The following is a 144,179-nucleotide window of genomic DNA, read 5'->3' as shown; positions in this document are numbered from 1 at the left end:
GAGGGAGGGGGGAGGGAAGGAAAGAAAGAAGGAAGGAAGGAAAGAAGGAAGAAAGAGAGAGAGAGAAAGACAGACAGACAGAAAGAAAGAAAGAAAGAAAGAAAGAAAGAAAGAAAGAAAGAAAGAAAGAAAGAAAGAAAGAAAGAAAGAAAGAAAGAAAGAAAGAAATTTTCTCAGGGGAAGAGAGGTAAAGCCAGGTCACTTCTGAGGAGCCAGTGATGGGTTGGTGTGTGAGTCATGGTGTGGAGTTGTGGTTCTAGATTCTCCCTGGCCTCGCCGTTATGGTGTTGTTGCTGATCATCCCTGGGGTGTCCACTGCATACATGCAAAATTTCACCAACATGGGCAAGGAAACAGCTGCTCAAGTTCAGTACCAAGGGCCTGGAGAACATTGACTAAGGAAGTGTTTTCCTGGCTGATGAGAAAAATCACTCAGCTATGGTCATCTGTTCCTGTTAGAAGGCTATGCAGCATATTATACACTATGCACATGCTATGAAATGCGTAATAAAAAGAAGTTTGCCAATCATTCATGGCTGAGTCCCACAGAACCTGTCAAAGTTATTCTTAGTGGAAGGCCCTATACACGCAGGCAGGGTTTGGAAGTCCTTAGAGGTCAGAGAGTAGCTGGGAGAAGGATTGGGGGAAGGGCTAGAGTAGAATCAAGAGGTTCACTTTTATTTCATAGACAATAGGAAAACACTGGAGAAATGACTGCCCCATCTAAAGGAGAGGGAGAGAAACCTATGAATGCATCCACATGCAGAAGGAAGAGGGATATTTTTGTTTGTTTGTTTTGTTTTCTAGAAACTGGATCTCACTATGTCTGGCTTCTAATCGGCTCTACTGCGCAGAATTTGTAGCTTCAAATTCCTAAGCTTCCCACTCAGCCTCACAGGTGCTGGGATCACAGGCATGCACCACCACACCCAGCTATGAAGAGAGTGCTGTGATCTAAGAAAAAAATAAAGTATGCAAGCACTCTTTGAAAGCTTTAGCAAGAGCTATCTGCAAATGGAGTGCTAATTAAACTCTTATTTTTTGTTTTGTTTTGCTTTCCCATGAAAACAAAACCTGCCCTCCGCTGGCACTTGTTTGTATTATTCTAAGTGCTTGAAAACAACAAACGGCATTCCCTTAATTGCTGAAAGACAAATAATATTTATAACATTAGTTGCCTTTGATTGCATTTCAGTGTATCAGGGCTTTAATCCTATATGTATTTAATTCCAGGAGCATGAATCAGGGTTGGGAGGGCCACTGCTCATCCTGTTGGCAGGAAAGGTAGAATTGTATTCAAAGTGGGCTGGTAAATACTGAAAGCCTAGTCTCCGAAAATAGATGTGTGAGTATCCATAAATACACTTATTTTATCTTTGCTGACTTACAGACTGGACAGCACACAGCCTGCAAAGCAATCAGAGATATCTGCTTCTCTATAATGAAGCCCGTGTAGCTAATTGATTCTCATAGATGCTTCCATTGATTTTTGCCAAGTGCTTGCATCAATACCCAGTCTGCAGTTTAACCATGCCTGGACAAAATAAGACATAGAAGAAATGCTTATTATCCAACTCAGTCAGCAAAGAAGTAGCTGCTGTCATTGACAGATGAGTCTATTTCAGACATCAATGTCAGTTGGCATTTGTTTATGTTAATGAGCAAGCAAGGCTGGTAAAGATGTCTGGTGTAACTTCTTCTGCCCATGACACCTGTGGCCTCCCTGCTATAACATAGAGGATTGGCAGCGTTTTTCCACAAACATCTTTGCTACTCACAATGCAGTGGCTCAGATGTGCCTGCCTGCGAATATCCTCAACAAAGTCACAACATTCCGCTGCCTTGTTTGGCTTAGACAATCAGTTAAGCAAGAAGTCCCATCCTGATCAGCAGCTGCCCATTTCTCTGGTGTAAATACTCCTATGAAGCAATTTTAAGCTGACAGACTATTGAACTGGGAAGAGATGCACAGTGATATACCACCATGTAGTATTTCTACCACATACACAATATCTCAAACCCAGCTTTCCTGACTGTGGGGCAGAGTTCACCTGAGTAGCCCCCACAGACTCCAGTTTAAGGCTCCTTTATCTAGGACTGTCTACTTTATTTCAGCACGTATAGTCTACAGACTTTATTAAAATGACAAAGTGAACAGTCTTTGTGTGTTGTTGTGTAAAATAAGCTGAGGATAGATGTGCTTAAGTCAGTCATAAAGGTGATCCAGAAAACACACATTTCCAAATGTTGAGGCCTAAACTGGGCATGGTGGCACTTACTTTTAATCCCAGAACTCAGGAATGTAGAGGCAGGCAAATCTCTGTGAGTTTGAGGCCAGTCTGGTCCACAGGAAAATTCCAGGCTATCCAGGCTACAAATTAGACCCTGTCTCAAAAAATAAGAACAAACACAAGTGTCTGGGCCCAAGGATGAGCTTCCTAAGGTATTTTCTTTCTTTGCAGAAACAAACACAAAACATGGATAATGGGATCGTGAACAATAGAGCAGAGACTTGTGGTGTAGACATGAGCACATCTAGGGCATACCTCAGTGGAAGAACCCCTTTTAAAGTGGGGATGATTCAGAGGTTGAGAGCAGGTTCAACTCCCAGCACAGAAGTTTACAATCAGCTGTCATTCCAGTTCCTGGTGATGTGATGCCCTCTCTGGTCTCTGAAAGCACTGCATGCATGTGGTGCACAGACATACATGAAAGCAAAACAGCCACATACAATAATGACAAAAACTTTAAAATGTGTGTGTATGTGTGCATGTATATGTGTGCACTTCTGCATGTGTGTGTGTGCTTGTGTATGTGTGCACTTGTACATGTGTGTGCATGTGTGTGAGTGTGTTTTAAAGATAGTGGTGTGGTGGAGCAATGATGACTTGGCAATTAAAAGTACTTGTGGCTCCTCCTATCACTCACATGGTGGCTTAAAACTATCTGTCCAGGCAATGGTGGCACATGCCTTTAATCCCAACATTTGAGGGCAGAGGCAGGTGCATTTCTGAGTTAGAGGCCAGCCTGTTCTACAGAGTGAATTCCAGGACAGTCAGGGCTATACAGAGAAACCCTGTCTCTGCAACCCATGTGGCACTTTACACGGGTGCTGGGGATCTGAACCCAGGTGTTATGCTTACACACAGGGAGCACTCCACCTCTCAGACTGCGGCTTCCTGCATTTCTGTTTTTAATTGTTTACCACCATGAGCCCCCCACAGTGCTCGAAACAGGGCAGGGTACACACACTGTTTATAACTGTGAGTCAGGGCTGCATGACATTTCAAAGGCTCTGCAGAGGCCCACGAGACTCTTCCTATCCTGAAGGTTCAAACACTTTGTGACCTCCAGGGTTAGGGACTCAGGAAGGAACGTGAGGGATGTGGGTGAATTAGTCTTCTAGAAAGCTCCATTCTGGCACAATAGTGACAGTAGAATAAACACTCAGGAATGTGTCACACTAGGGGCTGTTCACTTGCCAGATGCTGATGTCCCTCCTTTTGGACAGCAATCCAGCTATGGAGTCACAAGTAAGGCTTCTTGTTCCTTCCCAAGAGGTCATTATCATCAAAAATGCTCATCACCAGACCAGACCTTTTACAGGCCTCTGCTTCTGTATGGGACCAGCAGGACATCTGGGCAGCCAGTTCCCTGTGGTGGAGGACGGAAAAGCAAAAAGCAATGTGTGGGTGTGTGCCAGGGCCAGAGCTAAGGAGAACTCACTGCCCTGCAGCACACAACAGCTACCCAATGAGGAAGTGATAGTATCCCCACAGGGACAGAGGTCAGCCAGCTAACATAGAGCACAAACAAGATGACCAACCCAAGCAGACTAGGAACTGGCAATGTGGATAGCTGGAAAGACATGAAAGGCAGGGCAGATCCAGGCCCTCACGTTCCTCACCTAATGTCCAGCTTTAAGGAAACTTTAGGGAATTAGCAACTCAAAAATCTCAGGACACAATGGATGCTTGACTGCACAGTAGAAGCTCCAGGCTGAGCCAGAGGGACAGACACCTGTGTTATACAGTCTTCTTCCTTTGGGCTGAGTCCACACCTGGTGGTTTTGAGACAGGGTCTCATGTATCCCAGGCTGGACACTGAACTCATTATGTAAAGGATGATGACCTTGAACTCCTGATCCTCCTGCCTCGATTTCCCAAGGGCTGGGGTTAGAGCCATGCACCACCGCATGCATTTTGGTGGTGCACTTAGGGATAGACTTTAGTCTTTGGTGAATGTTAAACAAGCATTCTACCAACAGTCGTAGCCAACTCCAGCCTATCCTCCCTCCTCCCCTCCGCCCATTTTCATATGACAGTCTTTTTTTTTTTTTAAACAAGCTTTCTCTGTGTAGCCGTGGCTGTCCTGAAACTCGCTCTGTAGACCAGGCTGGCTTGGAACTCACACAGATCCATCTACCTCTGCCTCATGAGTACTGGGATTAAAGGAGAGCCTCACTACCATCTGGCTATGATAGAGTCTTTCTATACAGCCCAGGCCAGCGTTGAACTCAAGACCCTCTTCAGTCTGCTGAAATTACTGGAGCACAGCACGCCTTAAGTGATCTTTTGAAGGGTATGTAAGACATTGCTGCAAGCAGGAGAGGGCAGAGGCCTCCAATTCGTCCCCCAGTCCCTCTACAGATGGACATCTTGTGCAATCAGTCCTGGTGGGATGGAGTCAGAATAGGCTTCTCTGCCTTGCTGTTCAGCACTCAGGCTCAGGTTGGCACGTTGTCCCAGGCTGGATGCAGCAGGTTCTTTGGGGTCCCTGAACCAGCTATGGAATGACTAACACATGGGCTCCTGATTGGCTGGGATGACAGGTCATGTCAACTGTGTTCTGATGCTGCAGGCCAAGAAGCCAGCAATGGCCTTTCCCCAGTAGACAGGGGAATGGCACGGGGCCTCTAGGACTGGTTCTGCATGGTCAATGAGTCAGGCTGCCCTGGCCAGTGGCCAGCACCCAACACTCCTGGGAGGGTCCAGCAGTAACCCAGGGGTGCTGAGCCAGGCCTAGCAAAGAGCAGGGTAGAATATCTCTCATTGCGCCTGACTGAGCCTATGTGTGTCCCTCTCTAAAAGGAACTGCAGTTCACTGTGTCAGGCTGTGATGGGACAAGCAGATTTGGTAGTCCCTGGGTCAATCCCTGCCTACAGCCTTCCCTTCTAGCCGTATGTTCTTGCTACCTTGATTTCTCTGAGTCCTGTCTCCTTAGCTGTAAACCAAGAGTGAAGGTCCCTGTGTGTGGAGTTTACAGCCTATTTCTATGAAAGGAAGGGAAACAGAAGCTATGAAGAGACAGAGAAACTGAACCACCAGGCAAATGCTCGGTGGGGACATTGGAGGACTTTTACTGTGAAAGACCACAGGCTTCCTCAATGAGCTCCATCTGAGTACAGCACCCTGTGAGGAGGGAAACCACCTACCTGAAAAGCTTCTCTTACAGGTCACACCTAGTGCAGTGGCATTAAAAACCGTGTTCTGCACTGGTAAAGAGCCTGGGCTCACTGTGATCTGAAAGCATCCCTGGGTAGGACCAGTGATGTCTTAACTCCTGTACTTCAAAGAGGAAATGAGGGGAGGGAAGGAAGGATGTAGCCAGGGAAACATCAGGGCAGGGACTGCAGAGGGTCCTGTTGCTGAGGGGCAGGTCTAGTACAGGGGCTCAAGCACCAAGGGCTTGATAGACACAAGGGTTGGGTTTCAGGAGGAGGAAGGTCCCATCTCTCATGGCAGCAGGTATCCTGGGAAGTCCATGCCTACTGCTTGTTAATAGGAGTGTGAGGATTAGGGACCCTCAGGCAGTGGCTCACACTTCATACCATGCACATTGCAAAGTTTACAGACACACACACACACCAACACCCCTCCCCCAACACAGAGATGTGTTACCTCACTGACTACTCAGAGGCTCCCATCCCTCCTGGCTCCAGTGATAGCCCAGGAGGAAGAGCTGTTAGAAGTAGGACTACTCAGAGCACTACCTGGACTCTGGAAGATATTCCCCCTGGGAGCTCAATATTCTTACACACAGGAATATGAGTCCTTTGCTCATTCATTCATCCAGCCTTTACCAAGTATGGATAGACTTGGCCTGAAGGTGTGGTGAGCAAATGACCCTCATCTTGGGCAGATGGAGAAGATGCTGACTGGTCGACTGGAAAGATGGATGCTCAGAGGAATCCTCAGTGTGCTCAGAGGTGAGTCATTATGACACAGAGAGAGCAGGAACGTGTGGGAAAAATAGGGAGGGAGGAACAGGTCACTATCTACAACCGCAGAGCTGTCACTCAGTACATGTTGAGCTCTGAGCTGTAGGCTGTGATTCATTGCACCCCCATCAGCCTGACCCATCTTCCCATCCTCTCTGGCCACGAATATCTCCACTCTTTCTGTCTCCATCCCGATGGCTGCCACTGGGCCTTTGCTCCCACACCTTCTATAGGCTCTCTCTATGCTCACATCTCTTATCCTTCCTGGAATACTTTGTCAAAAGGGAAGTCCCTACACACAACCTTCTAAGCCTAACCTATTTCCAGCTTTACTTTTTAAAGTGAGTTCAAGGCCCAGGCTTTACTTTGCTTTTCTTTGCCATTAGAAGCCAGAGCCCTCAAGCTCACTTGGGACAGAACATATTCCCAATACATGCTGAGCACAGCCATACTGCCTGCAAAGGGAGACAGCTAGCAGCAAGGCTGTGCCCCAGACTTGAACACGCTTTCATCCACAGGCAGGTGGGTGGGAATGGAGGAGGTGCCAATCATCAGAGGGATCTTTCTACTGACCATCCTCTGACTTCTGACCCCATAGCAAAGTTCTGACATAAGATTAAGAACTATCTGACCCAGACTCTCCTCATTCAGTGCCAAGGTGTGTTTGGCTACAGAGGAGTCACTGGGTATACACCAAAGCATCCAAGGGCCTCAGGATGAGAAGAGGCACTATAGGCTAGAACTTATACTATTCTGACCTCTTTGTCTGCTCCAGCTTCCAGACATCAGTTTCCAGGCTTGACTGGACCCTACCATGCACTTGTGCACTTATGGCATCTGGACTCGAGGACCCTGGGGCCTGGAGGCATAGATGCAGGTGACATTCAGTCACTCAGGAACTGCTCTTTATCCCCAGCAGTGCACACCATATTCCATTGTGTCTATTTTCGATTGAGGGGACCCAAAGACCCTCTTTCCGAAGACAAGGGCCTCTTTCTGGGTATCTCCTTCAGACTCACTGACAACCTGGACAGAGTGTCTATGGAATGTGGAGGAGTGAAGAAAAAGGCAGCAGGAGATATCTTCTCCCTCCAGAAGATGAAGGCCAGAAAGGAACTCCACCCACAGGAAGTCCTGAGGAAACCCTGTGCCATGAAATTCCCTCTATGAATGCTGTAGGAGCTTGGGTGTCTGGGGCTGGGGGTAGGGGTGAGGGAGACCCATCCACTCCCAGGTCTGCTGGAAACTGCTGGTCTAAGTCTCTAGGGAATTAGCTGTATTCAACAGAAACCAGGGACAGAAGAACTGCTTGACATTTGCCTCTGCATCTTGCAGACCTCTTGAGGTAGCAGCCATTGGGATTAGAAAGAACAATGACACATGCACAATCTCTGAAACAATGGTGGTGATGCTGGCCTCATGGTTAAGTAGGCCTGGTTCATCCTGGTACTTACAGGGTTCTTCTTACCTCTCGGCCTCAGTTTCCTGACCTGTCCTCTGAGATTACTTAAGAAACTGTCCCCACAGAATCTGTATATGGCACCCCTTTCATCCATAGTTCTAATGCTCTGCAGGCCTATTGGCCGTGGGGTGTCGTATCTAGGGCCAAGTGGAGGCCAAGGCAGAGCAGGGATCAGAACCACTAGAGGTTGATGCACAGGCTCGACAAGCTGCTAGACCATGCCTGTGAAAAAGAATACCACGGGTCACATAGGGCACTGGCACCTGGGTGAGCTCACAACATCCCTTCACTTGCCCCAAGTACCCAAGTAAAGCTGATTGTGTGTGTGTTTACGTGAGTATGCACGTATGTTCCATGTGTGCATTTGTGTATGCATGTTCTGTGTGTGTGTGTGTGTGTGTGTGTGTGCATATAATTCCTATGATCTCCTATTAACAGAAGCCTGGTGAGATACTGGTCACCTTCAGCTGGAATAACATCGTCACAAAGGAAGTGTGGGTGATGGTCATAGCCATGGCTCTCTGAACTCAGAATATTAATTATAACTCAACTGGTGACTGGGCTATCCAGATGCAGCGCTGTGTGGCTCCTGGACCTATTTCCCTTCTGGTCATTAGGATGCTTGATGGAGCATCCTGGCTGGGCTTCGGAAGGCTCAAAGGAGCACCCAAGGTCCTGCTGTGGACCTTATTGGGCCTGACCCGAGCCAGGCCTTTTCCTCAAAGCTCATATTGCCCAGACATGGTTCCCTGGCTCGTAATTGTGTGTGTGTGTATACACACACACACACACACACACACACACACACACACACACACATATATATATATATATATATATATATATATATATATATATATAGAGAGAGAGAGAGAGAGAGAGAGAGAGAGAGAGAGATTGGCAGAAGACAAAATGTCATTAATACAATACTCTTTGACCTGGCTCCTGTGTGCAATATCAGTTGCTGTCATCTGTAACATGACACACAACTACAATCAATGGCCTGTGTCATCTGAGCTGATTAAACTCTGAAAGTACACTGGACATATCTCCAAAGTCAGAAGTTCAATATTGCTTGGTTCAAGCTAAAGTCCCAATTTACATATCTATCAATCTGGTCTGTCTTCATTCACAAGACATGAATAAATACATGCTGGAAAATTAAAAATTCGCTAAACATCAGGTCTTTTTTTTTTTAATGGTGACTCCAAGGTTAGTGATAAAAACAGGTGTCTCATAAAAAGTACCTCTTTCAAAAAGTGCCTCACTTGGCTACCCATCCAGTATAAGGAGAAAGAACAACCTTGGGATTGATAACACATCGGCTTAAATCTAAGCTGAATACTTAGCTTAGATAGCGCCATTCCATTCCATGACATTGGTGCTCGATAATGTAATAAGGACCAACATTTATCACTCTCTGGTTAATGACTCTGAGCTCATTTATATTGTCAAAGAAGGTCTTAAATATTCCAACAAAGCTAAATTACAAGAAAAACACTATAACCCCAAATGTATGGAGATGACAGAGTTCCGTAAAGAGGAAATGACCAAATCACTTAGAGAAATCCAGGAAAACAGAAAAAAATTGGAGGAAATCAATAAATTCCACAAAGAAGGCCTTGAAAACACAAACCAAAAAGGAGAGGAAGCCAAAATTCCTATAAATAAAGCCAAGAAAGAACACACCAACATGTGAAGTAAAAAAACTATTCAATACATAAAAGTGGAAACAGAAGCAAAAAAGAAAACTAAAACTTAGGAAATAGTCGAAATAAAAATGTAGGACTGCAAAAAGGAACTACAGAGCAAGGTTCACCCACAGAACACACAGACATGGAGGAAAAATCTCAATCATTGAATAAGCAATAGAAGGAATGGATAAACCAGACAATGAAAATGTTAAGTCTAAATCTTCCTGATATAAAATATCATGGGAATCCAGGACATTGTAAAAGGACTAAACATAAGAATACTTAGGAAGAGAGGAAGGAGAATCCTCCCTCAAAGTCTCAGAAAGTATTGACAACCAAACCATAGAAGAAAAACTTTCTAACAAAAAGAAAACACAAGAATCATCAAAACACCAAACAAAAGGGATCATAAAATAAAGTCTCTTCCCTGAGTAATAATCAAAACACACAGTTCAAGGAAAGAATACTAAAAGCTGCAAAGGTAAAAAGCCAGGAAAAACATAAAGGAAGATCTATTAAGATCACAGATGTATTCTTAGAATCTGTAGATGCCAGAAGGGTTTGTACACATGTGCCGCAGAAACAACAGGTGCCTGGATTTTCATATGTAAGAAAATGACTACAGTGTAAATGGAAAAAATTAAGATAGTTGATGATAAACTCAAATTTAAATAACCTCTCTCTAAATATACTGACCAACACAAAGAGATAGAGGTAGAATCTAACCGAGGAAGTTAAGGATACACATGAAAACACAGGTAGTAAATAATCTCTTACTGTCTACAAAAGAAGGGAAAGCACAGACACAGCCCAACACCAATACCACCCGCAGCTGCAACAACAACAAAAAAATACAAGGAGTTAGCAATCACCATTTATTGACTCATTCAATAAAAACAAGTTTTGATTTGGGAGAAAATGTAGCTGTAAGTTGGCCCAGGACTTTGAGGTTTTTGTGTTTGAAAGCTATACAACTTTCTGTCTCAGGTTTGGTGTGGGCGGTGGGGTTTTGAAGATAAACTTCTAAGTATACTTTTGTGTCTCTCACTGATCAGTAGTGACTTAATTCCAATAAATTCTTTTTTTTTTCCTTTTTTTTCCCCAGATAAGGTTTCTCTGTGAAGCCCTGGCTGTCCTGGAACGCACTGTAGACTAGTTGGGCATCTAACTCAGAAATCTGCCTGCATTCGCCTCCTGAGTGCTAGGATTAAAGGAGTGCACCACCACCACCCAGCCCAATAAATTCTTATCCTTTGCATTGTCGTGGAGTGTGAGTTGTGATGAACCTGACTGGACCCAACAATGTAAAGGCTTTACCACACTGCTGACATTCATACCATCTGTCACCAGTACGAATAGTCTCATAAAAAGAAGAATATACATAAAAAGAAGCTCAATGAAAAAGCTTCACCATACTAAATAGATTCACAATGTTTCTACCCAGTTCAAATTCTTCCATGATGAAGATGACTACAAAATTGTGCAAAGGCTTTACTAAATATACTCAGAGGGTTTCTCCCTCAGCCTTTCAGTGGCTAGGAACAGATCTCATGACCAAATCAACTCTCAGAAAAGCAAACATTTAAATTGGGGTTTCTCTGCAGTGTGGTTTGTCTTGTGTGTACCTAAAGAACTATGACATGCAAAGGCTTTACTACATTCATAACATTCACATGGGTTCTCACTTGTATGTGATCTTTTATGTCATCGTAGATGACCATGACATCAAATGCTTTACAACACCGATTACCTTCCTAAGGTTTCTGTCTTCTATGTGTTCTTTAAAAATAATGGAGACTATAGAGTTATAAAAAGTCTTCACCACATTGATTGCTTTTATGAGGTTTCTTTCCACTGTGGAATCTTTTATGTTTTGAAGACGAGTGGGATATGCACAGGCTTTAGCACACTGATGACATTCATGAGGTTTCTATCTAATATGGGTTCTTTTATGATTATAGAGACAATAACTTTGTGAAAAGGCTTTTATCACATTGATTACACTTCCACGGTTTCTCCCCATTATGTGTTCTTTTTTTTTTTTTCGAGACAGAGTTTCTCTGTATAGCCCTGGCTGTCCTGAAACTCACTTTGTAGACCAGGATGGCCTCGAACTCAGAAATCCACCTGCCTCTGCTTCCCGAGTGCTGGGATCAAAGGCATGTGCCACCATGCCTGGCCGTGTTCTTTTATGATATTGGAGACAACTGTGACCTGCAAAGGCTTTACCACATTGATTACATTCATAGAGTTTCTCTCCAGTATATTTTATGTTTACATTTCATTTTTTATTAGATATTTTCTTCATTTACATTTAAAAAGCTATCCCGAAAATCCCCCTATACACTCACCCCCCACTGCTTCCCTACCCACCCACTCCCACTTCTGGGCCCTGGTATTCCCCTATACTGGGGCTAAAAAAGTTTGCAAGACCAAGGGGCCTCTCTTGCCAATGATGGCAGACTAGGCAATCTTCTGCTACATATGTAGCTAGAGACATGAGCTCTGGGGGTACTGGTTAGTTTATATTGTTGTTCTGCCTACAGGGATGTAGACCCCTTCAGCTGCTTGGGTACTTTCTCAGGCTCCTCCATTGAGGGCCCTGTGTTCCATCCAATAGATGACTGTGAGCATCCACTTATGTATTTGCCAAGCATTGGAATAGCCTCACAGTAGACAGCTATATCAGGAAAGTATGTGTTCATATAAGACATTGGAGGTGACTTTGACATGCAAATGCTTTCCTACATTGATTACATTCATAGGGTTTCTCTTCAGTATGTGTAGTTACATGACGTTGGAGATGACTGTGACATGCAAAGGCTTTACCAATTACATTCTTAGGGTTTCTCTCCAGTATGTGTTCTCTTATGACATTGGAGATAACTGGGTCTTGCAAAAGCATTACCACATTGATTACATTCATAGGGTTTCTCTCCAGTATGCGTTCTTTTATGATGTTGGAGACCACTGTGACTTGTAAAAGCTTTACCACATTGATGACATTCATAGGGTTTCTCTCCAGTATGTGTTCTACTATGACACTGGAGATGACTGGGTCATGCAAAGGTTTTACCACATTGATTACATTCATGGGGTTTCTGTCCAGTATGTGTTCTTTTATGATATTGGACATTACTGTGATATGCAAAGACTTTACCACATTGATTACATTCATAGGGTTTCTCTCCAGTATGTGTTCTTTTATGGCATTGGAGACTACTGAGTTGTGCAAAGGCTTTACCACATTGATTACATTCATAGGGTTTCTCTCCAGTATGTGTTCTTTTATGACATTGTAGATGACTGTGATCTACAAAGGCTTTACCACATTGATAACATTCATAGGGTTTCTCTCCAGTATATATTCTTTTATGACGTTTGAGATGACTGGGACTTGCAAAGTCTTTACCACATTGAATACATTCATAGGGTTTCTCTCCAGTATGTGTTCTTTTATGATATTGGAGACCATTGGGACTTGTAAAAGCTTTACCACATTGATTACATTTGTAGGGTTTCACTCCAGTATGTGTTCTCTTATGACATTGGAGATGACTGGGTCTTGCAAAGGCTTTACCACGTTGATTACATTCATAGGGTTTCTCTCCAGTATGTGTTCTTTTATGATGTTGGAGATGACTGCATTTTTTAAAGCCTTGACCACATTGATGACATTCATAAGGTTTCTCTCCAGTATGGGTTCTTTTATGATATTGAAGATGACTGGGTGTTGGAAAGGCTTTACCACATTGGTTATGTTCATGTGTTTTCTCTCCAATTTGTCTTTTTTTGTGACATTGGAGATGACTGGGACATGAAAAGGCTTTAGAACATTTATTACAGTCATAGAGTTTCTCTCCAATATGATTACTTACATACCTGCAATGAAAATTGGCACATGTGATATGTTTACTACATTAATTTCCCTGTTCAATCATTTCATCAAGATGAATAAAGTTTACAAATTGGTCTACTGATAAAGATGTACCAGATCATCTGGTTTTATCACTTTATATGTTCATGGGGTTCTTCCTCATTTTGGGTTGTTTTGCATCTTTCGAGATATCTGTGATGGTTATTACATGGCAGACATTTATAACATCCTTTTTATATGGGATATTTATATGATGTATTTCATCTATATGAGGAAAATAGAACAACTCATAGCTTTATAACAGTAATTGCTTTCGTAATTTTTCCTGTAGCGTGAATTGTACCACATTTGATGTGAACCAGGACAAACAAAAGAATTCCCAAATTCCTAGTACCCATAAAGATTTTCTACAGTGTGAGCTTTGGGAAGTTCCAAGTAAAATTAGAAAACCAATTGATTGCAAACTTTTATCATATTCAGAATGTCTACCAAATGCAGAATCTGACAATTTTCTCCCAGTTCTGGGATAGAAAGTGGAAAATTGCTTCTTTCAATATCCCTGTGCTCACATGGCTTTTATCCATTGTGACACATGATATATATTAAAAGAAGAATAACAGATGAAATGTTTCCACATTGCATTCACACTGTTTGACATTTTTTTCCTCATAGACATGTAATATATGAATTAAGGTTTCTCCTATGACAACAATCTTGACTCTTATAAACTGTACCCTAAACCAATGATCAATTTCACTATAAGAATATGAGTATCACCTACTTTCCCATGGATTATTTGCTTATTGGAAGGTTTTGGATATATATGTATCACTATTCGATGTGCAATATCTAAGTCTTGTCAGTCTATACACATTGTCAGATCAGTATAGCTCTAATAGAGCTACAAATTGAATAAAGGTATCTCTTAAGGCAATGTTTCCTCGTCTTTTTTTAAAAAAGAGGAATGCTTTGATAGATAAATCAGATAACTACATTGAGGCAGTACATTTTTTAAAGAATATTATAATTAGGGCTGGCGAGATGGCTCAGTGGTTAAGAGCACAGACTGATCTTCCAAAGGTCCTGAGTTCAAATCCCGGCAACCACATGGTGGCTCACATTCATACATAACGAAATCTGATGCCCTGTTCTGGAGTATCTGAGGACAGCTACAGTATATTTATATATAATAAATAAATAAATCTTAAAAAATATTTTAATTATAGTTATACTTTAAGTATTGACATTTTACACTCCTGCTTTTCATTAGAGCTTCCATATCATAGTAAAATTTCCTTAGAGGCATAATCACATCAGCTTACACATGAAAATTACCTTTCATTTCTTCTTGAACTTTGACAATGTCTTTCAATATGATGGTTTTCCCAAGTGTAGCCTATAAGACAGTACCAGAAAAATGAATGATCCAGTATTGGAAATAGGCAAAATTCAAGGTACTGTGAATTTTCACATCACTGGACACTATTTATTCAGCTCAGTCTTCCTTGTTCACAGTTGTAATAACAGAGAACCATCACTAACCAAGAGACATGTTTTCCCACTATTTTGAAAAGCAAAAGAAAATTCACAATCATACCTATAACAGTGAGGTTCGAGTAGGTCTCCAGCATCACATCTTTGTAGAGACTCTTCTGGGAAGGATCCAGCAACTTCCACTCTTACCCAGTGAAGTTCACATGCACATCATCATAAGTCACTGCATCCTAAAATATCCCATACATGTGTACATCAGAAAGCATGGTACTGACATCACTGTAAAGTAAATGTACGCTTCCTTGACCATATATTCCTGTAATTCTGGTACTTCCTCCACTGACTTCCTGACACAGAAGTTATAATCTAAGTACCATGACATTTTAAAGGAAATTGAGTTGAAGGTTCACCTGTGTTGCTTATGAACATTTTAAATAAATAGGGTAAAGACTTTCCAGAGGAATTCCAATTGAGAGGGAGATGTAGGGTGAAATAGATCAACAGTACTGAGGACACATCCCAGAAATTGTAAGAAGAATCACTAACGAGAAAAACCATGGACAAGCAGGGTGTATTTGTTCATGTCTTTAATCCCAGAGTCACGGGCAGGTATACATCATTGAGCTGGATCCCTGTCTGTTCTATGTAACACATTCCAGGACAGCAAAGGATACATATTAAGACCCTTACTCCACTGCAAAAATCAACCACGAAGACAAAAATGATAGAAAGAACTCAGTTGTTTACTACAGTTCCTACAAAGAAGTATACATTCCCTGCACTTCTGTACTCATCTAGCAGAAACAGGAAGTGTACCGCTTTAAACTGCATCATTAGTAAAACTTTACTGGCAATCAAGGCACATTTAATGGACCAATGGACAGATGAAAATATTAGTAATATAAGTGTTGAACATAAAAAGCAGCATAAGGCAGGAGAGAACGATAACTCAGCCGCTGAAAGCTCTTGCTGGTCTTCCAGATAACAGTGGTCAACACTAGCATTCACGTGACCCATGGCTTTATGGCTTTATGAACAGGAGTTCTGAGTCTACCTTCCAATAACACTAAAGATGAGGGACACATGATATTCATATTCATGCATACAAGCAAAACACTTTTATTTATTTAAAAATTTCAAAACAAACACAAGAGTTTGGGGAAACATCAATACCCAGAATCCAATGACTCTGAAGCCTCAGGCAGTATTGATGTCATGAGCATATGCCATCCTAAAAAATAGACTATAACCTATGTGCCCACGGGGTACACAGGGGGCCCCAACCCCACTCAAAAAAGAAACATAGGAGATTGTGAGGAGGGAGTCTGTGAGGGCAGGGACCTAGATTAGGGACAGTGATCAGGGTGATAATGAATATCTAAATTATAGGGAAAACAAAAAAAAAAGGAAAGAAAGTAAAAGGAAATTTTTGAGTGTGTATACGCTTTCATCTTCCCCAAGATGAATCTAGAAAGGCTCCTGCACCGTTCAAATGTCTAAAGTCTCTGCTGACACTCAAGACAATATCTTGACAGCCACATCTTGCAATATCAGAAAGCAAGTTAAATCTTTCCAACTAAAATGGTACTGAATACCCCTTCCTATTCCAATCAATAAGAATGTGCACACAGGGAGAGAAGATTGGACAAAGGCAAGAAAAACAGCAGGGCAAACACCAAATCCTATAGCTTTGTCTCAAACACATTGGAGTTCAATTGCTAAAGGCATAGATGGTGCTCTTCCTGTAATTTCTCATACATCTCTCAGTATGGGTACTTCATCTCCCTGTAAGCATCTCTCCATGGCAGATTTCTCAATGTGTTAGTTTTCTCTACAACCTGTGGTCACAAAATGCAACTCAAGCATCAACCTCACCACTTAAATGCAAGGAACTCTCACAGAGTCTTCCCTGGGATCCTGACTTTGTCAAAAGATGGCTGGAGTGGTGCTAAACTGAAACCATAGGGAAAGAATATATGACTATGCTATTTTCATCTTTCAGTTTCCAGAAGCAGCACAACATGGATGATCCTGTGAAGTTTGATTCTAAATTAATGGACCCTGCCTTGCTTGGACCAATTTGCAGTAGGTTTTGTTTAAGGTTCCATCCTGAGATGAGGAAAAACATTGAATACTCCTTCCATTAATTTAAAACATAGCAAGCAGGAGGAAGTACTACACTCAGGGTACCTTCATAGGCGTATACCCACAAGGGCATTTGCTCCACTAAGTTCATAGCCACTTTATTTATAACAGTTAGAAACAGGAAAGAATGCAGATGTTCCTCAACTGAAATGTGGACACAAAAACCATGTTTCATTTACAAAATGGAGTGCTACTCAGGTATGAAAAACAAGGACATCATGAATTTTGCAGAGAAATGGATACAATTAGAAACTAATATCTGGAATGAGGTAACTCAGGCCCAAAAGGACATGCATGTAGGTACTCACTTACAAGTGAATAATAACCGTAAGTACAGGATACCCACACTGCACTTCATAGACCGAAAGACACTAAACAAGACAAGGCACAAATGAGCATGGTTGAATCTCATTCAGAAGGGGGTATGAAAGAGATAGAAGAGGCAGATGGAAGGGAGAAAACTGGATGGGATAGTAGTTAAGAAAGAAGAAGGGGAGTTTTAGGAATAGGTGAGAGACAAGGGAAGGCCTGAGAGCCAGGAAAATGAAATGAAATTAGCAGATGCTGGGAGGGAGCAGGGTTAGGGTGGAGGCATCTGTAGAAAGTGCATGAGACTATGAATGGGAGGGCACAAATGCAGCTAGGGAAGTGATCTTAGCTGAGATAGATAGCATTGAGTTATGGACCATGAAGTGGTTACATCTTGCAGTCAGGCAGAACCACCAGTGAAGTGTTCACTACACCAAAAAAAACCAAAAACCTTTTCTCCCAAAATTTGTTCTGTCTGCAAGTAAGGCAGCCACAAAGTTGAAACAGAGACTGAGGGAATGGCCAAACTATACCCTGCCCAACTGGTAACCCATCTCTTGGGAAAGCACCAAGGCTGGCATTACTGAGGATAATTTGTTATACTTGCAGACAGTAGCTTAGCATCATTGTCCTCTGAGCGTCTCCATCCAGCATCTGACTGAAACATATGCAGAGACCCACAGGCTAACATTGGACAGGGCTCAGGGAGTATTTTAAAAGATGTGGGGAAAGAATTGACGGCCTCTGAAGGAATAGGAAGTCTATGAGAAGACCCTCAGAGTCAACTAACCCAGAACCTAGGAGACTCTCAGAGATGGAGCCACCAACCAAAGAGCACACACAGGTTGGGATGGAGGCCCCCACCATATATGTAGTGGATATGCTTCTCAGTCTTCATGGGGTCCCCAACATTGAGAGTGAGGCATGTCCCTTAAGCTGTTCCTATCTGTACAAACTGTTTCCCTAACTGGGCTACCTTTTCTGACCTCAGTGGGAAAGGATGTGTCTAACCCTGCAGAGACTTGACATGCCATAGTTGGGGGATACTCAAGTGGTTCACACCCTCCATGGGGAAATAAAAGGGAATCAGTGATGAGGGACTATGTAAGGTGGAATGGGATGGGTATAACAATCAGAATGTAAATTGAATAAAGAAATAGGGGAAGTCGGGTCATGGTGGAGCACGACTTTAATCCCAGGACTCAGGAGGCAGAGGTAAAAGTATAAAAAAGTAAACAAAATTCTAGGCCTTTAGGCCCAGGCTTGGGAATGTGGCCTTTGTAAAGGTATGGTAATCATAAAACAGATAGCGACATTCCTCCACCCACCCCCCTTCCTGGGTTCTTAGAGTGTTGATTCAAAGAAAGTCACCCTGACCATTACCAGAACCTGCAATGCAAATGTGCTATTGTTAGGGGCTCTTAGAAACTGTCTTGAGAGTTAACAATTACCAGGTATTCCTTGTGACTCTTGTGACTTTGCACTTCCTTGTGACTCTTAACTGGTATTTTTGGTATTTTCCAAGGATATCCTTCCCACCTCCTTGAGTTGTGGTTTCTTCCTTTTAATACCCCCTGACCCAGCTACTCGGGGCACCAGGGTCCTCTACCCCTGCGTGGTGTATGACCGTGGGCCCGAGAGCGCTCTTGAATAAAAATCCTCTTGCAGTTTGCAGCAAGACCATTTCTTGTGGGTGATTTTGGGGTGGGCCTCTCCTGAGTCAGAACGTGGGGGAGTCCTCACCTTGTGGGTCTTTCAGAGGCAGGAGGATTTCTGAGTTCAAGGACAGCCTGGTCTACAAAGTAAGTTCCTGGACAGCCAGGGAGACACAGAGAAACTCTGTCTCAGAGGGAAAAAAAATTGGAAGATTGAACAAATACTTATCAATCGCATAAAAATATACAAATCAGGCAATATTTTTTGTTTGTTTGAGCTACTCAATATCTCAGGGCATAAGCCAAGTACAAAAGGTTTCTGGGGTTTTTTTTTTGTTTTTTTTTTTTGGTTTTTTTTTTTTTTGGCCAAAATATCATAGAAATGACCTCTTCCTAAAGATTTTCAGTCTATTTTCCACTGAAATAGTATGACCTCAACTTCGTGTGGCTGCATTACTGTCAACAATCCATTCTTCCAGACCCTATGGGAAGAACCGATTAAGCTCCATGTACAGCTTTCTATGATTTTGCCATCTCAATTTCTGATATTTTCCATATTCCTTCAAAAGAGACCAGAGATTCTGTCTAGCAGCAAAATCAGCTTTTGAAACAAGTGCTGTTGTTGCTGTTGTTGTTGTTATTGTTGTATTTCTACCTTGCAACTCTGCTGCTGTGATGGTTTCCTCTGAGCAGAAGCATCTCAGGTAATAAATGTTTGTTTTACAGGGTTCTGTCAGATCACAGCCCATCCTACTGCAAGCTCAGACTAGAAACTGAAGCTAGAAAATGAAGGCAAAAATATTTGACAAACACTACTTCCAGCCTTGCTTTCTTGCTTGGTCACTCTCTCATGCTCTGTAGCCTCCCTCAGCCTTGAAGCAGGCTGATCCAGATTTTGACCTTGCTGCCACTAAGAAGGAGATTACCTAGTGTCTTAGTCAGGGTTTCTATTCTTAAACAAACATCATGACCAAGAAGCAAGCTGGGGAGGAAAGGGTTTATTCGCCTTACACTTCAATACTGGTTCATCACCAAGGAAGTCAGGACTGGAACTCAAGCAGGTCAGAAAGCAAGAGCTGATGCAGAGGCCAAAAGGGATGTTCATTACTGGCTTGCCTCCCCTGGCTTGCTCAGCCTGCTCTCTTATAGAATCAAGACTACCAGTCCAGAGATGCTCCCACCCACAAGGGGCCTTTCCCCCTTGATCACTAATGGAGAAAATGCCTAACAGTTGGATCTCATGGAGGCATTTCCTCAACTGAAGCTCTTTTCTCTGTGATAACTCCAGCTGGTCAAGTTGACACATAAAACCAGCCAGTACACTTAGGGTAGAGCCTTCTGACCTTGATGGCTCTATTTGCTCTTCTCCAATACTCTGCTTCCTGCTGAAAGGTCCTGGAGACTATCTGGAGACAAGCCCTGTAGATCGCCTATGGGCTGGCTCCAGGCACAAAGAATGGGCTGGCAGAGGATGGGCCTACCTCTTTATAAGCAGGGACTCTCAGTAAACTTCAGAGGCTTTGAACAGAAAGGTTTGTCTTGGCCTCATTCTTTTGTTGCCCTCTGATCTCTTTCAGCCCCGGGCTGCCTTTCAGGGGAACCCAGTTCATATGGCCACAGGCGGCTATCATGCTCACCTAGCTCTCTCATCCAACCCACGTCCACTTGCTTCCCAATATTGCCATCCTTCATGGAAGAGTCTTCCGATATCAATTATCAACACTATCTCTCAGAGACATAGAAACCAGCCATTCTGATGAGGGCACACCTGCAAGTGAGGCTCTTTCAGATGACTGTAGTCTGAAATGTTGAGTTAAAACAACTATGACACAGAGACAATAATAAATGAGAAAGTTGTAAAACTCCAAAACCAAAGATCTAACCATATCAATTACAGGACCCCTTCCACCACATCAGGGAGTTGGACTAGTTTCTGAGCCAGGATAAAATGGGAAGAGCTCCTGGCTCAGAGCATGGAAGGATACAGTGGAATGGGGAGAAGGGAGGCTGCACTGCCCTGTGGTGTGGTGTCCTTAAACCTGGATTCCCATGCCAGGGAGAACAAAGAGGTGGCCAAACAGCTGGAAGGTGAATAGAGGAGCAGATTGCCCCACAGACCTGGAAATAAGACTCCTGGTCTAAAGAAGATATGCTAACTTTGCTGGAAGGGATGAAAAACAACCTCCCATACACTGACAGCTCCAAGTTCAAAACTACAGAGTCACATATAGACTGAGAACAGGGTTGTTTAGAAGGGGGCAAAATGAGGTCTTTGTTCTTTCCACCCTGTTTTGCAGAGTCTGATTTTACCCTGAAGGTGGTCATAAAGAGCTCTCTGTCAGGGGCAATTTAATGGGCACAGGTCCTCTTGATAAGAGGGATTTAACCCAAGGTGGAAGGTGACGAACTAAATCAATTGGGATGGAAACAGTCTCACTTCCTCTCTCAGAGAATACTAAAGTGGCACACACATAATAGAGGGCCAAGAGGAGGCGGTGAAGGCTAAGCAGCAGATTCCACCACTTGTACAGAGGAGAAAATGAAGACAGGATGGCAGCTGTGAGCCATGGAGCAGGGTTCCAAGACTGCTGCAACTTCCCAGAAATTAAGGCCAGGGGCACACAACCCCTGTTCCAGGGTCTGGAACATCTTCCTAGCCCTTTGTAGCTACGACTCGCCAGCATTTCCACTTCAATGGAGTTCAACATTCACTATGTTCATCTCACTCCACAAGTACTCAAGAAAAATAAAAAAACCAAGGTACACAGACACATTTCTGACAGACAGGTCACTGATACAAAGAACAATGGCACATCCTAACAGCGGTCTTTCAACCCTTCCAATGGGAGTCCTGAGGGTCTTGGGGTTCCAGTGAAAGCATCAAGGTTTTATGCCTAAGTCACAGAAACTGCAATGACCAGCACAGAGCCGATTGCAATGCAAACACACAGAGGTCTTTTTATGAGCTAAGTAACAAGGACTCTAAAGCAGTCAAACTCCCATTAGGTACAAACTGAGAGATCAAGTCTAGAGGTTTTGAGTATTTATTGTAGTCACAACAAGAGTGGGGAGTTTGCATACAAATCAGCATTGTAATATTTTAAAAATTGTATGTCTGGCATAATGTGCATGAACCAAGCAAGGGGGGGCCAAAAAAAATCTGACAACCATGATGGGTAAGCTGTTTTTGTTTTTGTTTTCTATAGGAGGTCTTAGTTATCTCTATGTAGCTTGACCCTGCTGATATACCTTAACTGGCTGTTGATAAGGGGATTTTTGTCATGGGATTTTTGCTGGAATGTGCAAATGTACATTCTCAAAAAGCAAACTGTTTGGGATTTACAAACTCATATTTGTTCCTAACCCCCTGATTATCGACAGAAACTCCTGGTTAACCACAACCATGCCTGTCTGTAGACTAGACTTTGTCCAAAGACCTACCTCACTATCTGTTACTGCAGACACTAATATCAGCTACCCTTAACACTGGAAAAGAGTAAGAGTGGAAATTTCCTCTCCTCCTGTGCAAGCCTCCTATAGATACCATAGACAATCCCCACCTGCCTATCCATTCCTGCCTCATCCCTGTGTCTCAGCCCCCACTTGGGCAGATACTCCCTGTTCAACCACATTCCATGCCTGAAAGGACACAAGGTAAGCTTCCATAGATCAACTTCATGATTGATTGATTTACCCCAGATTCAATTTTCCCAGTTGTTCCAACATTGTATTAAACACCAAGGGCTGGTTGACCTCTCTCCTGGCTATGTCTCGCTGTGGATTACTAAGATCTTCTGTTCCTGCCTGTCGCTTCTCCCATCTTTTAATGTCACAAAGAATCCCCTGTTGACCATACCCACCAAATAGGTCAGTAAAATAGGAAACTGTCAGTGAACACTCTCTTCAAATCCATGCATCAAACAGTAACCCAGGAACAAAACTCCCACCCAAAAAGACAAACCCAGAGGCCAGTACCTAGGTCAATAATCACCCAAACAGAGATGACCTCTCTCTTGACTATGTCTCGCTGTGGATTACTAAGATCTTCTGTTCCTGCCTGTCGCTTCTCCCATCTTTTAATGTCACAAAGCATCCCCTGTTGACCATACCCACCAAATAGGTCAGTAAAATAGGAAACTGTCAGTGAACACTCTCTTCAAATCCATGCATCAAACAGTAACCCAGGAACAAAACTCCCACCCAAAAAGACAAACCCAGAGGCCAGTACCTAGGTCAATAATCACCCAAACAGAGATGGCTACACACCAGCATAGCAACATAGAGAGTAACAACCAGGAACAATTGCAACCAAGAAATCCAAGCTATGCCATCACAGCAGGTCTGAGAAATTAAAGCATGCAACAGATAAAGTGCAAAAGAGGTTGTTTGGGGGAAGGGAGAGGAGTGAGAACCGGGGAAGGGATAGAAGTACACAAGAGGACCTGCAGACAGGCACACAGACAGGGAGGAGAAAGAGAGCCATGAGGGGAGAGATGACAGAGAGTGTGCATGTGCAGAGAACAGAGACAGGGAACAAAAATAGAGAGCTGCTATAGCTGGTGGTCCATGTATATAAAGCACACCTGACAACAGACACAGGGGATGGAGGCAGGAAATGACATAAGCTGTTGCTAAGTCCCTAAGAGCAGGACATGAGATTACCTGTACACTGACAACTACAGAGGCAAGGTTCACCCACAGAACAGGAAAGGAAGACAGAATGTCAGAGATTCAAGACGAAGAGAAAAAATTGATATTTCAGTTAAAACAATGTGGACTCTAAAAGTTTCATGGCAATAAACAATTGGGACTTTTGCTAACTATGTGAAGGGGAAAATTAGAAACGATTGGAATAGAAGAATATCAGCTCAGAGGTCTATCATTTTTTCAATAAAACCACGAAAAATTCTGAAATTATTAAAGTCCCTTTCCCAAAAAATAATAAACTCACTAAACATGTGATGCAAAAAATATGAAAAAACAGCAACAAAACAAAAATTAACAAAACTTAAACAAAACAAAAACAAGTATAATGTATGAAATCAGACCTATTAGATTTTTATCTGTCTTCTTAATGTATACTAAAAGAAAAAGTGGTTTGGACACATGTGCTACAGACTCAATGAAACCACCCTTGTTTTCACAAGCCAGTTTAACTAAGATTCAAAGGATTTGGGCAATGATAGGGAAGACATTCAGAGGTCACCCCTGATGGAGCAAGTGAGGAGCAACACGAGAGACCTCACAGGTGCTCACATATGGCTTATACTTCCCATCCAGCCCCAGAGAGGACTCACCACCCCAGCTCCACTGCTCAGCACCCTGCCCCTACCCTCTGTGGGCAGTAACCCTGTGCTCACCATGCCTCGAAATCAGAGCTTCCCTGAGGTCCTCTCACAGCACCCAACAGCAGAGCTCAGAGCAGGACAATGAACCATTCAAGCCTTCACAGCCACATTGAACTTGGGGAAAGGCACCCGTAAAATCCCGCCTCCTTGTCTGACTGGCAGGTCTGCCTGTGGAGATCTGGATTGGCCAGTGCGCCTCAACCCTTCCTCAAGGTTAAAGTGTGCTTCATGTCCAGGGCCACACCTTTTCCAGATGTCAGTTGTGGTTTGCACTACATTAGCATTTGAGCCAGTCCCCCAAGAGGACTCTCACCCCTCCCAGCTCTGGGGGAGAACTCACCATTCATGTGGGGCATTGGGCTATGCACAGACAGGTTGGTCTTCAGTTGAGCTGAGGTCTGAACCCCGGGACAGTGATAATTCACTTACTTGACAAGGAAGGCATTAATTCCATCATGCTTCTGGAACTCAGGCTCCTGCCTAAGTTACCGTCCCCCCACCCCCACCCAACCCACCACAAGTCAGGTAGGCAAAGTCCCAAGCTTCTGACCTTCAGGCTAAACTCCTCCCCAGTTACCTAGCAACAGTAAAGACCATAAAAAGGGCTATTCAGCCCAGCCTATCTCTCTTGCTCTCACTCCTTCTATCTCTTACCTCTCACTTCTTGCACTCCTCTCTCCTCTTTCCTTTCTCTTTGTCTTCTCCTCTCCTCTCCTCTCCTCTCCTCTCCTCTCCTCTCCTCTCCTCTCCTTTCCTCTCCTCTCCTCTTACTCTCTTTCTATCTATCTATCTATCCTTCCCCCTTCTAGCCTTCTAGGGGGGCCTCTCTCTCTTCTACCTTCTCTCTTTCTCCCTGCCTTTCTATTATCAAACTCTAAAACCATAGAATGTCTCCATTCATCAAGGCCCACTGCGCTAGGAGGATGGGATAGGCTTTCTAGTAATGAGCCCTTTCTACTCTCCAGATGGAAGGCCTTCATATGCTCCAGTCCAGATCCACTGTGCTCACTCTCACCAGTGTGGGAACCTCTCTCATCCCTCATCCCTCTCTCCCATAACTCCAGGGCTTTAGAAAAGTAGCCTCAGGGCTCCCAGGTTGGGCTGCCCCTTGGTCACTCCCAAAGAGTGGGTCAAAGGCTTAGATGCCCACCCGGGGCTGAGCAGAGAGTGTGTGGCAGCTCTCCCACATCTCTGTCCAGAGTATAGGTGGAACTCTGGCAGGGTGTGGGCCTTCCCCCCCCTTTCCTTTCTTGCCCAGGGCCAGCACATCGCCATCAGTGGCAAAGTAGAGAAAAGCCACAGTTGTATAAGGACAGGTTCTCTAGATAAACATATCTCAAATCAGAATGAATTTCTCTGTGGATGCAGAAACGAAATTTAATAGAATGTCTCTCTAATGTCTAATATAGAAAGGTTCTTGGCCAAGGGAACTTAGAAAAATCGAGGACGGGTTATCTCATGTTGCAGGTTATTACAGCTGATATTCACTATGTACCAGAATTTTGAAGAAATAAGTACTTTCCAATGCCAATTTTTAACTCAAACAAGCAAGTCACCTTTTCGAAAATACATAAATAGGGCAAGTATAAAAACATGAAAGAACAACCCTGTTAATTGTCTTTTATGTATGTAGGATGCCAAAAGAATCTATTGCCTAGATTGAAGGTGTATCTGATGATCTCAAAAGATCAAGATTAAGAAATGGTTTTTCACTTAAAAAGGTATAATGAACACATTTCCCTCACAGTAAGCAGGGTTAGACTTAGGGTTAGGCTATTAGAGGGTTACGGTTAGGATTAGGGTTCTTAGTGTTAGGGTTTTTAGAGGCAAGGCAATGGTCAGGAAGCGGGGGTGAGCTGAACTGGAAGGTTTATTATTTATTTGTTAGTAATTTATTCTTTGACAATTTCATATGTGCACACAGTATATCTTGATTGTTTCTATCTCTCATTCCTACCTCTACCTACATCCTCTCTGACACTTGCACCTTCATGTCTCCATTGTGTCTTCTTTTTCCTCCTAGTTCCCCCATTTCTCCTCCCTCTCCATCCCCTCCTCCTCCTCCTCTTCTTCTCTTCTTCCTCCTCTTCCTCCTCCTCCTCCTTCATCACCATCATCATCATTACTAAGGTCACTTAGTGCTGCCTGATGCAATATTACTAAATATCTGTTAGGCTGGATCTTGTGCATATAAATGGAATGGCAATGCCCAGGGTGCAATGGTCGCATTATATCCAGAAAACAAGTGTTTTACCAAATGTGTCCTCTGATGCTCTTTGTACCCCCTCTTCTGCCATGTTCCTGTGGGTATTAGTTTTGGAGACTTTTTTTTTTGATCTGAGAAGAATGGATCCTGATGATTAGGACAGCCCTAGGTCGAAGGTTTGTCCCTAACAGTTACCTTAATTGGCATGGTTTAGTTTGTGCCCCTCTAAGAAGCAGCAGCCACCACACACAGATCTCCTGGCCTGGAAGACCCAGCCTGAGTCCATTCACTATGAGGCCTTTATGTACACAACCCAGATGGTTTTCTGGAACCCACAGCCCTAAGGGACCAGGTATATTATTAGACAACTCACTCTGTGGCAGTGAAGGCCTCTCAGTAAACGCCTCTAGAGGCTACGGAGGCAGCTCAGTTGGTAGAATGTTTGCCTGGCATTCAAGAGGCCCAGGGTTTGATCCCTGGCACCACATAAAACAAACATGATAACACATGCTGTAATTGCAGCCTTCCAAGGTGGAGGCAGAAGCAGGAGGATCTGAAATCCAAAGTTATATTTGGTACATAGAGTTCAAGGCAACCCTGAAGCCCTGACTAAAAAGTAAAACAAGAAAAGAAAAGCCTCTAAAAAAGGGCCTCTAATGCTACCTGTCTCCCCAGGGATTAGCACTTGATGTCTCTGGAGTTGTCAGTCTTGGCTCCTCTAAGTTGACAACAATGGAAGCTGGCCTGCAGAGACTCAATGGACACCAGCTTGCACTAAGGAAACCCACCTCTGTACAGTGAAAGGACATTGAAGAACCAACTAGAGTGGTCAGAAATCCTGTTTTGTCAACTGCTGAAACCCAGAGTCACATGACTCCATCGTGCCTATATGACCTCTCTCAGAAAGGAATAATCTTAAATAAGCCCATTTAATTCTTTCTTACTTTACAATTACTTTTCTTTATTTTTTGACATTGTAATATAATCTCATCGTTTCTATTCTCCAAACCAACCCACATGCCCCTGCTTCCTCTCCTTCAAATTCATAACCTCCCTTTTCATTTGTTATTTTATACATATATGTATAATCCCTGAATATATAAACACAGCCTGCACAATCTGCATAATATTATTTATATGTCTGGCTTCGGTGCTGACCATTTGGTATGAGGCAACCAACTGGCAAAAGCACATTTTCTTAACATAGAATTAAAGCTCATAAAAATACTGGTTACAGCCCGGCATGGTGGTGCATGTCTTTAATTCCAGCACTCAGGAGGCAGAGGCAGGTGGACTTCTGGGTTCGAGGCCAGCCTGGTCTATTACTTGAGTTCCAGGACACCCAGGGCTATACAGAGAAACCCAGTCTCAAAAAAAAAAAAAAAAAACAACCCAGAACCAAAAACAAACAAACAAACAAACAAAGACTGCTTTCAATACAAGTCCTCCAGCCAGGCAATCTTCACAGTAGAGCTGGTCTCTATCACTAAGGCATGCTGGACGGTGCCACTTTTACCTTGGAGATGATAGGACACCCATGCTTCAAGTATCAGGGAATGACATCCAGTTTAAAGGACACTTCTGCACTGCCAACACGGCAACACCCAAATGAACCCCTACTCCTTTGCTGGTCTTTCCACTTTTCTCCTAGGCCTAGGAACAAGCACTGAAATGTCTTTAAACTGTGAAGCAGTGACTGGTGAAATGGTTTATTGTAAGAGAATTTGCTGCTCTTCTGGAGGTTCCAAGTTTCATTCCCATCATCCACAACCAAGCAAATCACAGCTGCCTACAACTCTGGCTGCATGAGCTCTGAGGGCATATGCACTCTGAGTGTCACACACAGATACAAATTAATAAAAAGAACATCCTAAAGAGGAAATCAGACCATGGGAGTCTGAGCCCCAAACCCTCTAACAGCTTTCCACCACTCCACAGCCAAAGTGCAAACTCTCCCCAAGGTAAAGAAAGCCCAGTGCTATCTGGACCTAAGCCACCCCTCCACACAGGCCCCTCTGCTCTCCCTCACCTCTGATCACAGGCCTTCTGTCTGCCCTGATACTCACATCTCAGCCCTTTTCAAGGACTCCTCTATGCCTAGGTCTTTGCAAGCAGGCAGTCTCTACATTCCAGAGTGCTCAAAGGTCACCTCTGCAGATATGCCTGTCTTGACTTCAGTTTCCTCCGCTCCAAAACCACATCCTATCCCCAAGTTATGCATAACCTTAACTTATCACTACCTGGCACACAACATGGCATAATCACCTGTCTATCAGTGATTATCAACTAGGGAGGAGCCTTTTACAAATATAAAAGCTCCAGGCCTCACCCAAATCTTATGAAATCAGAATTCAGGAGAGCAGAACCAGGTTCTTCCAGTCCACAGACACACCCTCCCCTACCAGGCAACTCTGAACACAGCCAGGACTCAGGGCAGTCTACAACAGTACTTTCAAACCCTGGTGCACACACTGCTCGTGAGAGTGCTATTAAAATGCAGACTCTATTTCCACAGCTCTACCATGGAATCTGAGGCTCTGCAAGTTCCACACCACACTGACTGGTGCTGTCAGGTGAAGCATTTTGCAGTTGCAGGGGCCTAAAACTGTGCTGATCAACAAGACTTCCGACAAGTATGGAGAACAAAGTCCTGAATCTACATCATGCAACAGAGTGGCTACCAACCCATGTAGCCACCAAGCATCTGAGACCAAGTAATGTTAGCAAAGATCTAACTTTATTCTTGGGCTACAATGCTGACCAAAAGCCAAAAGCACCGTTCCCCACCATGAAAGGCCTCTGTAAATTCTTGGCCTAAGGAGCCTTCTGCAGACTGGATGGATAGGAAAATTCCACCAAAGGCCTAGTTGATCACCAGCCCAAGAGTGGATAAATATTTCCCTAAGGTAGGGACACAGATATGGAAGACTGGATTAAACCACCTTGGAGCCTCTTACACCAGGTTTCCATTCAAGGCCATTTCATCCACATCCCTGATCAAATATAAGCAGTCCCAGTCTTCCGGTTCTGTATATCGTCACCACAGATGCTCTGATCACATGTAAGGGGTCCCAGTCTTCCTGTTCTCTATATCATCACCATAGATGCTCTCGCAGACATGGCCTCACGTCACTGATCTGCCTGGAGAATCAGTTTCTCCCAATGAAACCACAGATTCTTTCAAAGAGAAGAGATGTCTAATCCCTTCACCTAACACACAGCAGCAGGTCCCAAATGAACCACAGCAAGAGCTGGGAAGCACAAGGAGTGGTATCATAGCAACTGTACTACTAATCATAAAAGAGAAACTGAATTCAGCTGGAGGGAAACCAATTCCACCCTAACAGATTCAAGACGCTCCAGAGACACCAATTCAGATTCAGAGGCAGCATAAATTGATGGCCTGTTAACCTACTCCCTTCCAAGGATACACTGAGAAAAAGGGGGCATCTTTCTGACCATAGATTCAAAATCTGTTAGCCTGGGATGCTGAAGGAGCTGGTTTACAAACAAATCACAAAGGACTACAACTCAGAATCAAATGCAAGGCCAGTTCCCACCGGAACTGCTAGGCGGAGCATGACCCCATGAACAGCATCCCCCCGGGAGTCTGTACAGTCTAGATGTTCATTCTCCTTTTGCAGTTAGAACAGCAAAGCGATTTGTAAGGTAACCAAGGACAACAGAATAAGAGACTCATGGCCATGGAAGGAAAAATTTAAATTTTAATACTTAAGAGTCAATATCAAATTTATTTTTAAAACTACATCAATGCCAAATGAGCAGGTTAGGAATGAATGGAGCTATGAAGAAGCCCTAACAAACAACAGGACTGTCCCAAGAATGCACACAATGTTTCTCCATTTCCAGAGTATTTTGAAGTAACCAGAGGCTTAAATAAACTAAGATACAAAAATCAAAGCTGGGAAGGGGGTGGGGGGTGGTGCAGCTCAGTTTTCAGATTAATGCCACATTATTTCTCCCTTATTTCCAAAGCACAAAGCTGACACCAGTTGCGCTCTGCACTTTGCAAACTGGGCAAAGTAAGTCACCCAGAGAAAGTCAACAGGAAGTCAAAAGTTTCAAAGCAGCTACACTCTCACCTATTACCAAGACAATAAACTCCTTAGAGAGAATGCATGGGGGCTGGGAAGGCAGCTTAGGGGGTCAGGTGCTTGCTACACAAGCTTGTGAAACTGTATCGGGATCCCCGGGATTCAGGGGAATCAGAGACAGGCCTTGGGAAATGATTCAGGAAAGCTTTGCAAGTTCAGCCTCTGTGCTCCGTCAGCACAGGAGCCATCACACACAAACACACACACACACACACACACACACACACACACACACACACACACACAGGCACACACACTCTCACAGGCACACACAGGCACACCTAGGGGGAAGGACAACAATTTCCATTTATATGCACACCTTCATCCATTCATCCATTTTCTTCTCCCCTGCTCCATTCTCATTCCAGGGTCTATATATTAACTACAGTGAAATCTGGTAAAGCAGCTACCATCTACTAAGTCTACTGGGTACTGTACCAGAACCTTCAGAAATAGACATGATTATCTAGACTGTGAACTAGACTGAAAACTGTAAAACTATATATGGGCGGTTAGGGTTGAAGAGTGGAAAATTACTAGCAACCTGTTAGGCTCATAAACACTTGGGTCATAAACACTTGGTCCTTGAGCCTCAGCCACTCCCGGAACATACCTTACCTTTCCTGGAACAATCATAATGTTCCAGCGACCTCTGTGGAATGTCTCAACGCCCCAGGAGCGTTGCCTAAGGGAGCACATGACCTAGCTGTATGAGAATTTATAGTTTTAAAATTCCCCTTTTCCTCCCCCTGGTTTGTGGTTTTTGCCTTTATAAGCTCTGTACAATTTCAGGCCGGGGTCGAAACTCCTCTACTCCTTGCTTGGTGTATGAGTCTCGACCCCAGCATGCTGGCCTGAGCTCTCGTTCTGTCTCGCTTTCAATAAAAATTCCTCGTGTGATCACAGAGTCCGGTCTCATTGTCCCACTGGGTGCGCAAAGTTCCCGAGACTTGAGTGAGGGTCTCCCTTCAGGGGTCTTTCATTTGGGGGCTCGTTCGGGATTTGCGCGACCACCCAGGGGTCCTAGACCCACTTAGAGGTAAGATTCTCTGTTTTGGCTCAGTACTGTGTCTGTATTCTGTTTAGAAATCTGGTGCGATCGCAGTTTCGATTTTGCGGACGCTCAGCGAGACCGTGCTCTGAGAGGGAGAGCGGTGTGGATAAGGGTAGACGTACCCAGGTGTCCACTGTCGTTCGCCCTGGGAGACGTCCCAGGAAGACAGGGGGAGGACCAGGGACGCTTGGTGGACCCCCGTGAGGATAGTCAGGAGATAGTCTTTGTCCTTGACGATCTGTGTCAGCGTCCTGATTTTAGGCCGACTGACTCTTTTCAGTGCCTGTGGTCAACACGAAGTCGACGTTGGTTTTTGTTTCTTTTTTCTCTTGGGTTTGTGTCTGCTTTTATTGTGTGTGTTGTCAAGCTCGAAATGGGACAGATGGTGACAACTCCTTTGACTTTGACTCTTGCTCATTGGACTGAAGTAAGGACTAGGGCCCACAATCTGTCAGTGGACGTCAAGAAGGGACCCTGGCAGACTTTTTGTTCCTCCGAATGGCTGACCTTTGGGGTAGGTTGGCCACCAGAGGGAGCTTTTAACCTGGCTCTTATTTTTCCTGTCAAGCGCCTTGTTTTTCAGGAAACAGGAGGACATCCTGACCAGGTCCCCTATGTCATAGTCTGGCAGGACCTGGTCCAGAATCCCCAACCCTGGGTTAAGCCCTGGGCCGTGGGGCCTTCCGGGATGATGGTGGCAGTCGCAGAAACCAAACCTAAGCTGGCCCAACCTTTGGCTGGTCCTTCAGCACCCCCGAGGATCTATCCCGAGATCGAGGACCTCCTGTGGGGAGAGTCACAGCCTCCCCCTTACCCTCTGCCGCGGCCGACCGCACCCCCTGTCCAGGCCCTTGAGAGAGATGGAGCAGTAGGGCCTGCGGCGGGGACACGGAATCGGAGGGGCCGCAGCCCGGAGGGGGGAAATGGACCCGACTCCACTGTTACTCTACCCCTCCGAGCCTATGTTGGTGGCCCCCCGCCGGGCCCCGATGAACTTGCCCCTTTGCAGTACTGGCCTTTCTCATCGGCTGATCTGTACAACTGGAAGACTAATCACCCTTCTTTTTCAGAAAATCCCTCGGGCTTGACTGGGCTCCTTGAGTCCCTCATGTTTTCCCACCAGCCCACTTGGGATGATTGCCAGCAACTCTTGCACGTCCTCTTCACCACAGAGGAGAGAGAGAGGATCCTGCTGGAAGCCAGAAATAATGTCCCAGGACCAGATGGGACCCCCACTAATCTCCCCAACCTTATAGATGAAGCCTTCCCCTTGGCCCGTCCTAACTGGGATTACAACACTGCGGAAGGTAGGGAGCGTCTCACGGTCTACCGCCGGACTCTAGTGGCGGGGCTGAAAGGGGCCGCACGGCGACCCACCAATTTGGCTAAGGTAAGAGAGGTTCTTCAGGGTCCAGTAGAGCTGCCCTCTGTTTTCTTAGAACGACTGATGGAGGCTTACAGGAGGTATACACCGTTTGACCCCTCCTCAGAGGGACAGCAAGCAGCTGTGGCTATGGCTTTCATTGGTCAGTCCACCTCTGTTATCAAGAAAAAGTTACAGAGATTAGAGGGCCTCCAAGATTATACTTTACAGGATTTAGTGAAGGAAGCTGAGAAAGTGTATCACAAGAAAGAGACAGAGGAAGAGAAGCAAGAGAGAGAAAAGAAAGAGGCAGAAGAAAGAGAGAACCGGCGAAATCCCTGCCAGGAGAGAAACTTGACTAGAATTTTGGCCGCAGTAGTGAAAGAAAGTCAGAGAAAGGACAGTCAGGGTACCTGGGCAACAGGGCAAGAAGACCTCCAGGAGAACAGAGACTTCCACTTGAAAAAGATCAGTGTGCATACTGTAAAGAGAAAGGACATTGGGCCAGAAATTGCCCCAAAAAGAAACCAAGAGGACCCAAAGTATTGACCTTTGAAGAGGACTAAGGGAGTCGGAGCTCGGTTCCCCTCCCTGAGCCTAGGTTGACGCTCTCTGTGGAGGGGACTCCTGTCAATTTTTTAGTAGACACGGGAGCAAAACATTCAGTCTTGACTAAACCATTAGGACAATTAGGAAACAAGAAGACTATGGTGATGGGAGCCACTGGCAGTAAATTTTATCCTTGGACCACTAAGCGAGTTTTAGAAATAGGAAAAAGTCAAGTGACTCACTCTTTTCTTGTGATTCCAGAGTGTCCTGCACCCCTGCTGGGAAGGGACTTGTTGACCAAACTTAAGGCACAAGTTCAGTTCACCTTAAAGGGACCAGAAGTTACTTGGGGAGAGACCCCTGTAGCATGTTTAGTTCTAAATTTAGAAGAAGAATATCGCCTCCATGAGCAAGGTCCCAAGCAATTGGTCCCCGAATGGCTTTCCGCTTTTTCTGAAGTCTGGGCTGAGCAGGCAGGGATGGGATTGGCCAGACAAGTGCCACCAGTTGTGGTAGAACTAAAAGCCGATGCCTCCCCTGTCTCGGTTAAACAATACCCTATGAGTAAAGAAGCTAAAGAAGGCATCCAACCACATATTCAAAGACTAGTGGAACAGGGGATTCTAGTGCCTTGCCAATCCCCTTGGAACACTCCTCTCCTGCCTGTGCGAAAGCCTGGGACTAATGACTATCGACCGGTGCAAGATTTAAGAGAAGTTAATAAGAGGGTACAGGACATCTACCCTACCGTTCCAAATCCCTACAACCTACTAAGTTCCCTCCCGCCAGAACGGACTTGGTACTCTGTCCTAGACCTAAAAGATGCCTTTTTCTGTCTTCGATTGCACCCCAACAGCCAGCCACTGTTCGCTTTTGAGTGGAGAGATCCAGAAGGAGGACATATGGGTCAGCTAACTTGGACACGGCTGCCCCAGGGGTTCAAAGAACTCCCCTACTCTTTTTGATGAAGTGCTCCACCGCGACCTTGCGCCTTTTAGGGTGCAGAACCCTCAGATTTCTCTCTTGCAGTATGTAGATGACATACTGATTGCAGCCTCAACCCAGGAACTGTGCCTTGACGGAACTAAGAAACTCCTGAATGAACTGGGTGAGTTGGGGTACCGGGTATCAGCTAAGAAAGCTCACCTCTGTCACACCAAGGTGACCTACCTAGGATACACCCTCTGAGATGGGAAGCGGTGGCTCACCGAAGCCCGAAAGAAGACTGTGATGCTGATCCCAACCCCTACCACTCCGCGCCAAGTACATGAGTTCCTGGGGACGGCGGGCTTTTGCAGACTCTGGATACCGGGGTTTGCAACACTGGCAGCCCCTCTGTATCCACTCACTAAAGAACAAGTCCCATTCATCTGGACCAAGGAACACCAAAAAGCCTTTGACAGCATAAAGGCAGCCCTGCTTGCAGTCCCTGCTTTGGCCTTGCCAGATTTGTCTAAGCCTTTCACCCTATATGTTGATGAGCGGGCTGGAGTAGCCCGCGGAGTCCTGACTCAGACTCTAGGGCCCTGGAAGCGGCCAGTGGCCTACCTATCAAAAAAACTAGACCTGGTCGCCAGCGGTTGGCCCTCTTGCCTGAAAGCCATTGCTGCAGTAGCCCTGCTTGTTAAAGATGCTGACAAGCTTACTCTGGGTCAGCATGTGACTATAATTGCTCCCCATGCTCTGGAGAGTATTGAACGACAGCCCCCTGACCGGTGGATGACTAATGCCTGGATGACCCATTACCAGAGCCTGTTGCTAAATGATCGAGTGACTTTTGCCCCACCTGCCATCCTCAATCCTGCCACCCTCCTCCCCCTGGTGGATGACTCCGCTCCGGTACATCAATGTGCTGATGTTCTGGCTGAAGAAACTGGAACAAGAAAGGATCTGACTGATCAGCCTTTGCCAGGTGTGCCTGACTGGTACACAGATGGTAGCAGCTTTGTGGTAGAGGGAAAAAGAAGAGCAGGAGCGGCAGTGGTAGATGGAAAACAGGTAATTTGGGCAAGTAGTCTTCCAGAAGGAACTTCAGCTCAGAAGGCTGAGCTCCTGGTGCTGACTCAAGCTCTGCAGCTGGCTGAAGGTAAGGCGGTCAACATCTATACTGACAGCTGCTATGCTTTTGCCACAGCCCATATTCATGGGGCCATCTACAGACAGAGGGGGCTACTTACCTCGGCAGGTAAAGACATTAAAAACAAAGAAGAAATATTGGCCCTATTAGAGGCCATACACTTGCCAAAAAAGGTGGCTATTATCCACTGCCGGGGCCACCAGAAAGGACAGGATCCTGTGACCCAAGGAAACCAGATGGCTGATGTAGTGGCAAAGCAGGCAGCTCAGGGGGTAACAATCATGGTGGGACGAGACAGGCCCATGCCAGAGTCCTCACCAGCAACCAGTCCTAACTATACCTACTCTGACGAAGACTTCAGGCTATTAGAAACTATGATTTGTCACAAACAGGCCCAAGAATTCAGCTGCCGAGGGCTGGCACAGACTATGGATGGGCGCATTATTCTGCCCACAAAAGAGGGAAAGAGTTATGTTCAAAAACTACACCAGTTGACTCATCTAGGATCTGAAAAACTCTTACAGCTAGTAAAAAGCTCTAATTATTATATTCTGAAGCTTAACTCAATAGTTAAACAAGTGCTTGAATCTTGTCAGGCTTGCGCCTTCACCAATGCGGCCCGACTTTACAAAGAACAAGGAAAAAGACAATGGGGAGATCGCCCAGGGGTCTACTGGGAAGTAGACTTCACTGAAATCAAGCCAGGAATGTATGGTAATAAGTACCTGCTGGTATTCATAGATACTTTCTCTGGATGGGAAGAGGCTTTCCCCACCAAGTCTGAAACTGCTCAGGTGGTTACCAAGAAGATCCTTGAAGAGATCCTACCCCGGTTTGGGATCCCCAAGGTAATTGGCTCAGACAACGGGCCTGCATTTGTTGCCCAGGTAAGTCAGGAATTGGCCTCGCAATTGGGCACTGATTGGAAGTTACATTGTGCTTATAGACCCCAGAGCTCAGGACAGGTAGAAAGAATGAACAGGACTCTAAAAGAGACCCTAACTAAATTAGCCATCGAGACAGGCGGTAAAGACTGGGTGACCCTCCTTCCCTTTGCACTCCTTAGGGTCCGAAACACACCTGGACGTTTCGGCCTTACCCCTTATGAAATTCTACATGGGGGACCGCCCCCCTTGACTGAGTCTGGTGGGATATTGGATCCCAGTACTGACTCTTCCTCACCCTCTGCTCTGTTTACCCATTTAAAGGCCTTAGAAGTTGTCAGAACACAGATCTGGGACCAAATTAAAGAAGCCTATGCACCGGGGACCATAGCAGTGCCCCACAGGTTCCAAGTCGGAGATTCGGTCCTGGTCAGACGACATCGTGCTGGCACCCTTGAGCCCCGGTGGAAAGGACCTTATTTGGTGCTGTTAACAACCCCCACAGTAGTAAAGGTAGACGGGATCGCCGCCTGGATTCACGCCTCCCACGTCAAGAGGGCTCCCAGCCAGGACAAGGACAACCATGAAGATAATTGGACAGTGGCAGCTACTGACAATCCTCTTAAGCTGTGCCTTCGCCGTAGCCCCAACCTTGGGTAATGACCCACATGCTCCCCAAAAATTAATTTGGGAAGTGCTTAATGAAGAGGGCAGTATTGTGTGGTCAACAACCGCAGTACACCCTCCGTGGACTTGGTGGCCTGACCTTACACCTGACATCTGTAAGTTAGTGGCAGGATCTCTCACTTGGAACCTCCCCGATCATACCAATCTTAGTGACCCACCCCCTGAAGAGCAGTGTGTCCCGGGCGGGATAGGGAGCACGTATGGATGTTTGGGGCAGTTCTACTGGGCTAATCTTAGGGCCACAGAATTCTATGTTTGCCCTGGTCAGGGTCAGAGCAGAAGGCTTCGACAGGAGTGTGGAGGGACATCAAGTTTTTTCTGTGGTAAATGGGGAGGTGAAACAACAGGAGATGCCTACTGGAATCCTTCCTCTACCTGGGACCTAATCACGGTAAAACGGGGTAGTGACCATGATGGGTCAAACCAAGGAGAAAGGGACCCCTCTAAGTATCCGGAGAATGGGTGTGCTCTTAAAAACAGCCCCTCAGGACCATGCAAAGGTAAATAATGCAACCCCCTACTTATAAAATTCACCGAAAAAGGGAGACAAGATCATCAGAATTGGCTTAAAGGAAATAGGTGGGATTGGCGAGTATATGCTCCATCAAGAGACCCTGGGTTCATTTTTACTATTAGATTAAAAATAGAGAGTCTGCCCACACGAGCCATAGGCCCTAATTCAGTGCTCGATTATCCCAAGCTTTTGTTTCCGCGGGCAAGAACACGCTCAGGACAACCGGAATCTTCTGTGGCAAAAGCTTTATTGCTTACTTCTTCAGGAGCAAGAGCGAGAATGGTAAAACCCCGTCCCTTTTAAGGAGAATTATCCTCCGCCTAGGACGTGTCGCTCCCTGATTGGCTGCAGCCCATTGGCCGAGTTGTCGTCACAGGGAAGGCAGAGCACATGGAGTGGAGAACTACCCTGGCACATGCGCAGATTATTTGTTTACTACTTAGAACACAGGATGTCAGCGCCATCTTGTAATGGTGAATGTGAGGGCGGCTCCCCACATCTCCCCCTTTTCTTTTATTTAGGAGCAATAGGCCACCCATTCTAATGAGAGTGGAGATAGAGGTCAAATCCCCAGTGTGCAGGTAAAGGAGCCATACACAAAACCTCCTCCCAGGCTCATCACCCAGAGGGGTCCTGGTCTGGTCCCATGTTGTTTTTTCTGGGTGAAGGACACTTGAACACTCAACCTTCTTGAAAGATGACATGTCTCCCTAGAATAGGCTCATATATGCCGCAGAGCCCTTCTACTGCAGTGCTTAGCCTTGCAACTCTCTCGGGCTGCTGAAGCACACTCACTCTATCCCGTGCAATGAGACTAGCCTCGTGGGGTGCAAGAGCTGAATGGCCAGCGACCTATTGCTTAAACATAGATAACCATATATCAGGGGACGCACCATGTTCTAGTGCTGCAAGCGCCTGGGCAATAACCACCTTGTCTCTCCTAGTTTGGGCCTTAAGCTTACAGATTAACCAGAGAAGCAAAACTAATCCACAGCAAAGTGTATCTCCAAATAATCCCACCCCCACCCATTCTTTAAAGAAGGAAAATGCTGAGGAGATCCAATTGGGTAATCCTTTGGTCAGGGACAGGTCCAGGCGCGTGGAGTTGACCTGAATGATGGCAAGTCTCAATTCCCGAAGGGTCTGTTCAAATTCAGCCGTCCAATTCTGTAACATATACTGAGAAAGACTTTTTGACAAATTAGCTGCCCTAGTAAATTTCTCATACTGAATGGAAGTAACGCACAATCCCGGAAACTTTTGTTCACATCCCAGCTGAGCTATTTGCCATAATACATCTAGTTGTTCCTGGACAAGATCTATGCATTGATTAACCAGCATGAGACCTCCCTGTATCTTGACATTAGCTGAGGCCTGTTTATACATGGCTGTGGTCACCGAGGCTGACAATGTGTTAATGTGTCTGGACCTGTCTAGACAGAGCCAAGGCCGAGGTCGTAAGGGAGGCGGAAACGGCCACTGTAGCGACAATGCTAACAATAATGGCCGATATCCCAAAATCTCTTTTTTTTTTTTTTTTTTTTTTTGTCTGAACAAGGCCAAACCCAGTTCCTTGTTAGTGGTAAAAAGCAGGAGAATACTTGAGCATTATACATCACCGGCATTGGGAGTGGAAATGTCGACATTATCCCCCAACGCTGCTCTCTCTTTGTTATTGTCGCCCTGGACATCACCAAGACGAGGGACATCAGTATTCCCTTGGTCAGTCTGGATTTTTCGGGCGAGTCTTTCTGGTATCCAAAATGGGTTGTCTTCATTCTGTGGAAAAACACAAACAGCTCCCCTGGATCTTATCAAAATAGGATCCGGTCCTTTCCACTTGTTACATAAAACATCTTTCCATTTAACCATCTCATTGGGCCTACCTGGCTCTGAACAATGATGTTCAGCCGCAGTATGGCCATGAGCATCAAGATTTAAAAAAATGAGTGTAAAGAGTGCCATAGACACAGACACTCTTGGTACTCGGGGTAGAGCCTCCTCTACTCCCCCTTTTCTGTTTTATTAGATAGGATTTGAGGGTGCGATGTGCACGCTCAACAATACCCTGTCCTTGAGGGTTGTATGGAAGTCCAGTCAGGTGGGTCACGTCCATCTGATGGCAAAACTGCTGGAATTTTTGAGATGTATAAGCTGGTCCATTATCAGTCTTAAGGAGTTTGGGTTTCTCCCAAGCACTCCATGCCTCAAGGCAATGTTGAATCACATGTGAGGCTTTTTCTCCGGTTAATGGAGAGGCAAACATGATGCCAGAGCAGGTGTCAATAGAGACATGTAAATATTGATTTCTCCCAAAGGAGGAAATATGTGTGACATCCATTTGCCAGACCTGTAATGGCCTGACGCCACGGGGGTTTACCCCTACATGAGGAGTAGATAAAATTTGACAACAATCGAAAGGCATTATTAAGTAATCAGAATCATTTCCAGTAGAACCAATCCCTCTGGTAGCTTGAGGAATACCAGAGGAAGGAAAACAGTCATGTAGGCTTGGCAAAATTATTAGTTGAGCTATTCTGTCCCCTTGTGATATAGAAAAGACAACTTGAGGACAAGAACAGAGAACCTGAAGTTCCCCTTTATAATCCTGATCTACAACTCCAGGGTGGACAATAAGACCTTGTAGGCTGCAAGAGCCTGCCTCTGTCTCCCAAGTGCTGGGATTAATGGCGTGCGCCACCAATGCTCAGCTCCTTCAAAGACTGGAAATGCCTGTTGCATTTTCCTTTGTTCCTCTCTGGGAATGAACAAGTCTGCGCATTGCTTCTCTGTCCATTGCCTCTCTGCGAAGGGCTGATGCATTACGCAGGGCGGGGGCTCCGCATAGGGCGGAGGTGCACTATGACCTTGAAGCCGACTGCCTGGAGGCCGAGCAGCACGCTGGCCTTCGCCAGCCGCTTTTGGCTTTTTCCTTGACTGATTAGGTAGCATTTTATCTGGCTGGTACTTTTCTCTCTCATAACAAGCTGCTTCCTCCTCCAAGTCTGTTTCTTCAGAGGAGCTAAATTTTTCATCTGATTCAGAGCTACTCAGGTATAGGCTCCTTCTTCTAGAAACCTCAGCTGATTGATCTTTTTTCTTTTGTTTTTTTCTCCTCTTTCCTTCTAATCTCTCCCCAGGTATTCTTCCCTGACCTTAACTTTTCCTCGGGTTCAAGACCAGTGGAAAGGCCTGTATACTTATATGGTGCACCATGTTTTCTCTTTGCTCCTACTCTCTCTCCCCGCTTTACTTCTGATAGACTGTCTTGAATTTCGTCCAGAATTCTCCACCCTGCCTTAACCACTTGATAACATGTGAAAAGGAACAAAAAGGCTCCTAACACTGGAGAAAGTTCAAGGCCAAACATACCTTGTAAAGCTGTAACGTGACCCGCAGTTCTGGTTCCTTGCGCCGGTGTGATGGTATAAAGTTCCCGGGTTTCTCAGCGCCACTTATTGTCCAAGCTTTTGTGTCCACCGGCAAGAACACGCTCAGGACAACCGGAATCTTCTGTGGCAAAAGCTTTATTGCTTACTTCTTCAGGAGCAAGAGCGAGAATGGCAAAACCCCATCCCTTTTAAGGAGAATTATCCTCCGCCTAGGACGTGTGGCTACCTGATTGGCTGCAGCCCATCAGCCGAGTTGTCGTCACAGGGAAGGCAGAGCACATGGAGTGGAGAACTACCCTGGCACATGCGCAGATTATTTGTTTACTACTTAGAACACAGGATGTCAGCGCCATCTTGTAATGGCGAATGTGAGGGCGGCTCCCCACACTCGATAGCCCCCCTGTTTTTACCCCCATGCGAGGACTCCCTGGTCCTACACAATCTTTAGGAAGAGCTTCCTTCCCCAGCCCTACTTCCTCCCCTTCCCCCATAAGAACAGAAGATCGCTTATTCAATCTACTTGATGGTGCCTTCGCCGTTCTAAACCATACAAACCCTACCGCTACCCAGTCTTGCTGGTTATGTTTTGCTGACAATCCCCCTTATTATGAAGGAATAGCTCAGGTGCAGAGTTATAATGACACCTCTGATCATTCACATTGTCCTTGGGGGAGTCAACGGAAACTGACTCTTTCAGCAGTATCGGGCACTGGACTATGCATAGGCAGGGTGCCTACTGGACACCAGCCCCTCTGTAACAAAACCATTAACACCCTGCCAGATGTCTCAGATCAGTACCTAGTGCCCCCTCTGGATACGTGGTGGGCCTGTGGAACCGGCCTTACTCCCTGCCTTCACACTTCAATTTTTAATATTACTGAAGATTTTTGCATTCTGGTCCAACTGGTGCCCCGAGTCATCTACCATGATGATAGCTCCTTTATAGATGAGTTTGACCATCGTACTCGGTATAAGAGAGAACCTATAACCCTGACTTTAGCTGTCCTGTTGGGATAGGAGTAGCAGCAGGGATTGGAACAGGAGCAGCTGCCCTTATCCAACAGCCCTATTACTATAATGAGCTAAGAGCAGCTATGGATGCAGACCTGGGGGCATTGGAGCAGTTCATAACTAAGCTAGAAGAGTCCTTAACTTCATTGTCAGAGGTTGTGTTACAAAATAGAAGGGGATTAGATCTGCTTTTTCTCAAAGAAGGAGGACTTTGTGCTGCTTTAAAAGAAGAGTGTTGTTTTTATGTAGACCATTCCGGCGTCATCAGAGACTCCATGACCAAACTCAGGGAAAGGTTAGAAAAACGGAAAAAAGAGAGAGAAGGGTATCAAGGATGGTATGAAAGTTGGTACAACCGGTCACCCTGGTTCTCTACTCTGGTGTCCACTCTAGCCGGGCCCTTAGTCATTTTGATATTAATTTTAACCTTCGGACCATGTATTCTCAATAAGCTGGTGACTTTTGTAAAAAAAGGGTGAGTGCTCTTCAGGTAATGTTTCTGCCACAGCAGTATCAGGTTTTGCAAGAAGCTGAAGAATCGCTCCAAGATTAGAGCTACTTACAAGAAGAAGTGGGGAATGAAGAGTGGAAAATTACTAGCAACCTGTTAGGCTCATAAACACTTGGGTCATAAACACTTGGTCCTTGAGCCTCAGCCACTCCTGGAACATACCTTACCTTTCCTGGAACAATCATAACGTTCCAGCGACCTCTGTGGAATGTCTCAGCGCCCCAGGAGCGTTGCCTAAGGGAGCACATGACCTAGCTGTATGAGAATTTATAGTTTTAAAATTCCCCTTTTCCTCCCCCTGGTTTGTGGTTGTTGCCTTTATAAGCTCTGTACAATTTCAGGCCGGGGTCGAAACTCCTCTACTCCTTGCTTGGTGTATGAGTCTCGACCCCAGCATGCTGGCCTGAGCTCTCATTCTGTCTCGCTTTCAATAAAAATTCCTCCTGTGATCACAGAGTCCGGTCTCAGTGTCCCACTGGGTGCGCAAAGTTCCCGAGACTTGAGTGAGGGTCTCCCTTCGGGGGTCTTTCAGGGTCTCATCCCAATTCATACAACTGGAAAGTGATGGAGCCTGACTTGGAGGTGGCTGATCTAGCTATGGGCAGTTTTGAGAAAGCACCATAACTAAGCATTAGATAACGCCATGCAGTTTGAGAAAGCAGCATCCAGCCAAGTTCAAACTCCACTTGCTGTGTCTATACCTGAACTAATCTCCTAGCCTCAAATTCCTTATCTGCACAGCAGGGATAGAGATTAAACACAACAGTATGATACCTGTAATACAGGCCACGCACTGGCTAACTACTGACATTCTAGCTACAGGTGTGCAAGCCAAGAAAGCCTATTTCAGTCAGAAAATGACAACAGCTAGACATATTCTCCATTGGGAGCAATCAGGTTTGCCAAAGTTAATCAGATAAGTTTACTAATTCCACAACTCATTTAAGTAGAAGACCAGGGACTTATTTTTTTAGGTGTATTTCTATGAAATTCATAACATTTTGTATGTCACAAAACCTACCCTAATGTCTCATCTCACCATAATAAGACATTTGCTTAAAGTCCAAGTATTGTAAACATGGTGTGTTATCACACTAGATAGAGAACAACATTTCGTTTTGGAAGTGAACATTAAATAATGTAGGAGGAGAAAGAAAGCATTATTTTAAGTAATCCACACAGACTCCTTTCACCCTTCAAATTAGTTCATATACACTATTATCTTAGAGCATATGCTGGCTTCACTTAAAATGAGATAAGCCTGCAAAGATTTCAGGTTTTCCCTGTTTCCAACTCAAATTTATTTTCTGCTTAGGAGACTGAGTGAAGCCAGCCTGAAATTAAACAGAATGACCAAATCCAGTCTCTCTTTAATCTACTCAGTAACTGAGCTCTTGGGTAATCTCCTACACTGCATGGAAAAGCAGCTTTGGGTTCATCCACTATAAACTAAAATTAATCAGAGAGAGGCCATGCCAACTTTAATTTCCAACATCTGCCAGTATTACTGATACCTAATTGATTCAATACAATGAGAGAAGCGTCCTAACTTTATAAACATGGGCTGTCTTTTAAGGACATCACACACAAGTGTCCTTTCCACAGAAGGAATCCTACCTTTTTGGATGTAATTATTTTCATAAGCATTAATGATGTATTTCCAAAACACTGTGACTATCTTCCTAGTGCTTTTCAAGGGCCCTCAAGGGGGAGGGGCTCTCATCCCCCTCATCCCCGACCTGCCTCATTAAAGGCATCAGTGGCACCTAAAGGCCAGGCTGACAAAAGTGGACTAAAGCAATCTGCTCTCACTGAACTCACAACAAAAGACTTACAAGCAGATCTTTTGGAAGACAGGAGAGAGAAAAGAAAGGTGAGAGGGTGAAGGAGAAGAACGGATACCCTAGCTCACTTCCAAGAGCAGGATACTGAACCTAGTATTTTTCATTGAGTCTAGTCCTGACTGTGTAGGTCTACAAAGACAAATACTTTACACGAAAGAAAAATAGTCTAGTCCCCCCTCTCCACACACAGGCAAAGCCTAATAGCAAATGCTTTGTTCAAGCAAGGGGAAAGGATGTAATGACATAGCTTAATTTAAAAGCTCTCTGAACACCAACCTCTGGCACAAGTATTTTAAAATATCTACCTTGATCTTAAAATTCTGACCAAAAGAAATGTAGTCATCGGTTCACTACTGCTACACATGTGTGTCTCATTCTCCAGCTACCTTTTGTGAGTCCAGCTGGACGCACAAAGCCTACAGAGCTGAAAACATGAAACTCTAAATTCTGTTGGGGAGGTAAAGAAAATGATGTAAGTAAGGCTTTCCCAAGCTGTGGACATCCATGGTCTCTGGGCTCACACAGCCTCTTCCAAACCTGCTTCAATTTTCAACCCAAACTGCTTCCTTCTCACAGTCCCTCTTCCCCATGATCTGGAGAGCTCGGTGCTTAGCCACTCAATACAATGACTATGCAGGCCCTTTCCAGGTTAAGGGCACAGGAGCTGATCATACTGTCAACAGGCACCACACAGGTAGCCCAGAAGCGGCCACCAAAGACCTTTTGGACCTCAAAGAAACCATTGTCCACATCCCTCTACAGCGCTGCTCTGTGGCATGTAGTGGGAACTGCAAGGCCTCCCAAGATGGGATGGGCACCCGTGCCTAAGCAGCTTGGGGTCCCTGGATCTGCTCTACATGTTGGCTCAGAAGCCATAGCTGCCCCCGCCGGGCTACTTCCAGAACAAGTTGGAGAGGTCCACGCAGGGAGACCCATCACTCCGGAGCCGCAGAGCTCGCAGGGGTCCCCGGCTCGAAGCCGCCACAGACTCTGCAGCTGAAGTTGACCTCTCCGAGGATGGGAGCAAAGAACCTGAAACCCTGCGAGGGAAATGGGAACAGATAGGAGCGTTCCCAAAAAAGGCCCAAGGTGGCCAAGCAGCCTCTCCCTAGAGCAGGGAACAAAGGGCTTCTATGTTAGGCAATGCTGGTCAGGCTGCGTCCGGCTTTGGGGGACCAGAAACTTTTCCCGGGTGTGGGCGCAGGCACCAGGTGTGGAAGCCTACCTGGTGCCCAGGGCGCAGCGCGATCCCCGCGGCGCTAGCCTCCTGCCCGGCGCGGGCGACACTACCGCTCACCTCCTCGATGGCCGCCACGGTGTTCCAGCACTGGGCCGTGCGCGTGGTGAAGCTAGAGGCCGTGGGCGCCATGTAGTCCTCAAGGGTCTCGGCCACGAATTCCGACACGGAGATCTGGTCCGGCATCGCCAGGGCGCCGGGACGCGGACTGCGGCAGCCTCAGTTGCCCAGGGCTCGGGCTCCGACCCCGCCGCCGCTCGGGGACTTGAACAAAGGGAAGCGCGGGAGCGGAAGTCACCGCAGGGCGCGGGAGCCACCGCGGGACGGCCGGTGGCAGCAGGGGCGCGCGCAGCCTGCAGCTCTGCCCACTGTGCTCCGGGAGCCGCTGCCACCGCGTCCTCTGCAAACAAGCCCACAAAGAGCGCACAGAATTGTGCGCCACCAAGCTGTTGTCCCTTAAGCCTCAGACTGAGAGGGGCGGGCCCGGCTGGGGAGGGCGCGGAGGCCCGCCCGGCGGGGCGGGGCGCAGGCTTGGCCGCCAATCGGGACGCCCGCCGCTACCGCGCCTCCAGGAAGTGGAGGCATCAGCAAGGAGGGCTATGTGCACTCAGGCCCTATCAGAGGCTGTGGGCTGCCACGTTGCCTCTGCATTCTGGACGCCCAGGGGTTTGAGGATGCGCCCTCTCACCGGCAGGGGTGCCCGGCTCCCACCCCCGCACCCGCCATGACCTCTAGCAACACTGCCCACAGGGCGTGGAGTGGAACCTGGGATACCAGCTTCCCGGCTGGAAGGGAGCCACCCTTTTGCTCCCCTATCCCACCGTTAGCCTCAGAACCCCCTGAATTCCCCACCAGAACCTCAGGAAAGGGCCAGTGGGACAGTGTGGGTAGCTCGCCCCCAACAAGACAGTGAAATCCTCCAGGGCACTTTAGCGGGACAAGATGTAGGGACAGTTGGGGATGCAATGATAGGGACCATGTTCTGTGTGTGAGCTTTCTCACAGCCTTAAGAAGGCAGGGGTAAAGGCAGGTATTTTGCATAGGGAGTTGACCATGGTACAAGCCGAATGGGAATTCAAACCCATGACCTTCGACTTGGAAGAATACTCCAACCCCTAGTAAGCATCGTGTTCCCTAAGCTTATACAATTAGGGACACTCCCAGTTACTTGAAGACAGTTTTAGGGTGCTAGGCCAGACATCACCCTGAGAAGATCATAGAATGCACTTATGTGCTGTGAGAAGTGGGGGATACCCAAGAGAACCAGAGGTAGAGCATGGGGGTGGGGGGTATTGTACCTGATGGTTCTCAGAGAGTACTCCAACCCACACCTGACTGATCACAGACACAACTGGGCCAATAAATCATCTGAATTATGACATTTTCGTCTATAGCTCATTCAGAAATTCTCAGCTGTATTTAAAAAACCCAGAGGTTCTGAAGACACTAGTCAAAAATCACACCCTCTAACTCCCTGAGGCAAGAGGCATGGTTACTGCTGCTGCCAACATTACAGCCTAGAGAAACTTTACAAAAACCTTTTGTGGGTCTGAAAAGGAGGGAATGTGAGGGACATTGTAAACCCAACATGGGAAATAAAAGTGGTCTCCTGCTGCCATAGGACAGTAGACCACTCAATCTTTTTAAGGCTCCCATGTACAAATCTGCTGTATGAGGTAGCAGCTGAGGTCAGACATTCTGTATGGCTTCTGGTATTTTACCAGCACTGCCTGTGAATAAGTTCAGCCTTCAAAAATAGCTGTGCCAGTGGGTAGCTTTTATTCATGCACAAGGCAATAAACTGCAATCCCAAAACTCTGCAACTCTCTGCCACTTTCCACCGTTGTGAACATCCTTCCATTTAGTGTCTCAGGGACACACCTATCTCAGCATGTATAACTCGAGGGTATTGTGTTATAGTACAGGCTCTCCTTCACAAGGCGATTTTCTGATCCCTCTGCCTCTCTTCCCACCTATAAGTCCTTTTGTTCTTCTCTGAAATTGAAGAATATTCCCTATGACTTTTCAAGGTTTTATTTTTGGAGACATGGTCGCTGTGATGCCTTGGGAAGTTAAAAGAAAGTAGTGTTTTTCCTTGACATAATATAGTACCACTCAAACTAATCAATGTGTCTAACACACACACACAGACACATAGACACACAGACACACAGACACAGAGAAACACACAGAGACACACACAGAGACACACAAACACAGACACACACAGAGACACACACACACCACACACACAGACACGGACATACACATAGACATATACACACACATACAAACACAGGGACACACACATACACACACAGACACACACATAGACACAGACACACACATACACAGAGACACACACACACAGAGACATACACAAAGGGATACACACACAAACAGAGACATACACACACAGAGACATGAACATAATTTAAGGTTTACATGTTGAACAGGAATCAAGAGAACACTACCCACTCTTTTGTATGTGGTACTGAGGATTGAATCCAAGGCCTTGAACCTATAGGCAAGTGCTCGAACACAGAGTTACTACCCCAGCCCTCATTTACATATTTTTAATGCATCAAGAAAAGAAGATGCTGATATTACCATTAGAGACACGGACACCAGTGTTTATTTTTAAAAATACCTGAAATATCTATTTTTAAAAATAATTCTTGTTGGGCATGGTGTCACATCCCTTTAACCCCAGCACTCAGGAGTCAGAGACAGGTGGATCTCTATGAGTTTAAGGACAGCCAAGTCTACAAAGTGAGCTCTAGGATAGCCAGGTGTAGTGGCTATTCCTGGTTGTCAACTTGACAATATTTGGAATGAGCTACAATCCGGAATTGGAAGGCTCACCAGTGACCCTTATCTGGAGGCTTGGAGATCCTTATCTGGATCTTGGTTTGAAGATCTTGAGCCATAGTGGCTATGGATTCCAGAAGATTGAATCTCCGAGTTTAAGGAACACACCTTTAATCTGGGCTACGCCTTTCATCTGGGATTAAAGGTGAGGTGGAACAGGGATTAAAGGTGTGGTGGAACACACCTTTAATCTGGGCTACACCTTCTGCTGGAGACAATATAAGGACATTGGAAGAAGGGAGTCTAGCGCTTGCTCTTGCTCCTTCGTCTGCTTGCTGCGTGAGACTGAGTAACTGCTAGATCCTTGGACTTCCATTCACAGCTGCGACTGAACAATTGTTGGGAATTGGGCTGCCGACTGTAAGTCATCAATAAATTCCTTTACTATCTAGAGACTGTCCATAAGTTCTGTGACTCTAGAGAACCCTGACTAATACAGAAGTTGGTACCAGGAGTGGTTCTAGAGTAACAGAAGTAAAAGGATGAATCTTTTAAAATACTGGAATTGGCTTGTTGATCCACCAGCACTTTCAACTATTGAAACCTCTCCAGATTCTCTCCCTCCTGGGAGCTCAGAGAATTTTGAAGACCCATGGTTGAAACTATATTCCGAACTTAAAGAAGCTAATGCCCTTGATTTTCTTAATGAATTAGGTGATTCAGTGCACAAAGCTTTCTACAAGATGGGGAAAAAATCGGAAAATGATTTTACTGGCTGGCTGCTCTTAGTATCTGTGGAAAAAATGATGAATGAAAGGAAGGAGTTGTGTGATAAAATTGAAAGGCTCCAGACACAAGTAAACGATCTAAAAGTTGCTAAGTGTGTCCTTGAGGAGAATCTTCTCTCTTGTAGCAATAGAGCTCAAGTTGCAGAAAATCAAACAGAAACTCTTATTGTAAGGTTGGCTGAACTACAGCGAAAATTCAAGTCTCAGCCTCAGAGTGTGTCAACAGTTAAAGTAAGAGCTCTAATTGGCAAAGAATGGGATCCTATGACATGGGATGGGGATGTGTGGGAAGACCATGTTGAAGTTGAGAATTTTGAATCTTCAGATTCTCAAGGGTTTGCCCCACCTGAGGAAGTAGTACCCTCAGCCCCACCCCTTGAAATAATGCCTTCGCCACATGAGGAAATTAATTTTGCAGAGTCTGATAAACCAGCAATGACTTTCACTACTGATGTTTCTCAAGGCCCACCAATAGTTTCTTCTAGACCTGTAACCAGACTCAAAGCAAAACAGGCTCCTAAAGGGGAGGTAGAAAGTGTAGTCCATGAGGAAATTCGCTACACTACTAAGGAGCTTAATGAATTTGCTAATTCATTCAAGCAGAAACCTGGTGAATATGTGTGGGAATGGATTTTAAGGGTGTGGGATAAGGGTGGAAGGAACATAAGACTAGAGCAGGCTGAGTTTATTGACATGGGTCCTCTGAGTAGAGATTCTAGGTTTAATACGGAAGCTCGCATAGTTAAAAAAGGTGTCAAAAGTTTGTTTGAATGGTTGGCTGAGGTGTTTATCAAAAGATGGCCTACTGGAAATGACTTGGAGATGCCTGATATTCCGTGGCTTAGTGTTGATGAAGGGATTTTAAGACTTAGGGAAATTGCAATGCTAGAGTGGATATATTGTGTAAAGCATAATTGTCCACAATGGGAAGGTCCAGAAGATATGCCTTTCACCAGCTCTATAAGACGCAAATTGGTGAGAGGGGCACCAGCACATTTGAAGGGTTTTGTTCTTTCCCTTTTCCTTGTGCCAGATCTTAGCATTGGAGATGCTTCTGCTCAATTAGATGAATTAAATTCACTGGGTTTAGTTGGATTCCGAGGTAACAAGGGCCAGGTGGCAGCATTGAATCGCCGGAGACAAGGTGATTCTAGTTATTATAATGGACAGCGTAGACAAAAGAATGTTTATAATAACATACCCAGTAATGGTCAGCACAGGGGAGGTGAAATTTATAATGGCATGACTCGGTTGGACCTTTGGTACTGGCTAATCAATCATGGTGTTTCCAGGAATGAAATACATAGGAAGCCTACTGCATATTTGTTTGATCTGTATAAGCAGAAAAATTCTCAAACAAATGAAAGAAAGGCTACATTAGATCGTGGTAAACAGCAATCTCGGCCAGTGAATCAATTTCCAGACTTGAGACAGTTTGCAGATCCGGAACCCCTTGAATGAAGGGGTGGCCAGGTTCCGCTGAGGAAGGATCTTGATAAGACACCCAAAGGTTTTGCTGTTACCCTTTCTAACTCTCCTATCTGGCCAGTGCAGAAAACAGATGGATCATGGAGAATGACAGTTGATTATCGAAAACTAAATCAGGTGGTAACTCCAATTGCAGCTGCTGTACCAGATGTAGTTTCGTTACTTGAGCAAATTAACACATCTCCTGGCACCTGGTATGCGGCTATTGATCTGGCAAATGCCTTCTTCTCAGTACCTGTCCATAAGGACCACCAGAAGCAATTTGCTTTCAGTTGGCAAGGCCAACAGTATACCTTCACAGTTTTGCCTCAAGGATATATTAACTCTCCTGCCCTGTGTCATAATTTAGTTAGAAGGGATCTTGATCGTTTGGATCTTCCACAAAATATTACATTGGTGCACTATATTGATGACATTATGCTGATTGGACCAAGTGAGCAGGAAGTAGCAACCACTTTGGACTCATTGGTAACACATATGCGTATCAGAGGATGGGAAATAAATCCAACCAAAATTCAAGGACCATCTACCTCAGTGAAATTCTTAGGAGTCCAGTGGTGTGGGGCATGCAGAGATATTCCTTCTAAGGTGAAAGATAAGTTATTGCACCTGGCCCCTCCTACAACCAAGAAAGAAGCACAACGTTTAGTGGGCCTATTTGGATTCTGGAGACAACACATCCCTCACTTGGGTGTGTTACTTAGGCCTATTTACCAAGTGACTCGGAAAGCTGCTAGCTTTGTGTGGGGCCTGGAACAGGAGAAGGCCCTTCAACAGGTCCAGGCTGCTGTGCAGGCTGCTCTACCACTTGGACCATATGACCCAGCAGACCCGATGGTACTTGAGGTGTCTGTGGCTGATAGAGATGCTGTTTGGAGCCTCTGGCAGGCCCCTGTAGGTGAATCACAGAAAAGACCTTTGGGATTTTGGAGCAAAGCTCTACCATCATCTGCAGACAACTATTCTCCCTTTGAAAAACAGCTCTTGGCCTGCTATTGGGCCTTAGTGGAAACTGAACGTTTGACAATAGGACACCAAGTTACTATGCGACCTGAACTACCCATCATGAGCTGGGTACTATCAGACCCTGCAAGTCATAAAGTGGGACGTGCACAGCAGCAGTCTATTATCAAATGGAAGTGGTATATACGTGATCGGGCCAGAGCAGGTCCTGAAGGCACAAGTAAGTTACATGAAGAAGTTGCTCAAATGCCTATGGTTTCTACTCCTGTTACAATGCCATCTGCTGCCAAGCATGCGCCTATAGCCTCATGGGGTGTTCCCTATGATCAACTGACCGAAGAGGAGAAGACTAGAGCCTGGTTTACTGATGGCTCTGCACGTTATGCAGGCACCACCCAGAAGTGGACAGCTGCAGCATAACAACCCCTTTCTGGGACAACCCTGAATGCTCACCAAAAGGTGACTTCAGCCGAGGAGGAATTCAATAATCAAGTGGATAAGATGACCCGTTCTGTGGATAGTCAGCCTCTCTACCAAGGCTGACCTAGCTACATTGGACCACTTCCTTCATGGAAAGGACAGCGTTTTGTTCTTCACCCATAGCCAGGATTCATGGGTCCAGGAATCAAGGGGTGGAAAACGGAATAGTTCCACTTACTATCACTCCTAGTGACCCTCTAGGAAAATTTTTGCTTCCTGTCCCCATAACTCTAGGTTCTGCTGGTTTAGAAGTTTTGGCTCCAGAGAGGGGAGTGCTCCTACCAGGAGCTACAACAAACATTCCATTGAACTGGAAGCTCAGACTTCCCCCTGGTCATTTTGGGCTTCTTATGCCCTTAAACCAACAGGCTAAAAAAGGAATAACAGTGTTAGGAGGGGTGATAGATCCAGATTACCATGGGGAAATTGGATTACCTCTTCACAATGGTGGTAAGCAAGATTATGTCTGGAGTATAGGAGATCCCTTAGGGCGTCTCTTAGTACTACCATGTCCTGTGATTAAAGTCAATGGGAAACTACAACAGCCTAATTCAAGCAGGATGACAAAGGACGCAGACCCATCAGGAATGAAGGTATGGGTCAATCCTCCAGGAAAAGAGCCAAGACCTGCTGAGGTGCTGGCTGAAGGAGAAGGAAATACAGAATGGGTAGTAGAGGAAGGTAGTTATAAATACCAATTAAGGCCACGTAACCAGTTGCAGAAACGAGGATTATAAAGTAATATGAATGCCCATTGTAAATTTACTAATGCGTTTGCGATTGTACGAGGGATAGTTATATCATGTTAGGCGTATTCACGACCTTGTTATTGTTTCATGTGAACATGAGATATTATTTGTGTCAAGTTGACAAGGGGTGGATTGTAGTGGCTATTCCTGGTTGTCAACTTGACAATATTTGGAATGAGCTACAATCCGGAATTGGAAGGCTCACCAGTGACCCTTATCTGGAGGCTTGGAGATCCTTATCTGGATCTTGGTTTGAAGATCTTGAGCCATAGTGGCTATGGATTCCAGAAGATTGAATCTCCGAGTTTAAGGAACACACCTTTAATCTGGGCTACGCCTTTCATCTGGGATTAAAGGTGAGGTGGAACAGGGATTAAAGGTGTGGTGGAACACACCTTTAATCTGGGCTACACCTTCTGCTGGAGACAATATAAGGACATTGGAAGAAGGGAGTCTAGCGCTTGCTCTTGCTCCTTCGTCTGCTTGCTGCGTGAGACTGAGTAACTGCTAGATCCTTGGACTTCCATTCACAGCTGCGACTGAACAATTGTTGGGAATTGGGCTGCCGACTGTAAGTCATCAATAAATTCCTTTACTATCTAGAGACTGTCCATAAGTTCTGTGACTCTAGAGAACCCTGACTAATACACCAGGGTTCTATACAGAGAAACCCTGACACAAAAAATATATAATAATTCTCAAGGATAAAATTGTTCTAAAACTGATTTGAGACAATATACAAATTCACTTATCCCATACCATACAAACATTTATGTTTTGCTGTAAAATATAAATGCCTTTGATCATACAGTTTTCTTGTAGACCTCACTAGGGGCTCATTCAAAATAAATACCATGTAAACCTATGTTAGTTTTAAAGTCTGAGAAATTATGAATCCATACATATTTGAGCCTATACTTTTCATATAAAAGACTATAGTCCTATTATTTTTTCCCCTTGGGTGTACTCGTCTGTTTTTGTTGCTATAATATACGTTGAAATTTTTGAAGAAGAGGAGGTTGGCTAGGATGTTGCCCAAATGGTACATTGTTAGTGCTTATCTGGAGTATATAGAGCCTGTGGGTTCATCTCTACACCGGGAGATAATAAGAACAGCAAGGGGGGGAGGGAGGAGGGGAGGAAGTTAGCTAGTGGTTTTGGAAGCTGCCCTGGTTAGTTTTGTCAACTGGACAACTAGATATAACTGGAAGGAGAATCTCAGTCAAGGAATTGTTTCCATCAAATTGGGATTCAGACATGTCTGTATGACATTTTCATGATTATTAATTGATGTAGATGCCCCAGTCCACTGTGGGTGGCACAATTCCTAGGCAGGTGAGCCTGGCCTGTGTAAGAAAGAGGCTAAGTAGATCAAGGAAGGCAAGCCAGTAAGCACCATTCCTCCACGGTCTCTGCTTCTGCCTCTAGTTCCTGCCTTGGCTTTCCTGAATGATGGTCTATAACCTGTAGCCCAGTTAAACCCTTTCCTTCCTCGAGTTCGTTTTAATCAGTGTTTTATCACAGCACAGAAAACAAACTAGGACAGAGGTGTACAGTCTAAGATAAAGCAGCCCCTTCCATGTAGCTTCACGTAGGTGGTAGCATAATGTTGACATAATTTACTTGTAAGATTGTTCACAGGCTGGAAGCCAGAAAAACAGACATCAACTCCCTACTTTAGAACTTGCTTTAATGAGAACTAATGGAGGTTCCCAAGAAAACTCCCTTAATTGCTTCCAAGGATAGTACCCTCAGTGCCCTAACTCCTCCTAGTCCCCACCTGAGCCCCACCATGACACCAAGGCCTAGGCTCCAATACAAGGACCATTAGGGGACAGACCACATCAGAGCAGTAGCAGAGAGAGAAAGGGTTTGTTGTTGCAGAAGTGGGGATAAGCAAGAACTATGCATAAATTCATACAAGTTCATTTCAGATCAGTTTTTTTTGTTTTGTTTTTGTTTTTGTTTTTTTGGAGACAGGGTTTTTCTGTGTAGACCTGGCTGTCCTGAAACTCACTTTGTAGACCAGGTTGGCCTTGAACTCAGAAATCTGCCTGCCCCTGCCCTCCTGAGTGCGGGGATTAAAGGCATGCACCACCACGCCCTGCACTTCAAATCAGTTTTACCACTGAGAGTTATTTTTAAAAACTAGGCCTTTGCCAAGTGTGGTGGCCACACCTTTAATCACAGCACTCTAACAAAAGAAACAGGCAGATCTCTCTTAGGTTGTGGCTAACCTGGGCTGCAGAGTGAGACCCTCTCTCAGACAAGTGGATTCTTTTTGAGACTTTGAAGAGCTAAAAAGGTCTGGATAAAGACTTGTAGACCTCTGATGACATCATCAGCATCCTCTCAACAGTGCTTCTGGGAGGAAATGGAAGCTAGCAGACAGTCCTTTGTTGGGGAAGTGTTACTAGATCCTTTCAGGGAAGAGAATACTGGAAGTCTGGCTTCTCTCCTCTCTCTGATTCCCCTCTGTCATGCTGTGAGCATCTCCCCTAACTTGCATTCTTCCACCACAATGTCTTGCCTCACCTACAGGCCCCAAACCAGCAAGACCAAAGGACAGAAATCTCTAATCCTGTAGGCAACATAAGCTTCATCCTTTACTCAATTCAGCTAAGGAAACCAAAGGAAGAAGGATAGAAAAGCCCATGCCTTGTGCACAGTTAGATTGGCTAACAGCCCATTTTCCAGAGGAATGTTCTGCCTCTAGTAATTCCCAAGAACCTGAGATTTCTCACTGTCCAGCCAAGGGAAAAGGTAATGTTCTCAGCTCTGGAATTTTCTGGAGGCTTGGCTGGTTTAACACAGACATTTCCAGTTTGCTTGCAGTTAACTTGTAAATGATTACTCTTGGAATGAACAGGTCTGAGTCTTAAAGGAACTTTGTGGTAAACAATGCAATAAAATAGGGACACCCACAAGGACCCATGATGTGAACAGGGAAATGTCACTGGGACTTTCTCCTCCACCTCATAGAGTACTTGCCCCCAGATAATGTTGTGAAAGCAACCCATTTACACCCCAAGGTGAGAGACAGCCACATGTATGTGTCACTCACCTCACGGTTTGTGCTTTGGGGACAGACGCAGGGAAGGATTTGGCAGCACACAATTATAACACAGATGGAAACTTAGATCTGGGGGTCAATTTTTTGCTGGTGTGCCCAAAGACCAGAGAGGGTGTCAGATCCCCTTGATCTGGAGTTAGAGATAGTTGTTTTGTTTTGTTTTGTTTTGTTTTTGTTTTGTTTTCCGAGACAGGGTTTCTCTGTATAGCCCTGGCTGACCAGGAACTCATTCTGTAGACAACGCTGCCCTTGATCTCAGAAATGCACCTGCCCCTGCCTCCCAAGTATCCCAGTGGTGGCATGTGCCACCACTGCCTGGCCAGATGGTTGTAAGCCACCATGTGAGTGCTAGGAACTGAACCCCATTACTTTGGAGGAGCAACAAGTACTTTTAACTGCCAAGTCGTCATTTTCCACCCCACCGCTATCTTTAAAACACACTCACAGGCATGCAAACACATGTACAAGTGTACACATATACACGCACACATACACACACATTTTAAAGTTCTTGTCATTATTGTATGTGGCTGTTTTGCTTTCATGTATATCTGTGCACCACATGCATGCAGTGCTCTCAGAGACCAGAGAGGGCATCACATCCTCTGGAACTGGAATGACAGATGATTGTAAACTTCTGTGCTGGGAGTTGAACCTGCTCTCAACCTCTGAATCTTCCCCCCTTTAAAAGGTGTTCTTCCACTGAGCTATGCCCTAGATGTGCTCATGTCTACACCACGAGTCTCTGCTCTATGTTCACGATCCCATTATCCATGTTTTGTGTTTGTTTCTGAAAAGAAAGAAAATACTTTAGGAAGCTCATCCTTGGGTCCAGACACTTGTGTTTGTTCTTATTTTTTGAGACAGGGTCTACTTTGTAGCCTGGATAGCCTGGAATTTTCTTGAAGACCAGGCTGGCCTCAAACTCACAGACATTTGCCTGCCTCTACATTCCTGAGTTCTGGGATTAAAAGTAAGTGCCACCATACTCAATTTAGGCCTCAACATTTGGAAATGTGTTTTTTCTGGATCACCTTTATGACTGACTTTAGAAAATGAGTAACAAGCACATCTATCCTCAGCTTATTTTACAGAACAGCACACAAAAACTGTTCATTTTGTCATTTTAATAAAGTATGTAGACTCTACGTGCTGAAATAAAGTAGACAGTCCTAGATAAATGAACCTTAAACTGGATTCTGTGGGGGCTCGTCAGGTGAGCTCTGCCACCGCATCGTGAGTAGCAAAGATGTTTGTGGAAAAACGCTGCCAATCCTCTCTGTTATAGCAAGGAGGCCACAGGTGTCATGGGCAGATGAAGTTACACCAGACACCTTTACCAGCCTTGCTTGCTCATTAACATTAACAAATGCCAACTGACATTTATGTCCGAAATAGACTCATCTGTCATTGACAGCAGCTACTTCTTTGCTGACTGAGTTGGATAATAAGCATTTCTTCTACGTCTTATTTTGTCCAGGCATGGTTAAACTGCAGACTGGCAAAAATCAATGGAAGCATGTATGAGAATCAATTAGCTACACAGTCTTCACTAAAGAGTAGCTGATATCTCTGAATGCGTTGCAGGCTGTGTGCTGTCCAATCTTTAAGTCAGCAAACATAAAATAAGTGTATTTATGGATATAAAGACACATCTATTTGCAGAGACTAGGCTTTCAGTATTTACTAGCCCATTTTGAACACAATTACATCTTTCCTGCCAACAGGCAGAGCAGTGGCCCTCCAAACTCTGATTCATGCTCCTGGAATTAAATACATATAGGATTAAAGCCCTGATAAACTGAAATGCAAGCAAAGGCAACTAGTGTTAATAAATATTATTTGTCATTCAGCAATTAAGGGAATGCCATTTGTTGTTTTTAAGCACTTAGAATAATACAAACAAGCGCCAGCAGAGGGCAGGGTTTGTTTTCATGGGAAAGCAAAACAAACCAAAAAAATAAGAGTTTAATTAGCACTCCATATGCAGATGGCTTTTTCTAAAGCTTTTAAAGAGTGCTTGCAACACTTTATTTTTTTTTTCTTAGATCACAGCACTCTCTTCATAGCTGGGTGAGGTGGTGCATGCCTGTGATCCCAGCACTGGTGAGGCTGAATGGAAGCTTAGGAATTTTAAGCTACAAATTCTGGGCAGCAGAGCCAATTAGAAGCCAGACATAGTGAGATCCTATTTCTAGAAAACAAAACAAAACAAACAAACAAACAAACAAACAAAAATCTTTCTTTCTTCAGGGTGTGGATTCATTCATAGGTTTCTCTCCCTCTCCTTTAGATGGGGCAGCCATTTTTCCAGTGTTTTCCTATTGTCTATGAAATAAAAGTGAACCACTTGATTCTACTCTAGCCCTTCCCCCAATCCTTCTCCCAGCTACCCTGTGACCTCTAAGCACCTCCAAACCCTGCCTGTGTGTTTAGGGCCTTCCACTAAGAAAAACTTCGATAGGTTCTGTGGGACTCAGCCATGAATGACTGGGAAAATTTTTTTTATTACACATTTCATAACATGCACATAGTATATAATATGCTGCATAGCCTACTAACAGGAACAGATGACCATAGCTGAGTGATTTTTCTCATCAGCCAGGAAAACACTTCCTTAGTCAATGTTCTCCAGGCCCTTGGGACTGAACTTGAGCAGCTCTGTTTCCTTGCCCCTGTTGGTGAAATTGTGGATGCATGCAGTGGACACCCCAGGGATGATCAAGCACACCCCCATAATGGTGGGGCCAGGGAGAATCTAGAACCACAACTCCACACCATTACTCACACTCCAACCTGTCACTGGCTCCTCAGAGGTGACCCGGCTTTACCTCTCTTCCCCTGAGAAACTTTCTTGACCACACCATTCATTCACCTGTAGAGAGTTGAGAAGTTGCAGCACTCACCCAAGAGCCCTACACTATAGCATCTGCAGTACACTAGACCTGCTCAGCAGAGAGTGTCAGCCACATCCTTGAGACTTCAAGCTGCCCTTCCCCACAGCTCAGAGCGCCCCTCTGTGTTTCCCCACTGAGAGCAGCTCTGCTCCTCATTGGCTTCCTGTAGGATGGGCTAGCTAGCTTTTGACCCTGGAACATTGTTGTGAGTTTCCTCATCTTCACACACCTTCATACACTTGCATCAAATCCTTGGCCTGGAACACTTTCTTTTTCTTGACTGCTTGGGAAGTGTCTTGGTCAACTTTCAGAATCAACCCCAAACCTGAGCCTGAGGGTACAGCTCTTTTCAATTCTTTCTCAGACTGTCTGGGCAAAATTGGTGGTCTTGGCTACTCTCCTTCCTTGAAGCACTAGACAGAGAATCTGTAAGGCAGCAGAAAAGAAACAGAGCAGAGCACAGCGCTAAGGTCTTGGTGCATAGGGGCAATGGGCAGTGACATTGTCTTGGAGACTAGGAAGAGGAAAGGGATGAGAAACTGCCAGAGGGTAGACCAGGAGGGGGATAATGACTGAACTGTAGAAAAAAGAATTATTATTAATAAGAATAAGAATAATAGATCTTGGTGCACAGTGAGACACCTACCACCCTTTTCTCTGCCTGTCTCCATCATCACTGACATGTAAAGTGATTGGTTTTTGGCCAAATATTGAGTCTGACAAGGTGAGAGCACTCATTTCACTGAACTTACAGTACATCTCAACCCCAATCTGTTCTAGAAGCTTCCATTATAGAACGATTTGCACTTATCGCTAAAGCATCTGCTTCTTAATATTTATTTATTTATTTATTTATTTAATTATTTATTTATTATATGTAAGTACACTGTAGTTGTCTTCAGACACTCCAGAAGAGAGCATCAGATTTTGTTATGGATGGTTGTGTGCCACCATGTGGTTGCTGGGATTTGAACTCAGGACCTTTGGAAGAGCAGTCGGCACTCTTAACCACTGAGCCAGCTCACCAGCCTCAGCATCTGCTTCTTGATGCTCTCCTCTTTCACTCAGATTCTGGGAAGCTCTAAAATGGGGCAGACACAGAGTAGGACCTCCATAAATTTCATTTGTTTTTTTTTTTTTTGAGACTGGGTCTTTCTATGAACTCCATTACCATTACTATAAAACTAATTGCATGGCACCACTTAGCTTTTGGAAGGCAGAATGAGAGGCGACATGAAATCCTTACTGAGAAAGCCATTGGTCTGCCATCTGCCAAGACAGAATGGGGTCTTCACCCATGATAAGTTAGGCCAGCTGCTCAAGTAGTCTGGGAAACTTATTTATAGAGGAATGGACATGCTGGTTGGGAGGGTGGTGATTGGACCACCTTGCATTTCCCCACACTGCCCCCAATCAGACACAGTAACTTTCAAGCCTCCTCCTCCTCCATGTTGGAAGCCTAAGGCTCAAGATGACAGCCATGAACACAGTTCCATATGAATAAAGGAACTCCTGCCTCAATCTATGGTGTGACAACTGTGGTCTGGAGAGCAGCAGCTGCCTGGGAGCCTGGTAGAAATGCGGAACTCACTCCTACCAAGACTTAGGGAGACCTCGAGCTAGCTCATTTGCACTTAACCTTTGAGAGATATTTTTCTAGCTTACACAGGGATACACCAAAAACAAGGACTTTGTTTTCTCATCCTGTCAGAAGGCTACAATTTCAAAGTGTGCGAACTCTACTGTACTATTCAGATTTAATCTAAGAAAAATCAGAGGTTTGGGTCTCTATCATATGAATGTGTCATTTTGAAGGAGTGTGTGTGTGTGTGTGTGTGTGTGTGTGTGTGTGTGTGTTTAGGCTCATGTGTCCCCCAGGTTATCCTCTAAACTGATACATAGCTAAGGATAACCTTGAACTCCTGAGCCTTCTGCCTCTACCTCTCATATGTGGGAATACAGTCTATGCACATTTTATTTTGTTCTGGGGTCAGGGCAGGGGCGGGAGTGGGTGGAGTTACAACTCAGAGTTTTGTGCATGCTGGAGAAGGACCCTATCACTGAGCTACATCTACAGTCCTCCTGTGAGTCCTTTTGAGAGAAACAAAATGAGGTGACGTAATAATAACTGGGGCAGGGGCAGGACATCAACAGTGGCAGTAAGAAAAGGCTTCCTAGAGGATGCAACTTTCGAGCTAAGTCTGAGATGAAGAGAAGAAACAGCTGAGCCTAAGGGGCTGGGGAGAGTCCTCCAAAGGAATGTAGAGAGCCAAGGCCCTGAGGTGGGAACTTGTTAGCTGTGAGAAAGAATGCCTTACATGGCTTAGAGTCCTGCCCTCAAAGGAAAAGAAAGCCAGTGCTGCAGACATGGACAGGCACTGATTGCACAGGGCCCTAGAACCTTCTAGAGTATGGTTTTTCATGTATGCAACTAACACAACTGTCCTTTCACTTTAAAAATAAAAGTGACTTGACTCTGGGGTTATTGTGCAGCAGGTAAAGTGGTCACTGCTCCAGCATGGGGACCCCTAACACTCAGGTACAAACTGGGTGTGGCAGCTTTTCATCCTGGTGTTGATAGACAGAGGCAGGAGAATCCCAGGGACACACTGCTCAGCACAGTAGCCAATTGGTGAGTGTCAGGTTGAGCAAGAGACCCTGTCTAAGCTTAACAAGACAAGGGGGCAGGGGAGCAATGAAAAGGGATATCCAACAATCCAATGTTAACAGTACTCCAGAAACTCACACACATGCATACTCCACACACTACACTCACACACACACAAATATTCCTTTACTGCTTTTAGAGAAATGATTTCATGGGTTAAGGGTGGAGCCAAAACAGATGGTAAAGCAGTTATTAGTAATAGAAAGTCGGACTACATCCACCTTTTAAATTAATTAGCTTATGTTATTTGTACAAAATGACAGGGTTCATTATCAAATTATACATGGGTGTGTTTTGGCAGCACACATCGAGGAAGTAAAGGTGGGAGCCACAGTGGGCTCAGATAAAGGGGGCTCAAGGCAGTGCTGGCCTTGCTGCCTGCTGCCAAGCAAGCAGCCGAAGGAGGTGGGCATTGTAATGAGCTACAGGCCCCAGAATGCAAGAATTAGAAGCTTTTGTTGGATGCTGGGTTTTAGGAGCCTATCAGAGCTCTGGAAGAGTCCCTCCTGACCATGCACTAACTTTTCATTGGATTCTTAATTCTCATCATGTGTCTCCTCCAAGACCAATCTGGGACTTCCTAAAAGCTTTGCTGAAAAATAGCTGGCACGGTCAACTGCATGTTAATAACTAACTAATTAATCACTAATTAATTACTCACTAATTAAGAAAATGCCCTACAAACTTGCCTACGGGTTATATAAAGTATATGATTTGGATAGCTAGAGAATACATATCTGGAGATATACATATACACATATATGAATATATGTGTATATCCATCTACAAATATTATCAAAATCCAAATCGCAAATCAAATGGGTTGGGAAGCAGGAGCTGATGCAGAGGCCATGGAGGGGTAGTACTTACTGGCTTGCTTCCATGGCTTGCTCAGCTTCCTTTCTTATTGAACCCAAGACCACCAGACCAGGGATGGCACCACCTACTTGATGGCCCTCCCCACTTGATCACCAACTGAGAAAATGCCCCAAAGCAGGATTCATGGAGGCACTTTCCCAACTGAAGCTCCTTTCTCTGTGATAACCCTAGTCAAGTTGACAACACAAAACCACCCAGTACATGGCCTCACATGAATCAACCCCTTCAGCACTTTGATCTCGGTCCTTAGAGTCTAGAATTCTAAGATGATACATTACCATGTAAGTCACCCAAACTGTTAACCTTTTTTTTTTTTTTTTACATAGCCCCAGGAAGTGAAGAAGACAATGATAAATGGTACAGTCATATTAAACTAACTACTGTTATGGGAGACAGTGGGGTTTTGTGTTTGCTTGTTGTCTTTTGAGACAGAGTCTTATGCATCCCAGTTTGGCCTGATATAAAGATAATCTTGAGCTGGGCAATGATGGTGCAAGACTTTAATCCCAACACTCAGGAGGCAGAGTCAGCTGAATCTCTGATTTGGAGGCCAGCCTGGTCTACAGAGTGAGTTCCAGGATAGCCAGTGCTACACAGAGAAACCCTGTCTGGAAAAACAAACAATAACAAACTGCTTGCAAGTACTAGCATCACAGGCATGTACCTCCAAACCCATGTTATATGGTGCTGGAACCCACGGCTAAGCAAGAAGGACAGCAGAGTCTGGCTGTTTCCCACAAGTGTGCCTACCAGCAAGGCCATTGCAAGAACAAGGTCCCTTGATTCCACATCCAGTGCTCCCACTAATGAGGATCACCACCTTCTCACTGGTAGCTCTGTGAGGGTGGATAATGATTGTCAGCTTGATGGAATCTAGAATTACCTAGACGATAAACCTGTGGACACATCTGCAGGGGAATTTCTAGTTAGCACCATATAAAAGGAAAGACTCACCCTAAGTGTTGGTAGCGCCCTTCTGTAGGTTGGGATCCTGGGCTGAATAAAATGGAGAAAGCAACTGAGCACCAGGATCCATCTCTCTGTGCTCCTGACTATGGACATATTTAGGTTTGGGAGTCATGGTCAAGATTCAGCCCGTGGTCGACCCATCCTTGTCTCTTCTCACCACACAACCCTTCTCCATATCTGTCCTGCAGGCTGTCAGCACTGGAGACAGACTACTGCTCTGGCTAGTGTCAGGGTCCCAGCACGTTCCCTATGTCAGCTTGAAATTCCTGGTGAAAATTCCAGTTTCTGGGGGTCCATTGTCACAGTCCTCAGAAAGCTAAAGAGAGGGCACAAGTGTGTCTTTAGAACAACCTTGGTCTTGCCAAGACAGTCACAGTTTCTTCCTGCTTTCCAATCTGATAACTCCAACAGAGTTTGCATCTCCAACCTGCCCTATCTACACAATGAGCTCTGTGCTTTTCTATTGGTATGCAATTGTAAGACCCTCTTTCGGGAAAGAGAGCACACCCAGAGAAACACAAGAATCCTTCTTGTTGTAAACACACAAGTAGTTTAATGATGGAGCTCCATGTCGAAATGTATCTCACTCAGGAGACAGTGGATTTGACCCCGAGGCACAAAAGCTAGAGGTTTTTATGGGGTGTCTTAGTTAGGGTTTTACTGCTGTGAACAGACAGCATGACCAAGGCAAGTCTTATAAAAAACAACGTTTAATTGGGGCTGGCTTACAGGTTCAGAGGTTCAGTCCATTATCATCAAGGTGGGAGCATGGCAGTATCCAGGCAGGCACGGTGCAGAAGGAGCTGAGAGTTCTATGTCTTCATCCAAAGGCTGTGAGTGGAAGACTGAGTTCCAGGCAACAAGGGTGAGGATCTTATACCCACACCCACAGTGACACACCCATTCCAACCAGGTCACACCTATTCCAACAAGGCCACACCTTCAGATGGTGCCACTCCCTGGTCCAAGGATATACAAACCATCACATGTGGTAAAGGGCTTAGGGGTGGGGAATTCAGCATAGCAACACACTATTGGCTTATTCAAAGATCAGCAAAAGATACATGCAGGTCAGGGTGTCAGAGTTCTGTGAGTTGTTGGCTCAGTTCAGATAGCCCTGTTATGTCTTTACATTCCTCTTTATCTTTATGGTCAAGGTGTTCCCAGGAATGCTTTAACGACAGGCATGCCCTAGTTTGTTTTTCTTTGTTCTCAGCCCCAGAAAGCCTCTAGACTCACAAACAAGCAGCAATTGCTCAGTACTTTTATATGACATACAGGTCTTGAAATTTCACCTTTCTTTCACAATCTAGAGTGATTGCTGTGGGCTCCCTATTCTCAGAACAATGCTCCTGTCTTCTAGTATCCTATGGTCTCCACTCCCATCCTCACGAATCAATGGCTCTTGAATAAACCACTTGGCACCCCAGCTTCAGTTTTCTTATTGAAAAATGAAGGTTTTTATGTTGGGAGACTTCAGTCTCTTTCCATTAGGAGAGCCCTGCCTTCTCAAGGGCTGCTCCAGGCTTGCATTGAAGGCTAAGACCAGGGCTCTCAAGTTTCAGCTCCCAAAGGAATTGCCTCAGGAGAGGTGTAGGAATCGAGTTGCCACACTCCAGTACTGTGATTCTGGGGCCTGGGGCCAGGCCCAAGGAGCTGCATTCCAGGAGACCCAACCTCAGGCACATTGCTGCCTCTCTGGCTAATGAAGACTGACAAGTCTACAGGCCAGGAGATGGCTTGAAGAGCACCGAGAACCCCTCTAGATCTGAGCATACTCTTCAGACTGGCTGGTCCCATGAAGGACAAGTGTTTTGTTTTGCTTTGTTTTTTCTTTTTTGTTCCTTCTTCTGAATTCACAGCAAACAGGCTCTTTGTTCTAAGGAAGCAGCAACCTAATTTGGCTAATGGAAGTAGTAAGGGAGTTTATTTGTGAGATCTGAGTGACTCCCAGATCTCCAGGGGGCCCCAGACTAGGTCAGGCACTATGCAGCCAGAACCACGTGTCAACTGTGTACAGTGGTGTTTGTCCTCTCAGAACCCTGCTGCCCACCTGTGGCTTCTGAACATTCTCTGATGGTAGAGGGGGTAGTTAGATCTTTCTGCTGATGTCTGCCACCCCAGGGAGGATTCTTGCCTCCTTTTAACAATAAAATCCCAGTTTAGGACCAGGGCCAGGACCTAGGCACTGTACAAGGTGGCTGGGACTATAGTTCTGAGATTTCAGTTTCTAAAAACAGAAGGGTTTCTGCTTAAAGGAAGAGTCAGTGGCACACAGATACGGGTACAGAAACTTCCTCTTTATAGGGCAGAAGAAAGCTTGTCACTAGCCCTGCTGCCTCTCTTCACAGCAGAATCTACCTCCCAGAGTCCAGGCCCCCATGCTCAGGGGGAAGACATGAGCACACCATCCAAGAACAGACTTAGGGTTGAAGAATAAAAAATTTTTACTGAACTCTTCCTCACCCCAGAGCCCGACCCCTCCCATCTAGAGAGTGTTCCCAGAACACTCCTGAACTCTTCACCCCAGAATGCATTCCTGAACTCCTCACCCTAGAGTTCGAACCCTCCCAACTAAAGACTGTTCCAAGAACATTTTTGAGATAAGGGCCTCCTGGAACAACCTCAGAATGAACCGGGTACATTGCCAAATAATAGGACATGACCCCTTAGTTACATAAAATTCCCTTGGCAGAACCCCTTGTCCCTTGGCAGAACCCCTTAGTTATGTAAACTTGTACTTTCCCTGCCCCACTCTCCCCCCTTGAGTTTTCCTAAAAATTTGGCTCGTCGTCGATTCTCCTCTACACCATACTAGGTGCATGAGTTTCGACCCCAGAGCTCTGGTCTATGTGCTTTCTTGCTGTTGCTTTATTAAATCTTGCCTTCAACATTTTGAGTTCGGTCTCAGTGTCTTCTTGGGTCCGCAGCTGTCCCGAGGCTTGAGTGAGGGTCTCCCTTCGGGGGTCTTTCATTTTGGGGCTCGTCCGGGATCAGCGCGACCACCCAGAGGTCCTAGACCACTTAAAGGTAAGATTCTTTGTTCTGTCTTGGTCTAGTGTTTGTGTTCTGTTTTTAAGTTTGGTGCGATCGCAGTTTCGGTTTTGCGGATGCTCAGTGAGACCGCGCTCCGAGAGGGAACGCGGGGTGGATAAGGATAGACGTGTCCAGGTGTCCACCGTCCGTTCGCCCTTGGAGACGTCCCAGGAGGAACAGGGGAGGACCAGGGACACCTGGTGGACCCCTTTGGAGGCCAAGAGTCCATCTGGGGTTGCGAGATCGTGGGTTCGAGTCCCACCTCGTGCCCTGTTGCGAGATCGTGGGTTTGAGTCCCACCTCGCGCCTTGTTGCGAGATCGTGGGTTCGAGTCCCACCTCGTGTTTTGTCACGGGATCGTGGGTTCGAGTCCCACCTCGTGCAGAGGGTCTCAATTGGCCGGCCTTAGAAAGGCCATCTGATTCTTTGAGTTGCTTGTGGTTGACGCGAAGTCGCCGCCGCTTTTGGTTTCTTTTTTGTCTTAGTCTCGTGTTCGCTCTTGTTGTGTCTACTATTATTCTAGAAATGGGACAATCTGTGTCCACTCCCCTTTCTCTAACTCTGGAGCATTGGAAGGAGGTGCAGGTCAGAGCCCACAACCAGTCGGTGGGGGTCAGAAAGGGTCCGTGGCAGACCTTTTGCGCCTCTGAGTGGCCGACGTTTGGAGTGGGCTGGCCACCAGAAGGTGCTTTTGACTTGTCACTAATCGCCGCCGTCAGGCGAATTGTTTTTCAGGAGGAAGGGGGTCACCCTGATCAGATCCCCTACATTGTGACCTGGCAGAATCTCGTCCAATTCCCACCTCCGTGGGTCAAGCCTTGGACCCCAAATTCTTCGAAACTGACGGTCGCGGTTGCCCAGTCTGATGCAGCCGGAAAGTCCGGCCCGTCAGCACCCCCCAAGATTTATCCAGAGATTGACGACCTCCTCTGGATGGACTCCCAACCTCCCCCTTACCCCCTGCCCCAGCAGCCACCTGCAGCCGCCCCACCACAGGGACCAATAGCGAGAGGGGCTCAAGGACCGACAGGGGGGACTCGGAGCCGCCGAGGCCGAAGCCCCGGGGAGGAAGGGGGGCCGGATTCAACAGTTGCCTTGCCATTTAGAGCAGATGTGGGAGGGCCAGCGCCAGGACCTAATGATCTCATTCCTTTACAATACTGGCCTTTTTCCTATTCTGATTTATATAATTGGAAAACTAACCACCCTCCCTTCTCAGAGAACCCCTCTGGGCTTACTGGGCTCCTTGAGTCACTTATGTTCTCCCATCAACCCACTTGGGATGATTGTCAGCAGCTTTTGCAGGTTCTTTTCACCACAGAAGAAAGAGAAAGAATCCTGATGGAGGCGAGAAAAAATGTTCTAGGAGAGGACGGCACACCCACTGCCCTCCCTAACCTCGTGGATGAGGCTTTCCCCTTGAACCTCCCCAACTGGGACTACAACACCGCGGAAGGTAGGGGACGCCTCCTTGTCTACCGCCGGACTCTAGTGGCAGGTCTCAGAGGAGCCGCTAGATGGCCCACCAATTTGGCTAAGGTAAGAGAGGTCTTGCAGGGGCAGACTGAACCACCCTCAGTCTTCCTTGAGCGTCTCATGGAGGCATATAGAAGGTACACCCCTTTTGACTCCTCGTCAGAGTGGCAGAGAGCTGCTGTAGCCATGGCCTTCATTGGTCAGTCCGCTCCCGACATTAAGAAAAAGCTGCAAAGGCTGGAGGGGCTCCAAGATCATAAGCTCCAAGATTTAGTAAAAGAAGCAGAGAAAGTCTATCATAAGAGGGAAACAGAAGAAGAGAGGCAGGAGAGAGAGAAGAAAGAAATGGAGGAGAGGGAAAATAGACGGGATCGCCGTCAGGAGAGAAATTTGAGTAAAATTTTGGCCGCAGTTGTAAATGATAGACAGTCAGGAAAAGGTAAAACAGGGCTCCTGGGCAACAGGGCAGTAAAACCGCCAGGTGGCAGAAAAATACCACTGGAAAAAGACCAATGCGCCTATTGCAAAGAGAAAGGACACTGGGCTAGAGACTGCCCTAAAAACCGGGAGCGATCCAAGGTCCTGACCCTAGAAGATGATTAGGGAAGTCGGGGCTCAGACCCCCTCCCTGAGCCTAGGGTAACTTTGTCCGTGGAGGGGACCCCCGTCAACTTCCTGATAGACACCGGAGCAGAGCATTCAGTATTCACTAGCCCCCTAGGCAAGCTAGGCTCTAAAAAGACCATGGTGATTGGAGCCACTGGTAGTAAATTTTACCCCTGGACGACTGAACGAGCCCTACAGATAAATAAGAACATAGTGACCCACTCCTTCCTGGTGATACCTGAGTGTCCTGCTCCCCTCTTGGGGCGCGATCTGCTAACCAAGCTAAAGGCTCAAGTCCAATTTACTTCAGAAGGCCCACAAGTAAGCTGGGGAAAAGCCCCCGTTGCCTGCCTTGTCCTCAACATAGAGGAAGAGTACCGGTTGCATGAAGAGCAACCCAAAAATGCAGTCTCTTCAGACTGGCTCACTGCGTTCCCCAATGTCTGGGCAGAACAAGCAGGAATGGGGTTGGCTAAACAAGTGCCTCCGGTTGTGGTAGAACTTAAAGCTGATGCCACCCCCATCTCGGTAAGACAATACCCCATGAGCAAGGAAGCTAGGGAGGGCATCCGGCCTCATATCCAGAGGTTGCTAGACCAAGGAGTTTTAGTGGTCTGTCAGTCCCCCTGGAATACACCACTTCTGCCGGTTCAAAAACCAGGGACCAATGACTATCGCCCGGTGCAAGACCTCCGGGAAGTTAACAAAAGGGTCCTGGACATTCACCCCACAGTCCCGAACCCGTACAATTTATTAAGCTCTCTCCCACCCGAGAGAACATGGTATACAGTCCTGGACCTAAAAGATGCCTTCTTTTGCCTGCGCTTGCACCCTAAGCGTCAGCTCCTGTTTGCCACCCAGAGGGCGGACAGACTGGTCAACTAACCTGGACTAGGCTACCACAGGGGTTCAAAAATTCCCCCACCCTGTTTGACGAGGCCCTCCATCGGGATCTCGCGCCTTTTCGCGCTCGAAACCCTCAGCTTACCCTACTACAGTATGTGGATGATCTCTTGGTTGCGGCGGCCTCGAAGGAGCTGTGTCACCAGGGAACTGAGAGGCTCCTCACAGAACTGAGTGACTTGGGGTATCGAGTTTCGGCTAAAAAGGCACAAATCTGTCAAACTGAGTAACCTACCTGGGGTATACCCTCCGAGGGGGTAAAAGATGGCTCACAGAAGCCCGGAAGAAGACTGTTATGATGATCCCATCACCAACCACCCCACGGCAAGTACGTGAGTTTCTGGGGACTGCTGGCTTTTGTAGACTCTGGATTCCAGGCTTTGCAACCCTAGCGGCACCTCTATATCCTTTGACTAAGGAAGGGGTTCCTTTTGAGTGGAAAGAAGAGCACCAAAGAGCTTTTGAGGCTATCAAGTCGTCTCTAATGACTGCCCCGCGCTAGCATTACCAGACTTGACTAAGCCTTTTGTCCTATATGTGGACGAGAGAGCGGGTGTAGCCAGGGGAGTGTTGACACAAGCACTGGGACCCTGGAAGAGACCTGTAGCCTATCTGTCAAAAAAATTAGATCCCGGTGCTAGTGGATGGCCCACATGTCTGAAAGCTATTGCGGCAGTAGCCCTGCTGATCAAAGATGCTGACAAATTGACAATGGGACAGCAGGTGACTGTTGTAGCCCCTCATGCCTTGGAAAGTATCGTGCGGCAGCCACCTGACAGATGGATGACAAATGCCCGAATGACACACTATCAGAGCCTGCTGCTAAATGAGCGTGTAACCTTTGCGCCCCCTGCCATCCTCAACCCAGCTACCCTTCTCCCTCTAACAAATGATTCCGTCCCAGTACATCAATGTACAGACATCCTCGCTGAAGAAACTGGGACCAGAAGGGACCTGACTGACCAACCCTGGCCTGGAGCTCCCAGTTGGTATACGGACGGCAGCAGTTTCCTGATAGAGGGGAAGCGAAAGGCTGGAGCTGCGGTGGTGGACGGGAAAAAGGTAATTTGGGCAAGCGCCTTGCCTGAAGGAACATCGGCACAAAAGGCTGAACTTATAGCGCTTATACAAGCCCTCCGAGAGGCTAAAGGTAAGATAGTTAACATCTACACTGACAGCCGGTATGCTTTTGCTACCGCACACATCCATGGGGCCATCTACAGGCAGCGAGGGCTATTGACTTCGGCTGGTAAAGACATTAAAAACAAAGAAGAAATTCTGGCCCTGTTGGAAGCCATACATGCACCTAAGAAGGTAGCCATTATCCACTGCCCCGGCCACCAAAGAGGAGAAGACTTGGTGGCCAAGGGCAACCGAATGGCAGACTCAGTGGCAAAACAAGTTGCTCAAGGGGCCATGATCTTAACTGAAAAAGGTGATCCGCCCAAAAGCCCTGAGGATGAAAGGTATAACATAAAAGAGCTATTGTGGACCAGTGATCCCCTCCCATATTTTTTTGAAGGGAAAATAGAATTGACTCCCGAAGAAGGAATAAAATTTGTGAAAGGACTACACCAATTCACCCACCTGGGAGTTGAAAAAATGATGAGACTAATTAAAAATTCCCGATACCAAGTCCCCAACCTGAAGTCAGTGGCTCAAAAGATTATAGACTCCTGCAAACCATGTGCATTCACTAATGCGACCAGAGCCTACAAAGAACCTGGAAAGAGACAACAGGGAGACCGTCCTGGAGTGTATTGGGAGGTAGATTTTACTGAAGTTAAACCTGGAATGTATGGTAACAAGTATCTGTTAGTATTTGTAGACACCTTTTCAGGATGGGTTGAAGCGTTTCCCACTAAAACTGAGACTGCCCAGATTGTGGCCAAGAAGATCCTTGAAGAAATCCTGCCAAGATTTGGAATCCCTAAGGTAATCGGGTCCGACAATGGACCAGCCTTTGTTGCCCAGGTAAGTCAGGGCTTGGCCACTCAGTTGGGCATCGATTGGAAATTACACTGTGCTTACCGCCCTCAAAGCTCAGGACAGGTAGAGAAGATGAATAGGACCTTAAAAGAGACCTTGACTAAATTAGCCATTGAGACCGGCGGGAAAGACTGGGTGGCTCTCCTCCCTCTTGCGCTCTTCCGAGCCTGAAACACCCCTGGACATTTCGGGCTCACTCCTTTTGAAGTTCTGTATGGAGGACCTCCCCCCTTAATGGAAGCTCGTGGAACATTGGTTTCCAACTCTGACCCTGTCTTACCCTCCTCTTTGCTTATTCATTTAAAGGCCCTAGAAGTGATTAGGACCCAGATTTGGGACCAACTGAAGGCAGCCTATACCCCAGGGACCACCGCAGTACCCCACGGGTTCCGAGTTGGAGATAAAGTCTTGGTAAGACGGCATCGAACCGGCAGCCTCGAGCCACGGTGGAAGGGACCCTATTTGGTGTTACTGACAACCCCTACTGCAGTAAAAGTTGACGGGATTGCCTCCTGGATCCACGCCTCCCATGTCAAGAGGGCCGCCAGTCAAGATGAAGAAAACTACGAAGACAATTGGACAGTGGCAGCCACTGACAATCCTCTTAAGCTTCGTTTGCATCGCAGGTGCCACCCTGAGCCTAGGGAACCACAACCCTCATGCTCCAATTCAGCAGTCTTGGGAAGTGCTTAATGAGGAGGGAAACATTGTATGGGCAACCACTGCAGTCCATCCCCTCTGGACTTGGTGGCCTGATCTCACACCTGACATCTGTAAGTTAGCGGCAGGATCCCCCAATTGGGACCTCCCCGATCATACTGATCTTAGCAACCCACCCTCTGAACAGCGGTGTGTCCGGGGCAGGATAGGGAACTCGTATGGATGTTCGGGGCAGTTCTACCGAGCTAATCTTAGAGCTGCACAATTTTATGTTTGCCCTGGTCAGGGTCAGAGCAAAAGGCTTCAACAAGAATGTGGAGGGGCATCAGATTACTTTTGTGGTAAATGGACATGTGAAACGACCGGGGAAGCTTACTGGAAGCCCTCCTCTGACTGGGACCTAATCACGGTAAAACGAGGTAGTGGCTATGATAAGTCAAACCAAGGAGAAAGAAACCCCTATAAATATCCAGAGAATGGGTGCGCTTTTAAAAACAGCCCCCCAGGATCATGCAAAGGTAAATACTGCAACCCCCTACTTATAAGGTTCACCGAGAAAGGGAAACAACACCGTTTGAGTTGGCTTAAGGGAAATAGGTGGGGTTGGCGAGTATACATTCCACTAAGAGATCCTGGGTTCATTTTCACGATCAGACTGACAGTGAGAGACCCGGCGGTGACACTCGTAGGGCCCAACAAGGTCCTTATAGAACAGAGCCCCCCAGTCGTACCGGCTCCCCCAAAGGTCCCGGCCGTACCAACTCCACCAACTCCACAGCCCAACACAGTGGTACCCTTCCTAGGGACTAATACTACTAATACTCCCCTGTTAAAGCCTACCTTGGCTTCCCCACCGCCCCTATATACAGAGAGCCGTCTGGTCAGTCTAGTCCAGGGAGCTTTTTTAGCTTTAAATAGGACTAACCCTAATATGACTCAATCATGCTGGTTATGCTATGCTTCTAGCCCCCCTTATTATGAAGGAATAGCTCAGATCAGGACTTATAATATTACTTCAGATCACTCTCAATGCCTTTGGGGAGAAAACAGAAAGTTGACTCTAGCAGCAGTTTCAGGAAGAGGGCTTTGTTTGGGCCGGGTACCTCAGGATAAAGGGCACCTCTGTAATCAGACCCAGAACATCCAGTCTAACACAAGTGGTCAATATCTAGTGCCCCCCCTAGACACAGTGTGGGCTTGCAACACCGGTCTCACTCCTTGTGTGTCTATGTCTGTTTTTAATAGTTCCAAAGATTTCTGCATTTTGGTTCAGCTTATTCCTAGACTCCTGTATCATGATGATAGCTCCTTTTTAGACAAATTTGAGCATCGGGTCCGCTGGAAAAGAGAACCCGTTACCTTGACTTTGGCAGTTCTATTAGGATTGGGAGTAGCGGCTGGAGTAGGTACAGGAACCGCTGCCTTAATTAAGACCCCCCAATACTATGAAGAACTACGTGCAGCTATGGATATCGATCTTAGAACTATAGAACAGTCTATAACCAAATTAGAAGAATCTTTAACTTCCCTGTCCGAAGTGGTGCTGCAAAATAGAAGGGGGTTAGACTTATTATTCCTTAAAGAAGGAGGACTCTGTGCTGCCTTAAAAGAAGAATGTTGTTTTTATGTTGACCATTCAGGAGTAATCAAAGATTCTATGGCCAAACTTAGAGAACGCCTAGATATACGTAAAAGAGAAAGAGAAAGCCAACAAGGATGGTTCGAAAGCTGGTTTAATAAGTCCCCTTGGATCACCACTCTCCTCTCCACCATAGCAGGACCTTTAATTACACTTATGCTTTTGCTTACTTTTGGCCCCTGCATCCTTAATAAGTTGGTAGCTTTTATTAGAGAAAGGATAAATGCAGTGCAGGTTATGATACTAAGGCAACAATATCGGGTCCTCCAAGAGGTTGAAAACTCGCTCTAAGATTACAGCTATTTTCTAAAAGAAGTGGGGAATGAAGAATAAAAAATTTTTACTGAACTCTTCCTCACCCCAGAGCCCGACCCCTCCCATCTAGAGAGTGTTCCCAGAACACTCCTGAACTCTTCACCCCAGAATGCATTCCTGAACTCCTCACCCTAGAGTTCGAACCCTCCCAACTAAAGACTGTTCCAAGAACATTTTTGAGATAAGGGCCTCCTGGAACAACCTCAGAATGAACCGGGTACATTGCCAAATAATAGGACATGACCCCTTAGTTACGTAAAATTCCCTTGGCAGAACCCCTTGTCCCTTGGCAGAACCCCTTAGTTATGTAAACTTGTACTTTCCCTGCCCCGCTCTCCCCCCTTGAGTTTTCCTAAAAATTTGGCTCGTCGTTGATTTTCCTCTACACCATACTAGGTGCATGAGTTTCGACCCCAGAGCTCTGGTCTATGTGCTTTCTTGCTGTTGCTTTATTAAATCTTGCCTTCAACATTTTGAGTTCGGTCTCAGTGTCTTCTTGGGTCCTCGGCTGTCCTGAGGCTTGAGTGAGGGTCTCCCTTCGGGGGTCTTTCAGGGTCTCTAGGAAACCAGGGAGAAGTGTTGTTCAGTGCCTGTGGCTCCTCCCAGCTCTCCCAGCTCTCTCAGCATCCCTCAGTACCTATGGCTCCTCCCAGCTCTCCCAGCTCTCCCAGCTCTCCCAGCTCTCTCAGCATCCCTCAGTACCTATGGCTCCTCCCAGCTCTCCCAGCATCTCTCAGTACTTATAGCTCCTCCGAGCTCTCCCAGAATCCCTCAGTACCTATGGCTCCTCCCAGCCTTTAATTTCAGCACTCAGGAGGTAGAGGCAGGCAGATTTCTGAGATCGAGGCCGGCCTGGTCTACAAAGTGAGTTCCAGGACAGCCAGGGCTATACAGAGAAACCCTGTCTCGAAAATCCAAAAAAAAAAAAATTAAATTAAAACAAACAATTGAACTGAGCATACAATTGCTGTGAGGTCCAACCATCATGCTCCCAGGCAGTTATCCCAGAGACTTGGAAACTCGTGTTCACAGATACATCTTTTTGTAAGTGTTCACAATGATTGTGTGTGCCAGAAGCAGCTCTCCAGCTTCAATAGTGACTTGGTAACCGAGCTGCCATGCATTGGTGCTGTGGAATGCATCTTACCCATAAAGAGTGTCTAGGGAATTCTATGGAGTGCAAAAATATCCCAAAAAAGAAGAGAGGAAGAGAGAGAGAGAGAGAGGTATATAATTATTAAAACGCAATGGGAGGATCCTGAAGGGGCTGGAACCATCTGGAGAATTTTTTGGACGGGGGAGGGGTTGAGACAAGGTTTCATAGTATAGCCCTGGCTATCCTGGAACTCACTCTGAAGAACAGGCTGGCCTCCAACTCAGAAATCCACCTGCCTCTGCCTCTCAAGTGCTGGGATTAAAGGTGTGTACCACTACTGCCTGGCTTATTTGAATTTTTACAAGTGTCATTTATTTGTTTGTTTGTTTCCAGAATAAGGTGTATATAGCCCAAAGTGGACCCAAATTTCACACTTGCTATACAGATGATGACAATGACCTTAAATTTATATTCCTCCTTCCTCCACCTCTGAGTTCTGGGACTATAGATGTGTGCAACCATGCCTAGTTTTATGTAGCACTGAGTACCCCACACAGGGTGTCATGAAAGTTAGGCAAGCCCTCGACCACCAACTTCACTACATGCCAGCCTGAATATGATTTATTTTTGTAACTACAAAGGAGATTTTGCTTTAAAAATAAACCTCTTCATATTAGTAGCAGTTGCTTAAGCCTTGCTAAGCTGGAGCCTGAAAACTTTCTCAAGCTGCTGAGGGGTGGTGAGAAGGCAGACACTTCTATTGCAAATGAAGACTTCTAAATTTCTACCCAACAACTTCCATCTCCACCTGGGATGGTGACACATGGTTTCTGAGAGTCACCTGCAGCCTCAAAAGCCACAAGGATGCCTGTACCTCATGAACCATAGGCACGGGTTCTTGTTCTTTGCCCTCACCTCTTTCTAAAATCCCTGGCTGCTGGAAAATGTATCAGTTGCTGGAAGATGTATCTGCTGCTGGAAGATGTATCAATTACTGGAAGATGTATTGAAAGACTCTGAAAGGAGCCCCTCACTCAGGCCTCAGGACAATAGAGGACACCCAAGAACTCAAGGTAGACCTAGCTTGATGTAAACCACATGAGGCTTTATTCGGGGAAAGCCAGAGCTCTGTGGACGATCATATCCCACGCAGGGGTAGAGGAGTCGACCTCGAGGGGAAAGAGGTCCCAGTTTTTATAGGCCCTCAGGGGGGAAAGGAGAAGAAGGAGAGTGGGTGATTTCCAGATCTAAACAATGTCTATTCTCAAGAAATGGGTATGGGAGGGGTACAAGGAAAGAGTCTGGTGCAGGTGTAGCAACTCAGGGTTGGCCCGGCTGTGGTTGCTGGGGAGATTTTCTGACTCTTTCTCAGCAACCAATATCACAAACACCTGGCAATGGGCTTCATCAGTGGGCACACACATGGGTTCAAGGAACATTCAAAACATTGGCAGACACACGGGTTCAAGGAGTGGCCAGAACATTGTGCGCCTCTATTTTTCTAAATCAGTGAAGCTAGTTCTGGAAACAGTGACATCTATCTTGCCAATTTCAGGGCTTCTGTGACCTTTTGCATTCTGTCAGGATCTTTCAGTATCTGCGGCTGGAAGATATATCTGCTGCTGGAAGATGTATCAGTTCCTTACAGATGTATCTGCTGCTGGTGTTCCTGTTCATACCCATCTACAGGTCTCTTTATTATCTTCTTTGTCCCTCTCCTACTCCAAACATCCTCTTAGGCTCTATCAGGACCAGGTCTCTCCTTGCTGCATAAGCATGACATGTTTGTTCTTCAGAGGTTGCCTTTCCTGAATATTGTAACCGGCTCCCCCAGGAAAGATAGGACCCATCTCATTGCTAACAGTTTCCCCTTCTGAATTCCCATGAGCATGTCTGTTCTGCCCATGGCTCAGCTGTATCTGTGAGTAAGGAAGAGAGTTAGTTAATACTTAGTTGAACTCAGGCTCTCGGGTGAGACTCTATGGGGCTTGTGTCTTCTGGGGCAAAGTCAAGAAGCAGCCCCACATGTCAGTGTTCACACATGCTGCCATGAGTGTGCTGAGAAAGCCTATTCATCAGTCTAGTGTAGACTGACAGCACCTCCTCTCCTGCCTCCTCACTTGGAAAATGTCACTGAGCTAGCTTTGTGGGGAAAGCAGGAGCTGGGAATTTCCTAGGTCTGTGCCACTTTGTGCGGTGGAAGGGGGCCTGGCTCTTTTCTGATGATGGAAATAAGGACATGTTGCTATCTTGGATTACCCACTTCTGGGTATTGTTACTATGGAAGAAAGGTTCTTTCTCAGCTGCAAGTGAGTAGCTCAAAAGAGAAAGCCGTGTCCAACAGAAGCCCACAAAGGAGGAAGGAGAGGACACTCAGGACTTGATATGGAGGCGCCAATTGTGCTGTGGAAGACAGGTGATGAAATTGCTTCACATCAATTCTGGTTTCTGTTTTAAAACATTTGGTTTGTTGCTATGAAAACAAATATGTGGAAAGAATGCAGGCCGGTGACATGAAAGGCATTTCTTCTTCCTAACTTTAGATGCTGTTTCCCTCTACCCTTTGACAAGTCGCTGGCCAGCAGAGGACGCAGATGTGGGAGGGCAGCCAATGCTCTTTCTGGAGAAGTGGCCTCAGCCCAAGCTCACAAGGTGTGTGTGTGGTGGGTCAGGTGCAATTTTAAACTAATTGATGACCTGCTGTAGGGAGTCTATTCATTAAGACACGCTCTTGGTACTGATGAAACCCTAAGCTACAGGGGCCAGGAGGAGGCATGGAGATCCTGGCCAAGGGGACAGTCTTCATGGTTATCTGTGACTCACCAGGCTGTCTTCTGGAGACAGGGGATAGCACAGTCTTGCTGGCAGGGAGAGTCTCACTGTGACTGCCTGTCTATTAAAAGCTCATGAGGAAACACAAAGAGGAAACAATTGTCCCATAGGATAGTCTTCTGTAATGTCACTGCTACAGACCCTTCTACATAGGACTCATTAAAGGTCTGGCTCTGAGGACCAAAATGGGGCAAGGGTGACTGGGATGGAGGAGAAGTGCAGGAACAGCGTGGCCCCTCTAAGTCCCTCCCTTGTTAAAGGGAAAGTTTAATTTACGTTGAAGTATTAGGTCTACATTTTGCTGTAAGAAAAGATATCCCATACAAATCAGAGACCTTTTAAAGCAGGTGAACTGTGGGTTAGACTCTCCTAGATTCCGAACTGGCCTCAGAGCACACAGCAGAGGGACAACTGCAGTCCCAGGTGAGCTCCCTAAGGGCCCTCTCCCCACCCTGAGGGAGGTGACTTCCTCATAGTCCCTGCCAGGATGGGAACCCATTCCACCCTGGTACTCCTAGCAATGCCATCCTTTCTGAGACCAAAAGTTTCTCTTTTCTCATACAAAACCATAGACAGTCAATTGTTGTGCTTCCTCTACTGATTCCAGCTCTCAGATGGGCAGGCCCACCTCACTATCAACTCTGGAGTAGGCAAGTGGGCAGAGGAAGCAGTGAGATGGGCTCGTGTGTGTGTGTGTGTGTGTGTGTGTGTGTGTGTGTGTGTGTTGGTGTGTGTATGTGGGTCTGTGGGTATGTGTATTAGTGTGTGTGAGAGAGACAGAGACACAGAGAGAGATAGAGACAGACAGAGAGAGACAGAGACAGACAGACAGAGAGACAGACAGAGAGCTGAGAGCACTAAGCACCTATCTCAGTGTGTCTTGAGAAACTCTTGGGACTAATTCTCCCTCTGTTACTTACTGGCCAGTCTGTGTTGGAGGCCAGCAGTTGGCATGGTGGGAAATAGGATGGGATGAGTGGGCCATTTCTTTACTTCAGCCCAATCTTCTCTCTCTCCTTCTCTCTCTCTCTCTCTCTCTCTCTCTCTCTCTCTCTCTCTCTCTCTCTCTCTCTCTCTCTCTCTCTCTCTCAACACAGACCAGGTCTCTCTATAATGTAACTTTGGCTGTCCTAGAACTCACTATGTAGATACGGGCTGTAGATCAGGCTGTATCTTTGTGTGCTGGGATTAAAGGTATATGCCACCATGTGCTTTTTTTTTTAAGGGGTTATTAATTTTATGTGTATAAGCATTGGTCAGCATGTATGCTGGTGTGCCACATGAGTGCAGTACCTCTGAAAGCCAGAAGAGGGAGGCAGTGGAGAAATTGACAGTTGTGAGATGCTGTTTGAGTGCTGGGATCCGAATGGGGTTGTCTGCAAGAGCAGCCAGTGCTCTGAATCACTGAACCATCTCTCCAGCCTGTTTTCTTTTTGTTTTAAATGTTGTCTGTGACTGTTGAAGAGCTCTTAGTGACTGTCAGCAGCCCAGGACTTTTCAGGAAGCAGTCACATTCCTGACGGGTTCCCTCGGGTGTGCCTTCCGAGAGTGGACCTCCTCCCAAGGTTACCCTTAAACTCTTAGTGTTTGCTCTCCCAGCATTCCTGTCCCTCAGGAATGCAGTAGCTCAGCTGGCCCAGAATCTGGGCTGTGGCCAGAGCATCTTTCTCTCTGTGTGTTTTCAGGTGGCAGCTGGCAGGCCCTGGTTCCTATGGGATGTTGCTACCTGGGCCTCTCTTTAGGGCTACTACATTGGCAGGTAGCCTCCCTCCTCATAATGAGTGGGCAATAGGTTGATAGAGACCAACTCAGGGGCCTGTTTTATCACCAGATGTTAGAAGTCACCCATTGCTTGAGGTTGGAACACTCGGGGACCCTTAAGGAGGTTGCCTCTCATCCCTCTCCTTTATTTTTATTATTTATTTATTTATTTGTTAATTTATTTATTTGAGATAGGATTTCTCTGGGTACCCTTGGCTGTTTGGGAACTCACTCTGTAGACCAGGCTGGCCTCGAACTCAGAGATTCAGCTACTACCGCTCCTGCGGAGATTAAAGCCACACTCCACCACTGCCTGGTGCCTGGTTCTTATATACAGAAGCATGCCAAGCTTTTTCATGTGGCTATTTAGATATATCTTAGTCTTCTGAGTATATGTACCTATGTCTGTGTATCACACATTCTGCATCCTGCATTCCATACCCCCAAATTGCTTGACTGCATCTCTCAGGATTGATGTTCAGTTCTTAGGACAAAGAATGCTCTAGTGAGCATTTGCTAGTCCTGTCTGTGTGGCTGAGGGAGAAAGCTCTGATGTCAGTCTAGTCTCCTTCCTTCCTCCCTCTGACCTCTAAGTGACCTGCACCCTGGCTCATCTTAGCTTCTTAACAAGTACCAGCAAGGCCCAGGCAGTTGTCTTTCCTCCCCTCTCCTCTCATCCCCTCCCCTCCCCTGCCCTCCTCTCCACTCCCCCCCCCCGCCCCTTCCTTCCCATTGATCATCTTGCCTCTATCACTCGTGAACTCATATGTGGGTGTTAGGGAATTAAACTCAGGGCCTCTGGAAGTACCACAGTGCTCTTAACCACCAAGTCCTAATTAGTACTTTCTATGACAATTGTCACATTTTGTTTTTGAGACGGGGTCTCACTATGGAACTCTGGCTGGCCTCAAACTCAGTATGTAGCTAGGAATGGCTATGGACTCCTGATGCAATTGTCAGGTCCCCAGACTGCTGGGGTTGTAAGCACAGGTGGAGGCCAGAGGACAACTTATGGGAGTTGGTTCTTCCCTTTCACCATATGGTTCTGGGAGATCAGACTTGGTCTCTGATCTTGGATTTTTGAGCTGAGGTCTCGCTATGGAGTCTAGGTTGTCCTAGAACTTATGACTTTCCTGCCACAGCAGCCCCATTTCTTATTTCTGCTCTTATTTCTGCTCCTCACTGTACTCTGACATCTTGTGTGTCTTTGGGTTCTCCATTTGAGAAGGCTCCCAAGGCTGGAGAGATGGCTCAGTGGTTAAGAGCACTGACTGCTCTACCAAAGGTCCTGAGTTCCAATCCCAGCAACCACATGGTGGCAGAGAGGTAGAGAGAGAGAGAGAGAGAGAGAGAGAGAGAGAGAGAGAGAGAGAGGGAGAGAGATCTTCATAACTGGGCAGACACATCCATCCATCCTCTTATTCCCCCTTATTTGAATAAGTGATCCTGAACTTGCTGTGTAACCTTCCCTCAGCCTGAAGCTGGCTGAGCCAGACCTTGACCTTGCTGCCACTATGGAGATTACCTAGGGTGGAGCCTTCCTCCTTAGATCACTCAATTGTTAAGCCACTGTCACTGTTCCTCTTCAAGATACTGCTACCTGCTGAGAGGCCCGGGAGCTATTCCAGAGACTATGCCCTATCCTGCACGTCATCACCTGCACGTGGTTCCAGGCTCCAAGGATAAATTGGTGGGAATGGGCCTAACCCCTGCCCTTTATAAGTGCATTTGCCATTAAACATTTGAACCTTGATCAGAACATTGTCTTGGCTCCATTTCTCTCTCATCCGCCTAGTTTTCCTTTCTTTCAGCACTGGGCTGCCACTCAGGTGTACCCTGTCCATGTGAGTCGCTGGATGGCTCCCAACAATCTGGTGCCCGGACTGGGACCTGAAGAAGTTTAGGAAGACGCTGAAGGAACACTGTTTCATGTGGAGCTCCACGGGAAGAAAAAGAAAAGGATCATATCGGACTGAAGCACTAGTTTAAAACTTCATTTTTTAAGGCGTTCCTAGAGGTGTGGAAAGGTTCGGGCTAAGTTTGGATTGAGCTCTAACTGAGCACTAGGAACTGATCAGGTGGTTGTCTGCAGTTTTTAAAAGCTGCCTTAGGCAAGAGGAAAAGGGTTTAAAAAAAGAAATGAATCAGGCGATTGTCCTCAGTTTTCAAGAGTTGCTTCGAGCAAGAGGAGTAGGGATCGAAGTACAATTGTTAGAAAATCTTTTAGATAGGATAGATTCTTGTTGCCCAGGGTTCAAGGAAGAAGAAAGTTTAGATCTCAGAACCTGGTTGAAAATTGGAAAAGCCTTGAAAATCACTCAGGCAGATAATTTCACCCTTCACCTCTGGGCACTCATAAAAGATGCTATTGAAAAGTTGATCTCGCAGGGGTTAGATGGTACCCAGGCAGAGCTTGATGGATGTCAGGAAGAGCGCCTTTCAGAGAGGGTCGTCGCAGAAAAGGGTCCTCTCAACTCTAAATTTGATAGATATAGAGACTCTGATGATGAGCTAATTTTAGACAAAGAAGATCCCTAAGAAAGAGGAGCTGCCAAATATTTTGAAGAAGATTGGCCTCCTTGCAAGTCTCCCACTCCCCCTATAACCTCCACCATGGAAGGTGCTACTCATAGGGACATGCAACTAAGCAAATTAGAGTTTGAAGTTAGGCTGCAGAAATTGACTAATGAGCTTCGGGAGCTAAAAAGGATGTCAGATACAAGAAGGAGTAACTCTTCTGAAATGTACCAAGTGCCGCTAGGAAGAGCTGTGAGTCAGGCTCATGGGAGAGGACAAAATACATCTGATGTGCTAGCCTTTCCTGTCATCAAATCAATTGACCAGCAAGATACTAGAGTCAGACATTACCAGACTTTGGATTTCAAGTTGAAAAAGGAGTTAAAACATCTGTTGTGCAATACAGTCCTTCAGTCCCTTTCACACAAGCAATTACTGGATCCGGTCATGGAGTCACACTTAACCCCCCTAGATTGGAAGACTCTATGTAAGGCTACCCTGTCAGGAGGAGATTTCTTACTTTGGGATTCTGAATGGCGAGACGCTAGTAAGAAAGCTGCCTCTTTAAATGCTCAGACCGGTAATCCAGACTGGGATAGTAACATGCTTCTTGGAGATGGTCTGTATGAGGGCCAGGCTAATCAGATTGGTTTCCCATTGGAGTGTACACACAGATTGTGGCGGCTGCCCGCCGAGCCTGGGGACAGTTACCAGTTAGAGGGGATGTTGGTGGGAGTTTAGCCAGCATTCGGCAGAGTCCTGATGAGACTTACCAGAACTTTGTGGATAGGCTATTAATAGCAGCTAGTAGAATCCTTGGAAAATCTGACATGGGAAGTCCTTTCGTTATGCAATTAGCTTATGAGAATGCTAATGCAATGTGTTGTGCTTCTATCCAGCTGCACAAAGGACAAACAGATTTAGCGGGATATGTCCATCTTTGTGCAGAGATCGGGTCAGCATATAATCATGGTTTGGCTTTTGGCTCCGCTTTGCAAGGGACTGCTGTACAAGCAATGTTCTTATGGAAACGAGGGAATAATGCATGTTTTAAGTGTGGAACTTTGGGTCATTTTAAAAGTGGTTGTTCTAAGAACAAAGGTGCCAAGAGTGTGCAAGCAGGCCATGCACTAGGAATTTGTCCCCGGTGCAGGAAGGGCAACCATTGGGCTAAGGTGTGCAAATCTAAGCCAGGCATTCTGGGCCATCCCTTGCCGGGAAACGAGAGGAGGGGCCAGCCGCAGGCCCCGACTTGCTCACAGAGAACAGCTTATGGGGCCATGAACCTGCTGCCCAGCCAAAGAGATCAGTTTTTGAAATTGTCAGGGCAAAACCAGGAGGTGCAGGATTGGACCTCTGTTCCACAACCCACGCAGTATTAGCCCAAGAAATGGGAGTCCAAACTCTGCCTACCGGAGTCTTTGGACATCTACCTGTAGAAACTTGTGGATTTCTTTTAGGACAAAACAGTTCTATTGTAAAAGGCCTGCAGATTTATCTAGGTGTTAGAAATAATGATTATGAGGGCGAAATTAAAATCATAGCTGTTTCCCCTCATGGTGTTATAACTGTACCCACTAATCAAAGAATTGCTCAACTTGTTTTAATTCCTCTACATCCAACACTGTCCAGATTTGTTAAGAATGAGAGAGAACAAGGTGGTTTTGACTCCTCTGATGTGAATTGGGTTCAATCTATTACTAATCAGAGACCTAACCTTAAATTGACATTTAATGGAAAAAGCTTTGAAGGATTGATAGATACTGGAGCTGATGTAACAATTATTAGAGGACAGGATTGGCCCTTAACTTGGCCTTTGACTGATACACTTACTCACCTTCAAGGAATTGGTTATGCTAGTAACACAAAACAAAGCTCCAAATTGCTAACCTGGAGAGATGGGGAAGGTAAATCAGGACAAATTCAGCCGTATGTTATGCCAAATTTGCCTGTAACTCTATGGGGAAGAGACCTCTTGTCACAGATGGGCATTATAATGTACAGTCCTAATGAGATGGTGATTAAGCAGATGCTTAGACAGGGACTTTTGCCTGGTCATGGACTAAAAAAGAAGGGGCAAGGAATTAAGACTTTTGAAGATCCTAAACCTCACTCTAACACAAGAGGTTTGGAGTATTTTCGGTAATGGCCACTATTTTGCCTGCATCCCATGCTGATAAAATTCAATTGCTTACTGATATTCCAGTGTGGGTGGATCAGTGGTCTTTACCTAAAGAAAAAATAAAAGCCGCTTCTTTGCTAGTGCAGGAGCAACTAGAGGCAGGACATTTAGTAGAATCTCTGTCCCCTTTTCATTATCAAGAAAAAAATCTGGTAAATGGAGATTGTTACAAGATTTAAGAGAAGTTAATGAGACCATGGTATCTATGGGACCTTTACAACTGGGACTTCCCTCCCCAGTAGCCATTCCTAAAGGATATTATAAAATTGTGGTAGATCTGAAGGATTGTTTCTTTACTATTCCTTTGCATCCAAAGGATTGTGAAAGATTTGCTTTCAGTGTACCTTCTATAAATTTTAAGGAACCTATGAAGAGATATCAATGGACGGTTCTCTCACAGGGCATGGCTAATAGTCCTACCTATGCCAAAAGTTTGTGGCACAAGCCATTCAGCCTGTGAGACAACAATGGCCTATTATTTACATCATTCATTTCACAGATGATGTTTTAATGGCGGGAAAAGACCCCCAGGATTTGCTTTTGTGTTATAGAGATTTACAAAAAGCTTTAGCTGAGAAAGGATTACAGATAGCTCCTGAAGAGATACAAACTCAGGATCCTTATAATTATTTGGGCTTTAGACTTACTAATCAAGCTGCTTTTCCCCAGAAGATAATTATTTGCAGACACAACTTAAGGACTTTGAATGATTCTCAAAAATTTGGCCCTATTTACAGCTTACTATAGGGGAGTTGAAACCTTTATTTGATATTCTTAAAGGGAGTTCTGATCCTACCTACCCTAAATCTCTAACCTCAGAAGGATTGCTGGCCTTACAACAAGTGGAAAAAGTTATTGAAGAGCAACTTGTCGCTTATATAGATTACTCTTTGCCTTTACATCTGTTAATTTTTAATATAATTCATGTGCCTACAGGACTGTTATGGCAAAAGTCTCCTTGTCTTAGTCAGGGTTTCTATTCCTAAACAAACATCATGACCAAGAAGCAAGTTGGGGAGGAAAGGGTTTATTTGGCTTACACTTCCATAGGAAGTCAGGACTGGAACTCAAGCAGGTCAGAAAGCAGGAGCTGATGCAGAAGCCATGGAAGGATATTCTTTACTGGCTTGCTTCTCCTGGCTTGCTCAGCCTGCTCTCTTATAGAACCAAGACTACCAGCCCAGAGATGGTCCCACCAACAAGGGGCCTTTCCCCCTTGATCACTAATTGAGAAAATGCCTTACAGTTGTATCTCATGGAGGCATTTCCTCAACTGAAGCTCCTTTCTCTGTGATAACTCCAGCTGTGTCAAGTTGACACAAAACTAGCCAGTACAATTGTCCCCTTGTCAACTTGACACACAAACACATCACTAGTAAGCCTCAACCCTTACATTCTTATTCATCCCCAAGGTCTAAATAACTTTAAACATCCCACAGTCTTTACATATTCTTAAATTTTCAATCTCTTTAAAATATCCATCTCTTTTAAAAATCCAAAGTCTTTTTACAATTAAAAGTCTCTTAACTGTGGGCTCCACTGAAATAGTTTCTTCCTTCAAGAGGGAAAATATCATGGCACAGTCACAATCAAAAGCAAAAATCAATCTCCAACCATCCAATGTCTGGGATTCAACTCACGATCTTCTGGGCTCCTCCAAGGACTTGGGTCACTTCTCCAGCCATGCCCTTTGTAGCACACGAGTTGTCCTCTAGGCTCCAGATCCCTGTACTCCACTGCTGCTGCTGCTCTTGGTGGTCATCTCATGGTACTGGCATCTCCAAAACACTGCATGACCCCTTCAGTCCTGGGCCATCAATTGCAACTGAGGCTGCACCTTCACCAATGATTGCATCGACAGAGCTCTAATAGGAGAAGCCTTAATTTCAGATCCTGTTGCTTTGTCCAAACGTCATCATGAAAAGTTTTATCTCTCTAGCCATACCTTAAGATCACTAAGGAGCAGGCAAGAATGATTGTAAAACAATGTCCTAAATTACATTATTACATTATCTCCAGTGCCACATTTAGGAGTTAATCCACAAGGTCTTATGCCTAATCATATTTGGCAAATGGATGTTAACTTATTATGCAGAATTTGGAAAATTAAAATATATACATGTTTGTATTGACACTTGTTCAGGATTTCTTTTTGCTTCTCTGCATACTGGAGAAGCCTCCAAAAATGTAACTGATCATTGCCTACAAGCCTTTAATGCCATGGGATTGCCTAAACTTATTAAGACAGATAACAGGCCATCCTATATTAGCAAAAATTTTACTTCATTTTGTAAAGAATTTGGCATCAAACATAAAAGTGGAATTCCTTATAACCCCATGGGACAAGGAATAGTTGAACGTGCTCATCACACTTTAAAAAATTGGCTTTTAAAGACAAAACAGGGGCAGTTATATCCCCCAAGGTCACCAAAGGCACATCTTGCTTTTGCTTTATTTGTTCTAAATTTTTTGCAAACTGATATTAAAGGTCAGTCTGCAGCAGATTGCCACTGGCATCCAGTTATTTCTAGTTCTTATGCCATGATAAAGTGGCGGGACCCATTAACTAATGATCCGTGTCCTAATCCGGGGAAGGGGCTCCGTCAGTGTTTTTTCTCTAAAAGAAGATGGAGCGTGATTGCTGCCTGAGAGATTAGTTTGTCAACTGGACACAGATCCTGAATCTTCTAGTAAGTATGACTCTAACCTTGATTATGGCTAAAAATCCTCTTTAGACGAAAAGTTAATTTGAAGCACAGCCTCCACCCCCAGAGAAGCTGCAGCCTTTCTGCAATTCTCAAAGGCACCTCCCCCACACTGGGAGCTTTAAGTCTAAGCTTGATTGTTGCTAATTTGCAACTGAGTGGAGTACCTGGACTTCTCCCAAGAAGCTTTTATACTGTTGCTTTTCAATGTCCCACCCTTGTTTCTCAAGCAGGTCAGCCTGACTGCAGCAGGTGTACAGCCTCGCCTCCAACAGTGCAGGTGGCAGTTATTAATCTTTATCAAGAAGCATTCTAAGTACATATTGTGGCTTTGGTCTGAATTGGGAATAAAGTGTGCTGATGAGGGCCGGACAGTCAATGACGGGCACCCAGATCTCAGAACCATCGAAATCTAAGACAGGGGTACATGCCAAAAGGCCATGGCTGTTGATAACACACCACACAGCCATGTTTGTGTGAAATATAACACAAACTAGCTGCACGTAGCCTCCAAGATGGAATTGGATGGTTTGGGAAGCTCTACGATTTCCTAAGACAGCCACCATAATTCCCAGGCAGAATTGTGGAGAATAAATAAATTTTATGCCTTGGTCCAGTTTTTTTTTAATATTAATAACAGGGATGAAATTGTAACCTTCCCTCAGCCTGAAGCTGGCTGAGCCAGACCTTGACCTTGCTGCCACTAAGGAGATTACCTAGGGTGGAGCCTTCCTCCCTAGATCACTCAATTGTTCAGTCAATGTCACTGTTCCTCTTCAAGGTACTGCTACCTGCTGAGAGGCCTCAGAGCTATTCCGGAGACTATGCCCTATCCTGCGCTCAATCACCTGCAGCTGGTTCTAGGCTCCAAGGATGAAATGGCGGGAATGGGCCTCCCCTCTCCACCTTTATAAGTGAATTTGCCATTAAATATTTGAGCCTTGATCTGAAAATTGTCTTGGCTCCATTTTTTTCTAGTCCACCTAGTTTCCCTTTCTTTAAGTACCGGCCTGTCACTCAGGTGTACCCCATCCATGTGAGCCGATGGACTGCTTTCAAGAGTGCTAGGTGACATTAGCCAAGGCACATGCCCTCTTTGGCCCTGAGGGACTGTTTCTGTCCAATATCTAAAACACCTTCTAGCCAACAACACCTTTCTCCTTGAGGTGAGGTGGAAGCAAAGACAATGTCTGGCCAATCTCAGAGTCTCCAGTGCTCACCAGGACAGGTGCTCAGTGGGTGCTTCCTGAACATCATCAGAAGGTCTGGGGCTCAGTCTACAGGTTCTGTGGCTTTAAGCAGGATGGCCAATGGCCTTGCAGTGTGTGGAGTCGACTGAGTGGGGAAAGGCTGGCATGGACTCCTCTCTGACTACATTTTCGGCTGTTCCAGACATCCAAGGACTTTCCCCATGTCTACCACTTACCTGCTTCATCCCCACACTCACTGGAGAGTGAACCATGAGCAGGGTGCTTGCGGCAACACAGGAAACTCACAGACCTTGGTTTAGTAGATCATTTTAATATGCCAGGTCAATGGAAAGGAAGGACAGAGCACACAGGAACACCTGTATTTGCAGGACGGAGGGCAGATGTCCACAGCCTTGGGCATGCATGTATGTCCTGTGTAAGTAGGCAATTGAATACTTAAATACCACATCACAGCCAGATTTGGGGGTTCGGAGAATCACAGGCCACAGTGGACCATACTTTAAAGGCAGTCAGAGGCTTTAAATACAGGGGCTGAAATTTCTCACTTTATACAAAACATGATCATATATTAAAAGTAAGGATACCATGGTATATACATGCAAGCAGCTTTGGTCAGAGAAAATAAACAAGGGAGGTGTAGCCATGCACAGGAAGGGCTTGCCTGTCTGCTTTCCACCTTCTTCATCCTCACAAAGTCAGCTGGGATCATAGAATAAATCAGTTGGTCTTGGTAAGATACTGAAAAGTCCTGTCTGGTGTCCTTAAGGGCCTCCAGGCCCTCTGTGGGCAGGGAAGGAGCCCTACAGCCAAGAACACTTGAAACCTTGGAAGGAACCAGCCTGGACTGGATGGGGAGGGACATCTATTGGGTCAGATAGAGGAGGGAGCTGCATCCAGCCACACTAGCTGAGTGTGATGTGCTGCCTGGACCCAGGTCCCAAGAGAGCAGGAGAAATCACAGAGAAAACCACTTTTGCAAGCAAAGCTAAAGATGGCAGGTCAAGCCTGTGTTCCTCACAACTGTGTAAAGCCCATTTCCCTCAGAACTGGCTAGCACTGCTGGGATCACACTGCAGCAACCGGACAATGGATGGTCGCTCTTGGCACCTTTGTTGAATTCTTCCAGGGACATTTTGCCTGAGGAATGGAAGTGGGAGACTTAGGATTAGCCAGTGCTCTGGTTAAAGTCTGGAACCCTCTGGAAAATTGACAATGTCCAGTCTCCTCTTCTCTCTCTCTCTCTCTCTGTGTGTCTCTCTTTCTCTGTGTGTGTGTCTCTCTCTCTCCCTGTCTTTCTACATCCCTCCCTCTCTCCCTCCTTTCCTCCCTTTTGTTTTGTTTATTGAAACAGGGTTCCTCTATGTAACAGCCTGGCTGTTCTAGAACTCACTATTTAGACTAGGTTAGCCTTGAACTCACAGAGAGTCTGCTGTCTCCTATGAGCTCCGATTAAAGACATGTGCCACCATGCCTGACCAGAGGGTATTTTCTTAACTAGTGATTGATGGAGCAGAGCCCAGCCCAGTGTAGGTGGTACAACCCTGGGCTAGTGATTCTGAGTTCTATAAGAAAGAAGGCTGAGCAAGGCATGGGGAGCAAGCCAGTAAGTAGCAACCCTTTCATGGTCTCTGTATCAGCTCCTGCCTTCAGGTTGCTGCCCTGTTTGAGTCCTGCCCTCACTGCTTTTGATGATGAACTGTTATGTGGAAACTGTGAGTGAATAAACCCTTTCCTCCCCAAGTTGCTTGTGGCCATGGTGTGTCATCAGAGCAATGGAAACCCTAACTCAGACAACACGGATGAAGCCTACAGCTCAGAGGGTCTACTGACATGCCCATGGTTATAGAGCCCTAGGAAGGGTGCAGGATGCAGGCTAGGTGTACCTGACCCTGAATTCTAGTCTCCCTCCCTCAATCAGAACTGAATTAAGTGGGTTGGAAAAGGGCAGGCCTGCATAGGCAGAGAGTGTATCCCAAACACCTCTGTGCCATCAACAGTTTCACAGGGTCATCTACTCCCCTCTCCCCACATCCACCCCCTCTCCCAATCCCCTCCTCCCACTCCACCTGCTCACTCCCTTCTCTCATCAGAACAAGTCTCACAGACAAGGTGCTGGACAAAGGGAGCCAGGAAATTTTAAGTGACGTTCAAGAGCACAGGATACAGCTGGGGAATGGAAGAATGGAGGGCTCCTTGGTTCAGAGTAGAGGGGAGGTTGTGGGGCACAGCTTTTGTCTGAAAGGAGGATCTTTGCTGGGAGCTGGGAAATCCTGGAGGGAAGGTCAAAGGGGAAATACATTGAGCCCTGCCCACCCATGGATCCCAAATCTGCAGATTCAACAAACTATAGGTGGGAAATAGTCTAGAAAATGAAACTGGAGGTACACAGACAGTTTCCTCTTATTTCCCAAATAATACAAATTATTATTAACATCTATAGCCATTGTATTAGGCACTGTATATAACTACTTTACTTATTTTATGGATGTATGTAATTATTTATTTGGGGGAGGTGATCTCAGGTAGAATTCAGAGGACAACTTGTGGAAGCTGGTTCTCTTTTCCTACCATGTGGGTCTTAGGGATTGAACCCAGGCTGCCAGGCTTGGAAGCAAGCACCTTTATCCACAGAGTCAGCTCAGTGAACCAAATACAGAGATGGTTTAGAGAATGGAGCAGGAAGGACGCAGGGTGAACATAAGCATCGCTCCTGTGAAGAACTGACTGCTGACTCATCCTTTACTGTGTCGTTCTGATTTCTAAAGGAAGCCCTATAGACAGCTAATGTGTGTGTATGCTATACATGTGTGTGCAGGTGAACACCCACCCGTGCAGAGGCTAAACAGGAATACCAGTGTTCACAGTATAACATTTTCTCTCTCACTGAACCCAGCCGGGGCTTACCATTTTAGCTAGGGTGCCTGCTCAGCAAGCTTCTGGGACTCACTTGTCCCCTAGTTCTAGGGTTTCGGGCATGCTCAGCCACTCCTGGCTTTTCCATGGGTGTTGGGATCAGATCAGGTCCTCATGCTGGGTATCAACTGTTTTTCCCCACTGAGCCATTTTCCCAGTTCTTGCTTTGACAATTCTTAATCACCTATCTGAGCCTGAGATCTCATTAGAGGTTAAAAATAAAAGACCCATTTGATAGAATTGTGTGAAAAAACCTGATGGATGAGCTCAGCTGGGGATGTCCAGCAAGCAATCGAGAGATGCTGGCTTTTATTGTTACTCTCTGCAAAGACAGGCAGTCCTTTAGTACACCAGGTAGCAAGTGGGCAGAAGAATGACCTGGTGTATGGGGTCGGGAATGGGGGTCCTGGATCCCTGCACTCCCCATGCTCCAGGCCCTGTCAAGTGCAGGTACCTGCACTAACTCCAGCATTTCACTGCAGCTGATGTAGCCATTGATGTCTAGGTCGGACATGCTAAGGCCCACTTCAGCTTCTCTTCCAGCTTGTCCTGAGAGGTCATGCTCACAGCAATGATGAACACTTGGAAGTCGATGGTGCTGTCGCTGTTGGTGTCAAAGCTGTGGAAGACATGTTCAGCGAACTTGGAGGCATCTCTGTAGGGGAAGAAGTTGGGCTAGATTTTGAAATTGTCCACGGTCAGGTGGCCAGTGGGACAGTCATTGAGGAAGCCCTTGTAACACTCCTGAAGCTCATGGTCGGTGAACTCCCTGTGTTTCCGCAGGTCCTGCAGCACCTCAGGACACAGCTTGCTGTTCTGCTTGCCCATGGCAGCTGGCAGTGGAGATTAAACCTGCAAGACCAAGACACAAGGTGAGCTGTGGATACCTGAAACCCCAAGTCTGGCTTCCTATCACACCCTACCACCATGCTGGCTAAGCAATATCCTCTGTATGTCCAGTGCCATCCATTACAGCAGTGGTTCTCAGCCTTCCTAAAGCTGCAACCCCTTAATACAGTTCCTCAAGTTGTGGTGAACTCCCAGCTATAAAGTCATTTTCGTTGTTACTTCATAAGTGTAATTTTGCTTTGGTTATGAATCATAATGTAAATATGTGATATGCAGGAGGGTCTTAGGTGACTCCCTGTGAAAGGGTCATTCGATCTCAAAGGGGTTATGATAACACAGGTTGAGATCTTCTGGGACAGAAGAACTGAAGACCATGATAGTGCAAGCTCTGACTTTTAGCATTTCCAGGATGGCTCTCCTCAGGAGGTACAAAATGGTTCTATATAACATGGCAAAACCCAGAACACTCTAGGAAAGACAGAAAAGATATCTTTTTATGGCTAAATACAGTCTACTAGGAGCATGCATGCAGAATCATGGTAAAAGGGACAGGGAGAGGCAAGCCTAAATCAGTGGAAGGAAGCTTTGTCAAATGTCCTGTAAGGGTTAACAAGAGGCAGGATCGATACAAACCCCTCAGTTCATCAGCTTGGGGCAAAGGGGTCTCATGGACCCAATCCTGACTCTTCGCTTTGAACAGCTAGTTTTTTTCTCGTGGGGGACTCGGTGTGTGTGTTTGTTTCCTTGTCACAGATACATTTGCTGATGCTGCATAGTAAATAAATCTTGCCTGCGTAGGCGGATGTTAGTGGTTCACATTCTTAGCTAACACAGCTAGGGTAAATTTAGAACTAGGTTGACACCCATCCTGAGTGGACTCAGGGATGATACCAGAGAACAGGAACATGGCTTTGGCCCTTCAAAGTTCAACTTCATTTATCAGCAACCCTAATTTTATAAATGACATTTAAAAACCCCATTCTTACCCAGATTTCTGGGTTAATCTGGGTAAGTAGGGTTTCATGGGGACCCAGGTATTAAAGCTTTGAAGCATGTTGACAGGGGGCTTCTAGATCCCCCAAGACCTCCCTGTCCCCCTTCATATAATACTGGGAGAAGTTACCAGCACATGCCATGCTGTTTTAACCCTAGAAGAGACACATGGGAACCTTATGGGAGTCCCCACTCTTTATTATGCTATGAGATATTTTTCTGCCAGGGAGATCTAGAATTGGCATCAATCGGTCGGTGAAGTTCTATGTGAATGCTAACAACTGAAACAGCCCCAATGGAAATTCAGGACTGTGCTCCATTGGCCAGCACACCCCACTGCAGTCTCCCACAAGGCCCAAGTGTGGGATCCTGCAGTGATTGGCCACTGGACATTAATGCTCATTCACTTCCCTACCTCAATTTTGGTTTCTTTCTTTCACAATAACACACCTGCATAGCTCAGTTATTTTTGAAATGTGAAGAAGAACTAGTGTGGGTGATTCTCCTCTACCCAAGTCCCAAAGGAAACCACTCTGAACTACTCAGAGGCTTATGAATTCTAAGCACTAGGTGCTGGATCCTGTTAAGGAAGATGAAACATGCACTCAGTATTACCTGCTACCTCCCCTGTCTTCTTCACATCTTTCTCAGGCTGTTAGCGTTCAATGTACATATTTTAATTACTTATCTACAGGACTAGGAGATATTTAAAGTTCCTTGTCCAACACAGACATATGGCAGCTTGATATTGCCTTTCAAAGCACACTTTCACTTATCTAAACATGTCCACCTCTGTACAAACAACCAACTCAAATGTCCACAATATCTTGATCAGAAATAATCATCAACTCAGGTAGCCGGGTGCCACACATCTGTAATTACAGAACTGGAGGGTGGAGGCAGCAGGATCAGGAGTTCAAGGTCAGCCTTGACTATATAGCAATTCAGGGCTAGCCTGGGCTACACTAGACCCTGTCTCAAAAAAAATTATATTAAAAGAAAGAGAACAAGCAGGCAAGTAGTGGTGCATGCCTTTAACTCTAGCACTCATTGACAGAACAGACAGATAGGAATTCAAGTAAGGCTATCCTTGGTTACAGAGCAAGTTCTAGGATAGCCAGGACTACACAGAGAAACCCTGTCTCTTTCTCATAGACATACACACAAACACACACAGAGAGAGAGAGAGAGAGAGAGAGAGAGAGAGAGAGAGAGAGAGAGACAGACAGAGAGAGAGAGACAGAGACAGAGACAGAGAGAAAGAGAGAGACAGAGATATCTACAAATGGAAGATTATGCACAAGGGCATGTGGCCATTGCTGCCATCTGTGAGAACTGCTCAGATGGGTTTGTGAGTGGAGGCCTCCTGTGGAAGAACTTACTGGAAAGGTAAAGTTGACTGAAGTGGGGAATTGGCTGGATGGACAGGTACCTTGTAGGACCTTTTGTCGTGTTTTCCTTTGTAATTTTATTTGTTTATTTGTTTTCTGAGACAGGGTCTCATGTAGCTCAGGCTGGCTTCAAACTTACTATGTAGCTGAGGACGACCTGTACCCTTACCTTCCTGCCTCCCCTGTCTAGCAATCGCAGCTGTGAGCCACAAAGCCTGGCTCATTTGCAGGGTTTTTTTGTTTGTTTGTTTTTGTTTGTTTTTTAGACAGGATTTCTCTGTATAGCCCTGGCTGTCCTGGAACTCACTTTGTAGACCAAGCTGGCCTCGAACTCAGAAACCTGCCTGACTCTGCCTCCCAAGTGCTGGGATTAAAGGTCATTTACAGTTTTAAGATGTCGAAATGTGTCCATATGTTCTTTTCCTTTTTTCTCTTTCAAAGCTTTAAGAATATTTACTTATATAGTATGTTACAACTGTTTTTCTTGTTATATAATATATTGAGAGGTTGCCTGGTACCTGCTGAGGCCTGAATAGTATGTCGGATCCCTGGAACTGGAGTTACACATGTTGTGAGCCACCATGTGGGTGTAGGGAACAGGACTGAACTGGGATCCTCTGCAAGAACAGCAAGAGCCCTCTCTGCAGGATCCCATTCTCCTTAGATTTTATTTTCTACTCAAAGAAAATAAATACCCCAATCATAGTGTCCCAGCCTCAATCTCTTGACTGATGGCAAGTCTAAGAACCTCCGAGTTGATAGAACAATGTTGGCTAAGCCCTGTCTGGGAGAGGCTTCAGGAACAAGAAATAGACACAGAGCCTTGGCGATGGCACACAGTTCTAATCCCAGCAGTCAGAAGGCAGAGGCAGCCAGATAACTTTGAGCTCCATGCCAAACTGGTTTACAGAGAGAGGACTCTGTCTCGAAAACAAAAACCAAATGAAATGCAGAACTGCAGTCCTGGAGGGCCTGCATAGAGGGGCCCAGGCTCTCTTAAGTCCCTCAGTCATGGCTGACTGCCAGATCCTTGCTTTTTTTGCTACACACACTTCCTATCTCACAGCCTTGCTTCTACCAAGGTTTAGTGTCCTCTTTCCTTATCACATACAGCCTGGGCTTCAACCACGAGGCAGCCAACCTCTCCCTTGCTCACTGGACATTAAGCTTGACAGGGTGGCCATTGCTGGCCGGAAGTACCCCCAGAAGCTACTTACATCCATCTCTGAAGAGAAGCCCACAATACCAACTTCTGCATCCACAGAGTCTGCCCTAAGAGGACAAATGTGACTCCTGGTGGCTGAGGGGTCACCACAGGCCTAGGATAAGCATACAGATGAAGAGCTAGCTGCTCTCCCTGGAGCCTACTCCCCAGGGCTCTAATCCACATCCAAACACAGAGTAAGAGCATATCATGATTCTTTGGGAAGGGATAGAAATGCCCTAGTTTTATTGTAGGTAATTCATTTTGGAAACTCAATTAACCAGACACATGTAAAATTGAAGCCACCCTGGTAACACGGAAGTGGAGGTAAGAATAGGGCAGCCAACAGTGGGAGGGTGGTACACCTGGTGATGTTTGGTCCAAAGAATCCCTTAGTGGAGCAGGACAAGAGGTGCAAAAAGAGATGTCTGGGGATAATCCAGGAATATTGATGGGGAAGGAAGGGAGGAAGGAAGCAATGAAGAAGGAAGGAAGAAGGGAGAAAGGGAGAAAGGAAAGAAGGAAGGAAGGAAGGGAGAGGGGAAAGGAGGGCAGGGGAGGGGGAAGGGAACTGGAGTACTTAGAGGAAGGGACAATGAGTTGAGCCCAGGAGGTGGCTACTAGGATGTTACTGTCAGAGGCAGGCCCTCGGGAGACCCTCAGGCAGGAGACAAAACTGTGAAACAAGGTGAGCAGGAGATCCCAGAAAAGAGGGCAGAGTTTGGGGTGGTAGCAGTTAAAAGGTAGAGAAGCCAGGTTGGACCAAGATGGGAGGTTTGGGGTCCCCTGCTCAAATACTAGTATTGGAGAGAAAAGACCTAGAACTGGTGAAGCCATGTAGCTCCAAGGCCCTCACCACTGAAACATTCACACAGGGAAACTTACAATGTGTCTCTGGCCTGGAGTTCACTTAGAAATGTCACCCATCAGTTACATCTTGCTAACCAGAGAACTGACCATCAGAGAGCTGCTGAACCTCTCCTAAGTCAGCCAGGACAGGACTTCAGGATACCCAGCTATGGGATTGTGGCGCAGACCCTCTGGGTCATTGTGCAAAGAACAAGGCGTAAGCATCAGGAGGATGGAGACCACCCAGGAGCCTTCAATCCATGTTTCAGGGCTATCCCTGAGGCATTGAGGAATCATGGGATGTAGAAAAGGGAAAAGGAAGGGTCTGAGTCTCAGGACCTGGTTCTGAGGAGCAATGACTTGAAGATCTGCTCCTGCATGCAATGTCATTCAAAGAAAGGGTGGTGACAATGGGAATGTGTCTGGCCATCTTAAGCACCTGGGACCAATGGCATAAGCAGTATGAGATAAGAAGGAAGAGAGGGTAGGATTGACGCTTTTCTGAAACTCCAGTAAAGAAGGACTCTATCTAAAGAAGCCTCAGTCCTGGAGGGACTCCATGGAGCATAGTCCTCCTGCCCTGCCATGTTCCACTACACCCAGATGGGAAAACACACCTTTACAATGCTAAGTGCTGCTGAGACTCTTGAATATCCAGCACCTAGCCCTGAGCCATAGGAACTCTCAGCCAGTGCAGTCAGTGACAGTGACCCGACCACCCCCCCCATCCACTCCAAAGGGGACAAGGATTCAGTACAGACACTTGGGATAGAGGACCAACAGTCATAGAGCAAGCTAGCCAAAGAATCGCCAGGAAGGACAAGAAAGCAGGCTCCCAGCAGCAGAAAGCCCCCTAGCCCCACCTTAGCCTCTTTCTTGACAGATACACCCCATCATCTGGGAGAGTGGATCACCAGAGAAGCCCATACTTGAGCAGGCAGTCAGGACCTATTTCCAGTGTTTTCCAGTCTCTTGGGTTCTTGAAGTATAGATGCTTGAGTCATGCTGGATTGAGGTCCCTACTCTCGAGTGCCCTGCACTACAATGGCACATTCCTAGGCAGGAGAACTAGGTGCTCTGGCCAATAGATGGAATTTAGAGTCAAACCTGTAGGCCCAGAGGGGATGGTGGAGGATGACAGAGCCTCCAGGGAGTGGTAAGCGGTCTCACGTGGCTCAGCTAGGAGTTAGCAGAATGAGTCCCATCAAGAATGAAAAGACCCAGGTTAGAGCTGGGCTCTGTCCTTTGGGTTTTGATCTATCCTGGGCCCCTTCCCTGCTAACATCCTGAGAGGCAATGAGTTTCCATGGTGTGTTTAGCTGGTACCCAAAGAAGCTCTGGCCAATAAAGTGGCTGTCAAAGCCGTGTTCTCTTAATGCTTACTTTCATGAACCTGCTAAGTGGAGCTCACAAATGCTGCATGCCTCATAGATGCTTCCTGGCACTTGCCCCCGTAGATGCCTAACAGAGACCTGGATAAAATATTTAATATGAGGGACCTCATTTTAGCTCTCCTGGAGGCACCGAGACAGCAGCAAAGATGTGTGATGGGCTCAGTGGTACACACCCCGTTACCCCTCTGTCATTCATTAAGCAACCGAGGCAGCCTTAGTGATGTTTTAGCTGTCTGGGGGGAAAAAACCTGACCAAAAAAAGGAATGCTTATACAGTTACAGAAAAATCACTGTGTGCTCCCCTGAAGAAACACCTACCTAGCCCTGGCCATGAAAGTAACCCAGGCTTCATTGATCAGACAGCCCTACTTTCATCTTTTTAGGGGGGAGGAATGAGGGTCCCTGGATCACACAGCCACCTCCCACTTGTTTAAAGCACTTCACATTCTAGCAGGGATTAGATCTGACAGACAACAGCCTTGGGGCATCAAGGACATATGATTTCACAGTAATGGGAATTGGGGGAGTGAGCTAACAGCTCCTACCCCTTCTCCCAGGGTCTGTTATGCTCTTATTGTCCTTAACACACTGAATTGTAAATTAAGGAAAGAGCAAACACATTGCTGGGAAACTCTGGGAAAATATTTAACCAGAGCTTGGTACTGCGAGTAAAAAGCTTTGCTAACAGCACAGTTGTGCTGTCACTGGGAAAGGCCCTTGGGAGCGCCAATGTCCCATTAACCACAGCTCAGTGCTGGCTAGGAACACGCATGGTACAGTTCATCCCACCACGCAGCAATCTCATCAGTCAGATTGCCAAACCTCAAGGACTGCTAAACATAGATCCTGGAGGGAAGATGGTGGGAGACGTGGGTACCAAATCGCTATGAAGTCCTGGCTGATGGAGAGCCTGTTCCATGTCAGGTGGAACAGAAGGTGGTAGGGGGAAATCAGCCTCAACTGTGCTCTTCCTTACAGTGACCGGCAGAATATTGTTCCTTGTCCTCCTCATCCTCGTCTTCCTTGTCCTCGTCCTCATCCTCGTCCTCGTCCTCCCCCTCGTCCTCCTCCATCCTGCTGTAGGTGAAACTCAAACAGCCTTAGCCTCCACTTCAGTGCAGCCCTCTGCATAATGGCCATCAGCTGCAGGAGATGCACCTGGAGCCACACAAGCTGCACTGAGTCTGCACGGACACTAGAGGGCGCAGGATGGCAGATTCCCTAGCCTTCAGCACACACCCCTTTCAATTTCTAAACTAGGCAAGAAAGCATAGTAGGTCTAAACCAGAGCTTCTCAATGGGTGGGTCCCAAGTCCTTGGGGATTGCAGGACTCTTCATAGGGGTTGCCTAAAACTATCAGAAAGCACATATCTATATTACGATTAAAACGATAACAAAACTTACAGTTATGAAGTAGCAAAAAAATAATATTTTGGTTGGGGTGACCATGACATGAGGAACTGTATTAAAGGGTCACAGCATTAGAAGTTTGAGAACCACTAGTCCAAACTAAGTAAAACCTTAGGTTAAAATACACAGTTATTGGGCCCGCTTGGAATACAATGGGTTAAATCCAACAGGCTGTGGACATTGTTCACCCCGTTTCTCTTTCCTCTTTCCATGTGGTTGTAGGAAAATCTCATATTATATATGGATGTTATCATATTTCTTGGACAGCGCTGGGCAGTACCAAGGACTCTGGAGCTGATACCACCACACAGGGATCCTATTCACAGCAGTTAGCATCCTATGGCATCTGATGATCACTTTACTTACTGATACCGGGAGTGAGATAATGTGTTGCCATCCCACAGTCCTCCTCAGGTCCACAGAACTATCCTGCAGGGCTACCTTGGACCTCTCTGGAGAAGCCAGCTACAAGGTACCAGAAGCCTGAGTCCAGCCAGGGAGGCAGGAGGCTACAGTGAGAGAGGTACCCTCCTCTTCTGAGTGGGACAGCAGCCAGCCACCCAGTGAGATCTATGGGAGGGAGTGTTACTGCAACCTCAGCCTGCCATCTGAACCATAGATCCCATGTCATGGTACTAGTCACTGCAAAACCATCCTGACTCCCAAGCCACGTTCCAGGAGCGCACACTCCCAATTCCCCAGAGCCTCAATGACTGTTTAAAAAAAAAAGGAAGCAGAGCCATTGAAATGACTCCCTGGGTAAAGGCACCAGGCCCTAAGCCTGGTGACTTGAGTTTAAGCCTGAGAACTCACATGGTAGGAGGAGAGAACTGAATCCCAGAGGCTGTGTCCTCTGACCTACATTCACTGGATCACTTGTCCACCACACACAAACTAATCCATATGCATAAAACTTAAGCAACAAGGTAAAAGTGCAATGTAAAAGGAGAAAGAGGGGCAGCTGGCAAGGCTGCACGGAAAGCCCCACCCTGCACTGCCAGACCTCTCTCCCTCTGCTCTTTTCCAAGCCTGAGAGGCCCCACAGGAGGGAGTTACGGAACCAGAGGAGGTGGAGAAAAGAACAGGAAATCCTCAAGAACTTTTTTCTTAACAGAAACTGCTACTGTAACAGGAAGGTAGCCGTGTGGGTGACTCTCCTCACTAAGCTAGGCTCATCTGGGTCACACTCACTCCAGTTACCTGGGAAGCACCTACTCACACCCTGCAGCCTGTTAAAACACAAACATCCCACCACTCCTTGGGGGCGGATTTCTCAGACTCCATGGTCACTCTCCCCAACATCCCGAATGGCATTTCTGACCTTCTGTTAAGACTTACACTTTTGGGACATCATTACTGTGTTCCCCCCCCCCCCTTTGGACCCTGGTAAATATGTTTCAGCCCCAGGGTCTCTGCATCTGCAGATCCTCCACCTCTCTGCCCTTCTTGCTGTCTGTTTCAGAGAGGGTCAGTCCTTGGGTGTTGTGGCTGTCAGCAGTTCGCAACGTGAACGGTTTGACTGATATGGATTCTTGGGCTGTAAGAGAGGAATTTAGACTAGGCGGAAGAAGAAACGGAGCTAAGACAGATTCCTTCTGATCAAAGCTCAAATTTTATTGTTGTAACACTAGTTATGAAGGAAGGGGGAGGGGACCCGATTCCCACCGAATAATCTCTGTTCCAGTAGCAAGGTGAGCACGTGGTGGCACCAACAGCAAAGCAGCAGGTTCCAGCAGTGGGCGTGGCAGAACGAATGAGCAGGAAGCTCCACCCCTGAGCAAGCAGGTTTCAGGCTGGGGGAGGGGAGACTACATTTCCCCCCTGTTTTTAACGAAAAGGATTAAAAAAAGGAAAAAGCTGGCCTGAGGCAAAAAAAAATTTATCTATGCTCAATAGTTCTGCCTGAATTCTAGGGCTAAGGAAAAAACCTGTCTCCGTGGGATTCCCTAACTTTTCTTATGGTAAACTGTATCTGGCTAAGACTGTCCTTTCTTATCTTAGTAAACAACTAACTGAAAAGCCTGGAGCTGCAGGCTCTGACTTTATTGCTAATTAGTGCTTGGTAGGTGACTTCCTAGTTGAATTTTAAGTAGGGCGTTGGAACCCTGGCTAAATTTGACTGAACAAAAATGAAATACACTTATTAAGAATAACACTAAGTTGATATTCCTCCGCATTTTTGGATGATAGGCAGGAAACAGGGAGAAGGGGTATGACCGGCTCCGTAGTACAAGGCCAATTGGCTTTTTATTTGGGTGGGAGGCAGTGAAGGGCTTGCCCTTTCCGTGCTTTCTCTTGGAAGAGGCCTCTAGGATTAGCATCAATTCTCATCTACCTTCAGACTCTGGTCCTATTTTGTTCAGAGCACTTCCTCAGACTAGGTACTGAATTCCCTTCCCTTCCCTTCCCTTCCCTTCCCTTCCCTTCCCTTCCCTTCCCTTCCCTTCCCTTCCCTTCCCTTCCCTTCCCTCCCCTCCCCTCCCCTCCCCTCCCCTTCCCTCCCCTCTCGTCCCCTCCCTTCCCTTCCCTTCCCTTCCTTTCCCTTCCCTTCCTTTCCCTTTGTGTGTGTGTGTTTGTGTGTGTATACAGGTATGTGTATGCGTATGTTACACACTATATTGGTTAGAGTTTTACTGCTATGAACAGAAACCATGAACATGGCAACTCTTACAAAGGACAACATTTAATTGGTGCTGGCTTACAGGTTCAGAGGTTCAGTCCATTATCATCAAGGAGGGAACATGGCATCATCCAGGCAGGCATGGCGCAGGAGGAACTGGGAGTTCTATGACTTCATCTGAAAGCTGCTAGCAGAATACTGACTTCCAGGCAGCTAGGATGAGGGTCTTAAAGACCACACCCACAGTGACATGCCTACTCCTACAAGGCCACACTTACTCCAAAAGTGCCACACCTTCTAATATTGCCATTCCCTGGGCCGAGCATATACAAACCATCACACACACCCACATAAACACACACACATGCACACACACACACACACACACACACACACACACACACCCTCATGCACACACACATGCACCCTCACGCACACACACATGCACCCTCATGCAAGCACACCCTCACGCACACACACATGCACCCTCATGCACACACACATGCACCCTCATGCAAGCACACCCTCACGCACACACACATGCACCCTCATGCACACACACCCTCATGCACACACACATGCACCCTCATGCACACACACATGCACCCTCATGCAAGCACACCCTCATGCACACACACATGCACCCTCATGCACACACATGCACCCTCATGCACACACACATGCACCCTCATGCACACACGCACATGCACCCTTATACACATACACACATGCCATGCTTTCCCATGCAGGATACAGAGGTCAACATGAGAATGTTTTTTCCTTCTTTTTGCTTTCTTTACTCTGCACTTCTCCCAAGACAGGGTTTCTCTGTGTAGCCCTGGCTATCCTGGAACTCACTCTGTAGACCAGGCTGGCCTCAAACTCACAGAGACCCACCTGCCTCTGCTTCAACGAATGCTGTGATTGAAGTTGTGTGCTGCCACTGCCCAGCTATCTTTTTCGTTTTAAAAAAGATTTTTAAATTTCTATTCACATGTATGTCTGTGTGTATGTATGCTTAGAAAGGCGGGAAGAAGTCAGGGTTCTGGAAATGAAGTTACTGGTGGCTCACAGAGCCAGATGTGGGTGCTGTGAACTGAATTCACAGTAGTAGTTGTTTGTAAAAGCAGAGCCAGGTCTACAGGCCTCAGAGTCCTGCCCCTGTTTCTGAGTCAGGGCCTCTCTCTGAACCCAGAGAGTACTATTCACCATTTTGTCTAGACTAGCTGGCCAGAACAACCCTAGAATTGGTTCCTATTGTCTCTATCCCACAGGGCCAGGGTCACAGCAAACAAGGACATATGTGGCGCTTTACACCGGTGCTGGGGATCTGAACCCAGGTCCTTATGCTTACACACAGGGAGCACTCCACCTCTCAAGACTGTGGGGTCCTGCATTTCTGTATTTAATAGTTTACCACCGTGAACCCGCACAGTGGCGCAAAACAAGGCAGGGTACTCACACTGTTTATAACTGTGAATCGGGGCTGCATGACATTTCAAAGGCTCAGCATGAGACCCAAGAGACTCTTCCTATCCTGGAGGCTCAAACACTTTGTGACCTCCAGGGTTAGGGACTCAGGAAGGAACGTGAGGGATGTGGGTGAATTAGTCTTCTAGAAAGCTCCATTCTGGCACAATAGTGACAGTAGAATAGACACTCAGGAATGTGTCACACTAGGGGCTGTTCACTTGCCAGATGCTGATGACCCTCCTTTTGGACAGCAATCCAGCTATGGGGTCCCAAGTTAGGCTTCTTGTTCTTCCCAAGAGGTCATTATCATCAAAGATGCTCATCACCAGACCAGACCTTTTACAGGCCCCTACTTCTGTATGGGACCAGCAGGACATCTGGGCAGCCAGTTCCCTGCGGTGGAGGAGGGGAAAGCAAAAAGCAATGTGTGGGTGAGTGCCAGGGCCAGAGCTAAGGAGAACTCACTGCCCTGCAGCACACAACAGCTGCCCAATGAGGAAGTGATAGTATCCCCACAGGGACAGAGGTTGGCCAGCTAACATGGAGCACAACCAAGATGACCAACCCAAGCAGACTAGGAACTGGCAATGGGGATAGCTGGGAAAACATGAAAGGCAGGGCAGATCCAGGCCCTCACATTCCTCACCTAATGTCCAGCTTTATAGAAACCTTAGGGAATTAGCAAGTCCAAATATCAGGATACAATCGATGCTTGACTATACAGTAGAAGCTCAAGGCTGAGCCAGAGGGACAGACACCTGTGTTATACAGTCTTCTTCTTGTGGGCTGAGTCCACACCCTTTGGTTTTGAGACAGGGTCTCGTGTATCCCAGGCTGGACACTGAACTCCTTATGTAAAGGACGATGACCTTGAACTCCTGATCCTCCTGCCTTGATTTCCCAAGGGCTGAGGTTAGAGCCATGCACCACTGCATGCATTTTGTGGTGCACTTAGGGATAGACTTTAGACTTTGGTGAATCTTAGGCAAGCATTCTACCAACAGTCATAACTAACTCCAGACTATCCTCCCTCCTCTCCCTCCCCCTCCTGTTTTCATGTGACAGAGTCTTTTTTTTTATTTTGAAACAAGGTTTCTCTGTGTAACCCTGGCTGTCCTGAAACTTGCTCTGTACACCAGGCTGGCTTGGAACACACACAGATCCATCTACCTCTGCCTCATGAGTACTGGCATTAAAGGAGAACCTCACCACCACCTGGCTATGATAGTCTTTCTATTTAGCCCAGGCCAGCCTTTAACTCAAGACACTCCTCAGTCTATTGAAATTACTGGGCACAGCATGCCTTAAGTGCTCTTTTGAAGGATATGTAAGACATTGCTGCAGGCAGGAGAGGGCAGAGGCCTTCAATTCATTCCCCCAGTCCCTCTACAGATGGACGTCTTGTGCAGTCAGTCCTGGTGGGATGGAGTCAGAATAGGCTTCTCTGCCTTGCTGCTCAACACCCAGGCTCAGGTTGGCACGTTGTCCCAGGGTGGATGCAACAGGTTGCTTGGGGTCCCTCAGCCAACTATGGAATGACTCACACATGTACTCCTGATTGGCTTGGATGACAGTTCATATCAACTGTGTTCTGAAGCTGCAGGCCAAGAAGCCAGCAACGGCCTTTCCCCAGTAGCCAGGGGAATGGCATGGGGCCTCTAGGACTGGTTCTGCATGGTCAATCACTCAGGCTGCCCTGGCCAGTGGCCAGCACCCAACACTCTTGGGAGGGTCCAGCAGTAACCCAGGGGTGCTGAGCCAGGCCTCGCAAAGAGCAGGGTTGAATATCTCTCATTGCTCCTGACTGAGCCTATGTGTGTCCCTCTGTAAAAGAAGCTGCAGTTTACTGTGTCAGGCTGCAATGAGACATGCAGATTTGGTGGTCCCTGGGTCAGTCCCTTCCTACAGCCTTCCCTTCTAGCCGTATGTTCTTGCTACCTTGATTTCTCTGAGTCCTGTCTCCTTAGCTGTAAACCAAGAGCAAAGGTCCCTGTGTGTGGACTTTACAGCCTATTTCTACGAAAAGAAGGGAAACAGAAGCTATGAGGAGACAGAGAAAAACTGAACCACCAGGCAAATGCTTGGTGGGGACATTGGAGGACTTTTACTGTGAAAGACCACAGGCTTTCTCAATGAGCTCGATCTGAGTACAGCACCCTATGAGGAGGAAAGCCACCGACCTGAAAAGCTTCTCTTGCAGGTCACACCTAGTGCATTAGCGTTAAAATCCATGTACTGTGCTGGTAAAGAGCCTGGGGTCACTGTGATCTGGAAGCATCCCTGGGTAGGTTCAGTGACTTCCTAATTCCTGTACTTCAAAGAGGAAATGGGGGAGGGAAGGAAGGATGTAGCCAGGAAAACATCAGGGCAGGGACCTCAGAGGCTAATTGTTGTGTCCAGCCAGCAGACCAGAACCTGGGTTCTAACCTGGAAAGGCATTTTGGAAACCTGGAAGAGAAGAGGGGCTAGGTGGCGAGAGAAAGAAATGTAGCCAAGACAGTTATTCTGATCAAAGCTCAAATTTTACTGTTGCGACACTCAGTTATGAAGGAAGGGGGAGGGGACCCAATTCCCGCCGAATAATCTCAGATCCAGTAGAAAGGTGAGCACGTGGTGGCACCAACAGCAAAGCAGCAGGTTCCAGCAGTGGACGTGGCAGAACGAATGAGCAGGAAGCTCAAGCCCTGAGCAAGCAGGTTTCAGGCTGGAGGAGGGGAGACTACAGCTAATGTTGCTGAGGGGCAGGTCTAGTACAGGGGCCCAAGCACCAAGGGCTTGCTAGACACAGGGATGGGGTTTCAGGAGGAAGGCACCTTCTCTCATGGCAGCAGGTATCCTGGGAAGTCCATGCCTACTGTTTGGGAATAGGAGTGTGAGGGTTAGGGACCCTCAGGCAGTGGTTCACACTTCATGCCATACATGTTGCAAAGTTTACAGACACACACACACCCCAACACCCCTCCCCCAACACAGAGATGTGTTACTTCACTGACTACTCAGAGGCTCCCATCCCTCCTGGCTTCAGTGATAGCCCAGGAGGAAAAGCTGTTAAAGAAGGAATCCTCAGAGCACCACACAGGACTCTGGAAGATATCCTCCTTGGGAACTCACTATTCTTACACACAGGAATACGAGTGCTTTGCTCATTCATTCATCCAGCCACCATTACCAAGTATGCATGGACTTGGCCTGAAGATGTGCTGAGCGAATGACCCTAACTTTGGACAGATGGAGAAGATGCTGACTGGTGGACGGGAAAGATGGATGCTCAGAGGAAGCCTCAGTGTGATCAGAGGTGAGTCACTATGACACAAAGAGAGCACGAACATGTGGGGAAATTAGGGAGGAAGGGAACAGGTCACTATCTACAACCGCAGAGCTGTCACTCAGTACACATTGAGCTCTGAGCTGTAGGCTGTGACTCATTGCACCCCCATCAGCCTGACCCATCTTCCCATCCTCTCTGGCCACGAATATCTGCACTGCTTCTGTCTCCATCCCTATGGCTGCCACTGGACCTTTGCTCCCACACCTTCTTCAGGCTCTCTCTGAGCTCACATCTCTTATCCTTCCTGGAATACTTGGTTGAAAAGGGAAGCCTCTACACACAACCTTCTAAGCCTAACCTCTCTCCAGCTTTACTTTTCCCAATATCATAATGAGTTCAAGGCCCAGGCTTTACTTTGCTTTTCTTTGCCATTAGAAGCCAGAACCCTCAAGCTCACTAGGGACAGAACATATTCTCAATACACGCTGAGCACAGCCATACTGCCTGCCAAGGTGGACAGCTGGCAGCAAGGCTGTGTCCCAGACTTGTACACGCTTTCATCCACAGGCAGATGGGCAGGAATGGAGGAGGTGCCCATCTTCAGAGAGATCTTTCTACTGATCATCCTCTGACTTCTGACCCCATAGTAAAGTTCTGACATAAGATTAAGAACTATCTGACCCCAGACTCTCCTCATTCAGTGCCGAGGTCTGTTTGGCTACAGAGGAGTCACTGGGTGTACACCAAATCATCCAAGGACCTCAGGATGAGAAGAGGCACTATAGGCTAGAACTTATACTACTCTGACCTCTTTGTCTGCTCCAGCTTCCAAACATCAGCTTCCAGGCTTGACTGGACCCTACCATGCACTTGTGCACTTATGGCATCTGGACTCGAGGACCCTAGGGCCTGGAGGCATGTATGCAGGTGACATTCAGTCACTCAGGAACTGTTCTCTTTAGCCCCAGCAGTGCACACCATATTCCATTGTGTCTATTTTCGATTGAGGGGACCCAAAGACCCTCTTTCTGAAGACAAGGGCCTCTTTCTGGGTATCTCCTTCAGACTCACTGACAACCTGGACAGAGTGTCTATGGAATGTGGGGGAGTGAAGAGAAAGGCAGCAGGAGATATCCTCTCCCTCCAGAAGATGAAGGCCAGAAAGGAACTCCACCCACAGGAAGTCCTGAGGACACCCTGTGCCATGAAATTCCCTCTATGAATGCTGTAGGAGCTTGGGTGTCTGGGGCTGGGGGTAGGGGTGAGGGAGATCCATCCACTCCCAGGTCTGCTGGGAACTGCTGGTCTAAGTCTCTAGGGAATTAGCTGCATTCACCAGAAACCAGGGACAGAAGAACTGCTTGACATTTGCCTCTGCATCTTGCAGACCTCTTGAGGTAGCAGCCATTGGGATTAGAAAGAACCATGACACATGCACAATCTCTGAAACAATGGTGGAGATACTGTGTGGAGAACCGTGAGCAATTGCCATCATGAGCCTCCGCTGTGCCTAACTGGTAAACAAGTAATGTGCGCAGGTGCAAGAGTAAATCGTGCCAAGTTACTGCCCATCCCGGGGCGTAGTAGTGGGGTGATGAGTGAGCAGCTAATCAGGAGCTGACACGTCACATGGAGAGGTATATAAGCAGCATCATTTTCCTTGTTCGTTCTTCTTCTTTCGCCTATGCAATCAATGCTCTCCCAATAAACGTGTGCAGAAGGATCCTGTTGCAGCTTTGTTCTTCCTGGCCAGTTGAGCGCATGCAAGAAATGGTGCCGAAACCCGGGACGAGAAACATCTTCAGGCATGAGCGAAGACCCCCTGCTACAGGGAGGATTCAGAACTGCATCTCGGGGAAGGAGTGGTTGATAAAGGTTCCCCTAAAACAGACTGTTGAGAAGGATCCTGCGTGGATTCAGAACTCTTCAGCTGGGGAGCGGTGGTAATGAAGTGTTCCCGCAACACAGACTGTTGAGAAGGATTCAACTGCGTGGATTCAGAACTCTTCAGCTGGGGAACAGGGGTACCCGTAAGTAAAAGGAAATTAATGTGAGTCTCTGAGAGGTATGCTTTCTTACGCATTAGGTCCGGTAATTGTCGTTGGGATTGTGTTGCTTGCTTTCTTTCTTAGCCTTGATATTATGCTATTGCCTTAATTTTTCATCACCCTGGACACGAGTGTATCTGCTGGGGGTAGCTCGGCAGACACGTAAGATCATAAAGCAAGTGTAGATAAACTTGTGGATCGACCTTGGGGCTAAGAACCTCACGTAGATAAGTGAGTACCTCAAGGACGCTTTATCCAGGACAAGAAATGTGAGCTAGCTGTTAAGGAAGGGCAATGACTTTTGCAGGAGTACCAGGGAAGCATATCAGAAACAGAGAGAAATGAAAAAGAAGGCACGCGTTAAAAAAAAAGGAGTAAAAAGCAGCCTCAATTTGCACAGTAGAAAGTGATAAAAGCACTGTGGCTGGGAGTCAGGTACAGCTGAAAAAGCCCTGCTGAGGGCCGATTGCAAATGGAGCTCTTAAAGGGGCAGGCAGTCGCATATAGACGGACCTTCTGTTCAGGGATTTGGAGAGAGATTAGATTCTCCTTGCTGGGATGTCCTATTTTCACTGATCAAGCTGAATTTGCATGGGATAGAGATATGCTGCTTGATCAAGGTTGATTTGCACAACAACAGACAGGATATCCAGTGCAGGTATTTGAGCAGGTGAATCAGATTGCCATAAGGGTGTGGAAATCATTGCCCACCAGTGTTGACAGTGTTGTAGAACTCCAGAGAGACAATGAGGCACTGAGTCAGGTGAGAGAGGAGCACTCTCAATTGGTTTGGGAGAGAGGGTCTGTTTGTGTTTCCTCAGGATCATCGACAACAGCTGCAGGTCCCGGAGAGGCTGACCAGAGCAATTCAGGGCAGGTGGAGCTGTGAGGACATGGATGTTCCTGTGGCTGGAGGTGCTCCCGCTAGTGAAAACTGAAGAGCTCTGTGTTCCTGAAACTGATGCCGTTGACGAATTTGGGTGTTTCCTCAATTCTTTACATCTAACACCAGATTTTAAGCCTTAATGGAACTCGAATAGCATCCATCATTGTTGGCAATTCTACCTCTGCTTTTTCTTACTTTAAGGAATGGGTGGGGGTAATTTTGTTTGCTGCTGTGGGCTTGTGTCCATGCTCTGGTTGGTCTGCAAGCTCAAAACCCAAAACAAAACAAAACCGTGACAAGGTCGTTATCACTCAAGCACTTGCAGCCATTGAACAAGGGGCCTCCCCTGAAATTTGGCTATCCATGCTTAAGAATTAATTGACATCTGAATTTCTGCTCTTGCGCTCCTCGGTTCTGTGGAAAATGAGAGAGACTCAACAATTAAAGCTCGCCTTAGGCCATACTCAGCTCTTGCACCCCTAGAGGCTAGACTCATTGCACAGGGACGAGTGAGTAGGTCGTTGACTCTTATGGATTGTTGGGCTAAGCACCACATAGGAGTCACTCAGAGGTTTGGGCACTCCTAGAAGACAAGTTGATTTGCATGAGGGTTGAGTGTCCAAGTGTCCCTCCCCTAGGAAAGGCCTTTTGGCCTTGGAGTGACTTATCTAGGACCAAGTGGAGGCCAAGGCAGAGCAGGGATCAGAACCACTGAGGGATGATGCACAGGCTTGACAAGCTGCTAGACCATGCCCGTGGAAAAGAAGACCACAGGTCACATAGGGCACTGGCACCTGGTTGAGCTCACATCCCTTCACCTGCCCCAAGTACCTAAGCAAAGCTGACTGTGTGTGTGTTTACGTGAGTATGCACGTGTGTACCATGTGTGCATTTGTGTATGCATGTTCTGTGTGTGTGTGTGTGTGTGTGTGTGTGTGTGTGTGTGTGTGTGTGTGTGTAATTCCTATGATCCCCATTAACAGAAGCCTGGTGAGATACTGGTCACCCTCAGCTGGAATAGCATTATCACAAAGCCAATGTGGGTGATGGGCATGGCCATGGCTCTCTGAACTCAGAATATTAATTATAAATCAGCTGGTGACTGGGCTATCCAGATGCAGCTGTGTGTGGCTCCTGGACCTTTTTCCCTTCTGGTCATTAGGATGGTTGATGGAGCATCCTGGCTGGGCTTAGGAAGGCTCAAAGGAGCACCCAGGTCCTGCTCTGGACCTTATTGGGGCTGATCCGAGCCAGACCTTTTCCTCAAAGCCCATATTGTCCAGACATGCTTCCCTGGCTCAGAAAATGGCACATAGAAAATGTACACATGGAGTAAAAATATATCCCAACACAGACAGCACACCAGCCATCACCAATCTGGGCAAAGATACACACAGTCAGTATCATGAATATAACTTAGCCCTCCTGTAGAGCCAGCTCTGACGGCCATCTCTTTCCTCCCTCTCTGCTCACCACATGGAGACTGGATGCCTCTTCCCAGTGAACAGTATTATGGGACTGTTCCTAAAGTCTTGTACCTCACTCAAAGCTGTCACTGTCCCTGAGATCCTCAGGATAGACCAAGGAGGGAGGTCCAGTGTTACCTCCATTTTCTTGAGAGGGAAAATGGGGCTCACAGGGAGGCTAGTAATTGACTCAAGAGCTAAGTGGCAGTCAGAATGGGACAGGAAAGTCCTGTCACCCGAGCACAACTTCTCTTCCTAGGCTACAGCACTGTCTCTGTTTCCCCTTATGGTGCAGTCTCTCCATTCACAGCAATGATCATACTTGCAATGTTCTTACTGATCCAAGCACTGGTTTGGCCCAGAGTCTGTTCTAAAGAGCAGGAGGACCTAGGACTCCCCTTGCTCTGCAGACTGGGGGTAGGGGTGAGGACTGTGTGTCTGCCCTCCTCCCACCCAGCCAGGTTGACTGGACACCATGAAGTCAAGAGGGCATCACTTCATTCATTACCTTGCATCAGTGCCTAGCCAGGAGCTATAAACAAAGCAGGCACTCAATACTCAGTGCTTTGCAAAGGACTACCCCTGAATTTAGACTCAGACCAAAAATCCAAGATCTGGACTAGAAAAGCCATGCACTTCCCTAACAGATATGTGCACATTAGGGTGGGAATATGTACATTAGTGCAGGTACCCGTGGAGACCTGAAGAGGGCATCCGATCCCCCAGAGCTGTAGTTACCAGTGATTGTGAGCCTCTCAACACGGGAGGAACTGAACTAGGGTCTGCTCAAAGAACAGTAAGAACTCTTAAGCAGGGAGCCACCCCGCCAGTCCCCATATGTATTTTTTATTAGATATTTTCATTATTTACATTTCAACTATTATCCCCTTTCCTGTTTCCCCTTTGAAAATCACCTATCACTTCCCCCACTCCCTATGCTCCCCAACCCACAAACTCCTGCTTCCTGGCCGAGGCATTCTCCTATACTAGGGCATAGCACCATCACAGGACCAAGAGCCTTTCTTCCCATTGATGACTGACTAGGCCATCCTCTGCTACATAAGGGGGTGAACAAAATGGCAACAAAATAAGAACAAAACTTTGAGCTAACCTGGATACTTCAGACCTCCAAGCAAAAACCAAGGAGCATCCAGGGACTGGCTCATTGCCCCAGGCACATATGTACCAGAGGACCGCCTTGTCTCTCTGTCCACAACGGGACAGGAACAGGATGTACATAAATTAATTAAAAAAGGAAAAATGAAACATTATATATATATATATATATATATATATATACACACACAGAGAGAGAGAGAGAGAGAGAGAGAGAGAGTTATTTGGCAGAAAACAATGGCATTAATACATTACTCACTGACCTAGCTCCTGTGGGCAATATCAGTTGCTGTGATCTGTTACATGACACATAACTACAGCCAATGGCTTGTGTCACAATCATCTGAGCTGACTAAAGCCTGAAAGTGCATTGGACATATCTCCAAAGTCAGAAATTCAATATTGCTTGAATCAAGCTAAAGTCCCCAATTTACATATCTATCAATCTGGTCTGTCTTCATTCACAAGATATTAATAAATACATGCTGGAAAATTACAAAGTCGCTCACCCTGTCAACATCAGCTCTTTTTTTTTTTAAATGGTGACCCCCAAGGTTAGTGATAAAAACAGGTGTCTCACAAAAAGTAACCCTTTCAAAAAGTGCCTCACTTGGCTACCCGTCCAGTGTAAGGGGAAAGGACAGCTTTGGGATTAATCAAACATCGGGTTAAATCTAAGCTGAATACATAGCTTAGCGCCATTCCATTCCATGACGTTGGTACTCGATAATGTAATAAGGACCAACATTTATCACTCTCTGGCTAATGACTCTGAGCTCATTTATATTGTCAAAGAAGGTCTTAAATATTCCAACAAAGCTAAATTACAAAAAAAAAAAACACTATAACCCCAAATGTATGGAGATGACAGAGTTCCTTAAAGAGGAAATGACCAAATCACTTAGAGAAATCCAGGAAAACAGAAAAAAATTGGAGAAAATCAATAAATTCCACAAAGAAGGCCAGGAACACACAAACCAAAAAGTAGAGGAAGCCAAAATTCCTATAAACAAAGCAAAGAAAGAACACACCAACGGGTGAAGTAAACAAAACTATTCAATACATAAAAGTGGAAATAGAAGCAAAAAAGAAAACTAAATCTTAGGAAATAATGGAAGTAAAAATTTAGGACTGCAAAAAGGAACTACAGAGGCAAAGTTCACCCAGAGAACAGAAGAATGGAAGAAAAATCTAAATCATTGAATAAGCAATAGAAGGAATGGGTAAATCAGACAAAAAAAAAAAAAAACCCGGTAAGTCTAAATCTTCCTGATATAAAATATCATGGAAATCCAGGACACTGTAAAAGGACTAAACATAAGAATACTTAGGAAGAGAGGAAGGAGAATCCTCCCTCAAAGTCTCAAAGTATTGACAACCAAATCTTAGAAGAAAAACTTCCTAACATAAAAAAAAACAAGAATCATCAAAACACCAAACAGAAGGGACTATAAAATAAAGTCTCTTCCCTGTGTAATAATCAAAACATACAGTTCAAGGAAAGAATACTAAAAGCTGTAAAGGTAAAAAGCCAGGAAAAACATAAAGGAAGATCTATTAAGATCACAGATGTCTTCAGGCCGGGTGTGGTGGTGCACGCCTTTAATCCCAGCACTCAGGAGGCAGAGGCAGGCGGATTTCTGAGTTCGAGGCCAGCCTGGTCTACAAAGTGAGTTCCAGGATAGCCAGAGCTATAGAGAGAAACCCTGTCTCAAAAAAACCAAAACAAAACAAAACAAAAACAAAAACAAAAAAAAACCAAAACCAAAACCAAAACAAAAAAAAACCAAACCAAACAAAAAAAGATCACAGATGTCTTCTTGGAGTCTGTAGATGCCAGAAGGGTTTGCACACATGTGCCACAGAAACAACAGATGCCTGGATTTTAATATGTAAAAAAATGACTACACCGTTAATGGAAAAAATTGAGATAGTCCACGATAAACTCAAACTTAAACAACCTCTCACAAAACATACTGACCAACACAAAGAGATAGAGGTAGAATCTAACCGAGGAAGTTAAGGATACACATGAAAACACAGGTAGTAAATAATCTCTTACTGTCTACAAAAGAAGGGAAAGCACACACACAGCCCAACACCAACACCACCCGCAGCTGCAACAACAACAACCAAATACAAGGAGTTAGCAATCACCATTTATTGACTCATTCAATAAAAATAAGTTTTGATTTGGGAGAAAATGGAGCTGTAAGTTGGCCCAGGACTTTGAGGTTTTTGTGTTTGAAAGCTATACAACTTTCTGTCTCAGGTTGGGTGTGGGCGGTGGGTTTTGAAGATAAACTTCTGAGTATACTTTTGTGTCTCTCACTGATCAGTAGTGACTTAATTCCAATAAATTCTTTTTTTTCCCTTTTTTGTTTTTTCCCAGACAGGGTTTCTCTGTGTAGCCCTGGATGTCCTGGAACAAACAGACAAAAAAAAAAGCAAGACTCTAGACTTGTTGGGCCTCTAACTCAGAAATCTGCCTGCATCCGCCTCCCGAGTGCTAGGATTAAAGGAGTGCACCACCACCACCCAGCACAATAAATTCTTATCCTTTGCATTGTCCTGGAGTGTGAGTTGTGTTGAACCTCAGTGGACCCAACAACTTAAAAGCTTTACCACACTGCTGATATTCATAGCATCTGTTCCAGTATGAATAGTCTCATAAAAAGAAGAATATACATAAAAAGACGTTCAGTGAAAAAGCTTCACTATACTAAATAGATTCACAATGTTTCTACCCAGTTAAAATTCTTCCATGATGAAGATGACTACAAAATTGTGCAAAGGCTTTTCCATATTAAATATAATCAGAGGGTTTCTCCCTCAGCCTTTCAATGGCTAGGAACAGATCTCATGACCAAACCAACTCTCAGAAAAGCAAACATTTAAATTGGGGTTTCTCTGCAGTGTGGTTTGTCTTGTGTATGCCTAAAGAACTCTGACATGCAAAGGTTTTACTAAGTTCATAACATTCACGTGGATTCTCACTTGTATGTGATCTTTTATGTCATCGTAGATGACCATGACATCAAATGCTTACAACACCGATACCTTCCTAAGGTTTCTGTCTTCTATGTGTTCTTTAAAAATAATGGAGACTATAGAGTTGTAAAGTCTTTACCACATTGATTACATTCATGAGGTTTCTTTCCAGTGTGGAATCTTTTACGTTTTGCAGATGAGTGGGATATGCACAGGTTTTAGCACACTGACGACATTCATGAGGTTTCTATCTAATATGGGTTCTTTTATGATTATAGAGACAATAACTTTGTGAAAAGTCTATTATCACATTGATTACGTTTCGAAGGTTTCTCTCCATTATGTGTTCTTTTATGATATTGGAGACAACTGTGACCTGCAAAGTCTTTACCACATTGATTACATTCATAGAGTTTCTCTCCAGTATGTTATATTTCACATTTAAATTTTTTATTAGATATTTTCATTTACATTTTAAAAGCTATTCCCACAGTCCCCCTATACACTCCCCCTCCCCCCCGCAATGCTCCCCTACCCACCCACTCCCACTTCTGGGCCCTAGACTTCCCCTTTACTGGGGCTTATAAAGTTTGCAAGGACAAGGGGCCTCTCTTCCCAATGATGGCAGACTAGGCCATCCTCTGCTACATATGCAGCTACAGAAATGAGCTCTGGGGTTACTGGTTAGTTTATATTGTTGTTCCACCTACAGGGTTGCAGACCCCTTCAGCTCCTTGGGTACTTTCTCAGGCTCCTACATTGAGGGCCCCGAGTTCCATCCAATAGATGATTGTGAGCATCCACTTATGTATTTGCCAGGCACTGGAATAGCCTTACAAGAGACAGCTATTATCAGGAAAGTATGTGTTCTTTTATGACATTAGAGATGACTGTGACATGCAAATGCTTTCCCACATTGATTACTTTCATAGGGTTTCTCTCCAGTATGTGTTCTTTTATGATATTGGAGACCATTGTGACTTGCAAAGGCTTTACCACATTGATTACATTCATAGGGTTTCTCTCCAGTATGTGTTCTTTTATGATATTGGAGACCATTGTGACTTGCAAAGGCTTTCATTGATTACATTCATAGGGTATCTCTCCAGTATGTGTTCTTTTATGATATTGGAGAACATTGTGACTTGCAAAGGCTTTACCACATTGATTACATTTATAGGATTTCTCTCCAGTATGTGTTTTTTTTTCCATTTTTTATTAGGTATTTAGCTCATTTACATTTCCAATGCTATACCAAAAGTCCCCCTTACCCACCCACCCCCACTCCCCTACCCACCCACTCCCCCCCTTTGGCCCTGGCGTTCCCCTGTACCAGGGCACACAAAGTCTGCGTGCCCAATGGGCCTCTCTTTCCAGTGATGGCCGACTAGGCCATCTTTTGATACATATGCAGCTAGAGTCCAGAGCTCAGGGGTACTGGTTAGTTCATAATGTTGTTCCACCTATAGGGTTGAAGATCCCTTTAGCTCCTTGGGTACTTTCTCTAGCTCCTCCATTGGGAGCCCTGTGATCCATCCATTAGCTGACTGTGAGCATCCACTTCTGTGTTTGCTAGGCCCTGGCATAGTCTCACAAGAGACAGCTACATCTGGGTCCTTTCAGTAAAATCTTGCTAGTGTATGCAATGGTGTCAGCATTTGGAAGCTGATTATGGGGTGGATCCCTGGATATGGCAGTCTCTACATGGTCCATCCTTTCATCTCAGCTCCATACTTTGTCTCTGTAACTCCTTCCATGGGTGTTTTGTTCCCACTTCTAAGGAGGGGCATAGTGTCCACACTTCAGTCTTCATTTTTCTTGAGTTTCATGTGTTTAGGAAATTGTATCTTATATCGTGGGTATCCTAGGTTTTGGGCTAGTATCCACTTATCAGTGAGTACATATTGTGTGAGTTCCTTTGTGAATGTGTTACCTCACTCAGGATGATGCTCTCCAGGTCCATCCATTTGCCTAGGAATTTCATAAATTCATTCTTTTTAATAGCTGAGTAGTACTCCATTGTGTAGATGTACCACATTTTCTGTATCCATTCCTCTGTTGAGGGGCATCTGGGTTCTTTCCAGTTTCTGGCTATTATAAATAAGGCTGCTATGAACATAGTGGAGCATGTGTCCTTCTTACCAGTTGGGGCTTCTTCTGGATATATGCCCAGGAGAGGTATTGCTGGATCCTCCGGTAGTACTATGTCCAATTTTCTGAGGAACCGCCAGACTGATTTCCAGAGTGGTTGTACAAGCCTGCAATCCCACCAACAATGGAGGAGTGTTCCTCTTTCTCCACATCCTCGCCAGCATCTGCTGTCACCTGAATTTTTGATCTTAGCCATTCTCACTGGTGTGAGGTGGAATCTCAGGGTTGTTTTGATTTGCATTTCCCTGATGATTAAGGATGTTGAACATTTTTTCAGGTGCTTCTCTGCCATTCGGTATTCCTCAGGTGAGAATTCTTTGTTCAGTTCTGAGCCCCATTTTTTAAGGGGGTTATTTGATTTTCTGAGGTCCACCTTCTTGAGTTCTTTATATATGTTGGATATTAGTCCCCTATCTGATTTAGGATAGGTAAAGATCCTTTCCCAGTCTGTTGGTGGTCTTTTTGTCTTATAGACAGTGTCTTTTGCCTTGCAGAAACATTGGAGTTTCATTAGGTCCCATTTGTCAATTCTCGATCTTACAGCACAAGCCATTGCTGTCCTGTTCAGGAATTTTTCCCCTGTGCCCATATCTTCAAGGCTTTTCCCCACTTTCTCCTCTATAAGTTTCAGTGTCTCTGGTTTTATGTGAAGTTCCTTAATCCACTTAGATTTGACCTTAGTACAAGGAGATAAGTATGGATCGATTCGCATTCTTCTATATGATAACAACCAGTTGTGCCAGCACCAATTGTTGAAAATGCTGTCTTTCTTCCACTGGATGGTTTTGGCTCCCTTGTCGAAGATCAAGTGACCATAGGTGTGTGGGTTCATTTCTGGGTCTTCAATTCTATTCCATTGGTCCACTTGTCTGCCTCTATACCAGTACCATGCAGTTTTTATCACAATTGCTCTGTAGTAAAGCTTTAGGTCAGGCATGGTGATTCCACCAGAGGTTCTTTTATCCTTGAGAAGAGTTTTTGCTATCCTCGGTTTTTTGTTATTCCAGATGAATTTGCAAATTACTCCTTCTAATTCGTTGAAGAATTGAGTTGGAATTTTAATGGGGATTGCATTGAATCTGTAGATTGCTTTTGGCAAGATAGCCATTTTTACAATGTTGGTCCTGCCAATCCATGAGCATGGGAGATCTTTCCATCTTCTGAGATCTTCTTTAATTTCTTTCTTCAGGGACTTGAAGTTTTTATCATACAGATCTTTCACTTCCTTCGTTAGAGTCACACCGAGATATTTTATATTATTTGTGGCTATTGAGAAGGGTGTTGTTTCCCTAATTTCTTTCTCCGCCTGTTTATTCTTTGTGTAGAGAAAGGCCATTGACTTGTTTGAGTTAATTTTATATCCAGCTACTTCACCGAAGCTGTTTATCAGGTTTAGGAGTTCTCTGTTGGAATTTTTAGGGTCACTTATATATACTATCATATCATCTGCAAAAAGTGATATTTTGACTTCCTCTTTTCCAATTTGTATCCCCTTGATCTCCTTTTGTTGTCGAATTGCTCTGGCTAATACTTCAAGTACTATGTTGAAAAGGTAGGGAGAAAGTGGGCAGCCTTGTCTAGTTCCTGATTTTAGTGGGATTGCTTCCAGCTTCTCTCCATTTACTTTGATGTTGGCTACTGGTTTGCTGTAGATTGCTTTTATCATGTTTAGGTATTGGCCTTGAATTCCTGATCTTTCCAGAACTTTTATCATGAATGGGTGTTGGATCTTGTCAAATGCTTTTTCTGCATCTAACGAGATGATCATGTGGTTTTTGTCTTTGAGTTTGTTTATATAATGGATTACATTGATGGATTTTCGTATATTAAACCATCCCTGCATCCCTGGAATAAAACCTACTTGGTCAGGATGGATGATTGCTTTAATGTGTTCTTGGATTCGGTTAGCGAGAATTTTATTAAGGATTTTTGCATCGATGTTCATAAGAGAAATTGGTCTGAAGTTCTCTATCTTTGTTGGATCTTTCTGTGGTTTAGGTATCAGAGTAATAGTGGCTTCATAAAATGAGTTGGGTAGAATACCTTCTACTTCTATCTTGTGAAAAAGTTTGTGCAGAACTGGAGTTAGATCTTCTTTGAAGGTCTGATACAACTCTGCACTAAACCCGTCTGGTCCTGGGCTTTTTTTGTCTGGGAGACTATTAATAACTGCTTCTATTTCTTTAGGGGATATGGGACTGTTTAGAAGGTCAACTTGATCCTGATTCAACTTTGGTACCTGGTATCTGTCCAGAAATTTGTCCATTTCGTCCAGGTTTTCCAGTTTTGTTGAGTATAGCCTTTTGTAGAAGGATCTGATGGTGTTTTGGATTTCTTCAGGATCTGTTGTTATGTCTCCCTTTTCATTTCTGATTTTGTTAATTAGGATTTTGTCCCTGTGCCCTTTAGTGAGTCTAGCTAAGGGTTTATCTATCTTGTTGATTTTCTCAAAGAACCAACTCCTCGTTTGGTTAATTCTTTGAATAGTTCTTCTTGTTTCCACTTGGTTGATTTCACCCCTGAGTTTGATTATTTCCTGCCGTCTACTCCTCTTGGGTGAATTTGCTTCCTTTTTTTCTAGAGCTTTTAGATGTGTTGTCAAGCTGCTAGTATGTGCTCTCTCCCGTTTTTTCTTGAAGGCACTCAGAGCTATGAGTTTCCCTCTTAGAAATGCTTTCATTGTGTCCCAAAGGTTTGGGTACGTTGTGGCTTCATTTTCATTAAACTCTAAAAAGTCTTTAATTTCTTTCTTTATTCCTTCCTTGACCAAGGTATCATTGAGAAGAGTGTTGTTCAGTTTCCATGTGGATGTTGGCTTTCTGTTATTTATTTTGTTATTGAAGATCAGCCTTAGTGCATGGTGATCTGATAGGATACATGGGACAATTTCAATATTTTTGAATCTGTTGAGGCCTGATTTGTGACCTATTATGTGGTCAATTTTGGAAAAGGTACCATGAGGTGCTGAGAAGAAGGTATATCCTTTTGTTTTAGGATAAAATGTTCTGTAGATATCTGTCAGATCCATTTGTTTCATCACTTCTGTTAGTTTCAGTGTGTCCCTGTTTAGTTTCTGTTTCCATGATCTGTCCATTGGTGAAAGTGGTGTGTTGAAGTCTCCCACTATTATTGTGTGAGGTGCAATGTGTGCTTTGAGCTTTACTAAAGTTTCTTTAGTGAATGTGGCTGCTCTTGTATTTGGAGCATAGATATTCAGAATTGAGAGTTCCTCTTGGAGGATTTTACCTTTGATGAGAATGAAGTGTCCCTCCTTGTCTTTTTTGATGACTTTGGGTTGGAAGTCAATCTTATCAGATATTAGGATGGCTACTCCTGCTTGTTTCTTCATACCATTTGCTTGGAAAATTGTTTTCCAGCCTTTCATTCTGAGGTAGTGTCTATCTTTTTCTCTGAGATGAGTTTCCTGTAAGCAGCAAAATGTTGGGTCTTGTTTGTGTAGCCAGTTTGTTAGTCTATGTCTTTTTATTGGAGAGTTGAGACCATTGATGTTAAGAGATATTAAGGAAAAGTAATTGTTGCTTCCTGTTATTTTAGTTGTTAAAGGTGGCATTCTGTTCTTGTGGCTGTCTTCTTTTAGGTTTGTTGAGGGATTACCTTCTTGTTTTTTCTACGGCGTTGTTCCCGTTCTTGTATTGGTTTTTTTCTGTTATTATCCTTTGAAGGGCTGGATTCGTGGAGAGATAATGCGTGAATTTGGTTTTGTCGTGGAATACTTTGGTTTCTCCATCTATGATAATTGAGAGTTTGGCTGGGTATAGTAGCCTGGGCTGCAGTTTGTGTTCTCTTAGTGTCTGTATAACATCTGTCCAGGCTCTTCTGGCTTTCATAGTCTCTGATGAAAAATCTGGTGTAATTCTGATAGGCTTGCCTTTATATGTTACTTGACCTTTTTCCCTTACTGCTTTTAGTATTCTATCTTTATTTAGTGCATTTGTTGTTCTGATTATTATGTGTCGGGAGGAATTTCTTTTCTGGTCCAGTCTATTTGGAGTTCTGTAGGCTTCTTGTATGTTCATAGGCATCTCATTCTTTAGATTTGGGAAGTTTTCTTCAATAATTTTGTTGAAGATGTTTGCTGGACCTTTGAGTTGAAAATCTTCATTCTCATCCACTCCTATTATCCGTACGTTTGGTCTTCTTATTGTGTCCTGGATTTCCTGGATATTTTGAGTTAGGATCTTTTTGCATTTTCCATTTTCTTTGATTGTTGTGCCGATGTTCTCTATGGAATCTTCTGCACCTGAGATTCTCTCTTCCATCTCTTGTATTCTGTTGCTGATGCTCAAATCTATGGTTCCAGATTTCTTTCCTAGGGTTTCTATCTCTAGTGTTGCCTCGCTTTGAGTTTTCTTTATTGTGTCTACTTCCCTTTTTAGGTCTAGTATGGTTTTGTTCATTTCCATCACCTGTTTGTATGTTTTTTCCTCTTTTTCTGTAAGGACTTCTACCTGTTTGATTGTGTTTTCCTGTTTTTCTTTAAGGACTTGTAACTCTTTAGCAGTGTTCTCCTGTATTTCTTTAAGTGATTTATTAAAGTCCTTCTTGATGTCCTCTACCATCATCATGAGATATGCTTTTAAATCTAGGTCTAGGTTCTCAGGTGTGTTGGGGTTCCCTGGACTGGGCGAAGTGGGTGTGCTGGGTTCTGGTGATGGTGAGTGGTCTTGGTTCCTGTTAGTAAGATTCCTCCGTTTACCTTTCGCCATCTGGTAATCTCTGGAGTTAGTAGTTATAGTTGACTCTGTTTAGAGATTGTTCTTCTGGTGATTCTGTTACCGTCTATCAGCAGACCTGGGAGACAGATTCTCTCCTCTGAGTTTCAGTGCTCAGAGCACTCTCTGCTGGCAAGCTCTCTTACAGGGAAGGTGCGCAGATATCTTGTATTTGGACCTCCTCCTGGCCGAAGAAGAAGGCCCAAAACAGGACCTTTCTCAGACACTGTGTTGCTTTGGCAGTTCCCAGGTGGTACAGACTCTCACCTAAGCAGACTAAATTCCTAAGTTCCTTGGAGTCCCGGAACCAAGATGGCGACCGCTGCTGCTGCTGCGGCTGAGACCGCCTCCCCTGCCGGGCGGGCACCTGTCCTCCTGTCCGGACGGTGGCCGGCTGCCCCCGGCCCACAAAGGGTGCTGCCTCAGCCCCTCTGTGCTTCCGCCTGTTCCAGAAGCTGTCAGGTTTTCTGGCGCACCCTCTCACCTGTTCAGACTAATTTCCTAAGTTCGGCGGTCCCGGACCAAGATGGCGACCGCTGCTGCTGTGGCTTAGGCCGCCTCCCCAGCCGGGCGGGCACCTGTCCTCCAGTCCGGAAGGTGGCCGGCTGTCCCCGGCCCGCACAGGGTGCTGCCTCAGCGCCTCTGTGCTTCTACCTGTTCCAGAGGCTGTCAGGTTCTCTGGCGCACCCTCTCACCTGTTCAGACTAATTTCCTAAGTTCGGCGGGTCCCGGACCAAGATGGCGACCGCTGCTGCTGTGGCTTAGGCCGCCTCCCCAGCCGGGCGGGCACCTGTCCTCCGGTCCGGAAGGTGGCCGGCTGTCCCCGGCCCACACAGGGTGCTGCCTCAGCCCCTCTGTGCTTCTGCCTGTTCCAGAGGCTGTCAGGTTCTCTGGCGCACCCTCTCACCTGTTCAGACTAATTTCCTAAGTTCGGCGGGTCCCAGACCAAGATGGCGACCGCTGCTGCTGTGGCTTAGGCCGCCTCCCCAGCCGGGCGGGCACCTGTCCTCCGGTCCGGACGGTGGCTGGCTGTCCCCGGCCCACAAAGGGTGCTGCCTCAGCGCCTCTGTGCTTCCGCCTGTTCCAGAAGCTGTCAGGTTCTCTGGCGCACCCTCTCACCTGTTCAGACTAATTTCCTAAGTTCCCCAGTATGTGTTCTTTTATGACGATATAAACTACTGAGTTGTGCAAAGGCTTTACCACATTGATGACATTCATACGGTTTCTCTCCAGTATGTGTTCCTTTATGATATTAGAGAACATTGTGACTTGCAAAGGCTTTACCACATTGATTACATTCATAGGGTTTCTCTCCAGTATGTGTTCTTTTATGATATTGGAGAACATTGTGACTTGCAAAGGCTTTACCACAATGATTACACTCATAGGGTTTCTCTCCAGTATGTGTTCTTTTATGATATTGGAGATTATTGAGTTGTGTAAAGGCTTTACCACATTGATTACATTCATAGGGTTTCTCTCCAGTATGTGTTCTTTTATGATATTGGAGACCATTGTGACTTGCAAAGGCTTTACCACATTGATTACATCCAAAGGGTTTCTCTCCAGTATGTGTTCTTTTATGAGATTGGAGAGTACTGAGTCGTGCAAAGGTTTTACCACATTGATTACATTTATAGGGTTTCTCTCCAGTATGTGTTCTTTTATGAAGATATAAACTACTGAGTTGTGCAAAGGCTTTACCACATTGATGACATTCATAGGGTTTCTCTCCAGTATGTGCTCTTTTATGACGTTGGAGATTATTGAGTTGTGCAAAGGCTTTACCACATTGATTACATTCATAGGGTTTCTCTCCAGTATGTATTCTTTTATGATATTGGAGACCACTGTGACTTGTAAAAGCTTTACCACATTGATGACATTCATAGGGTTTCTCTCCAGTATGGGTTCTTTTATGATATTGAAGATGACTGGGTGTTGGAAAGGCTTTACCACATTGGTTATGTTCATGTGTTTTCTCTCCAATTTGTCTTCTTTTATGACTTTGGAGATGACTGGGACATGAAAAGGCTTTGGAACGTTCATTACATTCATAGAGTTTCTCTTCACTATGATTACTTACATACCTGCAATGAAAATTGGCACATGTGATATGTTTACTACATTAATTTCCTTGTTCAGTAATTTCATCAAGATGAATAAAGTTTACAAATTGGTCTACTGATAAAGATGTACCAGATCATCTGGTTTTATCACTTTATATGTTCATGGTATTCTCCCTCATTATGGGTTGTTTTGCATCTTTCGAAATATCTGTGATGGTTATTACATGGCTGACATTTATAACATCCTTTTTATATGGGATTTTTACATGATGTATTTCATCTATATGAGGAAAATAGAACAACCCACAGCTTTATAACACTAATTGCTTTCATAATTTTTCCCTGTAGCATGAATTGTATCACATTTGACTGTGAACCAGGACAAACAAAAGAATTTCCAAATTCCTAGTACCCATAAAGATTTTCTACAGTGTGAGCTTGGGGAAGTTCCCAGTAAAATTAGAAAACCAATTGCTTGCAACTTTTATCATATTCAGAATGTCTACCAAAGGCAGAATCTGACATATTTTCTCACTGTTCTGGGATAGAAAGCGGAACATTGCTTCTTTCAATATCCCTATGCTCACATGGCTTTCATCAATTGTGACACATGATATATATATTGAAAGAAGAGTAACAGATGAAAGGTTTCCACATTGCATCCAGACTGTTTCACTTTTTGTTCCTTATAGACATGTAATATATGACTTAAGGTTTCTCCTATGACAACACTCTTGACTCTCATAAACTGTACCCTAAACAAATGATCAATTTCAGTATAAGAATATGAGTATCACCAACTTTCCCATGGATTATTTGCTTATCAGAAGGTTTTGGATATATATTTATCACTATTCGATGTTCAATATCTAAGTCTTGTAAGTCTATACACATTGTCAGATCAGTATAGGTCTAATAGAGCTACAAATTGAATAAAGGTATCTCTTAAGGCAATGTTTCCTTGTCTTGAGGAATGCTTTGATAGATAAATCAGATAACTACATCGAGGCAGAACATTTTTTAAAGAATATTATAATTAGGGCTGGCGAGATGGCTCAGTGGTTAAGAGCACAGACTGCTCTTCCGAAGGTCCTGAGTTCAAATCCTGGCAACCACATGTTGGCTCACAACCATCAGTAACGAAATCTGAGGCCCTCTTCTGGAGTATCTGAGGACAGCTACAGTGTACTTACATATAATAAATAAATAAATCTTTTAAAAAAAGAATATTGTAATTATAGTTACACTTGAAGTATTGACATTTTACACTCCTGATTTCCTTTAGAGCTTCCTTAAAATAGTAAAATTTCCTCAGAGGCATAATTGCATCAGCTTGCACATGAAAATTACCTTTCATTTCTTCTTGAACTTTGACAATGTCTTTCAATATGATGGTTTTCCCAAGTGTAGCCTAAAAGACAGTACCAGAAAAATGAATAATATAGTATTGGAAATAAGGCAAAATTCAAGGTACTGTGAATTTTCACATCACTGGTCACTATTTATTCAGCTCAGTCTTCCTTGTTCTCAATTGTAATAACAGAGCATCATCACTAAACAAGAGACATGTCTCCCCACTATTTTGAAAAGCAAAGAAAATTTATAGTCATACCTATAACAGTGAGGTTCCAGTAGGTCTCCAGCATCACATCTTTGTAGAGACTCTTCTGGGAAGGATCCAGCAACTTCCACTCTTCCCCAGTGAAGTTCACATGCACATCATCATAAGTCACTGCATCCTAAAATATCCCATACATGTGTACATCACAAAGCATGGTACTGACATCACTGTAAAGTAAACGTACGCTTCCTTGACCATATATTCATGTAATTCTGGTGCTTCCTCCACTGACTTCTGGACTCAGAAGTCATAATCTAACTACCATAACATTTTAAAGGAAATTGTGTTGAAGGTTCACCTGTGTTGCTTATGAAAATTTTAAATGAATAGGGTGAAGTCTTTCGAGAGGAATTCCAATTGAGAGGGATATGTAGGGTGAAAAAGATCAACACTACTGAGGACACATCCCAGAAATTGTAAGAAGAATCACTAACAAGAAAAATCATGGACAAGCAGGGTGTATTTGTTCATGTCTTTAATCCCAGAGTCACGGGCAGGTATACGTCACTGAGGTGGATCCCTGTCTGTTCTATGTAACACATTCCAGGACAGCAAAGTTTACATATTAAGACCCTTACTCCACTGCAAAAATCAACCACGGAGATAAAAATGATAGAAAGAACTCAGTTGTTTACTACAGTTCCTACAAAGAAGAATACATTCCCTGCACTTCTGTACTCATCTAGCAGAAACAGGAAGTGTTACGCTTTAAACTGCAACATTAGTAAAACTTTATTAGCAATCAAGGCACATTTAATGGCCCAATGGACAGATGAAAATATTAGTAATATAAATGTTGAACATAAAAAGCAACATAAGGCAGGAGAGAGCGATAACTCAGCTGTGGAAAGCTCTTGCTGGTCTTCCAGATAACAGTGGTCAATTACTAGCATTCACGTGACCCATGTCTTTATGAACAGGAGTTCTGAGTCCACCTTCCAACAACACCAAGGATGAGGCACACATGATATTCATATTCACGCACACAGGCAAAACACTCCTGTTTATTTAAAAATTTCAAAACAAACACAAGAGTTTGGGGAAATATCAACACTCAGAATCCAATGACTCTGAAGCCTCAGGCAGTATTGATGTCACAAGCATATGCCATTCTAAAAAACAGAGTATAATCTATGTGCCTATGGGGTACACAGGGGGACCAAACCCCGCTCAAAGGAGAAACAGAGGAGATCGGAAGGAGGGAATCTGTGTGGGCAGGGACCTAGAGTGACAGTGATCAGGGTGATAATGAATATCTAAATTATAGGATAAAAAAAAAGGAAAGAAAGAAAAAGGAAATTTTTGAGTGTGCATACACTTTCTTTCATCTTCCCCAAGATGAATCTAGAAAGGCTCCTGTACTGTTCAAATGTCTAAAATCGCTGCTGATACTCAAGACAATGTCTTGACAGCCACATCTTGCAAAACCAGAAAGTAAGTTATATCTTTCCAACATAAAATGGCACTGAATACCCCTTCCCATTCCAATCGATAGGAATGTGCACGTAGGGAGAGAAGATTAGACAAAGGCAAGAAAAACAGCAAGGCAAACACCAAATCCTATAGCTTTGTCTCAAACACATTGGACTTCAATTCCTAAAGGCATAGATGGTGCTCTTCCTGTAACTTCAAATACATCTCTCAGTTTGGGAACTTCATCTCCCTGTAAGCATCTCTCCATGGCAGATTTCTCAATGCGTTAGTTTTCTCCACAACCTGTGGTCACAAAATGCAACTCAAGCATCAACCTCACCACTTAAAGGCAAGGAACTCTCACAGAGTCTTCCCTGGGATCCTGACTTTGTCAAAAGATGGCTGGAGTAGTGCTAAACTGAAACCATAGAGAAAGAATCTATGACCATGCTATTTTCATCTTTCAGTTTCTAGAAGCAGCACGATATGGATGATCCTGTGAAGTTTGGCTTCTAAATTAATGGACCCTGCCTCCCTTGGATCACATTTGCAGCAGGTTTTGTTTAAGGTTCCATCCTGGGATGAGGAAACACGTTGAATACTCCTTCCATTAATTTAAAACATAGAAAAGCCGGAGGAAGTACTACACTCAGGGTACCTTCATAGGCATATACCCACAAGGGCATTTGCTCCACTAAGTTCATAGCCAATTTATTGATAACAGTTAGAAACAGGAAAGATGTTCCTCAACTGAAATGTGGACACAAAAACCATGTTTCATTTACAAAATGGGATGCTATTTAGATATAAAAAACAAGGACATCATGAATTTTGCAGTGAAATGGGTACAATTAGAAACTAATATCTGGAATGCGGTAACTCAGAGACAAAAGGACATGCATATACGTACTCACTTACAAGTGAATAATAACCATAAGTACAGAATATCCACACTGCACTTCATAGAACAAAAGACACTAAAAAAGACAAGGCACAAATGAGCATGGTTGAATCTCACTCAGAACGGGGTATGAAAGAGACAGAAGAGGCAGATGGAAGGGAGAGAACTGGATGGGACAGTAGTTAAGAAAGTAGAAGGGGAGTGTTAGGAACAGGTGTGGTAAAAAACAAGGGAAGGCCAGAGAGCCAAGAAAATGAAATGACATCAGCAGATGCTGGGAGGGAGCGGGGTTAGTGTGGGGGCACCTAAGAATGTGCCTGAGACTGTGAATGGGAGGGCACAAATGCAGCTAGGGAGGTGATCTTAGCTGAGATATATAGCATTGAGTTATGGACCATGAAGAGGTGACTTCTTGCAGTCAAGCAGAACCAGCAGTGAAGTGTTCAGTACACCAAAAAAGCCAAAAACCTTTTCTCCCAAAATTTGTTCTGTCTGCAAGTAAGGCAGCCACAAAGTTGAAACAGAGACTGAGGGAATGGCCAAACTATACCCTGCCCAACTGATAACCCATCTCTTGGGCAAGCACCAAGGCTGGCATTACTGAGGATAATTTGTTATACTTGCAGATAGTAGCTTAGCATCATTGTCCTTTGAGAATCTCCATCCAGCATCTGACTGAAACATGCAGAGACCCACAGCCTAACATTGGACAGGGCTCAGGGAGTATTTTAAAAGAGTTGGGGAAAGAATTGACAGCCTCTGAAGAAATAGGAAGTCCATGAGAAGACCCACAGAGTCAACTAACCCAGAACCTAGGAGACTCTCAGAGATGGAGCCACCAACCAAAGAGCACACACAGGCTGGGATGGAGGCCCCCACCATATATGTAGTGGATATGATGCTCAGTCTTCATGGGGTCCCCAACATCCAAAGCAGGGCATGTCCCTTAAGCTGTTCCTGTTTGTGCAAACTGTTTCCCTAACTGGGCTACCTTTTCTGACCTCAGTGGGAAAGGATGTGTCTAACCCTGCAGAGACTTAACCCTACAGAGACTTGACATGCCATAGTTGAGGGATACTCAAGTGGTTCCCACCCTCCATGGGGAGATAAAAGGGAGTCAGTGATGAGGGACTGTGGAAGGTGGAATGGGGTGGTTGTACCGATTAGAATGTAAATTGAGTAAAGAAATAGGAAGATTGAACAAAAACATATCAATAGAATAAAAATATGCAAATCAAGCAATAATTTTTACTCAATACTCAATATTTCACGGAATAAGCCAAGTACAAAGATTTTTTTTTTTGGCCAAAATATCACAGAAATGACCTCTTCCTAATGTTTTTCAGTCTATTTTCCACTGAAATAGTATGACCTCAACTTCGTGTGGCTGCATTACTATCAACACTCCAATCTTCCAGACCCTACAGGAAGAACCGATTAAGCTCCATGTACAGCTTTCTATGACTTTTGCCATCTCAATTTCTGATATTTTCCATATTCCTTCAAAAGAGACCAGAGATTCTGTCCAGCAGCAAAATCAGCTTTTGAAACAATTGCTTTTGTTGTTGTTATTGTTGTTGCTGTACCTTGCAATTCTGCTGATGTGATTGTTTTCCTCTGAGCAGAAGCATCTCAGGTAATAAATGTTTGTTTTACATGGTTCTGTCAGATCACAGCCCACCATACTGGGAGCTCAGACTAGAAACTAAAGCTAGAAAATGAAGGCAAAAACATTTGACAAACACTACTTCCTGCCTTGCTTTCTTGCTTGGTCACTCTCTCATGCTCTGTAGCCTCCCTCAGCCTTGGAGCAGGCTGATCCAGACTTTGACCTTGCTGCCACTAAGGAAATTACCAAGTGTCTTAGTCAGGGTTTCTATTCTTAAACAAACATCATGACCAAGAAGCAAGTTGGGGAGGAAAGGGTTTATTCGGCTTACACTTCCATACTGCTGTTCATCACCAAGGAAGTCAGGGCTGGAAGCAGGTTAGAAGGCAGGAGCTGATGCAGAGGCCATGAAGGGATGTTACTTACTGGCTTGCCTCCCCTGGCTTGCTCAGCCTGCTCTCTTATAGAACCAAGACTACCAGCCCAGAGATGGTCCCACCCACAAGGGGCCTTTCCCCCTTGATCACTAATTGAGAAAATGCCTTACAGTTGGATCTATGGAGGCATTTCCTCAACTGAAGCTCCTTTATCTGTGATAACTCCAGCTGTGTCAAGTTGACACACCTTGCAACTCTTCTACAGAATTTTTACTTCCCTAGAGTTCCACATTCACTTTGTTCATCTCCCTCCACAAGTACTCAAGAAAAATCAAAAAACCAAGGTACACAGACACATTTCTGACAGACAGGTCACTGACACAAAGAACAGCAGTGACACATCCTAACAGCAGTCTTTCAACCCTTCAGATGGGAGTCCTGAATGTCTTGGGGTTCCAGGCAAAGCATCAAGGTTTTATGCCTAACTCACAGAAACTGCAATGACCAGCACAGAGCCGATTGCAAAGCAAACACACAGAGGTCTTTTTATGAGCTCAGTAACAAGGACTCTCAGCAGTCAAACTCCCTTTAGGTACAAACTGAGAGATCAAGTCTAGAGGTTTTGAGTATTTATTGTAGTTACAACAAGATTGGGGAGTTTGCAAACAAATCAGCATTGTAATATTTTAAAAATTGTATGTCTGGCATAATGTGCAGGAACCAAGCAAGGGGGGCCAAAAAAAAAAATTGACAACCGTGATGGGTAAGCTGTTTTTGTTTTTGTTTTCTATAGGAGGTCTTAGTTATCTCTATGTAGCTTGACCCTGCTGATGTACCTTAACTGGCTGTTCATAAGGGGATTTTGTCATGAGATTTTTGCTGGAATGTACAAATGTACATTCTCAAAAAGCAAACTGTTTGGGATTTACAAACTCATCTCAGTTCCTAAGCCCCTGATTATTTACAGAAACTCCTGGTTAACCGCAACCATGCCTGTCTGTGGACTAGACTTTGTCCAAAGACCTACCTCACTATCTGTTAGTGCAGACCCTAATATCAGCTGCCCTTAACACTGGAAAAGAGTAGCAGTGGAAATTTCCTCTCCTCCTGGGCAAGCCTCCTATAGATACCATAGACAATGCCCACCTGCCCATCCATTCCTGCCTCATCCCTGTGTCTCAGCCCCCACTTGGGTAGATACTCCCTGTTCAACCACATTCCATGCCTAAAAGGACACAAGGTAAGCTTCCATAGATCAACTTCATGATTGATTTACCCCAGATTCAATTTTCCCAGTTGTTCCAACATTGTATTAAACACCATGGGCTGCTTGACCTCTCTCCTGTCTATGTCTCCTTGTGGATTACTAAGATCTTCTGTTCCTGCCTGTTGCTTCTCCCAGATTTTAATATCACAAAGCATCCCCTGTTGACCATACCCACCAAACAGGTCAGTAAAATAGGAAACTGTCAGTGAACACTCTCTTCAAATCCATGCATCAAACATTAACCCAGGAACAAAACTCCCACCCAAAAAGACAAACCCAGAGGCCAGTACCTAGGTCAATAATCACCCAAACAGAGATGGCTACACACCAGCATAGCAACATAGAGAGTAACAGCCAGGAACAATTGCAACCAAGAAATCCAAGCTATCCCATCACAGCAGGTACGAGAAATTAAAGCATGCAACAGATAAAGTGAAAAAGAGGTTGTTTGTGGGAAGGGAGAGGAGTGAGAACCTGGGGAAGGGATAGAAATACACAAGAGGACCTGCAGACAGGCACACAGACAGGGAGGAGAAAGTGAGCCATGAGGGGAGAGATGACAGAGAGTGTGCATGTGCAGAGAACAGAGACAGGGAACAAAAATAGAGAGCTGTTATAGCTGGTGGTCCATATATATAAAGCACACCTGACAACAGACACAGGGGATGGAGGCAGGAAATGACATAAGCTGTTGCTAAGTCCCTAAGAGCAGGACATGAGATTACCTGTACACTGACAACTACAGAGGCAAGGTTCACCCGCAGAACAGGAAAGGAAGACAGAATCTCAGGGATTCAAGATGAAGAGAAAAAATTGATATCTCAGTCAAAAAATGTGGATTCTAAAAATTTAATGGCAATGAACAACTGGGAATTCTGCAAAATATGTGAAGGGGAAATTACAAACGATTGAAATAGAAAAATATCAGCTCAGAGGTCTATAATTTTTCAATAAAACCATTAAAAAATTCTGAAATTATTAAAGTCTCTTTGCCAAATAATAATCAAATCACTAAACTTATGAAGTAAAAAATATGAAAAAACTGCAACAGAAAAAAATTAACAAAACAAAAACAAGTATAATGTATGAAATCAGACCTACTAGATTTTTACCTGTCTTCTTAATGTATAGTAAAAGACAAAGGGGTTTGTACATGTGTGCTACAGACTCAAAGAAACCACCCTTGTTTTCACAAGCCAGCCTAACTAAGGTCCAAACGATTTGGGCAATGATAGGGAAGTTATCAGAGGTCACCCCGTGATGGAGCAAGTGAGGAGCAACACGAGAGACCTCACAGGTGCTCACATATGGCTTATACTTCCCATCCAGGCCCAGAGAGGACTCACTACCCCAGCTTCCACTGCTCAGCACCCTGCCCCTACCCTCTGTGGGCAGTAACCCTGTGCTCACCATGTCTCGAATTCAGAGCTTCTCTGAGGTCCTCTCACAGCACCCAACAGCAGAGCTCAGAGCAGGACACAGAGAACCATTCAAGCCTTCACAGCCACAGTGAACTTGGGGAAAGCCACCCAGAAGATGCCACCTCCTTGTCTGACTGGCAGGTCTGCCTGTGGAGATCTGGAATGGCCAGTGCGCCTCACCCTTCCTCAAGGTTAAAGTGTGCTTCATGTCCAGGGCCACACCTTTTCCAGATCTCAGGTGTGGTTTGCACTACATTAGCATTTGAGCCAGTCCCCCAAGAGGACTCTCACCCCTCCCAGCCCTGGGGAGAACTCAACATTCATGCGGGTCATTGGGCTATGCACAGACAGGTTGTTCTCCAGTTGAGCAGAGGTCTGAACCCCTGGGTGGGTGATAATTCCCTTACTTGACAAGGAAGGCATTAATTCCCTCATGCGTCTGGAACTCAGGCTCCTGCCTAAGTTACAGTCCCCCATCCCCACCCCAGCCACCACAAGAGAAGCCTGGCTAAAAGTCCAGTAGGCAATGTCCCAAGCTTCTGACCTTCAGGCTAAACTCCTCCACAGTTACCTAGCAACAGTAAAGACCATAAAAAGGGCTGTTCAGCCCTGCCTATCTCTCTTGCTCTCACTCCTTTGATCTCTTACCTCTCACTTCTTGCACTCCTCTCTCCTCTTTCCTTTCTCTTTGACTTCTCCTCTCCTCTCCTTTCTCCCTCTTACTCTCTTTCTATCTAGCCTTCCCCCTTCTAGCATTCTAGGGGGGCCTCTCTCTCTCTTCTACCTTCTCTCTTTCTCCCTGCCTTTCTATAATAAAGCTCTAAAACCATAGAACGTCTCTGTTCATCAAGGCCCACTGCACTTGGAGGATGGGATAGGCTTTCTCGTAATGAGCCATTTCTACTCTCCAGATGGAAGGCCTTCATATGCTCCAGTCCAGATCCACTGTGCTCACTCTCACCGGTGTGGAAACCTCTCATCCCTCATCCCTCTCTCCAATAACCCCAGGGCTTTAGAAAAGTAGCCCCCGGGCTCCCAGGTTGGGCTGCCCCTTGTTCAGACCCAAAGAGTGGGTCAAAGGCTTAGATGCTCACCTGAGGCTGAGTTGAGTGTATGGCAGCTCTCCCACATCTCTGTCAAGAGCATAGGTGGAACTCTGGCAGTGTGTGGGCCTTCCCCCGTTTCCTTTCTTCCCCAGGGCCCCCTTTTAGTTCCCAACACAATCCAGCTCAGGCTAGTCAGCTGCCTGCCCCTGTTCTCTGTGAGCAATGATCCTGCATTACCAGGACCTGACTTCAGACCTTGCCTGAGCTTGCCTCACAGCACTTGCCTTCTTCTTCCTGAAATCCAGGGGAAGAGCATGCATAGCCCATTACCCATGGTGCAGTGGGGTTATCAATCTGAGTGGGAGGGAACCCAGGCAATGAACATTAAAGAGGGATTTTAGGAAACAAGAGTTTTGTTTGTGGCTCAGTGCTGGGCTCAGGGAGACTGCAGCTCCCTTTCCCAGATGATAGGTACCAACCAACCCTGGGAGGAAAGCCAGAAACGTAAGGGAAACACTGCTGAGCCATCTTTTTAGCCAGCACATCGCCATCAGTGGCAAAGTAGAGAAAAGCCACAGTTGTATTAGGACAGGTTCTCTAGATGAACATATCTCAAATCAGAATGAATTTCTCTGTGGATACAGAAAGTAAATTGAAGAGAATGTCTCTCTAATGTCTAATATAGAAAGGTTCTTGGCCAAGGGAATTTAGAAAAATCAAGGACGGGTTATCTCATGTTGCAGGTTATTACAGCTGATATTCACTATGTAACAGAATTCTGAAGAAATAAGTACTTTCCAATGCCAATTTTAAAAATCAAACTAGCAAATCACCTTTTCTAAAATACAAAAATAGGGCAAGTATAAAAAATAAAGAAAACCCTGTTCATTGTCTTTTATGTATGTAGGATGCCAAAGAATCTATTGCCTAGATTGAAGATGGATCTGACCATCTCAAAAGATCAAGATTAAGAAATGGTTTCTCACCTCAAAAGGTATACTGAAGACATTTCCCTCATAGTAAGCAGGGTTAGACTTAGGGTTAGGCTATTAGAGGGTTACAGTTAGGATTAGGGTTCTTAGTGTTAGGGTTTTTAGAGGCAAGGCAATGGTCAGGAAGCGGGGGTGAGCTGAACTGGAAGGTTTATTATTTATTTGTTATTAATTCATTCTTTGACAATTTCATATGTGCACACAGTATATCTTGATTGTTTCTATCTCTCATTCCCACCTCTACCTACATCCTCTCTAATACTTGCACCTTCATGTCTCCATTGTGTCTTCTTTTTCCTCCTAGTTTCCCCATTTCTCCTCCCTCTCCATCCCCTCCTCCTCCTCCTCTTCTTCTCTTCTTCCTCCTCTTCCTCCTCCTTCTCCTTCTTCATCACCATCATCATCATTACTAAGGTCACTTAGTGCTGCCTGATGGAATATTACTCAATATCTGTAAGGCTGGATCTTGTGCATATAAATGTAATGGCACTGCCCAGGGTGCAATGGTCACATTATATTCAGAAAACAAGTGTTTTACCAAATGTGTCCTCTGATGCTCTTTGTACCCCCTCTTCTGCCATGTTCCTGTGGGCATTAGTTTTGGAGACTTTTTCTTTGATCTGAGAAGAATGGATCCTGATGATTAGGACAGCCCTAGGTGGAAGGTCTGTCCCTAACAGTTACCTTAATTGGCATGGTTTAGCTTGTGCCCCTCTAAGAAGCAGCAGCCACCACACACAGATCTCCTGGCCTGGAAGACCCAGCCTGAGTCCGTTCACTATGAGGCCTTTATGTACACAGCCCAGATGGTTTTCTGGAACCCACAGCCCTAAGGGACCAGGTATATTATTAGACAACTCACTGTGTGGCAGTGAAGGACTCTCAGTAAACGCCTCTAGAGGCTACGGAGGCAGCTCAGTTGGTAGAATGTTTGCCTGGCATTCAAGAGGCCCAGGGTTTGATCCCTGGCACTACATAAAACAAATATGATAACACATGCTATAATTGCAGCCTTCCAAGGTGGAGGTAGAGGCAGGAGGATCTGAAATCCAAAGTCATATTTGGTACACAGAGTCCAAGGCAACCCTGAAGCCCTGAATAAAAAGTAAAACAAGAAAAGAAAAGCCTCTAAAAAAGGGCCTCTGATGCCTCCCCATGGGTTAGCACTTGATATCTCTGGAGTTGTCAGTCTTGGCTGCTCTAAGTTGACAACAATGGAAGCTGGCCTGCAGAGACTCAATGGACACCAGCTTGCACTAAGGAAACCCACCTCTGTACAGTGAAAGGACATTGAAGAACCAACCAGAGTGGTCAAAACTCCTGTTTTGTCAACTGCTGAAACCCAGAGTCACATGACTCCATGGTGCAAATATGACCTCTCTCAAAAAGAAATAATCTTAAATGAACCCATTTAATGCTTTCTTACTTTACAATTACTTTTCTTTATTTTTTGAAATTGTAATATAATCTCATCGTTTCTATCGTCCAAACCAACCCACATATCCCTGCTTGCTCTCTTTCAAATTCATAAACTCTCTTTTCCTTTGTTATTTTATACATATATGTATATTCCCTAAACATATAAACACAGCCTGCACAATCTGCATAATATTATTTATATGTCTGGCTTCTGTGCTGACCATTTGGTATTAGGCAACCAACTGGCAAAAGCACATTTTCTTAACATAGAACTAAAGCTCATAAAAATGCTAGTTATAGACAGGTGTGGTGGTGCACGCCTTTAATACCAGCACTCAGGAGGCAGAGGCAGGTGGATTCCTGAGTTCGAGGCCAGACTGGTCTACTAAGTGAGTTCTTGGACACCCAGGGCTATACAGAGAAACCCCCGTCTCAAAAAAAAACCCACCCCATTAAAAAAAAAAAAACCCAAACCAAAACCAAACAAACAAACAAAAAACAAAAACAAAAAAAGACTGCATTCAATACAAGGCCTCCAGCCAGCCAATCTTCACAGAAGACCTGGTCTCTACCCTAAGGCATGCTGGACAGTGCCACTTTTACCTTGGGGATGATAGGAGACCCATGCTTCAAGTATCAGGGAATGACACCCAGTTCAAAGGACACTTCTGTACTGCCACCACCGCAACACCCAAATGAACCCCTACTCCTTTGCTGGTCTCCCCAGTTTTTTCCTAGGCATAGTAACAAGCACTGAAATCTCTTTACACTGTGAAGCAGTGACTGGAGAAATGGTTTATTGTATGAGAACTTCCTGCTCTTCTGGAGGTTCCAAGTTTTATTCCCAGCACCCACAACCAAGCAATTCACAGCTGCCTACAACTCTGGCTGCATGAGCTCTGAGGGCATCTGCACTCCGAGTGTTACACACAGATACAAATTAATAAAAAGTACATCCTAAAGAGGAAATCGGACCATGGGAGTCTGAGCCCCAAACCCTCTAACAGCTTTGCGCCACTTCACAGCCAAAGTGCAAATTCTCTCCCCAAGGTAAAGAAAGCCCAGTGCTATCTGGACCTAAGCCACCCCTCTACACAGGCCCCTCTGCTCTCCCTCACCTCTGATCACAGGCCTTCTGTCTGCCCTGATACTCACATCTCAGCCCTTTTCCAGGACTCCTCTATACCTAGGTCTTTGCAAGCAGGCAGCCTCTACATTCCAGCCTGCTCAAAGGTCACCTCTGCAGAGATGCCTGTCTTGACTTCAGTTTCCTCCCCTCCAAAACCACATCCTATCCCCAAGTTATGCATAACCTTGATTCATCACTACCTGGCACACAACATGACATAATCACCTGTCTATCAGTGATTATCAACTAGGGAGGAGCCTTTTACAAATATAAAAGCTCCAGGCCTCACCCAAATCATATGAAATCAGAATTCAGGAGAGCAGAACCAGGTTCTTCCAGTCCACAGACACCCCCTCCCCGACCAGGCAACTCTGAACACAGCCAGGACTCAGGGCAGCCTACAACAGTACTTTCAAACCCTGGTGCACACACTGCTCCTGAGAGTGCTGTTAAAATGCAGACTCTATTTCCACAGCTCTGCCATGGAACCTGAGGCTCTGCAAGTTCCACACCACACTGACTGGTGCTGTCAGGTGAAGCATTTTGCAGTTGCAAGGGCCTAAAACTGTGCTCATCAACAGGACTTCCTACAAGTATGGAGAACAAAGTCCTGAATCTACATCATGCAACAGAGTGGCTACCAACCCATGTGGCCACCAAGCATCTGAGACAGAGTAATGTTAGCAAAGAGCTAACTTTATTCTTGGGCTACAATGCTGACCAAAAGCCAAAAGCACAGTCCCCCACCATGAAAGGCCTGTGTAAATTCTTGGCCTAAGGAGCCTTCTGCAGTCTGGATGGATAGGAAAATTCCACCAAAGGCTTAGTTGATCACCAACCCAAGAGTGGATAAAAATTTCCCTAAGGTAGGGACACAGATATGGAAGACTGGATTAAACCACCTTGGAGCCTCTTACACCAGGCTTCCATTCAAGGCCCTTTCATCCACATCCCTGATCACATGTAAGTGGTCCAGTCTTCCTGTTCTCTACATCATCACCATAGATGCTCTGATCACATGTAAGTGGTCCAGTCTTCCTGTTCTCTACATCATTGCAATGGATGCTCGGGCAGACTATATCATCACCATAGATGCTCTCACAGACATGGCCTCATGTCACTGGTCTGCCTGGAGAATCGGTTTCTCACCACGGAACCACAGATTCTTTCAAAGAGAAGAGATGTCTAATCCCTTCACCTAACACACAGCAGCAGGTCCCAAATGAACCACAGCAAGAGCTGGGATGCACAAGGAGTGGTATCATAGTAACTGCACTACTAATCATAAAAGAGAAATTGAATTCAGCTGGAGGGAAACCAATTCCACCCTAACTGATTCAAGATGTTCCAGAGACACCAATTCAGATTTCAGGGCAGCAAAAAATGATCGCCTGTTAACCTACTCCCTTCCAAGGATACACTGAGAAAAAGGGGGCATCCTTCTGACCATAGATTCAAAATCTGTGAGCCTGGGATTCTGAAGGAGCTGGTTTACAAACAAGTCACAAAGGACTACAACTCAGAATCAAATGCAAGGTCAGTTCCCACTGGAACTGCTGGGCAGAGCCTGGCCCCATGAACAGCATCCCCCTGAGAGTCTGTACAGTCCAAAAGGTCATTTTCCTTTTGCAGTTAGAACAGCAAAGTGGTTTCCAAGGTAACCAAGGACAACAGAATAAGAGACTCATGGCATGGAAGGAAAAAGTTAAATTTTAATACTTAAGAGTCAATATCAAATTTATTTTTAAATCAATGCCAAATAAGCAGGGTAGGAATGAATGGAGCTATGAAGAAGCCCTAACAAACAACAGGAGTGTCCCAAGAATGCACACAATTCTTAAAACGCGTTCTCACGCCCGGCCAGGAAGAACACAGCAAACCAGAATCTTCTGCGGCAAAACTTTATTGCTTACATCTTCAGGAGCAAGAGTGTAAGAAGCAAGAGAGAGCCAGAGAGAGAGGGAGGGAGCGCCAGCGCGCAGAGCGAGCGGGAGAGCGAGGGCGCGCCAGAGCGCAGAGCTCTATTGTTTACATCTTTAGGCAGCGAGAGAGCGCAGGGCGCGCAGAGCCAGAGAGATGCCAGTGAGAGAGAATGGCGGAAACCCCGTCCCTCTTTAAGGAGAACTATATTTTGCCTAGGACGCATCACTCCCTGATTGGCTGCGGCCCATGGCCGAGCTGACATCACGGGAAAGGCAGAGTACATGGGGCGGAGAACTACCCTTGGCACATGCGCAGATTATTTGTTTACCACTTAGAACACAGGATGTCAGCGCCATCTTGTGACGGCGAATGTGGGGGCGGCTCCCAACACACAATGTTTCTCTATTTCCAGAGTATTTTGAAGTAACCAGAGGCTTAAAAAAACTAAGATACAAAAATCAAAGCTGGGAAGAGGGTGGGGGGTGGCACAGCTCAGTTTTCAGATTTATGCCACAACTACTAATTTCCTCCCTTATTTCCAAAGCACAAAGCTGTCACCAGTTGCACTCTGCACTTTGCAAACTGTGCAAAGTAAGTCACCCAGAGAAAGTCATCAGGAAGTGAAAAGTTTCAAACCAGCTACACTCTCACCTGTTACCAAGACAATAAGCTCCTTAGAGAGAATGCATGGGGGCTGGGAAGGCAGCTTAGGGGGTCAGGTGCTTGCTGCACAAGCTTGTGAACCTGCTGGGGATCCCCAGGATTCAGGGGAAGCAGAGACAGGCTGTGGGGAACTGATTCAGGAAAGCTTTGCAAGTTCAGCCTCTGTGCTCGGTCAGCACAGGAGCCATCACACACACACACACACACACACACACACACACACAGGCAAACCTACGGGGAGGGACAACAATTTCCATTTATATGCACACCTTCATCCATTCATCCATTTTCTTCTCCCCTCCTCCATTCTCATTCCAGGGTCTATACAGTAACTACAGTGAAATCTGGTAAAGCAGCTACCATTTATTAAGTCTACTGGGTACTGTACCAGAACCTTCAGAAATAGACATGATTATCTTAGTTCACTGAAAACGGTAAAGGTATATATGGGCGGTTAGGGTCTCATCCCAATTCATACAACTGGAAAGTGATGGAGCCTGACTTGGAGGTGGCTGATCTAGCTATGGGCAGTTTTGAGAAAGCACCATAACTAAGCATTAGATAACACCATGCAGTTTGAGAAAGCAGCATCGAGCCAACTTTAAACTCCACTTGTTGTGTCTATAACCTCAACTAATCTCCTAGCCTCAAATTCCTTATCTGCACAGCAGGGATAGAGATTAAACACAACAGTTTGATACCTGTAAGACAGGTCAGGCACTGGCTAACTACTGACATTCTAGCTACAGGTGTGCAAGTCAAGAAAGCCTATTTCAGTCAGAAAATGACAACAGCTAGACATATTCTCCATTGGGAGCAATCAGTTTTGCCAAAGTTAATCAGATAAGTTTACTAATTCCATAACTCATTTAAGTAGAAGGCCAGGGACTTATTTTTTTAGTTGTATTTCTATGAAATGCGTAACTTTTTGTATGTCACAAAACCTACCCTAATGTCTCATCTGACCATAAAAAGACATTTGCTTAAAGTCTAAGTATTGTAAACATGGTGTGTTATTACACTAGACAGAGAACAACTTTTTGTTTTGGAAGTAAACATTAAATAATGTAGGAGGAGAAAGCAAGCATTATTTTAAGTAATCCACACTGAGTCCTTTCACCCTTCAAATCAGTTCATACACACTATTATCTTAGAGTGGATGCTGGCCTCACTTAAAATGAGATAAGCCTGCAAAAAGTTCAGGTTTTCCCTGTTTCCAACTCAAATCCATTTTCTGCTTTGGAGGCTGAGTGAAGCCAGCCTGCAATTTGACAGAATGACCAAATCCAGTCTCTCTTTAATCTACTCAGTAACTGAGCTCTTGGGTAATCTCCTGCACTGCATGCAAAGGCAGCTTTGGGTTCACCCACTATAAACTAAAATTAATCAGAGAGAGGCCATCCCAACTTTAATTGCAACTCCTATTTGCCAGGCTTTCCAACATCTGCCAGTATTACTGACACCTAACTGATTCAATACAATGAGAGAAGCGTCCTAACTTTATAAACATGGGCTGTCTTTTAAGGACATCACACACAAGTGTCCTTTCCACAGAGGGAATCCTACCTTTTTGGATGTAATTATTTTCATAAGCATTAATGATGTATTTTCAAAACACTGTGACTATCTTCCTAGTGCTTTTCAAGGGCCCTAATGGGGGAGGGGCTCTCATCCCCCTCATCCCCCACCTGCCTCATTAAAGGCATCAGTGGCACCTAAAGGCCAGGCTGACAAAAGTGGACTAAAGCAATCTGCTCTCACTGAATTTGCTACAAAAGATTTACAAGCAGATCTTTGGGAAGACAGGAGAGAGAAAAGAAAGGGGACTAGGGCGAAGGAGAAGAACGGATACCCTAGCTCACTTCCAAGAGCAGGATGCTGAACCTAGTATTTTTCATTGAGTCTAGTCCTGACTGTGTAGACATTTTACACGTAAGAATAATAGTCTAGTCCCCCACCCCACCCCACCCCCCACCCCCGCCCAGGCAAAGCCTAATAGCGAATGCTTTGTTCAAGCAAGGGGAAAGGATGTAATGACATAGCTTAATTTAAAAGCTTTCCGAACACCAATCTCTGGCACAAGTATTTTAAAATGTCTACCTTGATCTTAAAATTCTGAGCAAAAGAAATGTAGTCATCGGTTCACTACTGCTACACATGTGTGTCTCGTTCTCCAGCTACCTTTTGTGAGTCCAGCTGGACGCACAAAGCCTATAGAGCTGAAAACACGAAACTCTAAATTCTGTTGGGGAGGTAAAGAAAATGATGTAAGTGAGGCTTTCCCAAGCTGTGGACAGCCGTGGTCTCTGGACTCACACAGCCTCTTCCAAGCCTGCTTCAATTTTCAACCCAAACTGCTTCCTTCTCGCAGTCCCTCTTCCCCAGGGTCTGGAGAGCTCGCTGCTTAGCCAATCAATACAATGACTATGCAGTTATCCAGGTGGATAACTTACCCAGGTTAAGGGCAAAGGAGCTGATCATACTGTCAACAGGCACCACACAGGTAGCCCAGAAGTGGCCACCAAAGACCTTTTGTACCTCAAAGAGACCATTCTCCACATCCCTCTACAGCGCTGCTCTGTGGCAAGTAGTGGGCACTGCCAGGCCTCCCAAGATGGGATGGTCACCGGTGCCTAAGCAGCTTGGGGTCCCTGGATCTGCTCTACATGTTGGCTCAGAAGCCACAGCTGCCCCCGCCGGGCTACTTCCGGAACAAGTTGGAGAGGTCCGCGCAGGGAGACCCATCACTCCTGGGCCGCAGAGCTCGCAGGGGTCCCCGGCTCGAAGCCGTCACAGACTCTGGAGCTGAAGTTGACCTCTCCGAGGATGGGAGCAAAGAACCTGAAACCCTGCGCTGGAAATGGGAATAGAGGAGCGTTCCCCAAAAAAGGCCCAAGGTGGCCAAGCAGCCTCTCCCTAGAGCAGGGAACAAAGGGCTTCTGTGTCGGGCACTGCTGGTCCGGCTGCGTCCGGCTTTAGGGTACCAGAAACTTTTCCCAGGTGTGGGCGCAGCCGGAGGGCACTGGGTATCGGGCACCAAGCGCGGAAGCCTAACAGGTGCCCAGGGCGCAGCGCGATCCCTGCGACCCTAGCCTCCCGCCCATTGCGGGCTATGCTACCGCTCACCTCCTCGATGGCCGCCGCGGTGTCCCGGCACTGGGCCGTGCCCGTGGTGAAGCTAGAAGCCGTGGGCGCCTTGTAGTCCTCAAGGGTCTCGGCCACGAATTCCGACACGGAGATCTGGTCCAGCATCGCCAGGGCGCCGGGGCGCGGACTGCGGCCGCCTCAGTCGCCCAGGGCGCGGGCTCCGACCCCGCTGCTGCTCGGGGACTTGAACAAAGGGAAGCGCGGGCGCGGAAGTCGCCGCGGGGCGCGGGAGCCACCGCGGCAGGCCCGGGGCAGCAGGGGCGCGCGCAGCCCACAGCTCTGCCCGCTGTGCTCCGGGAGCTGCAGCTACCGAGTCCTCTGCGAAGGAGCCCAGACGCCAGCGCGCACAGTCAAGGGGAACTGCGCGCCACCAAGCCACTGTCCGGGACGCCTCCCGCGGAAAGGGGAGGGCCCGGCTGGAGAGGGCGCGGAGGCCCGCCCGGCGGGGCGGGGCGGGGCGCAGGCCTGGCCGCCAATCGGGTCGCCCGCCGCTACCGTGCCGCCAGGAAGCGGAGGCCTCAGCAAGGAGGGCTACATGCGCTCAGGGCCTGTCAGTGGCTGTGGGCTGCTGCATTACCTCTGCCTTCCGGACGTGCTGGGGTTCGAGGGCACGCCCTGTCATAAGCTGCGATGCCCGGCTCCCACCCCGCACCCGCCATGACCTCTAGCAACATTGCCCAAAGGGCGTGGAGTGGATACTAGCTTCCAGGCTGGAAGGGAGCCCACCCTTTTGCTCCCCAATCCCAACGTTAGCCTCAGAACCCCCTGAATCCCCCACCAGAACCTCAGGAAAGGGCCAGTGAGACAGTGTGGGTAGCTCGCCCCCTACAAGACAGTGAAATCCTCCAGGGCACTTTAGAGGGACAAGATGTAGGGACAGTTAGTTGGGGATGCAATGATAGGGACCATGTTCTGTCTGTGCTCCTTCTCACAGCCTTAAGAAGCCAGGGATAAAGGATAAAGGCAGGTGTTTTGCATAGGGAGTTGACCATGGTACAAGCCGAATGGAAATTCAAACCCATGACCTTCGACTTGGAAGAATACTCCAACCCCTATTAAGCATCCTGTCCCCTAAGCTTGTACA

At 45.6% G+C, this 144,179-nt stretch overlaps 1 protein-coding gene and 2 long non-coding RNA genes across 4 annotated transcripts in view; all 3 read right to left on the bottom strand.

The window, feature by feature from the left end:
* Gm46307 overlaps positions 1-10,982 on the bottom strand; it is a 14,066-nt gene extending 3,084 nt beyond the window's left edge. The window contains exons 1-2 of the long non-coding RNA XR_001780517.1: positions 10,873-10,982; positions 6,472-6,473 (exon numbers count right to left, since the gene is read on the bottom strand). This is a non-coding gene — a long non-coding RNA (predicted gene, 46307). The remainder of the gene's footprint in view (positions 1-6,471; positions 6,474-10,872) is intronic.
* Positions 10,983-13,159: 2,177 nt separating this feature from the next.
* On the bottom strand, positions 13,160-14,944 carry Gm40880. Its single transcript, XR_001780513.1, has 3 exons — positions 14,852-14,944; positions 14,590-14,650; positions 13,160-13,259 (listed from the first exon to the last, which is right to left on the bottom strand). It is a non-coding gene; the product is annotated as a predicted gene, 40880 (long non-coding RNA).
* A 75,998-nt stretch (positions 14,945-90,942) lies between these two features.
* Gm9257 (predicted gene 9257) lies at positions 90,943-143,531 on the bottom strand. Of its 2 annotated transcripts, XM_006515300.3 has the most exons (4): positions 143,075-143,531; positions 125,780-125,906; positions 125,518-125,578; positions 90,943-92,107 (listed from the first exon to the last, which is right to left on the bottom strand). In XM_006515300.3, the coding sequence occupies exons 1-4, from the start codon at positions 143,198-143,200 to the stop codon at positions 91,954-91,956; spliced, it is 468 nt and encodes a 155-aa protein (XP_006515363.1). In that variant the 5' UTR covers positions 143,201-143,531; the 3' UTR covers positions 90,943-91,953. The 2 variants fall into 2 exon arrangements, 1 of the variants encoding a protein (XP_006515363.1); XR_003950289.1 differs by lacking the exons at positions 90,943-92,107; positions 143,075-143,531 and adding an exon at positions 124,101-124,188 and having other exon boundaries at positions 125,780-125,805.
* Between the last annotated feature and the right edge of the window lie 648 nt (positions 143,532-144,179).

Source organism: Mus musculus, chromosome 12 (genome assembly GCF_000001635.26).
Source record: "Mus musculus strain C57BL/6J chromosome 12, GRCm38.p6 C57BL/6J".
In the NCBI taxonomy this organism is placed as follows: domain Eukaryota; kingdom Metazoa; phylum Chordata; class Mammalia; order Rodentia; family Muridae; genus Mus; species Mus musculus.
Note: the sequence above shows the minus strand (reverse complement) of the source record. Positions and strands in the feature narration are given on the sequence as shown.

Coding starts and splice junctions, on each gene's coding strand:
- Gm9257 (XM_006515300.3), bottom strand. CDS start 143,200: ATGCTGGACCAGATCTCCGTGTCGGAATTCGTGGCCGAGACCCTTGAG. Junction 125,907..143,074: donor CCGCGGCGGCCATCGAGGAG/GTGAGCGGTAGC, acceptor GGGATATTTTAG/GATGCAGTGACTTATGATGA. Junction 92,108..125,517: donor AGTTCAAGAAGAAATGAAAG/GTAATTTTCATG, acceptor TTGGTCTTGCAG/GTTTAATCTCCACTGCCAGC.